Raw genomic sequence first — 144,179 nt, 5'->3', positions numbered from 1 at the left:
TCTGGTTTACATACCTCAGCCTCTTGTGAATTAGAGCGAGTAACCAATTCTTCTGGCCATGCTAAATCTAGGACAGTGTTAAGAACCTATATCACATTGGTAAGTATCAGGGCTGGAACCAGGACCATTGTTTTTCAAACTTAGGCTGATCCTGCACCAGCGGTTCCTAATTTTTTTTTAATTCAAGGACCCCTTTGAAAATCTGATGAAAACCAGAAGTGCACATATGCATAGACATCAAAAAAAAAAAAAAGACTATCATTTCAAGAGATTCATAGAGCTTGAAGCTTATCCATGGACTTTAACTTAAGAACTTTCCATCCTCAAAAGACTTGCAGTCTGACTTAGTAAAAGATAATCACAAAAATATTCATAGAGTAACTACAGAATGCTGTATTTCTCTCTCTCTCTCTCTCTCTCTCACACACACACACACACACACACACGAATGCACACACACGCACATGCACACACACACAGAGAAATCCACTCTAAGGAGGAAACTGGAGGTCCCCTTTGTTTAAATTAGCATAGTGATGGTTTTGTGTGTGTGCACATTTGGAGATAGATTTAATTGCTCTGCCCAATAAGGGAAAGAGGAGATACCTGGAAGGAAGAATCTTGAGGTTATTGGCCTCTGTGAAGAAAGAACAGAAAAACAGAATCCCAGTAGCATGGGGGCAGAAAGAAAGGTCTGGAGCAGAGCCAGGTCCTTGGCAGCATGAGCTAAGTTAGGGTGAGGCAACAGACAATTTCACAACTTAGTGCTTTAGGTGTCTTAACACAATGAAGGGTTTTTTTCCCACAAATCACCCCATGGGTCTGAGCAGCTATCCAGGTCAATTGCCTTTTTAAGTGGATACTCAGCAAACCAGTCCACTTCCGTCTTTTGTCTCTACCCTCAAAACCTAAGGCTTTCTCATGATTGCTGTAGCTGGGGAAGAGAGAGAACAGACGGTCTCATATCTGCAATAAGCACATTTCACTTCTATCACAGCCTCTTGACTGAAACTAGTCACATGCTCCCACCCAATGCAAGGGCGCTGGGAAGTAAGGATTTCCAGATGTCCAGAATGAGAGGAAAACCTGATATTAGTGAGTTCCAGAAATGTCTATTACAAGACGTGTCTAATAGAGGAGTCGTAATTTGTTTGTTGGGGGTGTCCGTTAAATTTCTCACTTGTCTCCCCTATGAAATCCTTAATAAAATACTCTTCTCATTCTTTACAGGGACTCAAAGAGGTGCTGAGCTCTGCATATCCGTAGGGCACAAACTAGGTACAGAAAGCCCCACTCTGTAGCTACAGTTAGAGTATTGATGATAGAGTGCTATGAGACAGGCAGCTTCCCATGGTGGAAAAGAACTGCCTGGCTTCGGATCCAGGCTACATTGTACAGTTCTAAGAAAGTTAAGTGATGTGCCTGTCTGTAAAATGAGTAAGCTGGATTTGATAACTCTAGTGTTAAATTGTACAGTGCTGGCAATAGATGCAAAAGCAATTAAAGAAGAGAGAAATCAATTTAAGGATAAAATTATTTTGGGCAGGTAACCTCATTTTTTAGCCCATTTGACCAATCTATTACTGCCTCTGATGATCACTTCTATTAATGAGATTTTATTAGGTAAGATATATCAAAAAAAACTAATTTTGCCATTCTGTAAATTTTAGCACTCAGCATAAAAAATACTCTTGAGTCAAATCAAATGGGATAAGATATTGACTTTAAGGTACATTTTATTTTCCAAAAAGTATACTAACATGGGTAAAACTTGCCAAAATATATTTCTCTCAACATTTGGTGAATGTATTTAGGATAATTGCATGTGTTAAGGTGGTCATACATCAAGGTTTGCCTGGGACAGTCACAACAAAATTATGAATTTCATTCTCAAATGTGTCTGAGTTTGAACAGTAAGTTATATGTCACCCAATGTATATGCCATATGATTTTTCAGCAACTGATTTTTGTGTACACTCAGAACCAGAGCCCTTATTTGCTGCTGTTATAATCAGACCTCAAATTAACCTAAATCAAATACTGGGGAACACTTAGAATTCATGTAAAATATTAATTTATCTTTTATCTCTATATTATGCACTTCAAGCAGAAGGTTTTCCATGTTCACATCACAAACTAAAGCAATCAAAATGAATGATTGTTTTCTCCTGGATCATTTACAAGAGGAAATCCTCCACTTGGGGTGAACAATCATTTCCGATTTCTCCAGGGTAAGCAGAAGCCAGTAATAACAAGCATTGTCCTGTCCCATTTCAACATTAGTCTTAACAAAATACCTGATACAGAGAGCACTGAGAATCACAAACAAAGTCTATAGATTTTTTGGTCTTCTGCAATAGAGGAGCTCATACTATCCCTGAGAATAACTCTTTCCTAACTCAAAATGAAAAACAACAACAACAAAAAGTTACACTATCCTCTCTAAGCCAAATATAGATCTCCCAATGACCTTCCTATAATTGCTCTAAAAAAGAGTAATTTTAAGTTTGTTTTAGAAAAGTAATCACCTCCTTTTTTGGTTTAAAAATTCAATACATTTTTGATACTTCTTTAATGTTCACTATTTTTTCCCCATGGTGTGCATTACCTTATATTCCTCTCATTCCCTATGTTCCTTAAGGATCAACAATTAAGTGAAGTAAGACCACCAAATGTTAGTAATAGCAACTCAAAGCTGAAGCCAAACTGGTGTTGCCAACAGTACAATTTGCATCACTTCTGTATTTTGCTCGCCTAAATCTCATAGATTCTGTGAAGGATTCTAAGATATAGACATCTGTTAGATCTCCCCCCCAGATTCCTGGTTGCTCTATTTCATAGGTACATAGGCTCCTTATGTTAGCATGAGCCTAATATAATGGTCAGGAAAGGTAGTAATGTTTTAATTATACACTTAAATCAATAAAAATCTGGGGTGGCCACTTAGTAAATTTAGCCACTTAGTAAATTTAGCCACTTAGTAAATTTCACAATGTTTCAATAGCAAAATTGCCCTATTTGGTTTATTTTTTTTAATTTAATTTTATTTATTTTTCATACAGCAGGTTCTTATTAGTTATCCATTTTATACATATTAGTGTATATTTGTCAATCCCAATCTCCCAATTCATCTCATCCCCCCGGCCACTTTCCCCCCTTGGTGTCCATACGTTTGTTCTCTACATTTGTGTCTCTGTTTCTGCATTGCAAACCAGTTCATCTGTACCATTTTTCTAGATTCCACATATATACGTTAATATACGATATTTGTTTTCCTCCTTCTGACTTACTTCACTCTGTATGACAGTCTCTAGATCCATCCACGTCTCTACAAATGACCCAACTTCATTTCTTTTTATGGCTGAGTAATATTCTATTATATATATGTACCACATCTTCTTTATCCATTCATCTATCGATGCGCATTTAGGTTGTTTCCGTGACCTGGCTATTGTAAATAGTGCTGCAGTGAACATTGGAGTGCATGTGTCTTTTTGAATTATGGTTTTCTCTGGGTATATGCCCAGTAGTGGGATTGCTGGGTCATACGGTAGCTCTATTTTTAGTTTTTTAAGGAACCTCCATACTGTTCTCCATAGTGGCTATATCAATTTACACTCCCACCAACAGGGCAAGAGGGTTCCCTTTACTCCACACCCTCACCAGCATTTGTTGTTTGTAGATTTTCTGATGATGCCCATTCTAACAGGTGTGAGCTGATACCTCATTGTAGTTTTGATTTGCATTTCTCTAATAATCAGTGATGTTGAGCAGCTCTTCATGTGCCTCTTGGCCATCTGTATGTCTTCTTTGGAGAAATGTCTATTTAGGTCTTCTGTCCATTTTTGGATTGGGTTGTTTGTTTTTTTTTAATATTAAGCTGTATGAGCTGTTTATATATTTTGGAGATTAATCCTTTGTCCATTGATTGGTTTGCAAATATTTTCTCCCATTCTGAGGGTTGTCTGTTTGTCTTGTTTATAGTTTCCTGTGCTGTGCAAAAGCTTTTAACTTTCATTAGGTCCCATTTGTTTACTTTTGTTTTTATTACATTACTGTAGGAAGTGGGTCAAAAAAAATATTGCTGTGATTTTGTCAAAGAGTGCTCTTCCTATGTTTTCCTCTAAGAGTTTTATAGTGTCCGGTCTTACATTTAGGTCTCGAATCCATTTGGAGTTTATTTTTGTGTATGCTGTTAGAGAGTGTTCTAATTTCATTCTTTTACATGTAGCTGTCCAGTTTTTCCAGCACAACTTATTGAAGAGACTGTCTTTTCTCCGTTGCATATCCTTGCCTCCTTTGTCATAGATTAGTTGACCACAGGTGTATAGGTTTATCTCTGGGCTTTCTATCCTATTCCATTGATCTATATTTCTGTTTTTGTGCCAGTACCATATGTCTTGATTACTGTAGCTTTGTAGTATAGTCTGAAGTCAGGGAGTCTGATTCCTCCAGTTCTGCTTTTTTCCCTCAAGATTTCTTTGGCCATTTGGGGTCTTTTGTGTCTCCATACACATTTTTTTTTTTTTTTTTTTTTTTTTGCGGTATGCGGGCCACTCACTGTCGTGGCCTCTCCCGTTGCGGAGCACAGGTTCTGGACGCGCAGGCTCAGCGGCCATGGCTCACGGGCCCAGCCGCTCCGCGGCATGTGGGACCTTCCCGGATCGGGGCACAAACCCATGTCCCCTGCATCGGCAGGCGGACTCTCAACCACTGTGCCACCAGGGAAGCCCTCCATACACATTTTAAGATATTTTGTTCTAGTTCTGTAAAAAATGCCATTGGTAATTTGATAGGGATTGCATTGAATCTGTAGATTGCTTTGGGTAGTATAGTCATTTTCACAATGTTGATTCTTCCAATCCAAGAACATGGTATATCTCTCCAGTTGTTTGTGTCATCTTTGATTTCTTTCATCAGTGTCTTATAGTTTTGTGCATACAAGTCTTTTACCTCCTTAGGGAGATTTATTCCTGCGTTTTTAATTCTTTTTGTTGCAATGGTGCATGGGATTGTTTCCTTAATTTCTCTTTCTGATCTTTCATTGTTAATGTTTCGGAATGCAAGAGATTTCTGTGCATTAATGTTGTATCCTGCAACTTTACCAAATTCATTGATTAGCTCTAGTAGTTTTCTGGTGACATCTTTAGGATTCTCTATGTATAGTATCATGTCATCTGCAAACAGTGACAGTTATACTTTTTCTTTTCCAATTTGTATTCCTTTTAATTATTTTTCTTCTCTGATTGCAGTGGCTAGGACTTCCAAAACTATCTTGATAATAGTGGCAAAAATGGACATCCTTGTCTTGTTCCTAATCTTAGAGGAAATGCTTTCAGTTTTACACCATTGAGATGGATGTTTACTGTGGGTTTGTTGTATATGCTCTTTATTATGTCAACGTAGGTACCCCCTACGCCTACTTTCTGTAGAGTTTTTATCATAAATTGGTGATGAATTTTGTCAAAAGCTTTTTCTGCATCTCTTGAGATGACCATATGGTTTTTATTCTTCAATTTGTTAATATGGTGTATCACATTGACTTATTTGCATATACTGAAGAATCCTTGCATCCCTCGGATAAATCCCACTTGATCATGGTGCATGATCCTTTTAATGAGCTGCTGGATTCTGTTTCCTAGTATTTTTTGAGGATTTTTGCATGTATATTCATCAGTGATATTGGTCTGTAATTTTCTTTTTTTGTAGTATCTTTATTTTTTTTAATTAATTAATTTATTTTTGGCTGCATTTGGTGTTCGTTGCTGTGCACATGCTTTCTCTAGTTGTGGCAGGCAGGGGCTACACTTCATTGCAGTGCGCGGGCTTCTCATTGCGGTGGCTTCTTCTGTTGCAGAGCACAGACTCTAGGCATGCGGGCTTCAGTAGTTGTGGCACATGGCTCAGTAGTTGTGGCTCACGGGCTTAGTTGCTCCGTGGCATGTGGGATCTTCCCGGACCAGGGCTCGAACCTGTGTGCCCTGCATTGGCAGGCGGATTCTTAACCACTGCACCACCAGGGAAGCCCTTTTTGTAGTATCTTTGTCTGATTTTGGTATCAGGGTGATGGTGGCCTCATAGAATCAGTTTGGGAGTGTTCCTTCCTCTGCAAATTTTTGGAAGGCTTTGATAAGGATGGGTGTTAGCTCTTCTGTAAATGTTTGATAGGACTCACCTGTGAAGCCATCTGGTCCTGGGCTTTTGTTTGTTGGAAGATTTTTAATCACAGTTTCAATTTCATTACTTGTGATTGGTTTGTTCATATTTTCTATTTCTTCCTGATTCAGTCTTGGAAGGTTATACCTTTCTAAGAATTTGTCCATTTCTTCCAGGTTGTCCATTTTATTGGCATAGAGTTGCTTGTAGTAGTCTCTTAGGATGTTTTGTATTTCTGCAGTGTCCATTGTAACTTCTCCTTTTTCATTTCTAATTTTATTGATTTGAGTCCTCTCCCTCTTTTTCTTGATGAGTCTGGCTAATGGTTTATCAAATGTGTTTATCTTCTCAAAGAACCAGCTTTTTGTTTTATTGATCTTTGCTATCGTTTTCTTTGTTTCTATTTCATTTATTTCTGCTCTGATCTTTATGATTTCTTTCCTTCTGATAACTTTGGGTTTTGTTTGTTCTTCTTTCTCTAGGTCCTTTAGGTGTAAGGTTAGATTATTTATTTGAGATTTTTCTTGTTTCTTTAGGTAGGCTTGTATAGCTATAAACTTCCCTTTTAGAACCGCTTTTGCTGCATCCCATAGGTTTTGGGTTGTCGTGTTTTCATTGTCATTTGTCTCTAGGTATTTTTTGATTTCCTCTTTGATTTCTTCAGTGATCTCTTGGTTATTTAGTAATGTAGTGTTTAGCCTTCATGTGTCTGTGTTTTTTATGCTTTTTCCCCTGCAGTTCATTTCTAATCTCATAGCGTTGTGGTCAGAAAAGATGCTTGGTATGATTTCAATTTTCTTAAATTTACTGAGGCTTGACTTGTGACCCAAGATGTGATCTATCCTGGAGAATGTTCCATGTGCACTTGAGAAGAAAGTGTAATCTGCTGTTCTGGAATGGAATGTGCCATAAATGTCAATTAAATCTACCTGATCTGTTGTGTCATTTAAAGCTTCTGTTTCCTTATTAACTTTCTGTCTGGATGATATGTCCATTGGTGTAAGTGAGGTGTTAAAGTCCCCCACTATTATTGTGTTACTGTCAATTTCTTCTTTTATAGCTGTTAGTATTTGCCTTATGTATTGTTGTGCTCCTATGTTGGGTGCATATATATTTATAATTGTTATATCTTCTTCTGGGATTGAGCCCTTGATTGTTATGTAGTGTTCTTCCTTGTCTCTTCTAACATTCTTTATTTTAAAATCTATTTTATTTGAAATGAGTATTGCTACTTCAGCTTTCTTTTGATTTCCATTTGCATGGAATATCTTTTTCCATCCCCTCACTTTCAGTCTGTATGTGTCCCTAGGTCTGAAGTGTGTCTCTTGTAGACAGCATATATATGGGTCTTGTTTTTGTGTCCATTCAGCAAGACTGTGCCTTTTGGTTGCAGCATTTAATCCATTCACATTTAAGGTAATTATCAATATGTATGTTCCTATTACCATTATCTTAATTATTTTGGATTTGTTTATGTAGGTCATTTTCTTCTCTTGCATTTCCCACTTAGAGAAGTTCCTTTAGCATTTGCTGTGGAACTGATTTGGTGCGGCTGAATTCTCTTAGCTTTTGCTTATCTGTAAAGCTTTTGATTTCTCCATCAGATTTGAGTGAGATCCTTGCCAGGTAGAGTAATCTTGGTTGTAGTTTAATCCCGTCCATCACTTTAAATATATTGTGCCACTCCCATCTAACTTGTAGAGTTCCTGCTGAGAAATCAGATGTTAACTGTATGGGAGTTCCCTTGTATGTTATTTGTTGTTTTTCCCTTGTTACTTTTATTTTTTAACATCTTTATTGGAGTATAATTGCTTTATAATGGTGTGTTAGTTTCTGCTTTATAAGAAAGTGAATCAGTTATACATACACATATGTCCCCATATCTCTTCCCTCTTGCATCTCCCTCCCTCCCACCCTCCCTACCCCACCCCTCTAGGTGGTCACAAAGCAGCGAGCTGATCTCCATGTGCTATGCAGCTGCTTCCCACTAGCTATCTATTTTACGTTTGGTACTGTATATATGTCCATGCCACTCTCTCACTTTGTCACAGCTTACCCTTCCCTCTCCCCGTATCCTCAAGTCCATTCTCTAGTAGGTCTGCATCTTTATTCCCATCATGCCCCTAGGTTTTTCCTGACCTTTTTTTTTTTTTTTAGATTCCATATATATGTGTTAGCATATGGTATTTGTTTATCTCTTTCTGACTTACTTCACTCTGTATGACAGTCTCAAGGTCCATCCACCTCACTACAGATAACTCAGATTCGTTCCATTTTATGGCTGAGTAATATTCCATTGTATATATGTGCCACATGTTCTTCATCCATTCATCTGTTGATGGACACGAAGGTTGCTTCCATGTCCTGGCTATTGTAAATAGAGCTGCAATGAACATTTTGTACATGACTCTTTTTGAATTATGGTTTTCTCAGGGTATATGCCCAGTAGTGGGATTGTTGGGTCATATGGTAGTACTATTTTTACTTTTTAATGAACCTCCATACTGTTCTCCATAGTAGCTGTATCAATTTACATTCCCACCAACAGTGCAGGAGGGTTGCATTGTCTCCACACCCTTTCCAGCATTTATTTTTTGTAGATTTTTTTGATGATGGCCATTCTGACTGGTGTGAGATGATATCTCATTGTAGTTTTGATTTGCATTTCTCTAATGATTAATGATGTTGAGCATTCTTTCATGTGTTTGTTGGCAATCTGTATATCTTCTTTGCAGAGATGTCTATTTAGGTCTTCTGTCCATGCTTTGGATTGGGTTGTTTGTTTCTTAGATATTGAGCTGCATGGGTTGCTTGTATGTTTTGGAGATTAATCCTTTGTCAGTTGCTTCATTTGCAAATATTTTCTCCCATTCTGAGGGTTGTCTTTTCATCTTGTTTATGGTTTCCTTTGCTGTGCAAAAGATTTTAAATTTCATTAGGTCCCATTTGTCTATTTTTGTTTTTATTTTCATTTCTGTAGTAGGTGGGTCAAAAAGGATCTTGCTGTGATTTATGTCATAGAGTGTTCTGCCTATGTTTTCCTCTAACAGTTTGATGGTGTCTGGCTTTACATTTAGGTCTTTAATCCATTTTGAGTATATTTTTTGTGTATGGTGTTAGGGATGTTCTAATTTCATTCTTTTACATGTAGCTGTCCAGTTTCCCCAGCACCACTTATTGAAGAGGCTGTCTTTTCTCCACTGTATAATCTTGCCTCCTTTATCAAAGATAAGGTGACCATATGTGCATGGCTTTATCTCTGGGCTTTCTATCCTGTTCCATTGATCTATATTTCTGTTTTTGTGCCAGTACCATACTGTCTTGATTACTATAGCTTTGTAGTATAGTCTGAAGTCAGGGAGCCTGATTCCTCCAGCTCCGTTTTTCGTTCTCAAGGTTGCTTTGGCTGTTCGGGGTCTTTTGTGTTTCCATACAAATTGTGAAATTTTTTGTTCTAGTTCTGTGAAAAATGCCATTGGTAGTTTGATTAAGATTGCCTTGAATATGTAGATTGCTTTGGGTAGTAGAGTCATTTTCACAATGTTGATTCTTCCAATCCAAGAACATGGTGTATCTCTCCATCTGTTTGTATCATCTTTAATTTCTTTCATCAGTGTCTTATAATTTTCTGCATACAGGTCTTTTGTCTCCTTAGGTAGGTTTATTCCTAGATTTTTTGTTGCACTGGTAAATGGGAGTGTTTTCTTAATTTCACTTTCAGATTTTTCATCATTAGTGTATAGGAATACAAGAGGTTTCTGTGCATTAATTTTGTAACCTGCTACTTTACCAAATTCATTGATTAGCTCTAGTAGTTATCTGGTAGCATCTTTAGGATTCTGTATGTATAGTATCATGTCATCTGCAAACAGTGACAGCATTACTTCTTCTTTTCCAATTTGGATTCCTTTTATTTCTTTTTCTTCTCTGATTGCTGTGGCTAAAGCTTCCTAAACTATGTTGAATAATAGTGGTGAAAGTGGGAAACCTTGTCTTGTTCCTCATCATAGTGGAAATGGTTTCAGTTTTTCACCACTGAGGATGATGTTGGCTGTGGGTTTGTCATATATGGCCTTTATTATGTTGAGGAAAGTTCCCTCTATGCCTACGTTTTGGAGAGTTTTTTTCATAAATGGGTATTGAATTTTGTTGAAAGCTTTCTCTGCATCTATTGAGATGATCATATGGTTTTTCTCCTTCAATTTGTTAATATGGTGAATCAGGTTGATTGATTTGCGTATATTGAAGAATCCTTGCATTCCTGGGATAAACTCCACTTGATCATATTATGTGATCCTTTTAATGTGCTGTTGGATTCTGTTTGCTGGTATTTTGTTGAGGATTTTTGCATCTATGTTCATCAGTGATATTGGCCTGTAGTTTTCTTTCTTTGTGACATCTTTGTCTGGTTTTGGTATCAGAGTGATGGTTGCCTCAAAGAATGAGATTGGGAGTGTTCCTCCCTCTGCTATATTTTGGAAGAGTTTGAGAAGGATAGGTGTTAGCTCTTCTCTAAATGTTTGATAGAATTCGCCTGTGAAGCAGTTTGGTCCTGGGCTTTTGTTTGTTGGAAGATTTTTAATCACCGTTTCAATTTCAGTGCTTGTGATTGGTCTGTTTATATTTTCTATTTCTTCCTGGTTCAGTCGGAAGCTTGTGCATTTCTAAGAATTTGTCCATTTCTTCCAGATTGTCCATTTTATTGGCATATAGTTGCTTGTAGTAGTCTCTCATGATCCTTTGTATTTCTGCAGTGTCAGTTGTTTCTTCTTTTTCATTTCTAATTCTATTGATTTGTCTTCTCCCTTTTTTTCTTAATAAGTCTGGTTAGTGGTTTATCAATTTTGTTTATCTTCTCAAAGAACCAGCTTTTAGTTTTATTGATTTTTGCTGTTGTTTCCTTCATTTCTTTTTCATTTATTTCTGATCTGATCTGTATGATTTCTTTCCTTCTGTTAATTCTGTGGTTTTTTTGTTCTTCTTTCTCTGATTGCTTTAGGTGTAAGTTTAGGTTGTTTATTTGAGATGTTTCTTGTTCCTTAAGGTAGGATTGTTTTGCTGTAAGCTTCCCTCATGGAACTGCTTTTGCTGCATCCCATAGGTTTTGGGTCATTGTGTTTCATTGTCATTTGTTTCTAGGTATTTTTTGATTTCCTCTTTGATTTCTTCAGTGATCTCTTGGTAATTAAGTAGTGTGTTGGTTAGCTTCCATGTGTTTGTATTTGTTACAGATTTTTTCCTGTAATTGATATCTAGTCTCATAGCGTTTTGGTCAGAAAGGTTACTTGATACGATTTCAGTTTTCTTAAATTTACCAAGGCTTGATTTGTGACCCAAGATATGATCTATCCTGGAGAATGTTCCATGGGCACTTGAGAAGGATGTGTATTCTGTTGTTTTTGGATGGAATGTCCTATAAATATCAATTAAGTCCATCTTGTTTAATGTATCATTTAAAGCATTTGTTTCCTTATTTATTTTCATTTTGGATGATCTGTCCATTGGTGAAAGTGGGGTGTTAAAGTCCCCTACTATGATTGTGTTATTGTCGATTTCTCATTTTATGGCTGTTAATATTTGCCTTATGTATTGAGGTGCTTCTGTGTTGGGTGCATCAATATTTACAATTGTTATATATTCTTCTTGGATAGATCCCTTGATCATTATGTAGTGTCTTTCTTTGTCTCTTGTAATAGTCTTTGTCTTAAAGTCTATTTTGTCTGATATGAGAATTGGTACTCCAGCTTTCTTTTGATTTCCATTTGCATGGAATATCTTTTTCCATCCTCTCACTTTCAGTCTGTATGTGTCCCTAGGTCTGAAGTGGGTCTCTTGTACACAGCATATATACAAGTCTTATTTTTGTATCCATTCAGCCAGTTTATGTGTTTTGGTTGGAGCATTTAATCCATTTACATTTAAGGTAATTATCAATATGTATGTTCCTATTACCATTTTCTTAATTGTTTTGCGTTTATTATTGTAGGTATTTTCCTTTTCTTGTGTTTCCTGCCTAGAGAACTTCCTTTAGCATTTGTTGTAAAGCTGGTTTTGTGGTACTGAATTCTCTTAGCTTTTGCTTGCCTGTAAAGTTCTAATTTCTCCATCAAATATGAATGAGGTCCTTGCTGGGTAGAGTAATCTTGGTGTAGGTTTTTCTCCTTCATCACTTTAAATATGTCCTGCCACTCCCTTCTGGCTTGCAGAGTTTCTGCTGAAAGATCAGCTGTTAACCTTTTGGGGATTCCCTTAGGTGTTATGTGTTGTTTTTCCCTTGCTGCTTTTATTATTTGTTCTTGTATTTAATTTTTGATAGTTTGATTAATATGTGTCTTGGCATGTTTCTCCTTGGATTTATCCTGTATGGGACTCTCTGTGCTTCCTGTACTTGATTAACTACTTCCTTTCCCATATTAGGGAAGTTTTCAACTATAATCTCTTCAAATATTTTATCAGTTCCTTTCTTTTTCTCTTCTTCTTCTGGGACCCGTATAATTCGAATGTTGGTGCATTTAATGTTGTCCCAGAGGTCTCTGAGACTGTCCTCAATTCTTTTAGTTCTTTTTCCTTTATTCTGCTCTGCAGTAGTTATTTCCACTATTTTATCTTCCAGGTCACTTATCCGTTCTTCTGCCTCAGTTATTCTGCTATTGATCCCTTCTAGAGTATTTTTAATTTCATTTATTGTGTGGTTCATCACTGTTTGTTTGCTCTTTAGTTCTTCTAGGTCCTTGTTAAACGTTTCTTGTATTTTCTCCATTCTATTTCCAAGATTTTGGATCATCTTTACTATCATTCTGAATTCTTTTTCAGGTAGACTGCCTATTTCCTCTTCATTTGTTAGGTCTGGTGGGTTTTTACCTTGCCCCTTCATCTCCTGTGTGTTTTTCTGTCTTCTCATTTTGCTTACCTTACTGTGTTTATGATCTCCTTTTCATATGCTGTAGGTTCGTAGTTCCCGTTCTTTTTGGTATCTGTCCCCAGTGGCTAAGGCTGGTTCAGTGGGTTGTTTAGGCTTCATGGTGGAGGGGACTAGTGCCTGTGTTCTGGTGGATGAGGCTGGATCTTGTCTTTCTGGTGGACAGGTCCACGGCTTGTGGTGTGTTTTGGGGTGTCTGTGACCTTCTTATGATTTTAGGCAACCTCTCTGCTAATGGGTGGGGTTTTGTTCCTGTTTTGCTAGTTGTTTGGTATGGGGTGTGCAGCACTGTAGCTTGCTTGTCCTTGTGTGGAGCTGGGTCTTGGCTTTGAGAAGGAGATCTCTGGGAGTCTTTTGCCGTTTGATATTACATGGAGCTGGGAGGTCTCTTGTGGACCAATGTCCTGAACTTGGCTCTCCCACCTCAGAGGCACAGCCCTGATGCCTGGCTGGAGTACCAAGAGCCTGTCCTCCACACGGCTCAGAATAAAAGGGAGAAAAAAAGAAAGAAGAAGGTAAAATAAAATAAAATAAAAAATAATTATTAAAAAAATTAAGTAATAAAAAAAGAAAGAAAGAAAGAGCAAGCGAATCAAAAAACAAATCCACCATTGATAACAAGTGCTAAAAAGTATCCAAAAAAAAAAAACAAACCAAAAAAAAGAGAGACAGAACTATAGGACAAATGGTAAAAGCAAAGCTATACAGACAAAATCACACACAGAAGCATATACATACACACTCACAAAAAGAGAAAAAGGGAAAAAAATATATATCTTTGCTCCCAAAGTCCACCTACTCAATTTGGGATGATTCGTTTTCTATTCAGGTATTCCACAGATGCAGGTACATCAAGTTGATTGTGGAGATTTAATCTGCTGCTCCTGCTGCTGCTGGGAGAGATTTCCCTTTCTCTTCTTTGTTCGCACAGCTCCTGGGGTTTAGCTTTGGATTGGACCCGCCTCTGTGTGTGGGTCTCCTGAGGGTGCTCAGACAGGACAGAGTTAAAATGGCAGGTGATTCAGGGGCTCTGACTCACTCAGGCAAGGGGGAGGGAGGGGTACGAATGCGGGGCAAGCCTGCAGGGGCAGAGGCTGGTGTGACATTGCACCAGCCTGAGGCACGCTGTGTGTTCTCCCAGGGAAGTTGTCCCTGGATCATGGGACCCTGGCAGTGGTGGGCTGCACAGGCTCCCGGGAGGGGAAGTGTGGATAGTGACCTGTATTGCACACAGTCTTCTTGGTGGTGGCAGCAGCAGCCTTAGCATCTCATGCCCGTCTCTGGGGTCTGCGCTGATATCCACGGCTCGTGCCCGTCTCTGGAGCTCCTTTCAGCAGTGTTCTTAATCCCCTCTCCTCACGTACCAGGAAACAAAGAGGCAAGAAAAAGTCTCTTGTCTCTTCGGCAGCTCCAGACTTTCCCTGGACTCCCTCCCGGCTAGCCGTGGAGCACTAACCCCTTCAGGCTGTGTTTACGCCGCCAACCCCAGTCCTCTCCCTGCGCTCCGACCGAAGCCGGAGCCTCAGCTCCCAGCCCCTGCCCGCCCCGGCGGGTGAGCAGACAAGCCTCTCGGGCTGGTGAGTGCTGGTCAGCACCGATCCTCTGTGCGGAAATCTCTCCGCTTTGCCCTCGGCACCCCTGTGGCTGCGCTCTCCTCCGCGGCACTGAAGCTTACCCCCTCCGCCACCCACAGCCTCCGCCCACGAAGGGGCTTCTAGTGTGTGGAAACCTTTCCTCCTTCACAGCTCCCTCCCACTGGTGCAGGTCCCGTCCCAATTCTTTTGCCTCTGTTTATTCTTTTTTCTTTTGCCCTACCCAGGTACATGAGGAGTTTCTTGCCTTTTGGGAGGTCTGAGGTCTTCTGCCAGCGTTCAGTAGATGTTCTGTACGAGTTGTTCCACGTGTAGGTGTATTTCTGATGTATTTGTGGGGAGGAAGGTGATCTCTGCATCTTACTCTTCTGCCATCTTGAAGCTCCTCCTCCCTGTTACTTTTAATAAATTTTCTTTGTCTTTTTTTTTGTCATTTTGAATACTGTGTGTCTCAGTGTGTTTTTCCTAGGGTTTATCCTGTATGGGACTCTCTGTGCTTCCTGGACTTGGGTGGCTATTTCCTTTCCCATGTTAGGGAAGTTTTCAACTATAATCTCTTCAGATATTTCCTCAGGTCCTTTCTCTCTCTCTTCTCCTTCTGGGACCCCTATAATACGAATGTTGGTGCATTTAATGTTGTCCCAGAAGTCTCTTAGGCTGTCTTCATTTCTTTTCATTCGTTTTTCCTAAATCTGTTCTGCAGCAGTGATTTCCACCATTCTGTCTTCCAGATCACTTATCCATTCTTTTGCCTCAGTTATTCTGCTATTGATTCCTTCTAGTGTATTTTTCATTTCAGTTATTGTATTGTTCATCTCTGTTTGTTTTTTCTTTAATTATTCCAGGTGTTTGTTCTTTAATTTTTCTAGGTTTTTGTTAAACATTTCTTTCATCTTCTTGATCTTTGCCTCCATTCTTTTTCCAAAGTCCTGGATCATCTTCACTACCTTTATTCTGATATCCTTCTCTGGAAGGTTGCCTTTCTCCACCTAATTTAGTTGTTTTTCTGGGATTTTATCTTGTTCCTTCATCTAGTACATAGTCCTCTGCCTTTTCATCTTGTCTGTCTTTCTGTGAATGTGGTTTTTGTTCCACAGACTGCAGGATTGTAGTTCTTCTTGCTTCTGCTGTCTGCTCTCTGGTGGATGAGTCTATTTAAGAGGCTTGCGCAAGCCTCCTGATGTGAGGAACTGGTGGTGGGTAGATCTGGGTGTTACTGTGCTGGGCAGAGCTCAGTAAAACTTTAATCTGCTTGTCTGCTGATGGGTGGGTCTGCTGGGTTCCCTTCCTGTTTGTTGTTTGGCCTGAAGCAACCCAGCACTGGAGCCTACAGGCCCTTTGGTTGGGTTAATGGCAGACTCTGGGAGGGCTCACACCAAGGAGTACTTCCCAGAACTTCTGCTGCTGGTGTCCTTGTCCTCACGGTGAGCCACAGCCACCCCCTGCCTCTGCAGGAGACCCTCCAACACTACAGGTAGGTAGGTCTGGTTAAGTCCCCTGTGGCGTCACTGCTCCTTTCCCCTGGGTCCCGATGCGCACACTACTTTGTGTGTGCCCTCCAAGAGTGGAGTCTCTGTCCCCCCAGTCCTGTTGAAGTTCTACAGTCAAATCTCACTAGGCTTGAAAGTCTGATTCTCTGGGAATTCCTCCTCCCGTTGCTGGACCCCCAGGTTGGGAAGCCTGATGTGGGGCTCAGAACCTTCACTCCAGTGGGTAGATTTTTGTGGAATAATTGTTCTCCAGTTTGTGAGTCACCCACCCAGCAGTTATGGGATTTGATTTTATTATGATTGCGCCCCTCCTACCGTCTCATTGTGGCTTCTCCTTTGTCTTTGGATGGGGGGTATCTTTTTTGGTGAGTTCCAGTGTCTTCCTCTTGGTGATTGTTCAGCAGTTAGTTGTGATTCCGGTGCTCTCTCCTGAGGGAGTGAGCGCATGTCCTTCTACTCCGCCATCTTGAACCAATCTTATTTGGTTTAATATCACACATTGCTGACCATTTTCTGTACAATATGGAAAATCTTCATTTTTAGACCCTTAATTTAGAGTTTGATATGCTTCTGTTAATACTGAGCTTGAACCACATATATTGTGAAGGGTTCTAAGCTAATTGTCACTGAATGCAGGAAAAGTTACAGTGATTCCAGGAGGGCAGTTTTTCATGGGCATGAAAGGACTTGGGCTCCCTCCTTCACTGCTTCTCAAAGCAATAGATACAAAAAGTAGAAGGAAGCCTGAGATATTTGTAATTAATTGAGCAGTTGGTGGTAGGTATGTTATCTTAAGCAAATTCCAGACAACACATTATTTTATCTGTAAGTATTTCAGTCTGTATCTCTAAAACCAGTAAGGATTCTTTTAATCCTAACCACAATCTCATAATTATACCTTAAAATTGACAATAATTTGTTTATCAATATTCCCAATTGACTCACTAAAATTTTTAGTTTAATTTTTTGAAATCCAAATAAGAATCATACAGGGCAATTAGTTAATGTCTTATAAATTAAATCTCTTTTACTCTCTATCTCTCTTTCTCTCTCTCCTTGCAAATAATTTGTTGATAAAAAGCGAGTTATCCACATTCTGTGGAGCATCCTACACTCCAAATTTTGTTAATTGCATCCTATGGTGTCATTTAACATCCTCATCAACTCTTAATCTTTAACATTCATCACTCTTTGGTTAAAACTAGGAAAAATTTATACAGAAAAGGTGGCTAACTGCTTGCTTTGTCCTTTTATTTATCTACTTATGATCATGCTTTAGGAAGTGGGAATTGATTCCAAAATTCCTTATTCTCAGTTCAAGTTTCTTCCCAATACACATGCAGGCATCCATTAACTTCTACTTATTTTCTTATTCATTGTTTGGATTTCATACATAGAGTGACTCTGGAAAGTATCTTGAAGAATACAGTTTAATGGAGAGGATAGAACTGTAGGCTGAGCATCATAAAACAGGTCCTCATACTGGGACGTAATGAGTTAAGAGTGAAAAAATCTCAATGACCATGTCAATGATTTTTCATCATCTTACAATAAAGTGCTGAGGCTACACCCAGTAGCAGTTTGAATAACATGCCTGAAAAGAGTGTGTTGCTCACAGTAATATTAGCTGTTTAATTTCGTGCACTTTTCCCCCAGACATTATTTCATAAAATATGAACTCCTCAATTAATGAGTTTGTATTTTGTTCTAACAATTTCTTTCTAAAATATGGCTGTAGAAAAATAGAGCTAAGTCTCTCAGGTTCCAGTACTTGGACATATCATGGTTTATATGTGAAAATCTCTGATTAAAATCTATAAATTCTAATAGATGTTGATTTAAAAACATTTTATTTATGTCCTAGTTGCACAAGTGGGAATAGGCAATACTTGTCTTTGCTGTTAACTTCTTGCTTTTTCCCTTGGTTTGTTTGCTTGTTTGTTTTCAATTTTGGCAGCATGTCAACCCTTCAGAAGTTTGAAAAAGGGCTTGGAATTTTTACAGTTGATATTATATGTGGATAACCACAGTGTTACTAGAACTTTAAAAATATATTTTGGAAAGCCCGCACTTGTCTTTAGCTATGTTAATCAATGAAACAGAACTGACATCATACTAGTCCTTTTCTGTTGCTGTTTCCTTGAAGAAATTACTGGATTATGTGCCAAATGACCTGAGTTCTGGCCCTGATATTTACTAACTCTGGGAACATGAGAAGGTCACTTTTACTCATGATACCATTGGGAGTCAGTTCTCCTGAGTTTCTGCATTTCTTCTGAGTGCCTTGGAAAGATGATCTTTCCAAGGATGTTTGTGTAGTGAATAGCCTTGGAAGTCAGAAGGAGAATCTCCCCCCAAAGCAGAGGACAAGTTTATTTATTCTCCAGCATAATAAAGGTAATGTTTTCTTCTGGGCAAAATTTGGGCAGGTTGCTCTGCAACCCATTATAAAATAGTAGGGTTCCCTAAGCTCAGGGTTCCTCAGCTGTGACACAACTCATTGCCCCCATGTGCATAGCGCATGCCCCTCCTTGGCTGTGAAGGCTTGGTCTGATATATCTCAGTATTGTCTAGAGTAGCTGCATGATGTAAACTTGAAGCTCATGCTTCTTGCTGTGTTGTGAGTGATGAATTGTTCTCTTTCTGACCCAGGAGTCTTATGACTTCTGTCAGTTTCCATAATACAGTAGCAGGTTAACTTGCTAGCTTCCAAGCAGAGTAAAAGCTTCACAGTTCTTAACAGACCACATAATTTGCTTAGTTTTAGAATTAAGGGATTGGTCTATAAATTGGTTTAAATTTATTTTTTAGTTCTTATTCAATACAGAAAAGAAAGAGTCTTGTTTCATGTCCTCAAGGACTTAAAATCTTCCTGAGGCTGAAATGTGTAAAGAAGTGTTGCAGGCACTGTACCTTCAGCCCAGGTGGTCATGTCTATAACCCGTTTGGAGAGCCGAGTTGGTTGGAAGGTGAGAGGAAAGAGCAACTTCCTGAGGGCATGTGTTTATCTTATTGTCTGGCAGAAAGGAAGAGAATGGAGATTGTTATCTGCCATGACTAGGAAGTCTAGAAAAGAAAGACAGCCCCCCCAGGGAATGGAATCTGATCTCAGAGATGAGAGGGACTACAGGAATTATTTTCATGAAAAACCATTGAGATACAGGAACACAAGCAGAGCCGTTCATGTCTCCAGAGACAAAGCATAAAACAGGATGGGAGAGGTGCGAATCCTTCCCACTTCTGCACAGAACAGCCTTCTCAGCACCAGGAAGGCTCAGTCTGGTACATCACGGTATTGTCTAGAGTAGCTGCATCCGAGAAGCCACAGACACCATGGTGCTCAACAGGTAACCAACATCTGCAGTGGACACAGCAGTACCAGCGTCAGCCTGGAGGGAGACAGTGGATATCATTTGTAGAACCAGTTTCTAAGTACATGTGGAGCTACTCTGGGTATTACTAAAAATGTTTGACAGGTAATTCCCAGGGTACTGAGTTACTACTTGGGCAGGTTGGGACAAAACCTAATTCATTTTTACCCATTATCAGCCATTTGTACCCATGACTAGTGAGGCATGAGGAAACTAGGTTACACAGTAAATACAGTGGAACATGATGTGTTGTAACAAAGCTCAACATTATGGAAACACAGAACAGAAAATATTTGGGCTAGATCTTGAGGGATAAATAGGCTTTTGCTAAGTAAGCAATAAAGAGAATCCTTTATGGAGAAAACTATTGCAAAGGCATAAACACTGGATTACAGATTTCAAATTGAATTTTTAAATTTTGATTTGCAAGAACGAAATTATCAACATTTTCAAGATTGAATTATAAATACCCAACTAAGAACAAAGATAAAATGTTCAAAAGATACATTTTACATATACAAATCCAAATTTCTCACCTCAAAAATTATCTACAGTGGTAGTGCTCCATGCTTTGCAAACTCAATTTCTATTGATAAAATACTCTTCAATTACATTCTTGGGTAGTATCCTTCCCTATATGTATGTACACATTCATTCTGTGCCAGTTTGCCAATAAATATTGTCTTCAATCTTTTCCCCAAAATGCCATATATCACCTTAATATTTTATTTTTCAATTAGTGTTTAGCCAATTACTGATTTAAATAAATTGCAATATATGCAATAAATCTTTAAGGATATAATTTCTTACCCATAAGCTATTTACCTCTATTTTCAACTTCTAATCATCAACCAAGGCCAGTTAGGAGAGTTTGAAAGAATGAATATTTAAAGATCCTCATGTTTAGGCAGACGTTTGAAAACAATGGGAGAAATACCTCTACACAGTTTGTGCATTGTATTTGATAGGGAATGTGCTGTGGATGAATAATGCTTTGGCTGGTCTTTGTGGCTTGATGTCTTAAATTTTTTTGTCTCATAGTGATTAAAAAAATCAAAGTAAGATACAGCCTAGAGAAGTGAGGCATTACTAAGTTTGAAAAGTTCTAAAAGTTTTCTTATGATTTCCCATATATTCTTTGATCTTTTATTTGGGGGTTTGCAGCCTTATTTGTTTATAGGTGTCACAACATTATCTGGTAAGTAATATAATAAATTATATTATTACAAATAAATTTGATATATTAAATCACTCTGTTCAATTGAAAGGAAGAATTTTCTTTCCTAAAAAGTGATGTGACTTTAAACCTAGCTGATACAAAATATCCAGCAGCATAGAGGTTTGTCTTTTTATTTAGACTAGTTATCCATTATACCCAGTATTCCATTTCTCACATTGACATTTTAGTTGTTTTATAACAAACTACTTCATTGGTCTCCATGACCCATAATTCAAGGTAAGATATGTGTAGAATATATTAACAGTATCTCCCATTCCACATGTTCTTCTTACCATGTGGCTTTGACACTCCTCCCATTAATAGGTAAGGTCTATGTTTATTTATCTTGAATCTGGGCAAGCTTGTGAACACAGTGGAAGCAAGGCTATGTGCTTTCTGAGGCTAGATTTTTAAAAGGCCATACCGTTTTTACCTCTTTTTTGGGGGATGCTCACTCTTGGAATGTAATTACCGTACTATGAGGAAGCCCAAGCAGCCACATTGAGAGGTCCAGCTGAGGTTTCAGCTGACAGCTAGCATCCATACACCAATCATGTGGATAAATGAGCCTTCAGATGACTTTATTCTACCGCTCTCAAGTCATTTCCAGCCTTGGAGCCTTCCTAGCTAAGAATTCAGACATGAAACAAAAGTCATTCCAACTAAACTCTTTAAAAAAGTTCCTGATCCACAGAAATCATGAGCATAATAAAATTTTCATTTTATGCCACTAAATTTGAAATTGTTTATTATGCAGCCACAGTAACTAGAACAATATATTGTTCCTAAAATCCTAATTCCTTTAATAACTCATCTATATTATTGTGCATTAACACTTTTCCAGTGTTTGAATTTTTGGCTTGTATGACTTATACTAAAAGATATTTTCTTTAATTTGACCGAAATTCTTTTTCATGGCCATGGCCAAATTTTGCAATAATCCCAAGTAAGAATATTCAGAGCAGAGAGAACTGCAAGTACAAAACCCTGAAAGTGGGGCTTCCCTGGTGGTGCAGTGGTTAAGAATCCGCCTGCCAACGCAGGGGACACGGGTTCGAGCCCTGATCCGGGCAGATCCCACATGCCGCGGAGCAACTAAGCCCAGATGCCACAGCTACTGAGCCTGCGCTCTAGAGCCCGCGAGCCACAACTGCTGAAGCCCACGTGCCTAGAGCCCATGCTCCACAACAAGAGAAGCCACCGCAATGAGAAGCTTGCACACCACAACGAAGAGTATCCCCCGCTCTCCACAATCAGAGAAAAGCCCATGCGCAGAATCGAAAACCCAATGCAGCCAAAAACAATAAATAAATAAAATAAATTTATTTAAAAAAACAAAAACAAAAATACCCTGAAAGTTTGGAGAGTTTGAGGGACCGAAAACAGATATGGCTCGATGTAGGGAGAGAAGAAAAGAGTGGTAAAGTTGTGTCACAGACAACTCTTACCTTAGGAAGCAAGATGAGGAGTTTGCATTTTATTCTAAAAACTCTAGAAGGTTTTACACAGGATAGTCATGTGCTTTGATTCACATTTTGTAAGATCACTGAAGCACAGGGAATGATTTGTAGCCTTCAGAGGAAGCAGTGCTACAAATCAGGGAACTAAGGCAGGAGTGCAGACAAGAGACGAGGGGCCTGAGTAAGGGTAGTAGCAGCAAAGCTGGAGCAAAGGACATAAATTTGGGGTAGGTTTTGGAGAGAGAAATGACAAGAATATGACATTTCATGACTGGGTTTGAGACAAGGAAATGAATTAAGGATTACACCCAGTTATGTGGCTGGGATAACTGAATGGATTGGGAGGAAAGAAACAAAATTGGGGAAAACAAAATATCACAGAGGAAGAGGTTGGAGGTAGGTATAATCAAGAGCTAAATGTGAGATATTTTTGTCAGTTCTGCTTTTAAGTCCCAATGAAAACAACCAGGCAAACAGACATACATTATGATACAAGCAAGTATGCTGATCTGGTCAAAGTCCAGTCCATGCAAAAAGAAGAAAATATATTTTTTATCTAATAATCATTTTAGAACCAACTGCATTTTTCCAGATAGGCTATATTTCTTGTTCTCATTTCTCTCTCTAACATAGATAGGCTTGATGAGTAGACCAAATTTTAATTCAAAGTGGTTTTGTTCCAGTATTTTTATCTGTTTTATGCCTCAGTTTTCATCAACTGGACTTCCTTTCTCTACTACACAGTGATAGAATGAAGAATAAAATGTACATAATGCACAATATTCTTAGAAAAAACATAAATATGAATTTGTCGAGGCTGATTACCTATCCAAAGCCTTTGGCAGATTTGGAACACTCTTGAGAGGGAGTGTTTAAAGTTGCTAAGGTCAGAAACCCTGGCCAGGTAATAAAACTGTAAACAGCGAGGAGCTATTTTTCAATATCAGTGAATAGAATATGGGTAACTAACTCATAAGCAGGAGCCTCCCCTCTAAAGAATTTTATTCTTGGCATCCATTTGTTGGAAAAACTAGATACTTAGGGGTGTGTCCTTAAAGTACTAAAATCTTCCATTTGTGGAAAGTTTAGTAGTACTAGTTGCAAATAATTACCCTTAAGTGGAGGAAAAAAAATGTGTATATGTACTTCTTTGATGTTTAAAAAATAAGCAAAACGAAACCAACAAAAACTACTAATATTGGTGTGATCTGAGTGTTGCTTTCTCTTTCTACAAGCAATATTGCCACACTTTGTCTAAGAGGAAGATGTTTAAGGTTACTCTTTCCTTATATGGTTCAATGGTCATGTGAGAAAAAGAATTCAGTCTTCACAATAGATAAGGGAACACTGCCCCCAGATTTGTTGTTGCTGTTATATAGTGGATTAGAAGTCGTCAGGGTAGCTGCCTTCTGCATCCATACAAGTGGTTATAGTGTTGATTGCTTTTAAACAAACTACTTTAGTTGTTTTCATCTTCGACTCTATGTTGTGTGTGTTGTGTGTGTGTGTGTGCACAGGCATACGAAATTGATGTGTTTTTTAGACATCAAAGACAACATGACCACATAACTGTTGGGAAGTTAAAAGCGTTTTTCTCTAGCTCTGTCTCTCGTAGCACTTTGGGTTATGAGTTTCCACCACTAGACTATAAATTGTTGCAGGCAGAAACTGTATCTACCTTCGCATTTAGCTTAGGTTAGTACTTAACACATGCTAGGAAGTAAACATTTGTCAAATTGAATGTAATTGCTCTTCCAAGTACTGCCTCTCTGTTTTCTGTTCCTTCACACATCTTGCAGCAGCAGTCTTCTCTCATTCATTATTTAGTCATGTTTTTAGGCAACATCCTTCGCATTCTATTGAAGGTGTTTGCATCTAACAACAGTGAACAGTAATCATTTGTTTGCTTAATTCAATAGCTTCTTATCAGGCCTCATCCTGTTTGACCTCTTTGCAATATTTAGCGGAGTTATCCACACCTCATACTTGAAATTCTTTGGCTTTTGTCTGCCTCCTTCACCTTTTCCTCTTCCTATCTACAAAATCTCTCCCTCTTTGTGTTTACCATTATATTGGGTAGTTAGGAAGGTTTTGCCCTGAGACCTTTTCTCTTTACACTCTACCAGCTCTTTCTAGACATTTTCATCTACTTTTATGGCTTCAGCTCTCAAATCTATATTGATGATGTCTAAATCTATGTGCAATTCTCAACATTATTTTCTGAATATTCTTCTTTGCATATTGAACATCTGCATTCAGACATAGTATAATTTAACTTTGGCTTAAAACAACAACAACAACAGTAACAACAACAGAAATGGACTCTGGCTAGCTTAGTCAAAAACAAAGCAAGAAAGGGAGGCTTACTCGAGTGATTACTAGAGAACTCCAGGAGCCTAAGGGATGGAATGTATGGCTGCCACAGGAGGCCAAAGTCCTGAGAGAAAATCAGGAATGTTCTTTCTCCTTCTTTCCGCTGCACCTCTCTCTGAGTATCTCTTTATGCCTTCTCTCACACTGGCAACTAACTTGTATCTTTCAGCCCACATGTTGGAATGTGACAACTACTGGTCACCAAATTCATATATTCCCAGTTTCAGACATTCAGAGAGGGACCAATTTTGCTTTCTGTGTTTCAGATTAATAATTGGAGGCAAGGACTCTTAGTGGCCCATTCTAGAAAGATACTACCTCCCAACTGGTTCATTCTAGCCACAGGAAATGTCCCTTGTACAAATGATGGCTGCTTCAAACCCATGCGAAGGGAGGAGAGACACGTCTCAAGAACAGGAGATGAGTGAAGAGGTAAGATATGCTTGGCTAGAATAAACAACAGGTTTCCATTACAATGCCCCATAGGCACATTAAACTCTTGTGCCAAACTCATTATTATCTGCCAACCCGGCCTGACCTCCTGAAAGAGAGGTCTCCAGATCCCTTCAGTAAGGGATATAATCCTGCCCAGGTGTTCAAAGTGGAAATTGCTGGATTGTCTTTGACTCCATCCTCACTGCCTATATTCACACATTTTCTGGTCTGTCAGTTCTGACACTGAACTGTCTCACAGCCTCATATTTCCCAGCCCCACTACCGCTGTCCTCTCACGGCCTCTCATCTCCTGACTCTATCATCTCCTTCTCCAGTCTTTGTCTATACTAGGCTAGCAGGCTATGCCACATCACTTCTTTGTTTAAAAACCATCACAACCTGTAGCATAAAACACAAATGGGCCAGCTTTATGTCTAGCCCTCTTCATTCAGAGAATCCCACCACTATCCATAGATATCCTTTATTCGATCTCATAAACTATGCTATTTACTCAGTCCCCTGGACTTTTGTATATGTCAATTTCTAACCCTGAAATTGCCTTACCTTCTTGTTTATTTGGCAAAATCTTTCTCATCCTTCTGGATTTACCTCAAGACCCAATTCCAATATCCTCCTCTCTGAGAAGCCTGTCTTGACATTTCACATCACCAAGGAAGTAACCTTACCTACCTGAACTTCACTCAGTACAATATTTTTAGCATCTCTTAGTTTTTGTACAGTTTATTTGTTTTATGTATTAACATTTGGACAATTTAATGCATTTTATATTTTCCCCTCTCCTTTAGAACCTCACACAGTCTGGTGTGGGGAAAGAATACATGAATATTCATGAATAAAAATATCAATATTATCATTATCAAATGTGGATTTTAAATGGGCTTCTTCTTGGTATGTAAATTTTTAAATTGTGAGGAATCTGTTTCCAGTAGGATGTCTTATACAAAATTACTCAACTTAAAAATTGTTACTGAGTTCTACCTGTGTGATCTATGGCACTGCTGAAATAGCGCCACCACCAAGCAGTTTACTCTGTAGGGCTGAGAATGACACATAAACAAAATATTACAAGTCAGATTATAAATGCTAGAGGTACAAGAATATGCCTACAGGAAAAAAGAGAAAGGAAAGATTAATTTTGGTTGGAAACTAGCTTTACAAATGAAACCACATAAAGCAGAGGGGCACATAGTCTCAAACAGCACCCAAAATGGTCAACTAAATGAACACTGCTTTTTCTTTTTAATTCTGCATAAATATGGTACATAGCATACAAATTCTGTTTTCTAACTACTAAATTATTTTTGTTAATTTACAACAGCAGTCATGATTTATAATGCCTACAAAAACCAGCATAAAACAAACATTCTTAAACACACTTACACATACACAATTGCCAAAGGTGGTAATTTCATTGGCTGAGCTTTCTTTGAGTTAAAGGTGAAGATTAACATGTGTTAAAGTGAGGGTTTGCTAAGGCTTAACTATGGATGTTAGATTTCCTATATAAAGCAGTAAGTCAAATACTAAGCCAAGACAGAAGTGTTTGTTCTTCACTTAAACTTCCAACCCCAGGCATCATGTATTTAAGACCAAGCTTAAAGGCAAGCCTTTGGAGAATACAGCATAAGGTTGGCAAGCAAGTCATTCCCCATTAAGCAAACTAAGTCTTGAGAACAAAACTATAATAAATGGTCAGAGAATTTAAGAGAACAAAGCTCAGTGTGTGATGAAATCTTGTTTTTCTCATTTCGTTGCTTTCTTCCCGGTCCCTCTCATTAAGAATTGGCATTAAATGCTCTGTGGGATCAGATCAGAAGTGCACAGAGGATTTAGGCCTGCTGTAAGAGCACTTGCCTCCTTGGCATTGGTAGCAGCTGTCTGAATGAGTAGTCCCTGTGATTTTAGGAAAGATTAAAGAAAGTCTTCAACTGGTGACTTCAACTACTGAAGGCCTTAATGCACGTATCAATTCATGTAAGTAAACATTACTTCGGGGAACAGAGAGAACGACATCTTCACATTTATCCCACTAAAAGGCAGGTTAGTTGGCTAGACTTGGAAACTTTTGATTTTACTTTAAAAGAATAAAAAATACATCTTTTCAGACTGTCACAATTGGCTACCAAAATAAATAATTCCATTAGATTGATTTTTCCATCAAACATTTGATAAATGACACCTCAATTTCTTATTCACATTCCGCATTGTTGGGCTCTATTACTTTCATTTGTATTATTTTGAAAACGCATTTTTAGTTCATACATAATGAATGAGTGACTAATAATATACAGATATATTCCTAAGTGCTTTTATTCTTGATTATTCATGACATCTATTTCTTATTCATCTGGCAGGGTAAAGAGCTCTAGGGAACAAAATGACCTTGTCATCCATGACCAGTAAAAGATGGAAATGTACTTTATATGAGTAATCTCTCTATTGATCAGGATTCTACCAAGGATTATCTGAGATGAATGATTGCTATTTGGCCAGTACATACCAGTATGCCATAGTGGTCAGCATCGGTTTTGATTAGTCAGTGCCTTGCTGAGTAGCTCTAGATGGGTGTATACATATATGACAGTTATTTGTCTCACGTTATATTGTGCCTTTTCATTTTTTTAAGTAAACTCGTTTTCAAGGCTGACTGAAAGAACATTTGGAAGTAGTACTCATATTACTATGGGTGCTAATAGCTTTCGCTTTTGTGCCTGCTTCTCTACCCCTGCCCCCATGGCATCGCCCACCGTGTCATTCTGATATGTGCTGTTCCCCATCAATTCTCAGAAGCAGACTTCATATGCCATTTACTTTACTTAATCTGTTTAAAAACCTTAGTATATTTTGTCATATTTTGCATTTAAAAAAATTATGTATCTGCCACCTTCAGAGAAGATCCAAGTGCCAGGAAGCTGTAGGCAAGGTGGTGTGCTTGGTTAGTTATTCAATCCATGTATGTTGAGGTTCTACCCTGAGTCAGGAACAACTAGAAGTATGACAGCAGGTTGGAAGAAACAGGTTGGGGCCTATCGGCTGGGTTACGGTAGAATCTTGAGTTATTGAGTTAACTCTTTTACTCTAATAGGAGCTCTGATTGGCCTATTTTGGGAAACCAGGAAGTGTTGACTATAATGCTGCCACCATAATTTTCAAGTTTAAGACCTTTTTTTTTCCGTTCATCTTTATACCTCTTCACAGGATGGTTAAGTCTGACAGCAGCCTATGATGTCGTTTCTCAATGCAGTGCTTTATCTGATATTAACTCTTAAGTATATACCATTCTGCGATTCATTAATAAAAAGCACCCAGAATATGAATTTTCACAGTAAAATCATCAGTGTCATCTCTATTTAACAGATGAAGTCACTCACAACCCAAAGTCTTGATAACTTTACCAGGGTCTTACATCTATTAGCAGCAGATCTGACATTCTTATCCTAATTCTATCAGAGACTTGACTAGAATTAGTCAGAATTAATATTCAAGGATCATTTTTTGGTCTATTTATTCATATTAATTAAGCTATTATTAATTGATTGATTAAACTAATATTGATTAGTTTACCTTTTTATTGTTAACATAAATTTCATTAATTTGTATAAATTTATCCCATTCCTAGGATTGCATGGCCACCATGCTCTAATACTCAAAGGAATGATATTTACTCCCTATGTGTACTCCATGCTCATAATACTCCTTATCTAGATACAGGCAAATACGTGCAGTGCTATATGATGGGGCTCAGAGAAGACAAGATTGAATGGAAACTTGGTAAATACAAATTCTGTATCCATTTCCCAAAATATTGATCTTAATAATCTGTATTTTAAACAATAAGAAGCAAAGTGGCTGATGTCATACATTTAATTTTCCTCCAGAATTAGAATTTGAAAACTCGGAGGCTATTTCAGAATGAATGCTGGTTCCTGTTGCTTACCAGACTACTTGAATGTATTCTTTACACTACCTACTTTTGTTTTATTAATGACCTACTATCCTTTTGCCAGAAAACGTGATGCTTTTATTCTAAACGTGTTAGAATAACAAACAGAAGAGGAACTTGTTTCACAAACCATTTATCATTGCTCAAAACATTATAATTAACCATACTCCATTTGTTCTCATACATAAACATGATAAAAGGGACAGTTAATGACCCCTCAAAGGAACAAATAATTCAAAACTGTGCCTAATAATTTATTGGTATAAGTAGCTTAACTATAAAGGAAACGGCATCTAGTGCTTGCTCGAAAATATTTAGCCTCCGGATTATAGTGAAGGAGCACTAAAGGAAGCGGGGAACACGAGCAAATAATATTGTAGGATTCTGGGTTTTTTTTAATAGGCTTTATTTTTTAAAGCAGTTTTTAGGTTCAGAGCAAACTTGAGCAGAAGATACAGAGATTTCCCATGTACCCCCTGCCCCATACATGCATAGCCTTCCTCGTTATGAACATCTCCCACCAGAGTGGTACAATTTGTTACAATTAATGGACCTACATTGACATATCGTTATCACTCAAAGTTCATAGTTTACATTCGGGTTCACTCCTTGTGTTGTACGTTCTATGGGTTCAGACAAATGTATAATGACATGTATCTACCATTATAGTATCATACTGAGTATTTTCACTGCCCTAAAAACCTGTGCTCCATCTATCTATCCCTCCCCACCCCCTAACCCCTGGCAACCACCAGTCGTTTTATTGTCTCCATAGTTTTGCCTTTTCCAAAATGTTGTATAATTGGAATCACATAGTATGTACCTTTTCATATTGGCTTCTTTCACTTAATAATGTGCATTTAAGTTTACTTCATGTCTTTTCATGTCTTGATAGCACATCTCTGTTTAGCACTGAATGTACTCCATTGTCTGGATGCACCATGGGTTTGTTTATCCATTCACCTACTAAAGGACATCTTTGTTGCTTCCAAGAGGAATTACCAATAAAGCTGCTGTAAACATCCCTGTGCAGGTTTTTATGTAGACATAAGTTTTCAGCTCCTTTGGATAAATAGTAAGGTGCATGCGTGCTGGATAGGACTCTGTTTTTTAACCAACAGGATTTAGATGGCAGGTGGGAAAAAGACTCATAGTGGCCTCATTCTTCATTGTTTCTCTAAAATTTTTGGAAAAAAAGTGTTGTCTCTCAATTCCCAAGTCATCTGCCTGAAAGTCGTAAGTACTGTTTGTAGCTGAGCCTACCTGCCAGGGGTTTGCCGTCTGCCATTTTTCCATAGAGCCCTGCACATATCCCACAAGTCAGTGCTTCTGATACGGCGTTTCCTGACGACTGTACCTATTGAGGACTACATTCTGTGCTTCTTCCCTTTCCCATATCATCTATACATGTAACAATAAGACCAAATTGTGTGCTTTTATAATTACTAGAGGAGTAAACACAGTTCTTCTCCAACAAGATTATCACTATTTTCAGCCACTAAACGAATTATTTAATTTGCCTTTTAAAGATAGAACAACAAAATTGTTCTCTCACCAAAAATTAATTTCTATAACCTTTTAATTTATAATGAAATCAAACAATTAATAATCATTAATTAAATAATTTTAATTGATATAAATTATGAATTAAATAATTGATTAATTAAATAATTATTTGATTTATAATAATTAAAATAGTCAAATGTTTGCAAATATATAATTTGTGTATTTACAAAATGCAGCTTTTAGTATGAATGAGATTCTGCATATCTGATCAAATGATTAAGGGGAAATAAAACAAGAAGTTTTAAGAATCACTTCTCTAGGATATTAGAGATGATTATACTTATTTTTTTCCTTTTAATTATTTTTTCCTTTAATTAATGGTAATAAATTTCTATGGTAATCCATAGAATTCTACAGGTTGATGTGCTGAGTTATGCTCCTAATATATGTTAAAGATATACAGTTGTGAGACTTTGGTATTCATAGTGAATTCATGAAGATGGCCCAATAGAATTTCAGGCCAGAAAAACTTATCCCTTTATTAATTCATTAATCTATTATTTCAGTGTATTTTATTGTGTTAGGTACAGAGATTGTAAAGCCTTGCCCACATTAAGATATGTCTTAATGTTTGGACTCTTACCTGAACTATTGCAACAGACCCCTAACTGGACTCTTTGTTTCTACTCCTTCTCACTCTAACCTGTTTTTCACATTGAAGCCAAGCTGATTTTTCTAAAATCTGGTTCTTTTTTTTTTTTGTGGTACGCGGGCCTCTCACTGTTGTGGCCTCTCCCGTTGCAGAGCACAGGCTCCGGACGCGCAGGCTCAGCGGCTGTGGCTCATGGGCCCAGTCGCTCCGCAGCACGTGGGATCTTCCCGGACTGGGACACGAACCCGTATCCCCTGCATCGGCAGGCGGACTCTCAACCACTGCGCCACCGGCGAAGCCCTAAAATCTGGTTCTTATAATTCTACGCAAATCTTTAACCAGTAAATGGCAACCTGTTGAATTTAGGATACAGTGTAAAATCCTTAACCTGGCCTTCCAGGTTCCTTATGGTCTGACCCCTGCTTCCTCCAGCCTCACCACCACATGGTCTCCCTCTTTGCTCACTAGACCACAGTTTCTGGCTGTGGACGCTGGCTCTTTGGCTCTTGAGCCTTCGCTTTTGCCTGATATGCTCACCATCTCATTCTCAGCCTGGCCAAACCCTGCTCATCCTCAACTCTCTGCTGAAAGACACTTCATCAAAGCAACATTCCCTGAATTAGATCCTCCTCATAGACTCTTTCATCAGTCTTCATTTGTAATTGTTATATGTATCTCTACAGTGATTTAATAGAAGTCTCTCTCAAGAGACCATAACTCTATGAGTGCACAAATTGTGTCTACCATATCCCCAAAATGCCGACAGTATTTAGCAGAATTCCTGGCATATATAAAACATATACTCAGAAATTAATTATTAATGTTTAATCAAATGAGTGTGTGAATGCTCTAATGGTACCTAGATACATGCAAGCTTCTCCCTTAAACAAATTAAAATTAATTCCCCAATCTTTAATCTGCATGTCCAATTTCTAAATTGAGATGTGTGAAGATAACTAAAAGAGGGGACTTTGTAGAAAGACTGGCATAAAGATCTTACAGCTTAAAGTAGCGAAGGTGAGTAAAAGAGCAAAAGAGAAAAGAAATCAAAGAAATTATTAGAAAAATAAGTTAAAGGGAGGAAAAGTGGAGTACTAGTTTTAATTTAAGAGCCATGCTATAAATCTTTGCATTTGTGGTGGTATTTTTTAATATTCTGGATTTTTCTGGGAAGTAGACTCTCTTTCCTTCCAAAACATCACACAGGAAATGCCTTTTATTGTCTACTCCAGGGCTTCCAGGTCCAAGGGTTTGACTAGGCTCAGTAGTTAGATACCCAAATTCACCCGCTGGGTGTTGAGATCAGTATAGAATCAGACTCTCCTGCCCATGTGAATTCATTTATTACTTAATCCTTAATCCATTTTACTTCTTCATTAAAAGCAGAGTTTTCTTTCCTACAGAACTTTTGAGAATCAAGGCACTTTCTTCTCATGTTACATGTCATGGAAAGTTGCAATAAAAAGATTAAATTAAAAAAACAAATTGGGCTTCCCTGGTGGCGCAGTGGTTGGGAGTCCGCCTGCCGATGCAGGGGACGCGGGTTCGTGCCCCTGTCCGGGAGGATCCCGCGTGCCGTGGAGCGGCTGGGCCCGTGAGCCGTGGCCGCTGGGCCTGTGCGTACGGAGCCTGTGCTCTGCGGCGGGAGAGGCCGCAGCGGTGAGAGGCCCGCGTACAGCAAAAAAACAAACAAACAACAACAACAAAAAAAACAAATTATGTGGGTGTACTAAGTGTGATAGGTTTTCTAAGCCTGATCTGAATTGAAAGGACTCTAGCTTTGAAGTAAATACAAAAATATGAGTTCTAATTGTACAAGTTCAATTTTAACAGAAGACCAAAATCAGTTTGAATCATTATAGTTAAAATATGTAATTTTATTTTCCAGGTTAATGAATAAACACTATTTTGATATCTCATTTATAATTACCTTAAAATTCAGCTGGTTTTGGTAGTATGATGCCAAGTCAAAGTTAAAAACATATTTTTCTGAGTGATGCATTTAACGATTACCAAAAAGATATTTTAATAGGAACACAATTAACACCTCATAAAGAATTAATAAAAATGTGTCTATTCTGACATTATAATTCAGTAAGGTCATAATACTACTTTAAATTATTATTTAATTTAATTATTATTTAAATTACTTAATTATCTTTTTCCTTAAGGATCTATTTAAATGTGTATACTTTTCACTGCAGCAGTTGAAACCACATAATTCTTATTCCCAAAAATGTTATTTCACTACACAATAGAGGTGAAGGACCAAAAGGATTACCCCCAAAAAAGTAGATGAGTATTGTACAGCTTTTTTTTAAAGTAGATATACATCTAATAGGAAAGTGATAGGGAATGGTACGCAAGATGAAATATGAAGAAAAAGTAAAGTACTCTGAAATAACAATTAATGAGATTTATTATTTAACTCTGAAAGAATGTTGACTTTTTAATAGCAAAGAGGAATCTAGTAGAGAAAAATCCTGTTTTCTTCTTTTTTAAAAAATCTATTTAATTAAATTTATTTATTTTGGCTGTGACGGGTCTTTGTTTTGGCTCTCACTGAGGCATGTGGGATCTTTAGTTGTAGCATGCGAGCTTCTTAGTTGCAGCATGCATGCAGGATCTAGTTCCCTGACCAGGGATCAAACCTGGGCCCCCTGTATTGGGAGCACAGAGTCTTACCCACTGGACCACCAGGAAAGTCCCCTGTTTTCTTTTTAGCATTGGCTTTGACTGTGAAAACAGTCAGTCAATGCCTTTGATGTCTTCGGGAACCACTGTTCAAAACATTAAATTATCAAATATGTCATAAAATAAGAGACTTTTAGAGAAAAAACGTCTATCCGTCTACATTATACATATTCAATTTCAATTTGCATAGTGAAATACATTGAAATTTTACTCTCAGTGTGATGGTATTAGGAAGTGACCTTTTGGAAAGTAATTAGGTCATGAGGGTGGAACTTCCATGAATAGGATAGTATCCCATATGAATGGGACCTCAAAAAGCTCTTACTCTTTTTTCACCATGTGAGGATACAATGAGAAGTCAGCCCTCTGCAACTTTCTCTGAGAGCCCTCACCAGAAGCTGACCATGCTGGCACCCTGATCTCAGACTTCCAGCCCCCAGAACTTTAAGAAGTAAATTTTGTTGCTTAAAAGCCACCCAGTCTATGGTAGTTTGTTACGGTAGCCCAAATTGACTAAGACATCATTATATGTTATTTCCTTTTCATATAAAGAAAACCTATTGCTCTTGAAATCACCTATCTTACTAAATTCTCTTATTCTGTCTTATATTGTGTTGGCCAAAAAGTTTGTTTGGGTTTTTCCATAACATCTTATGGAAAAACCAGAACGAACTTTTTGGCTAACCCAGTAGTTTTCCAGGTATTTCTCTTAGAGGTTCTGGCTATGTAATCATACTTCCTGCAAATGATTTTAATTATATTTTCTCCTTTCCACTTTTTATACCACTCTTCTCTTTTCTAATTAAATTGAACATTCTACTAGGACAACATTAAATTTCTTGGTAATATTGATAAAAGTACCTCTAGTATTTTACAGTTAGGCATGATTCCATATTTTTTAAATTTCTTTTCTACTGAAAACTCTTTTTTTTTAAGTTTTATTTAAAATTTTTTTTTATTAGTCATCCATTTTATACACATCAGTGTATACATGTCAATCCCAATCTCCCAATTCATCACAACCACCCCCCCACCCCCCCGCAGTTTTCCCCCCTTGGTGTCCATACGTTTGTTCTCTACATCTGTGTCTCAACTTCTGATCTGCATACCGGTTCATCTGTACCATTTTCTAGGTTCCACATATATGTGTTAATATACAATATTTGTTTTTCTCCTTCTGACTTATTTCACTCTGCATGACAGTCTCTAGATCCATCCACGTCTTTACAAATGACTCCATTTCGTTCCTTTTTATGGCTGAGTAATATTCCACTGTATATATCTACCACATCTTCTTTATCCATTCGTCTGTCGATGGGCATTTAGGTAGCTTCCATGTCCTGGCTGTTGTAACTAGTGCTGCAATGAACATTGGGGTGCATGTGTCTTTTTGAATTGTGGTTTTCTCTGGGTATATGCCCAAAAGTGGGATTGCTGGGTCATATGGTAATTCTATTTTTAGTTCTTTAAGGAACCTCCATACTGTTCTCCATAGAGGCTATATCAATTTACACTCCCACCAACAGTGCAAGAGGGTTCCCTTTTCTCTACACCCTCACCAGCATTTGTTGTTTGTAGATTTTCTGATGATGCCCATTCTAACAGGTGTGAGCTGATACCTCATTGTAGTTTTGATTTGCATTTCTCTAATAATTAGTGATGTTGATCAACTTTTCATGTGCTTCTTGGCCATCTGTATGTCCTCTTTGGAGAAAGGTCTATTTAGGTCTTCTGCCCATTTTTGGATTGGGTTGTTTGTTTATTTAATATTGAGCTGCATGAGCTGTTTATATACTTTGGAGATTAATCCTTTCTCTGTTGATTCATTTGCAAATATTTTTTCACATTTTGACAGTTGTCTTTTCATGTTGTTTGTAGTTTCCTTTGCTTGGAAAACTTTTAAGTTTCATTAGGTCTCATTTGTTTATTTTTGTTATTATTTCCATTACTCTAGGAGGTGGATCAAAAAAGATCTTGCTGTGATTTATGTGAAACAGTGTTCTTCCTATGTTTTCCTCTAAGAGTTTTATGGTGTCTGGTCTAACATTTAGGTCTCTAATCCATTTTGAGTTTATTTTTGTGTATGGTGTTAGGGAGTGTTCTAATTTCATTCTTTTACAATGTAGCTGTCCAGTTTTCCCAGCACCACTTATTGAAGAGGCTGTCTTTTCTCCATTGTATATCTTTGCCTCCTTTGTCATAGATTAGTTGGCCATAGGTGCGTGGGTTTATCTCTGGGATTTCTCTCCTGTTCCATTGATCTGTATTTCCGTTTTTGTGCCAGTACCATATTGTCTTGATTACTGTAGCTTTGTAGTATAGTCTGACGTCAGGGCGCCTGATTCCTCCAGCTCTGTATTTTTCCCTCAAGACTGCTTTGGCTATTCAGGGTCTTTTGTGCCTCCATACAAATTTTAAGATTTTTTTGTTCTAGTTCTGTAAAAAATGCCATTGGTAATTTGATAGGGATTGCATTGAATCTGCAGGTTGCTTTGGGTAGTATAGTCATTTTCACAATATTGATTCTTCCAATCCGAGAACATGGTATATCTCTCCATCTGTTGGTATCATTAATTTCTTTCAACGGTGCCTTATAGTTTTCTGCATACAGGTCTTTTGTCTCCCTAGGTAGGTTTATTCCTAGGTATTTTATTCTTTTTGTTGCAGTGGTAAATGGGAGTGTTTCCTTAATTTCTCTTTCAGATTTTTCATCATTAGTGTATAGGAATGCAAGAGATTTCTGTGCATTAATTTTGTATCCTGCAACTTTACCAAATTCATTGATTAGCTCTCGTAGTTTTCTGGTGACATTTTTAGGATTCTCTATGTATAGTACCATGTCATCTGCAAACAGTAACAGTTTTACTTCTTCTTTTCCAATTTGTATTACTTTTATTTCTTTTTCTTCTGTGATTGCAATGGCTAGGACTTCCAAAACTATGTTGAATAATAGTGGCGAGAGTGGACATCCTTGTCTTGTTCCTGATCTTAGAAGAAATGCTTTCAGTTTTTCACCATTGAGAATGATGTTTGCTGAGGTTTGTTGTATATAGCCTTTATTATGTTGAGGTAGGCTCCCTCTAGGCCCCCTTTCTGGAGAGTTTTATCATAAATGAGTGCTGAATTTTGTCAAAGCTTTTTCTGCATCTATTGAGATGATCATATGGCTTTTATTCTTCAATTTATTAATATGGTGTATCACATTGATTGATTTGCATATATTGAGGAATCCTTGCATTCCTGGGATAAATCCCACTTGGTCATGGTGTATGATCCTTTTAATGAGCTGCTGGATTCTGTTTGCTAGTATTTTGCTGAGGATTTTTGCATCTATATTCATCAGTGATATTGGTCTGTAATTTTCTTTTTTTGTAGTATCTCTGTCTGATTTTGGTATCAGGGTGTTGGTGGCCTCCTAGAATGAGTTCAGGAGTGTTCCTTCCTCTGCAATTTTTTGGAAGAGTTTGAGAAGGATGGGTGTTAGCTCTTCTCTAAATGTTTGATAGAATTCACCTGTGAAGCCATCTGGTCCTGGACTTTTGTTTGTTGGAAAAATTTTAATCAAAGTTTCAATTTCATTACTTGTGATTGGTCTGTTCATATTTTCTATTTCTTTCTGGTTCAGTCTTGGAAGGTTTTACCTTTCTAAGAATTTGTCCATTTCTTCCAGGTTGTCCATTTTATTGGCATAGAGTTGCTTGTAGCAGTCTCTTAGGATGCTTTGTATTTCTGCCGTGTCTGTTGTAACTTCTCCTTTTTCATTTCTAATTTTATTGATTTGAGTCCTCTCCCTCTTTTTCTTGATGAGTCTGGCTAATGGTCTATCAATTTTGTTTATCTTCTCAAAGAACCAGCTTTTAGTTTTATTGATCTTTGTTATTGTTTTCTTTGATTCTATTTCATTTATTTCTGCTCTGATCTTTATGATTTCTTTCCTTCTGATAACTTTGGGTTTTGTTTGTTCTTCTTTTTCTAGTTCCCTTAGGTGTAACGTTAGATTGTTTATTTGAGATTTTTCTTATTTCTTGAGGTAGGCTTGTATAGCTATAAACTTCCTTCTTAGCACTGTTTTTGCTGCATCCCATAGGTTTTGAATGTCATGTTTTCATTGTCATTTGTCTCTAGGTGTTTTTTGATTTCTTCAGTGATCTCTTGGTTATTTAGTAATGTATTATTTAGCCTCCATGTGTTTGTATTTTTTATGTTTTTTTCCCTGTAATTAATTTCTAATCTCATAGCATTGTGGTCAGAAAAGATGCTTCATATGATTTCAATTTTTCTTAAATTTACTGAGGCTTAATTTGTGACCCAAGATGTGATCTTTCCTGGAGAATGTTCTGTGTGCACTTGAGAAGAAAGTGTAATCTGCTGTTTTTGGATGGAATGTCCTATAAATATCAATTAAATCTGTATGGTCTATTGTGTCGTTTAAAGCTTGTGTTTCCTTATTAATTTTCTGTCTGGATGATATGTCCATTGGTGTAAGTGAGGTGTGAAAGTCCCCAATTATTATTGTGTTACTGTCTAATTTCCTCTTTTATAGCTGTTAGCAGTTGCCCTATGTTTTGAGGTGCTCCTATGTTGGGTGCATATGTATTTATAATTGTTATATCTTCTTCTTGGATTGATCCCTCGATCATTATGTAGTGTCCTTCCTTGTCTCTTCTGACATTCTTTATTTTAAAGTCTATTTTATCTGATATGAGTATTGCTACTCCACCTTTCTTTTTATTTCTATTTTCATGGAATATCTTTTTCCATCCCCTCACTTTCAGTCTGTATGTGTCCCTAGGTCTGAAGTGAGTCTTTTGTAGACAGCATATATATGAGTCTTGTTTTTGTATCCATTCAGCAAGCCTGTGTCTTTTGGTTGGAGCATTTAATCCATTCACGTTTAAGGTAATTATCGATATGTATGTTCCTATTACCATTTTCTTAATTGTTTTGGGTTTGTTTTTGTAGGTTCTTTTCTTCTCTTGTGTTTCCCACTTAGAGAAGTTCCTTTAACATTTGTTGTAGAGCTGGTTCGGTGGTGCTGAATTCTCTTAGCTTTTGCTTATCTGTAAAGCTTTTGATTTCTCCATCGAATCTGAATGAGGTCCTTGCTGGATCTTCGTTGTAGGTTCTTCCCTTTCATCACTTTAAGCATATCATGGCACTCCCTTCTGGCTTGTAGAGTTTCTGCTGAGAAATCAGCTGTTAACCTTATTGGAGTTCCCTTGTATGTTATTTGTCATTTTTCCCTTGCTACTTTCAATAGTTTTTCTTTATCTTTAATTTTTGCCAATTTGATTACTATGTGTCTCGGCGTGTTTCTCCTTGGGCTTATCCTGTATAGGACTTGGTGCGCTTCCTGGACTTGGGTGGCTATTTTCTTTCCCGTGTTAGGGAAGTTTTCGACTATATAATCTCTTCAAATGTTTTCTTGGGTCCTTTCTCTCTCACTTCTCCTGGGACCCCTATAATGCAAATGTTTTTGCGTTTCATGTTGTCCCAGAGGTCTCTTAGACTGTCTTCTTTTCTTTTCATTCTTTTTTCTTTATTCTGTTCCACAGCAGTGAATTCCACCATTCTGTCTTCCAGGTCACTTATCTATTCTTCTGCCTCAGTTATTCTGCTATTGATTCCTTCTAGTGTAATTTTCATTTCAGTTATTGTATTTTTCATCTCTGTTTGTTTGTTCTTTAATTCTTCTAGATCTTTGTTAAACATTTCTTGCATCTTCTTGATCTTTGCCTCCATTCTTTTTCCGAGGTCCTGGATCATCTTCACTTTCATTATTCTGAATTCTTTTTCTGGAAGATTACCTATCTCCATTTCATTTAGTTGTTTTTCTGGGGTTTTATCTTGTTCCTTCATCTGGTACATAGCCCTCTGCCTTTTCATTTGTCTATCTTTCTGTGAGTGTCCATATTTCTTAAGGATACATTTTTGCTATGTTAAGAAAATACTCATTTGTGTTAATTAAAAGTTTGCACCAGAAAGAGAGTTGAATTCTATCAAATACCTTTTTAGTTGCAATCTTTGGTGGGAGATAATGAAGAAAATTAATCAATTTCCAAATATTAGCCATCCTTGCATTCTTGAGATCAAATACAATTGGCTGGATTAATTAACTCAATTAATATGCTGCTGCATTCTATCTGGGATTAATTTGTTTAATATTTCCATTACTATATGTAAGAAGAATTACTTTGAATTTTTTCAGTATCTAACAGAATATTAAAATTGAATATTAAATTGATATTTTTGACAGAATATTAAATTTGACATTTTTGACAAAGCAGCAAGATAAAATTTAATGTGCTAGACATTCCTCCATTCCAAAGTGGGTGTTATACCTCATGTAAGATTTACAATGAAAATATCCCTAAACTGGTAACACAACCCTTAAAGCCCTACATCTCCTTGAAGAATATAAATGGTTGAGAGTTGGTATTAGAGAGAAGGTTCTGTTAAAAGTAATTTCGAGAGCATCACCAACATGCCAGGTATCTCAGTCCCATAACAGGGAAGGTTTGGGCAGTGTCTGGTTCTTACTTCAGTGTGATGAAAAAAATTTTGAAGGGACTACTTAAAAAGCTTTATTTGTGTTGCCCCCAAATTTGTGACTTGTGCCTGAAAAAGCTCAAGTGATCTTTGAATGAAGGCTGGAACTGAGAAGATACTTCTTTCTCTCCAAAAGGGAGTCAGATTTGGGTTAATCATGGTGACCACATACGATTTCCAAGTAGAAATGTCATCCTGGGACAATTTTAAGTCTGATCTACCTCAGGAGCATTGCCTTTTAGGTGAGGTATATCATCTGGAAAAGTATGCAGGGTACCCATCCAGAAGAACATCCTCTATGAGTGGAGATAGATCTGACAAAGCAAAAACCCTGCCCATGTCACAGGAGTTTTAGAAAAAGGCACTCCACAGAGAATTCTTCAGAAAACCCACAAAAGTGCCAAGGAAGTGAAAAAAGCTGGCTTTAAATATCTGTAATGTCCAGAAATCATGAAGATATCTGAGATATGTAGAAAAAGTCAAATACAAGCTTCCTACTTGCCTTACCTCTTCTCTCACGCTTAATTCTTCTCACAATGCCACCCCCACAACTTTGATGGTGTTGGATTAAGAGATATTGAGTGGAACAAGAGGTTAATGAAAAAGAGAGAAAAGTAATTAAGCACCATATCTTCTCCTGCAAGTAGTCAGCCCAAAGAAAACTCCAGCTAGAAGGAAAAGAAAAAGACAATTTAAATCAACTTCAAAGATTTGATCATTACTCAAGACTGGATGTTTAAAAGGTTTGCAACTTAAAGGACTGATAAGAAAGCAATGGCACTTCATCCAGAAACAGAAATGACAATGCTCTCTAAACAGGTTTAAAAGAATGGTGAGAATTAAAAATACATTTGCTTTTTAAATTATATACTAAGATTTCTTCTTGTTCAGTGTACAGTTAGATATTATTTTTGTGAGATTTTTGTATACCTAAAATGCCAGCTTCAAAAAAGCATTTAGAAAATTTTCTTCTTTCTTAGAGCTTTAGAACAGTTTTGATAGACACCTCAACCAACTTTGTGCGAGGTCATAAGAAATGATTGGTTATTTAATTTTCTTCTCTCCTTAGAAACCAGTTTTAGTATAAATCACTTTTTAAGAAGGTCCAGCAACTTATGAGATCGATTTATCTTTTGGGGTCCTCAGTCTTCTTGACCTCTGTTGTAATACCTTGATTTTGCTAATACTCATTTTCCAAAGACCACCAGAAAAGCATGGTGGTCAAGAAAATTAAGTTCATTATACCATTTGTAGCAAGGGAGAACTTTACCTTGACAGAGTCTTAGAAGTGTCTGAGAGGGGAACATCAAGGGACGTATATGGTTTTAACGCCTGAGCAGGATCATTGTAATTTACATCTTTTTAAAAATTTTATTTATTTATTTATTATTTATTTTTGGCTACATTGGGTCTTTGTTGCTGCGCATGGGCTTTCTCTAGTTGTGGCGAGTGGGGGCTATTCTTCGTTGCAGTGAGTGGGCTTCTCATTGCGGTGGCTTCTGTTATTGCAGAGCACATGCTCTAGGCGTGCGAGCTTCAGTAGTTGTGGCACGCGGGCTCAGTAGTTGTGGCTTGCGGGCTCTAGAGCACAGGCTCAGTGGTTGTGGCGCATGGGCTTAGTTGCTCCGCAGCATGTGGGATCTTCCCAGACCAGGGCTCAAACCTGTGTCCCCTGCATTGGCAGGCAGATTTTTAACCTCTGCGCCACCAGGGAAGTTCCATGATTTACGTCTTAAAAGGTAAGAAAACAGCTATAGTCAGGCAAAGTTTATGATATAATGACCTTGGATTGGTGGGCACAGCAAAGTGAGGGTGAGATAAGATTTTTTAAGCATCTTGATGAGCAAGCTCTGAGTCTAATCAGTAAACTATTTTAGTTGTTTCACACTCTTATCTATCAAGAATAAGTTTTTCTTGAAGCAGTAGCTAAGTATTTTTTGCTTCTTCTTAGTATTCTTTTAATATGACTAGGCAAGTATGCTCAATCACAGAATTTTTTAAGTTGGGTCCAGAAAAATGTATTTAGTCCCAGTATTGTTTTACACAGAGAAAAGGACTTCTGTTGGTTCCAGCTCTCAAATCCAGTCCCATAGATTTAAGACATAGAAAGGCAAATCTCTTAAAGTTACAAGAAGGAGCTATGCACCATTAAAGATTATGCCTCATTGAAGGAACACACAGAAGGACACACAGAAGCATGGGATTTTTCTGATTGGCTGCAGGTTGACAAAATCTCAGGATTCCCGGGTTTCTTAAATGACTTTAGAAATAGTTTATCATGGCCAAAGAAAATACCCTCAGCCTAGGAAACATAACTTTTCCTTGCCTGAGAATTTATCCTTCTTACAAAAAGAGAATTTGATTGAGCTAGTTGCCTTCATTGCCTCCGTGAAGGGCATTTATTTTTATTTTATATTGGAGCATAGTTGATTAACAATGTTGTGTTAGTTTCAGGTGTACAGAAAAGTGATTCAGTTATACATATACATGTATCTATTCTTTTTCAAATTCTTTTCCCATTTAGGTTATTACAGAATATTGAGCAGAGTTCCCTGTGCTATACAATAGGTCTTTGTTGTTTATCTATTTTAAATACAGTAGTGTGTACATGTCAGTCCCAAACTCCCAATATATCCCTCCTCCCCACCTTCCCTCTTGGTAACAGTAAGTTCCTTCATTAAGTCTGTGAGTCTGTTTCTACTTTGCAAGTAAGTTCATTTGTATCATTTTTTTTTAGATTCCACATTTAAGCCATATCATATGATATTTGTCTTTCTCTGTCTGACTTAGTTCACTTAGTAGGATAATCTCCAGGTCCATCCATGTTGCTGCAAATGGCATTATCTCATTCTTTTTAATGGCTGAGTAATATTCCGTTGTATATATGTACCACATCTTCTTTATCCATTCCTCTCTTGATGTACATTTAGGTTTCTTCCATATCTTGGCTATTGTAAACAGAGCTGCAATGAACATTGGGGTACATGTATCCTTTCAAACCATGTTTTTCTCTGGATATATGCCCAGGAATGGGATTACTGGATCATATGGTAGCTCTATTTTTAGTTGTTAAGGAACCTCCATACTGTTCTCCATAGTGGCTGCACCAATTTATATTCCCACCAACAGTGCAGGAGGGTTCCCTTCTCTCCACAACCTCTCTAGCATTTATTGTTTGTAGATTTTTTGATGATGGCCATTCTGACTGGTGTGAGGGGATATCTCATTGTAGTTCTGATGTGCATTTCTCTAATAACTAATGATGTTGAGCATTTTTTCATGTGCTTCTTGGTCATCTGTGTGTCTTCTTTGGAGAAAAGCCTATTTAGGTCTTCTGCCCATTTTTTTGATTGGGTTGTGTTTTTTTTTTTATATTGAGCCACATGAGCTGTAGCTACATATGAAAAAAAATGAAATTAGAACATTCTTTAACACCATACACAAAAATAAACTCAAAATGGATTAAAGACCTAAATGTAAGACTGGATACTATAAAACTTAGTGAAAAACATAGGCAGAACACTCCTTGACATAAATTGCAGCAATACTTTTTTGAGCCGTCTCCCAGAGTAATGGAAATAAAAACAAAAATTAAAAAATGGGACTTCATTAAACTCAAAAACTTTTGCACAGCAAAGGAAACAATAGACAAAACAAAAAGACAACCCACAGAATGGGAGAAAATATTTGCAAATGATGTGACTGACAAGGGATTAGTCTCCAAAATTTACAAGCAGCCCGTGAAGCGCATTTATTTATTTATCAAGCTTTTCAGAAATAGTTATCCCCCTCTTATTCCTGCTAAGCCCACACATAAGCTTGAGAATAAAGTGATGAAAGCAAAAAAAAAAAAAAAAAAAAAGAGAGAGAAAAATAAAGTTTCTCAAAAGTGTAATGAAATCAGGTCATTAAATTATGATATCTAAATCACAATTCAGTGTTTCCTGAAGAAAAAACAAAAATCACAAACTTTTCATTGAGATAGAAGCAGAAAGCTACCACCACTGAGTCTATCATGTAAACTGTTACTTTTGATATTTTGGTCACACTATGTGTATGGTACATGCCTCCATTTCTGATCCAAGTAGTTGTGATCAGGGGAGCCATGTTCCTTTCACCTACAGAGTCAAAGCTGGAGCCATAACATCTAATAAAGAGTCAGTTGGGACCACATTCTACAGAAAGTTTCTGGGAAACTAAGAATTCAGGACCCAATCTGTTTAGTATATTAAGTTTTCAAAGGAATATATGCATTTATCCTGGATTGCAAAAACTGCCATTCTGGAAATTTGCCACTAGGTGTCCAGTAGGACATTGTCCACAGGTCTGAATGAAGAGAGACATAATTTATGTGAGACCCAGATGCTAAATTCTGCTCAAAACGCTGCAAATTACTAATACTGAATTACCCTACATTCATAAAAACATATTTAATTATTTATTTAAACAGCTTTAATCAACATGAATCTACTATTCATTGCAAATGTCATTTAAAGCAACTTAAAGGCATAATTTTAAGTGCAATTTAATATTTACCTCAAGTCATATTTATCTTAATCATCTCACCCTGAATCATAAGTCATATCACAAAGATGTACCTGATAATTTGTCCATTCATCCAGCACAGGGTTTCATACTAGTAGTAATGCTGACATTTTGGGCTGGATAATTGTATGTTGTAAGGGGCTGTCCTGTGCATTGTAGGATGTTTAGCAACCCAGTAGATATCAGTGGCAACTGACTCCCCACACACACACCAGTTGTGACAACCAAGCATTTCTCCAGAGACTGCCAGCTATACTGAGGAGGAAAGTGCAGGGGGAAGGAACCACTCCCAGTTGAGAACCACTAACGTAGCAGGATATTAAGGCTTCCCAGTTTGCATATCTTGCAGCAGTTGCTATCTCAATGCTAGGGAGCCCATCGATTATAAATGATTAGGTCTAAACTAACTGATCCTTAGTCTGCCTTTGCAACCTATTTCATACTCAAACACACATGGCAGGAAAGAAAAAATTAGGGCTTGAGATACCTCTATGAGCATCCTTGTATTTGTTCTCCTTAGAAGGTGTTATTTTCCTTCCAGAGGACTTAGCTCAATACTTTCTTCCTCCACTTTAGAATCAGTTATGGGTTCTACATTATAGTTTCATGTCAGTTTCCAATAGCAAGATCCTACTAACCAAGTCCAATCTGCATAAATGCTGTTTTCAGTGACGAATTTCATCAGTTTAATAAACCGTGTCTTACGCAAAACAAACCATTTTGAATACAATAAAAGCATTATTTTTGAATTGAAATTTATCTTTGTTTCGTGAGAGGCTGTTATAGGAAAATCATGACTGCTGTTCACTCTAGACTGAACCGTTGTTAGTCAGGAAGAGTCATGAATTTCCCATTTTTCATTCTCTGAGTGCTTCCCTCACTCCCATGGGGGTGATTTATGCAATGGCAGAGTGAGTCTGATTTTCCTCCTGCTTCACTTTCAAATTGCTGCATGAATAATATTATCAGATCTTGATTGGTGGTTCATGAAAACTGTACTTAGTTTCTTATTTCAGGAAAATCTTTCACTGAAATGTTTAGCTTTTTAAACAAATCTTTGCACGACTTCACATTTTCAGCTTGTTTAGTAGTACCTGTATACATTTGGAGAGAGAGGGGACTTGGAGAGAAAAGAGATAGGTAGCAACCAAATACATAGGCCTTCAATGGACTAGATGTCTCCCTGTCCACTATCAAAACTAAAGTCTATGGTGTAATTTCTTTGGATATATTTCACGTAAATAAGTGTAGAGCGACGGAAAGAAGAGTAACTGTGATAGACCGGCAAGAAACTTGGCTTCACCACCTTAAGACATTTAGTGTCCCCTTGTTTGCTCTATTCATAAGTAAAGGTAAATAAGTTTCATTAATCTATTCAATAAGAATTTATTAAATACCTAATATGTGCCAAACATTACATTTTGTGTTTAGAACACAAAGTAAATGTGAAATACTTCTAGGTTGCCTACATTAATATTAATATGTTAGTGTTCAAAAAGAACTCATTTGATAAGCAAAAATTATGCAAATAAAGCTTGGAACACAAAATATAAATCAAAATGAGAGTTTAGCAATTAATGATAATATTCTGTGAATATATATTGTACAGGATTATGCAAATTTATGTGCTCTATTTCTGTACATAAAACTTGCCAAAAGAACATAAAAGACAACCTGAATAAATGGTGAGAAATATCATGTCCTTCCATAGGAAGGCTTAATATTATATAACCCCACATCAATTTATACAGTTAAAGTAAATAAAACAAAAATTCCTAAGGAACAGAGAAGGGAGGTTTCTAATGCTTTGGTTATATTCAGTGCAATACTAATTCAAGCATACTTTAGAAATGTTTATTAAATCTAAAATGATCTAGGTCAATTATACTTTAAAAACAAACAAACTCAAAAAAAGAGATCAGATTTTTGTACCAGAGGTGAGGGGTGGGGGAGGGGGAATTGGATGAAGGCCATCAAAAGGTACAAATCTCCAGTTATAAGTAAATAAGTACTAGGAATGCAATGTATAACATGATAAATAATTTAATTAACACTGCTATTTGTTATATATGAAAGTTAAGAGAGTAAATCCTAAGAATTCTCATCACAAGGAAAAATTTTTTTCTTTCTTTAATTTTGAATCTATGAGATGATGAATGTTCACCAGACTTATTGTGGTAATCATTTCATGATGTACGTCAAATCATTATGCTGAACACCTTAAACTTATACAGTGCCGTGTGTCAATTACATCTCAATAAAACGGGAAGAAAAAGAAATCTAAAATGAGCATATCCTTGACATAGCATTTTTCACTTCTAGATATTTATCCTCCAGAAATAAGTACCAAAGTATGATAACATATATGCATAAGAATATTCACTTCTGCTTTGTTTTGATAGCTAAGAACTCAAATATCCATCAATGGGGAAAAAACTATAATAGACCCATTTAATGGAGTAGCATGAAAAATATCTATTAAAAATAATGAGATATAGCTAAATTTAGCATCATGAAAAAAGGTTCAAAATATATTGCTAAATGAAAAAAGTCCAATTTCAGAGCAGTATATATTGTATGACATTTTTCTATAAAAATAGGACAATAACAGTATTAGCAAATGTACTGAAAACAAGCTGAAGGACTATGTAGCCAGCAACTAAAGGGGTGAGATTATGGAGGACTTTTTTTGTTTTATTCATTTCCTTAATATTTGAATTTTAACTTTTTCTTGTATAATTAGAAAAAATTAAGACAGTATGAAAATATATATTAATAACATTTTCTTCACCAGGATTTGACGTTAGAAAAATTATGGATCAGTTTTGCTTATTCTGTTTTTATACCAGTTAGAACTTCTAAGCTAAGTAGCATTAACACTGCTAAACATTGCTATCCCAAGTCATTCCTTAAATAGTTTTTAATTAGTCTTTCCTTAGAGAAAACATGAGCTGCTACAGAGAGGATTTGTCTAAACAAAAATGGTTTAAGAACTAGCATCATAAGACTTACACTCACGAAGTATTTGACATCTTTCTCGGCAAATTTACCAGAAGTTTAACATTTTTCAGTTTTATTTTTTAATGACTGTACTTGTGTATAATTGCATTGTAAACAGCTCTGAGGAATTACTGAAAATTTTTTCTCAGCTTCTTCTGTTTTTTTTTTCCACGGATCTTGATCCCTTTGAATTAAATAGGTTGGAAAAAGAACCCATGAAACCCTAATCTAGTTGGGTAGTTGCTCTACCAATTACAGGATGAAAAATGTGAATTATAGTCACTTCACCTCGGAAAGTGCTAAAAAATAGAGAGCCCTATATATCAGCCAAAACGACTGGTTCAGAAATCTTTTAAAAATCTTTATACATCTTCAAAATGTCAGCCAAGGTGTATTTCCAGATAGAATATATGGTAACATCAACATTTCTTTAGGCTTTATTGCAAGTGCTTTGTTTATTTCATGTTTACACAGGGCACAGACTTCAGAAAACTTGTGGTTAAAGTTGGCTAAGACCAATAAGCTTTCATTACAGAAAGTTACATGTAAGATTTCCTTATGAATATAATAATCCTGGCGCACTGTACTCTAGTCTAACAATTTGCTGAGGGGAAAAAATGCATGAAATGCACTTTTTGGCAAAATAGAGTAAATCTGAATTATTCAGGGTAAATTGAACAAGCTCAGTAGTGCTTTGTGATGCTCTTTACAAGCTCATGACGTTATTGTCTTTAACACCATTAATGTTATCTTGCCATTCTGTAGCCAATTGGGTATTGAGAAACTTAAATGTTACAGAATAAATAATAGAATGTCATATAGACCATTAGTCATTGAAATGAAATATTTATACATTTGTATATATAAAGAACATCACCAATTTTACCTTCCTGGTGGTCCAGGTCCAAATCCAAATACATGTGCCAGTGTCATTATGTCTATTGCTAGATTTTTAAATAAAATAGAGGCAAAGTTGAATTTTAGTAAAATTCTACTTCTTGGCTAAAGCAACCATATTTAAATTCTTAAACACATTATTCTTAAGTATATCAGCCCATTCAATGGCCACTTCTCAGTTCATACATTCCTATGATAGCCTAAGTTTCCCAGTGGAACTTATTGGTAACATAAACTTAGTTTTACTAAGCCTGTTATTTGACGATAGAGACAGACTACAAGCCTGTACTTGGAATTTAAAAATGGTTTTTCAGAGTAGGTGTCATCTAGGCAAGAGAAGCATAAAAAGACATTCCATTAGAGGGTATATTATGTACAAAGATTTAGAACAAAGAGACAGAAGTTTAGAATTGACTGAACATAGAATTCTACATTTTTAATTGATTAATCTGTTATATTTCCATGGGGTAAAAATAAGATTATAAATTTATATTTTGTTCTTTATTTCCTAAAACCATAGGGCTTTAATATTAAATATTTTTTTCTTATAGGTTGAGCTATTATTACAACTGTTTTTTAGGAAAACAGAAGCAAAATAACATGTTGATTATTAGGTTCCTTCAGGGAAGAGCCAGGGAAGATAGTGATGACATTTAACCTGAACTCCATCCAGAGAATAGGTAGACATTAACAGTTGGAGATAGGGTATGTATTAGTTACCTAGGGCTGCTGTAACAAAATACCACAAATTGGGTCGTTTAAAACAACAATTTATTCTTTTAAATTTCTGTAGGCTAAAGGTACAAAATCAAGATGTCTACAGGGTTGGTTTCTTCTGAGACATGTGAGGGAGAATCTGTACCATGCCTCTCTCCTGGTTTCTGATGCCTTGTAGATACATCACCTCAATCCTCACATGGCATTCTCCCTGTGTGTTTGTATCTCCATTGAGCAGTCTTCTTATAACTAAGCACTGCAGTCATGTTGGATTAGTGGCCCACCCTACTCCAGTATGACCTCATCTTAATTAATTATAATCTGCATTGACTTTATTTCAAAATAAGGTCACATTCTAAGGTACTGGGGCTTACAACTTCAAAATATCTTTTTTGGGCAACACAATTAAACCCATAGCAGAGAAAGATTACTGTAGCTTGAGAGAGCTTATGAAAAATGGTACAGATGCTTAAAATTATTCAAGAAATTTCAGTAAAATGTTGTGATTGGAGCTTCAGGTGAGAGAGCAGAAGTGGAGAAGTTAAGCAAGGCATGAGTCAGACCATTAGAGTTTGGAATGCAACGGTGATGACCATGGGCTTGGTGTAACAGGGAGCCATCAAAATCCTGCTTGCAAAGAAGAATGTGTGGTCTCTGTTTACTTCTGCAAGATCAGGTATTGGGGATAGGGATCATAGAAAATTCAATTAATATTTCTTTTCATTTTTCAAGTTTCTTTAAAATCAAGGCCTTTCTATAATCCTCTTTATAACTTTTTAAAAGTTCTATATTTGCAATGATGTTAATGTTTAAATGTAAATTTCCCCCGAGTACTCCTGCTTTAGAATCCTAGATTTCTTTTTATAAAAGAATAATACAAAAGATCAGTGGTACTTCCATGTTTCTGTTTTTTAAACATGAAGTTCAGCAATGCAAAGAAAGAAAAATGATATGAAAATACTATACCTTTTTGATAAAACTTTCTGTATCTTTACTCAAATATCATTGAATACACAGAAAATCAATACACTGATTACTTAAAACCATAGTTACAACATGTAAACAAGTTTAAGCACAATGCAAATGCAGTGTATTATTAATAGTGTTATATTACTTTAAATGAATATTATAGCATTATATTCACCTTTAGAACTAGATGGGTGGGATGGTGGGATGGGGGGATGGGAGGGAGGTCCAAGAGGGAGGGGATATATGTATACATATAGGTGATTCACTTCGTTGTACAGCAGAAACTCACACTACATTGTAAAGCAATTATACTCCAATTAAAAACAAAAAGTCCTACAGCTGTTAAAAAAAAAAGTTTTTAAAATGTATCCTTTATAATCTTAGAGCAAAGGCCCTAAAAAAAAAAAAAACCTAAAGGACTTCCCTGGTGGTCCAGTGGTTGAGACTCTGCGCTTCCACTGCAAGGGGCACGGGTTCAATCCCTGGTTGGGGAGCTAAGATCCTGCGTGCTGTTTAGTGCAGCCGAAAAAAAACCCTAAGAAATATCCATAGAACATATTGTTGCTCCAAATTAATTTCAGTGGGTAGACATGTGGTGATTGATTCCAAGTGCCCCTTGAGTGTCCATGGAGTGACAGTTTGTGCTCACAACTTGCTGGAAACTGGTCTGTGAGTTAAAAGACAGGAAAACATGATCAAACTTGGCTTAATTGATATCTTGGAGAGGACCTGACTCTCCTGAGCTTTGATGTCTTTCCTCTCTTAGGCTCTCCTCAGTCAACTCAGTTGGAAACTGGAGTGTCTGATGTCTAGTCAGGGTCTGCTTTACAAGTACTAACAATGAAAGCAAAGAAATGGACTTGGTGTTCAAAGGGCTAATCCGCATGTGAGCTTGGCCTGTATAATAAGAAAGGAGCCATTTCCATATCATCACAGGACCAGGAACAGCCAGCCTTTGACAGGGCATCAAAAATGTGGGGTGTCTTGCTGGTACCCATTCTACCCTTGTCACAGACATTGAAGCCGGTGGGCTTGGATAAATATAAAACTGGGCCTCACGTTGTGCTCCTCCATTACACACATGTCAATATGTGGAGCTTTCCACCTAAGAGGAAACAGTGAAAAATGGAAATTCAACATATGGTCAATGAGGGCTGCAAAAGCCATGGAAAGAAACCATTGCTCTCCTGAAGGCTTTCAGTGGCACTCTTAGATAATTGCTTAATTGAAATTTTATTCCTTTCATTGAACCTCACAGCAGGAGTGAATCTACAATTATAAAGCAAGTTTTGATATTTCATTCCTGCCCTTTATAGCAATGTTGGTGAAGAATGAGCATTAATTAAGGAATAGCAACAAAACAAATTGCTCTGGAGGGGAAGAAAAGGAAGAGGTTTGAGAGTGTATGAACGTAATTAAAAGGGGGGGTGATCAGAAGCACAGAGAAGAATTTTCTTTTTCCATGGTATTGGTAACAGCAACATAGGGAAATGATTTTACTATAGAAGAGTTTGTCCTTTATGGGTAGATAAGAGGGGCGATAATTATAGTGAAAAATATATTTTTAAAATCAGTCATAGTGCAAATTTTTTTATTTACAGGCCAAGTGACTTGAATAATTCACTTTACCCCTAAGACCCTCAACTACCTATAAAACAGGAATAAAAATGGCAGATTGTTTACTTTATAGGATGGTTGTGAGAATACAGTGAGTTATTACATGGGAAAGCATGTTGTAAATTGTAAAGCTCCTGTACTCAGGAAATTGATTAATTAATTCAAAAAAGGAGTTAACTATTAATTTATTTCCTAATAATGTGAGGGAGGGAAGTAGGAGCTGGGAAGCAATCAATATACTCCTTACTAATACTTTAACAGAGTTTAACTTTACGAAACTGGTATGTAAAGGAAACTCTGTCTGCTACCAGTAATTAGCCACAGGAAAGAATTATAATGGAATTGAAACTTTAAGGTGTTCTGGAGCTTATTTACATATGTCCTTAATATGAATAACTGAAATAGGGTTGAGTTGGCAGTGTCTTATGCCAACTCTCTGGCTCTTAGACTATTGAGAACATAAATGTATTACTTTTATTTGTGAATAATCCTATGAGATGATAGCCTAGCTCTCATTAGTCTCTTGAATGTCCAAAGGCAATATCTGCAAGTATTGATAGTTCTGCAGATGAATGAAATTTAAGGTTTAAATAATTTTCCCAGTTCCATACAAAAAAGTATGCTTTTAGAGAATGGAGCAAAGTAACTGTGGCTTTAGATGAACAATAACAGATAGGGCCAGCTAGGAGAAAACAGATTCTCTCAACCAACCTGAGTCTCTTTATTTTTTTCTCACCATTATAAATATATCCATGGTTTGAAGACCATAAGAAGGAAATAATTATAAAATAATAAACAAAGACACTGGGCTAATTATAATTCCACTGACATATGATACTGAGTAATATTTTATTAAAATAACCATATTCACATGTTTCTATCCATGACAGAGCAAATTGGATCCTTATGTACTATCCATTCTCACCTTCTGCTTTAGGAACAAACAAACCAATGTTATTTGGAGCAGTGATATGCCTGATAAAAATGTATTATTTCCCAATGTTCCTTTTAGCTTCAGGTTTCATATGACTAAGCCCTGACCTATGAGTTATAAGTGGAAGTTTTGGAAAGAGAATCCTAGAAAGATTCCTTAAGGGTTAATAGTTCCCTTTTGCTTTTTTACCCTTCCCCTTTCTTGCTGTCTCGTAATGGATGTGAAGGCTGGTGCCCCAGCAGCTGTTCTGAGCAGTGTGTTGCTTTGAGGATGGAAGCTATTTACTATGTGATTGTAGAGAAAAAATATAGATGGAGAATGAACACAGTGATTCTGGAATCACCATATCAGCACTAGGTTATATTCTGTTTTGTTTTATTTTTTATGTTAGAGGGGAAAGTGTGATTTTTTTTCATCTTTTTAAACATTTTTTAATGCAGACAACCTAATCTTAACTGATATATAACAACTAGAATATAAGTTCCTTGAAAGCAGAGGTCTTTTCCATTTTGTTTAGAGCCTAAGACACAGGCAGACCCATAATAGAGGCTAAAAAATACTTGTTAAATCTGAACACCTAAATCTAACCCTTTTCTTTGTATATTGTTTAAATAACTCTCCTCTCTACCTCTTATTCTCTGTTCCAGTTTTCCTACATAATTTCCTGAATTATTTCCCCTTTTGTCCTTTTATTTACTCTTCCACCAGTCTTTGTTCCTAAAATTGACCACTGTAGTTATCTTCTCCCTTCTTATTTAGATAGTAGTTTGGCTTCTACATTGGCCAATGAGAAATGAGCAAAATATAAATCCAAAGCCCATGACAATTCTTCTTGGTTATTTTCTTTTAAATTTGGTTTAAATAGAGACCAGGAGGATGGGCCACTGTATAAATCTTTAAGAATGTTCCCATCTTTAAAAATTATAGTTCTATCTTCCCAGATGTAAAATAATTATTCCCTACATTCTTATAAATATTTTATAATGGAACCATGACCTGAAAACAAAGATTCAAGTTTCATAGTCACTGTGAATTAAATTTGAAAACATCAAAGTTTATATATTGAATGGGTCAGTGGAGGATATATTTGCAAGAGAGTCTGAATAGCTCATGGGAAAATGACAAATCAAGTTGGAGAGTTGGTCCCAAATATTAAAATTTCCAGTGAATCAAGCAACAAAGAGTCACCTCCTAATCTCCAAGTAAAATTATAAATGGGAAAAGAATTCATGCTAGAAAAGGGGAAATGAAATAAGTAATCTGAGCTGATTTTTAAAGAAACTTGGTCCTCTGTCATTCAAATTGCCCAGCCCTGTGCATTTATTTTTGCATTTTTAAAGAGTTCCTAGGACAAAGGATCATAGAATGAATTAAATTAGAGAAATACATCACTATAAGGATATAAGAAAATGAAAAAATGAGAGTTACTGAAAGTCTGAAAACTCAATGTCTGTTTTTTTCTTTACTCTGGCTACTTTTAAGATTTTCTCTTCTTTTATTTTTTTCATTGTTTTTAATACAGTGTGCATAGATGTGATATTTTTGATATTCATAATTTTAGGGAGCAGTAGTGCTTTGCAAAACTGTATCTTCATATCTTTCTTCAGCTTTAGAAAATGTTTCACCAGTTTCTATTCAACTATTGCTTCACTCCTGTTCTCCCTCTCCTCTTTTTCTCTTCTACAGATACATTACATCATTTCCAATATCCCTTAAGTCTGCTAATCTCTTTCTGTATTTTCCATCCTTCTTTTCTCCTTGTACTTTTTTTTTTTTTTTTTTTTGCGGTACGCGGGCCTCTCACTGTTGTGGCCTCTTCCGTTGCGGAGCACAGGCTCCGGACGTGCAGGCTCAGCGACCATGGCTCACGGGTGCAGCCGCTATGTGGCATGTGGGATCCTCCCGGACCAGGACACGAACCCATATCCCCTGCATCGGCAGGTGGACTCTCAACCACTGTGCCACCAGGGAAGCCCCTCTCCTTGTATTTTAGTCTGATTATTTTATACCTCTCTTTTCTTGTAACTAATCTGCTAGTAATTTAATCACTAAGTGCTGAATTTCAATTATTGTATCCTCCAGTTCTAGAACTTCAGTTATTTTATATATATTCCCATACTTTCTAAAGCTCTCCATCTTGCCATCTATTTTATTGAACATATTAATTACAGTTATTTTTAAGTCTATGTTTTGTTACTTTAATAACTAGATAATCTGTAGGTCTGTTTCTAGCACCTTTTCCTTCTGTTGTTTTTTGATCATTTGGTACTGTTCTCTTTTAGGCCTGTTTTTGTTGTTGTTGCTATTGTTGTTTTAATTGAATGCTGAGCATTTTATGACTGCCAAGGTAAGAAGCTCTGGATGACATTATCTTCCTCAAAGAAGATTTAATTATTCTAGCCAGTGGTTAGAGGAGGGGCAGGTTCTCTTGGTCTAATCAGGGATAGATACAGTCTGAGAATAGGTTTCAAACTTTGTGAGAGTTAAAATCTGTAGTGCAGCTACCATTGCAGCTCTTCCTCAGCAGACTCTAATTTCCAATTTGTGTTCCTCCAGGGTTGTGAGACTTCTAAAGTTTTCCTTAGCCTTTTTGCCTGCTTTCTTCCTAGTTTCTCAGTCTCTTACACTCTGGAAGTTTTATGTTGACAAATGCCTCAAGGACAAGAATGTTGGCCTCACTTCTCTAAAAACCCATTTTCTCGAGATCTTGGTCCTTTGGGTCTGGCCTACCTTAGTAGTCATTACATTTTTATCTCCTCATCCCAAGAGCTTGGCAAAAATTTGGGGCAGACACTTTCTGCTTAAACTCTTGCCCCATGCTATGAAATGGCAAATAATATCAAATTCCTCAATAGAAAAAACAACTAAGCAAGTATAGCTTCTTTCAGTGTATTTCCCTTCTCTTTTGGATCTCTAGTCCTCACTGCCTTAATTGATCACTAATGCCTAAGTAAGCTAAAAAAAATTTAACTGAGTAGCTTTTAAATGGAGGATTTGTGTGATACAAGCTATTCCACCAGAGCTGGAAGATATTTGGAGCCAATTTTTTGACCTTTGGGTTTCCCTCTAGTCCTAACTTTTTGTTATGTGGATAATGTGCCAATTTGAAGTTTTTCTTAATATACTAAGTAAAGTTTTCTTCCCTAAAATTTTAAAAGTTCTGGAAAATTTATATAGAAAAGTGTGACTTACTTGTTTCGTCTCTAATCAAAAAATGAAGAAGAAGCTGAGGAGGAGGACATGAATTTATCCCTGTGGGATAACTTGCTTTTATCATTTATGTGCCCAGGGAGGCGTATATAAGAGAATTCATTAAATTTGAGCATTTTTGTTTTGTTTTCCTTAAATAGAAATCCCAAAGGAATTAAATTATATTTTGGCTAGCTTCTTACATTTATTTGCCAATGGACAAGTCCAAATATGAAGGAATTTGCTTTTTATTTGGACTGATATAATTAGCCTGCCTACAAATAGATTATTTATACAGGCATACCTCAGAGATATTGCGGGTTCAGTTCCAGACCACCACAATAAAGCAAATATCACAATATGGTGAGTCACACAAATTTTTGCTTTCCCAGTGCATATAAAAGTTATGTGTACACTATACTGTATTCTATTAAGTGTGCAATCGCATTATGTCTAAGAAAACAATGTATGTACCTTAATTAAAAAATACTTTATTGTTAAAAAATGCTAACCATCATCTGAGCCCTCAACAAGTCATAACAGTTTTGCTGGTGGAGGGTCTTGCCTTGATGTTAGTGGCTGCTAAATGATCAGGGTGGTGGTTGCTGAAGGTTGGGACGACTGTGGCAATTTCTTAAAATAAGACCACAATGATGTTCGCCACATTGATTGGCTCTTCCTTTCATGAAAGATTTCTCTGTAGCACGCAATGCTGTTTGAAAGCATTTTACCCACAGTAGAACTTCTTTCAAAATTGTAGTCAGTCCTCTTAAACCCTGCTGCTGCTTTATCAATTAAGTTTATGTAATATTCTAAATCATTTGTTGTCATTTCAACCATCTTCACAATGTCTTCATCAGGAATGGACTCCATCTCAAGAAATCACTTTCTTTGCTCATCCATAAGAAGCATCCTTATGCTCCTTATCCCTTAGAACTTGATTATGCAATTGGAGCAGTGCAGTCACATCTTCAGGCTCCACTTCTAATTCTAATTCTCTTGCTAGCTCCACCACATCTGCAGTTACTTCCTGCACTTAAGTCTTGAATCCCTCAAAGTCATTGATGTGGGTTGGAATCAACTTCTTCCAAACTCCTTTTAATGAACCTAACTCCAGTAATGACCTCTTCCCATGAATCACGAATGTTCTTCATGGCATCTAGAATGGTGAATCCTTTCCAGAAGGCTTTCAATTGACTTTACTCAGACCCGTCAGAGGAATCACTAATCTATGGCAGCTGTATATAGATAGCCTTACAAAATGTATTTCTTAAATAATAAAACCTGAAAGTTGAAATTACTACTTGATCTATGGGCTGCAGAATGGATGTTGTGTTAGCAGGCATGAAAGCATCATTAATCTCATTGTACATCTCCATCAGAGCTCTTGGGTAACCTGGTGCATTATCAATGAGCAGTAATAGTATGAAAGGAATCTTGTTTTCTGAGCAGTAGGTCTCAATAGTGGGCTTAAAATATTCAGTAAACCATGTCATAAACAGATGTGCTGTCAATCAGGCTTTGTTGTTTCGTTTCTAGAGTAGATTTAGCATAATTCTTAAGGGGCCTAGGATTTTCATAATGCTGAATGAGCAATGACTTCAACTTAAATTCACCAGCTGATTGGCCCCTAACAAGATAGTTGGCCTGTGCTTTGAAGGTTTGAAGCCAGGCATTGACTTCTCTTCTCTGACTAAGAAAGTCTTAGATGGCACCCTTTTCCAGTATAAGACTGTTTTCTCCACATTGATAATCTATTGTTTAGTGTAGCCACCCTCGTTATTTATCTTAGCTAGAGCTTCTGGATAATTTGCTGCAGCTTCTACATCAGGACCTGCTTCTTCCTCTTACACTTTTATGTGATGGAAATGGCTTATTCTCTTAAACTTCATGAACCAACCTCTGCTAGCTTCAAATTTTCCCCCTGCAGCTTCCTCACCTTTCTCAGAAATCACAGAATTGAAGAGAATTAGGGCCTTGCTCTGAATTAGGCTTTGGCTTAAGGGAATATCGTGGCTGGTTTGATCTTCTAACCAGACTACTAAAACTTTCTCCATATCAGCAGTAAGTCTGTTTTGCTTTCTTATCATTCATGTGTTCACTGGAATAGCACTTTTAATTCTCTTCAAGAACTTTTCCTTTGCATTCATAACATAGCTAACTGTCGGTGCAAGAGGCCTAGTTTTCAGCCTATCTCAGCTTTCAACATGCCTTCTTCGCTTAGCTTAATCATTTCTAGCTTTTGGTTTAAAGTGGGAGACATGCGACTCTTCTTTTCACTTAAGCACCTAGAGGCGATTTTAGGGTTATTAATTGCTTAATTTCAATATGGTTGTGTCTCAGAGAATAGGGAGGTCCAAGGAGGGGAGAGAGATGGGGGAAGCTGCCAGTTGGTGGAGCAGTCAGAACACACACATTTACCAATTAAGTTTGCGATCTTATATGGGCACAGTTCATCATGCCACCAAACAATTACAATAGCTGTATCAAAGATCCCTGATCGCAGATCACCATAACAAATATAGTAATAATGAAAAAGTTAGAAAGTACAGAATGTGACACAGAGACACAAAGTGAGCAAATGCTGTTGGAAAAATGGTGCTGACAGTCTTGCTCGAGGAAGGGTTGCCACATACCTTCAATTTGTAAAAACGGCAATATCTGTGAAGCACAATAAAGCAAAGCGTAATAAAATGAGGTATACATTTATCTGTATATTATAGCTAATGACTTGTCTTATAGAAGATAAATCCTTATTTTAGAAGGTCCAGAGTATTGAAGAGAAGACCCAAAGGAAGCAAAATTTCTTTCTGCTAACGTAGTGCATACAATACTAGGAAAATGGAGGGGAGGGGGGAGAATGCATATGCAAAAAGTGTAATCTCAAAACTGACATGTATTACAAAATGAATAATCATGAAACACACAATATAAGAAAAACCATTCAAAGACATAAGAGAACTATGGGTGAAGAATACAAAACAAGATAAATTATTTACTAGAATTTTAGGAGTAAAAGTTTTATTGATGTTTCTGCTTGATTTTAACTTAGATATGAGAATATAGCTTCATAATGTTTATGAAACTGGTGTATTTATTGCTTTAGTCCTATGCAACCCAACTGAAATGACATATCTGATATTTTGTGGCTTAATTGCAGAACATAATGCCCATTATAGTTGTTGCAGAAACCCTTTAATATTTTAGGTTGTGATGACAATACAAAGGTACTTATCTCAAAGTACTATATTTTGATATGCTTCTTGACTTTCCCCTCAATCATTTTAAATGGAGAGATATAGAAATGAAAGTTCTCTGTTCCTTGTTCTCATGTGATAACTGTTAAGGTGAGACTCAGAGTGTATTAGGAATATATGGTCTTAGTGACACATGAAGAAAGTAATGCCCATCTTCATGGAAGCAATCAAATTCTAATTAAACATGCTTTAATTAAACAATGTCATATATAGTAGTTTGAAATAAGGCATTATGTCTAGCCTTGCTATGTTCTTTTAACATTTAAAAAAAAATGTTGGAGGGATTATTGCTTTTAAGCTTCAGTAAATTCTAGAGGCTTATTGTTTCCTCATAATTCACCTGAGGATACCTGAGAGTTGACTTGTTCGTGGTCACCTACAAAGCCAGGAATGTGGCTCAATTTTTAATTTATAATCTACTGTCTTCTTTCTAAATTCTACAGAATTTATTAATTAGCAATAGAAAATAAAACAAAACAGATTTTATCTTTAATAGCCTACTAGTTTAGTCAAACTTGCTCTGAAATGGAAAGATTAATAACAATTATAAGATTTCATCTTTGCTCATCATCTCTTGATGAATTGTTAGTGTGATTTCTGATCAATAAGAATATTTGTCTTCTTTTTGCTCATATGGACTGTAAAGGAAAATAGTTATGCAGAGTGGGTGGTTACCTATTGTAATATCAGTATTTAATCTAACATAATAATGTTTATATATTCTCCAAAGATTCTCACAAGGATTATATACCTAGATGGATAAGAAGCTGATTGCTAAAAGAGAGAATTTGAGAAACTAAAAAACACAAAATGAAGACATATGACTGAGGCAGATGAGAAAAAAATACAGAGAATTTTCAATTTCATTTTCAACCAGTCAGAAAGGCTGTATAGAACAGGTTGCATTTCCTACAGAAGAAAAATAGGTATTTTGATTATCTGGCAAAGAGAAGGCATTTTAAAAGCAATTTTGATTCATTTGTAGACTTATAATAATTTTAGACTTTGTATTTTTCAATTTGCTGTTAAAATATAATTAGAAACAAATGTAAATTTTCTCCTCTGCTTTAAGAACCTGGACATTTAACATTTCACTTTAACAATACCTTTCTTACAGTGTCATTTCCTTTTGTAATCATTAGACATTTAAAAAAAATTTTTCCACTTTCACAGGAAAAAAATTAGAAACAGTATCATAATAACTGACAACTCAAAGGCAACAAAGGGGCCCCAAGTTGCAGATAGCTAAATAAACATAAAAGGAAAGTTACATACTGCTCCTAAGAAAAATTAAATTATAGCTGTAAAAATACAGACAGCTCAGTCTGTATTATCTTTTGTTGATCCAACAGCTTGTTGCTATGATAATACTGACGATTATAAATACAGTCCTTTCCCTTCTGCCAATGAAGCTATCATATCTTCCTATGAAAGTCACAAGTGAGAGGTGAATTGACATCCTGGGTAGGAAATTGAATAGAAGCAAGAAATCAAGTAGAAATTCAAATCTCTCCCCTGACTCTCACAGGAACATATGAAAGTGACTTCTATTATGGCAAGATTTTCTGAGAACATTAAATTAGAATTTTAAGGGCATGTTTATTTCAAATCAATACGACTCAAGAGATTGATGCCTTTTGAGAATAATGCATGGTGTCATTCTGAATAGGCAAGCCATACTTATGAAATGTCCTAAAGAACAAAGAATAGAACAGGGGGAAATATTAAATTTACTTTTATTATGAAATCTTCCCAGAATTTAACTTAATTTAAAATGAAAATAATTCCATCTTCGTTATTTTTTATAATCATTGCCGAATGTTTATTGAGTGCCTTCCAAGTATGGAACAGAGAATTAAGTGTTGCCAACCCAAAAAGATATGGTAGTCTCTACCTGCAGGGGCACACTATATGGTTGGAAAAGAGAAAGTTAAGTTTCAATCGACAGATGTTCCTATTACTTATATTACTCTCTTGCCCTCTTTGGAGCCATACAATCCTAACAATTCTTTGGGCTTTCATTTAATACAGATTGTTATTTCTTCTTCTTAGGACAAGGCAAGACAGTGAAAATTTTTTGGAAAATCTACCTCAAATCTCAGTGCATCAAACCCCTCAGTGTCCTCAGCAAAAACACCAGGTATCAGTAACTCGCTACTGAAATCAGAAATTAATGGTCAATATATTTTGGTTTAAGTTTGTGCTATAGTATTAGAAGTCTCCAATCTAGAGTCATTAGAGAAAATGAGAAAACACTTTAAATAAAACCTATTTTTTAAAAGTTATATCATTTGCAGAATATGAATCACACTGTGTAGTCACCTAGCAACTATTTACTTGATATGGAATTTTAACCTAAAATGGATATTTTTCCCATGACTAAATTCCATTTCAAGTCTATCATGTCTAATTAATTTCCACATGAGTACCCTGATAGAAACCATAATAAATTAAACTAGGACAGGCAGGAGGCAGGTCTGCTTATAGCACAAACTGCAGTGGGAACCATAGCACAAGATGCTGGGTCGTACTAGCTGACTCTGGACATGGTAAGGATATTATTTCATGGACCATGTTCAGAATGAGAAGAAAATCCATGGGAAATGTTACTGGATTAATGAGAGAAAAACTTGATGTGCCCATTGTCCTCTACTTCTCTGGGCTTCCCTGTGGCACAGCACTGTAATGGTCTATTTTCTACCCAACTAAAGTGTAGACTCTTCAAGTTAGTAGAGTCTATATCACTTTTCAAGAGGTAGGCAAAGTGCTTAGACCATAGTAGATCTCAAAAATGCTTAAATGGAAGAATGAGATGAGTATCTAAGGTGGTATGATAGCTATCAGAGACATAATGAGCAAATAGTAGATAATGTCATAGGATCTTGAGACCCATGATTTTAGACAGTCTGGCATAATTAAGGAACAAGAAGTGTAGAAGCTTGGTATTCATCTACAGCTGGCAAATTACTAACCATGATCTTCTAATTTGTTGAATAAGTATTTTATGAATGCTGAAAGAAAGAACAACTCTGAAGCAACCCTGACATTCATAATTTGGAGTTATGAAGTTTTGCTCCATCACAAATTATCTCATGTATTCTGAGTGAGCTGGTGAGTCACTTAGCTGGTGACAGAACCTAGCCTTGAACATCCCAGCTGATGGTTTGTCGTAGCTGTGAGCCCTGAGAGTTTGCCCCTCTCAGCCCTCAGGCTGTAATATTCTCTACGTCTCAAGATACAAAAAAGAGAGAAAACACCAGCTTAGCCAATCATTTACTATCTACCTCTCAGAGCAACTTTGATTTTTCTCTGTACATACTTACACAGCAACCCTCACAAAGGGATTTTCAGTGTGAAAATTGCAATGGGGGAAAACTTTTCATTGAAAGTTAAAAAGGTTGTGAGATGATAAGAGGAAACATTATGCTCTGGAAATGGCATTTAGATGAAAGCTAGGAGCCTGTGCGAACATTGTGGTATACATAAGTTTCAGGTTTCAAGACAATTTTGAGATTTATCTTTTTCATGAATTTCACAAGCTTAATGTTTATGAAAGAATAAAGGAAAGAACATTCGGGAAACAGAGGAGATGTATTTATTGAACACCCACATCAAAGGCTCCTATGAAGCACTTGTCTTGCAAAGGAAGTGGTAATTTAACAAAGTTCAGAAAAATCTGGCTCTTTTCCAAAAGTACAATAAACAAGAGATCTCTTTTAGTTTAGATAAAATCAGACAAAGAAAAGATAAACATTGAATAAACTGGCACCATGATTTCTAAATATAGAAAAGTAACAAAAGGTAGAAATTATAAGAGAAAGAAGACACAAATTCAGAGATAAAGCCAAAAGCAGTGAAAGTTTAAATAGGAAATAGAGTGTCATAATCATTAGAATTGTCCATTACACTTGTACAAATTATACCAGAAATTGTCATTGGATTTGAAGGCACATACAGATCCAATCAAGTAACATAATTATATGCATTTTCTTCAAAAATATGAATATTATACTTGTGCTGCTCATCAATAATACTTATAGGTCTCCTGTACACCTGTCAAATTGTCCTTGATTATTTAAACGTATAATGACAATTTTCCCAATAGGCAGAAAACTTCAAGAGGTAAAGACCATGCCTGACTTGTTCACTGTGCGTAATACACAGTGTGACACAGAGTAGACACTTAAAAAAATACCTTATTGAACTTATGATCTTGATTGGTTCTGTGAGGATTCAAGTATAAACAGCGCCATCTTGGACTATCATTAAACATTTTAAATCTGAAAAGTAAATGGAGTTCTGACTCCTAGGCCTACAAAATAGGTTTGCTTTGAGCTGAAGAGATCCAGGAAACAGAAAGGGAGAAATGGCATCTGGCAGGAGTGTTCTCACTGGGCTGCTCAGATGCTGGCTTGCTCTCTGCTCCTACCTGGGCATATTTAAATCCAAACCTAGCTAAAAAATTAAATTCAACTGCATGAATGACTTCTTATTCTTTCAATCTAGGGCATTTATCTTAGTGGTTCTCGAAGTGTGGTTGGTCACGCAACATCATCAGCATTACCTGTAAACTTGGTAGCGATGCATATTTTTCGGCCCCAGATCAGTCTACTCAGTCAGAAACTGAGGATGGGGCCCAGCAATCTGTGTTTAACAAGCTTCCAGGTGATTCTAAGTCAGGGTAAAGCTTTAGAAACCCCCAATACTAGGTGAAGTGAGGATTACTGTAAATATAGTCTTTTATGAATTATCATCCCACATCTTGTTAGGGACTCCACAATAAGCAGTGTTGTAACTCTGGCTATGGCAGCCCCTGCAGCATCTGGACTCCAAGACTTTCAAAGGCCATATGAGTAACAACTGCAATTGTGCTTCTTTGATTCTGGAAGAAGACAGATAATTTTAAAGTATTATGGATTGCATATACACTAGATCTAATAATCTATGCTATTTTCAAATACTTTTTAGAATAAAGGAAATATATTGGTAGTTATAGGACTTTACCAGTTCTACCTATAACTCCCTGTGAGACCTTTGTTCTCCAGGTTCCTCTTTTTTATAACAACACGTTGCACATTTTTAAAGCATGCAATTCGATTAGTTTTCACATATGTACACACCATGAACCACCACTACAATCAAGATAATGAATATATCAAAAACTCCCAAAGGGGCCTTGCAATCATTCCCATCCAGCTTTCCCTGTCCTTCTCCCATTTCCAGGCAACTGACATGTTTTCTGTCTTTCTCCCTCACATAGATATCAATTAAGGGAGAGCTGACATCCTAACAAAATCAAGGCTTCAAACCCAAGAGTATAGTTTATCTCCATTTACTTAGGCATTCTTTAATTTCTCTCAGCAATGCACAGGGAGCTATACTTAATATTTTGTAATAATCTATAAGGGAAAAGAATCTGAAAAGAATATATATATATGTGTGTGTGTATATATATATATATATATATATGTATATATATATATATGTAAAACTGAATCACTGTGCTGTACACCTGAAACAAACACATTGTAAATCAACTATACTTCAATAAAAATATATATTTATATTAAAATAAATAAAAGTGAGCACATACTTCTACTAAAAACAAAAAAAATTGCATTAGTTTTAGGTGTACAACATAATAATTTGATATCTATTGCAAAATGATTGCTACAATAAGTTTAATTAATATCTATTACTACACATAGTTACAAATTTTTTTCTAAAGAAAAGTATTCTTTTTTCAATTTTATTTTCTGAACAGTTGTTGCTATGGTAAAGAAATAAATGTTTGTATATTGGTCTCTTATTCTGCAACCTTGATAAACTCATTTAACGATTGTAGTACATTTTTGTATATTCTACCAGATAAGGATTGTTATATTCTCTTGAATTGATCCCTTTACTATTATGAAATGAACATTTTAATGCCTGGCAATAGTATTAGTCAGAACTCTACTTTGTCTGATACTCATATGGATAGTCTAGCATTCTCTAGTGTTAGCATTGAATCCTTTTCAGAGATTCCAGTTACCTTTTAGTAGACCCTCATAAATTGTCCCAAGGATCACTGACCCTTTGTAATTTATTATTATTACTATCTTTTCTCTTAGTGTGTCATTTTGGATAGTTTCTATTGCTATATCTTTTTAAGTTCTCAAATATTTCTTTTCACAATTTCTAATTTGCTTAATCTCATCCAGGGTATTTTTCATCTCATACATCAGAGTTTTTATATTTAGAAGTTGAAATTGGGAGGTTTTTATATATTCCATGTCTCTAGTTAACTTTTTGAACATATGTAATATAGTTATAATAACAGTATTAATGTCCTTGTTTGCTAATTTTAACTTCTATATCAGTTCTAAATCAGTTTCAATTTATTGCTTTTTCTCCTCAAGATTGCTCATGTTTCTTACCTCTTTGCAAGTCTATAATGCTTTTGTTTTTGTTTTTTCCAGTCATTGTGAATTTTACCCTATTGAGTTCTTGATAGTTTTGTTTTTATATAACTATTTGTGATCTTTGTTCCATGATGCAGTTAAGTTACTTGCAAATAGTTTGTTCCTTTCAGGTCTTGCTTTTATATTTGTTAAGCAGGATCAGAGCAGTGTTTAGTCAAGACCAAAGATTCCCAATATTCAGGCAAGTTTCTTTTGTGTACGCTACCCAACACCATTTGAATCATGAGGTTTTCCAGTTTGGCTGGTGGTAACAGGCATTACTCCCAGTCTTGTGTGAGTGCTAGGCACTGTTACTCCTAACACTACTATCACATGATTCTTTCCTCAACCCATTGTATAATCTCCTTGCATGCATGTGTTGGTCAGCATTCAGCTGCATACTCTAGAGGTATCTTTGCCAGATTTCTGGGGCTCTCTCTCTCTCTCTTTGCTGCTCTCTTCTTTCTGATACTCAGTACTGTAGACTCTAGCCACCTAAGTCTACCCACACTCACAGCGCCATCTCCTAACACAGAGAGTCTACTCAGCTCCTACTGGATCTTTCTCCCTTGGCTTGGAAAATTTGAAGGAAGTAGGTGGCAGCATTCACTGTGCTCACCTTTTTTGTTTCCTATTTCTCAGCTACCACTATCCTTCATTGTCTGATGTCTAGTGTCTTGAAAATTGTTGTTTTGTTTTAAATATACATTGAACTTTTTTGGAAATTGTTTCAGTTGGGAGGGTAAGTTCAGTCCCTATTACTCTACCTTAACTGAAAATGGAAATATCTCCTCCTATTTTAAGGTCACATTTGGAGTAAATGACCTTTAAAGATCAACCCAGCTGTAAAAATCAGCAATTCTTTCATAGGACAGAGTATCCACACCTGTGTCGGTTCACTAGACCCAGTTATGCGCTGCCCAGTAGGCTCCTCTGTCTCCTACACTCCAGACCTCAACTACTTGCCTTTGTTCTTGGCCTGAGCAGCCCTAGCTTTGACTCACACAGTTTCGGGGGATTATAAAGTCCAACTATGGCCATAATCACTACAGATCTAGAAGTCCCCAGCTGCTAAGTACAGACCGCTATCCCTAACCACTAGCCAGAGTGGAGCTGTGGAGGCTGTGACTTCTCCATCAGCTGTTGGAAGACCTGCATGGTACAACTCAGGAGTGTGGGGAATTCACGGCTCCTGGCGTGGACTTGACCAATGAGAGACAGTGGAACCATAAGACGAATTTCTCGCTTTTCTACCCCAACCATAGCTCCCAGATATAGTGATTTCATGAACCTTGTCCTGAGATACCCCATATGACTAAATAACTGGCTGCATTTTCTTGTGAAATCACAGGCAGCACTCCCCTTTCCTGCCTCATTTCCCTTTTTCCTTCACTCTCACTTTGTACATAGCCATCCCACCCCTGCCAAAGAGCATTAGTGTGTACATTTTGGTTCAGACTGTTTCCTAGGGGACTCGGTCTAAGAGAGTGGGGAAATAAAAGAATATAAGAAAACAAATCATTCCATTATGTAATATCTCCTTGTTCCATTTTTATACCAAAATTTAAAAATCTGCTCTGCATATTTTAAATGAAAAAATAAAATATTTTCATTTAATATGCAGAAAGTATAACCCAACTTTACAGAGCTGGGAGAAATATTATCAAGAACTATCAGTCTTGTTGAAGAAAAATAACAAAACATGACTCCTCAGTGCTAAACCAGCTGCCAACCAGCATAGGAGAGAATTCCATATGCAGGTGCAAATGTCACTGTGAAAGCTGGAATTTCAGGGCTCTTATCTGAAATATGATTTGGAAGGTTTGTGGGAGAATGATGATGTAAACAGTTGAAGCAATGTGTAGTTTGCCTGCTTTTGTAAATACCAGCATGACTTTAAATGGAAGAAGCTAAAAATGATCTTGCCTCAGTGCTCTGTCCTGTGTCACAGCTTTGTGGTTTGTTTAAACAGGTTTCTTCAGCACAGTAGAGTGATATTAAGCATGTAACACCTAACCCAAGTCACAGACTGTTTATTAGTAGGAAAAAAGGTCAGTTAAGTATGAATTAGAAAATGAGTAAATAAATTGTAACAGTTTATATAGACGCATATTCTAATAAGAAACCCATGATAATGTGAGATTTATTCATGAAATACTGGATTGGCACAGAGAGAGTCCAAACCAAACTATAATTTTTTAACCTTGATTTTATAAATTAATCTTGCTTATTCAGAGGAACCAGTAAAGTGAAATACTGGTAGCTGGAAGAAAGTTTTTCCCATTTTTAATACAATTTTTTTTGAAGAATCCTAAAACCTAGCATTATGGGTTGAATTGTGTTCCCCGACAAGATATGCTGAAATTCTACCCCACTACCTGTGCATGTGACCTTATTTGGAAATAGAGTCTTTGCAGATCTAATGAAGTTAAAATGACTTTATAATAGATTAGGGTGGGCCCTAATCCAGTGACTTATGTCCTTATAAGATGAGGGAAGTTTGGTTACTGTGTCCCTATATGATAAGGGAAATGTGGATGCTGGCACAAAGAGAGAACACCACATGTGGGATATAATAGAAGATTTTATTGTTTATAAACCCAGTGTATGGTGTTTATTTTAACAGACCAATAGATAAGAGCATTAAAATTATGTTATCATTTTTTCTGATTCCAACAATATGCTCTCATTATAGAAAAAAAATGGAAAATACCAAAAAGAATTTCTTAAATCAGGGTTTCCCAACCCCCACTGGGCCACGGCCCGTTAGGAACCGGGCCGCACAGCAGGAGGTAAGTGGCAGGTGAGCGAGCAAAGCTTCATCTGCCGCTCCCCATTGCTCGCATTACCTCCTGAGCCATCCCCACCCCACCCCCGCAGTCTGTAGAAAAATCATCTTCCACAAAACCCGCCCCTGGTGCCAAAAAGGTTGGGGACCGCTATCTTAAATCACTCATACTTCAAATACCCAGAGATAATTTATTAGAATTTGACATATATCTCTATAATATTTCTAAACAAATATTGTATATAGCCATTGAAATCTATTAATCATATATTTGGGATTATACCAAAGATACAGTTTTATGTGAATGCTACTTTTTAATTTAACTGTAATATAATGTTAAACCTGGTTTAATGTTTAATATGTCATTAAACCAGGGTATTGTGTACACAAGTATAGGCTGGGCACTGCACAGTTCTAAAAGGTATTCACTTAGACAATGACACACTTCCTGGAGTTGTGTAATATGACAGCCGTTATTAATCATTCTTAGAAAACATTTGAACAGGCCACACAATTGCTCATTCTTTATTAAATACTAGTCTACTGCTGGATGTTTAACTTGTTTCCATTCTTATTGTTATAAATAATGCTATATGAAATTATCTGTGCAAAAATATTTGTATTCATTGTTCATTAATTTAAGGAATATCCTTAAAAGTAGAATATATATAAGTCAAAGGATAGGCATATTTTAAAGATTCTCTACACATATTGAAATGTATGTCAAATGCTTTAGACTAATTTCTATGGACACCTTCCTTTCGCTTAACCCTGCATGTTCATCACAGTTCCCTTGGTTTCAAGTAAAAGAAATTTATTTCAATTAGAAGAAAAATTTGTATCTATATATGTGTGTGTGTGTTTGAAACATACAAGAAAATATCATAGAACCCAAGGTACTCAGGTCTCGTGAAAAAATGGAACCAGGAACTCAAAAGTCATTAGGAGGAGCTTCCCTGGTGGCGCAGTGGTTGAGAGTGCACCTGCCGATGCAGGGGACATGGGTTCGTGCCCCGGTGTGGGAAGATCCCACATGCCGCGGAGTGGCTGCGCCCGTGAGCCATGGCCGCTGAGCCTGCGCGTCCGGAGCCTGTGCTCCGCAACGGGAGAGGCCACAGCAGTGAGAGGCCCGCGTACCGGAAAAAAAAAAAAAAAGTCATTAGGAAATTAAGCAGTACTAAAAGCTCACCTGTCTCTGTATTTGCATATTATTCTCCACTCTTTTTTTTTTTTTTTTTTTTTCTGCGGTATGTGGGCCCCTCACTGCTGTGGCCTCTCCCGTTGCAGAGCACAGGCTCCGGACGCGCAGGCTCAGCGGCCATGGCTCACGGGCCTAGCCGCTCCGCGGCATGTGGGATCCTCCCACACCGGGGTACGAACCTGTGACCCCTGCATCGGCAAGCGCACTCTCAACCACTGCGCCACCAGGGAAGCCCTATTCCCCACTCTTTATCCCTTCCTCTTTTGGAATTTTCCACGTTCAAAAATATCCACATCACAACTCACTTTTTATCTCCACTCAATTGGTCAGTCCAAATCAAAGTATTATCTTTGATCTATGTTACATGTTCCTAGGAGGTAAACCTGACTGACTTTTCTTAGGCTAATTGTTTATTCTCATTCAGTTGATAACAATAAACATTGAAGAGCCATGTAGCACAAAGATGACTATGATAGCCCATCACAGGAAGGAATTTCTAAGAGAAAGGCAAACACTATGTTGTGGACAGACACTGTAAATATCTGGGACTCTTATTTCAACTACAGCTGTCCACTTGTTTATGTATTGACCTTACTTGTAATCTTTCAGAAAAAGAGAAAGAGTGGGAGAAAGGAAAGTGGGGGAGGGGAGAGAAGGAAAGGAAAGAGAGAATTCTGTGGCTAAAACTCATCTGAAATCACTTATGTAATCCACCTTCTTCTTTTTTTTTTTTTTTTATCCAAACGGGATCTTTTCCTTAAAATGTAAGTGGATCTAGAATATGGATGTATGGATATCACATTTGTTTCATTATAGGATGCCAACTCTCACAATTTCTCGAATTTCCACTGATCTTACCTTAAAGTCTTTCTATAGAGAGTTCCTTTGGGAAACATTTTTTTGGATACTTTTTCCTAAGACTAACACTCATTTATGGAATACCCAAGAATAATTCTGAAACTACCCAGGAGCCCTAAAGAGCAATATATTGTTGTGGCAGCTAATGTAGGAATTATTCTGCTTCTCACTGAACTATCATGGTCGCTTGTTTTAGTAACCTGATGGCCCTATCTTCTCTTTTCCTTTCTCCCTGAAGCAACAACCTTGTAACCAATTACCGTCAATCCCTTCTGTTGTCTTGCACATTTCACAGCACAGGCATTAAATAGCACTGGCTTATCTCCTCCATGTAGGACAGGGATGGGATTCATAGTCCCATGTTTGTTTTTCCCTCAGAAATCGGTGGAGTAACTGCTGGTTGCCTGGGTGAATGAAAGGAGAGGTAGAAAGACAGTGGGATTTTCCATTCTGTGCTGTATTTAGTATTCTCTTATAATATCTAAAATCAAATACAAAATTTCTTTGAATCCATCCTTCCCCAGGAGAAACATGTATTTTCCATTATCTTAATTTGACTATTTCATGTAAACTAATATTTGAGCTTATTACATTAAAGACTATCCATTGCTTGCAATCTCTGAGTTACTTAAGAAAGTATCTTCCATTAACTTGACAATAAAAAAACATTGTCAAATAAATTATTTCTCCCTAATCTGGGAGGCTAAATATTGTTTTACTTCCTCATTTTGGAATAGTTAATATGCTTAAAATAGGGAGAAAAGGCACTTAAAGCAACTTTAAATTGGCACCACAGTTTCATTTTTAAAAATAGAGGAAAAGATTTTGATTAGAACTTTATCTTAAAAAACGAAACCAAAATTGTAAAAATGTGATAAAATATAATCAAATATTTAGCTAAATTTAGTTTTTAATTGCAAACATGGTTCAATTCTTAGAGAAGACAAAGAACATTGTTTTCTCCTTGGTATCATTAACAGACAAATTTATACTATTGCTTGATACTGTATTCTGCACAAAACATTTTATTTTTTTGGTATAATAATAATGATTATTTTACAAATATGTATGTGCTTAATCGATTTTTTCAAAGATCTCTCTTAAGCCTTTGATTTTAAATCATTCTCTTTGAAACTCCTATCCTGTCCTCATCCCTGTTAACTTTTTCTTCTTCTCCCATTGTTAACTGCTCATTTGCCAGTGGCTTTAAATGAGATCTAAGTATTTCTCTAATAACCCTTTCATGGTTTCCATGGAATCCTGTACTTTTTGCAAAGCTTGAAGTTTCATTTAGCAGTAAATTTGCACTATATTGGCCTTGAAAACATCCAAGAATAGAAACAGGCCAAACCACAAAGCGAAGGGAAGTCGCAGGAGAGGGCTAAATAGATTCTACTATTAAAGCAAGATGGAGGTTAAAGGATGTTTGAGGGGAAACAATTTTCATGTCGTTTGTTCATTCATGAATTTTATGTTTTTTTGATTCTCTATGTAATCTTATAGTGCAAGCCCTTGGAAAACAAATACACAGATAAAAAGCTACCCTGTATATAAGAAAAATGAGGTACCATTCAATTCAATTGACCACCCAAATCCCTTAGAGAATTAAGAAAAAACAGCCAGCTCCACATTTCTTAGTTCAGCCTAACTTTACAGATCTTCATAGATTTGTGTAGATTATGCAGCCAAAAGCCCTATGAAATAATTTGTAAAATAATAGTCCAAGCAGTCGAATATATCTATATTGTACTCTGGGTAATATTTGGGCTGGTTCCAGGCAACGCTGTGATCTAAAAGAGGAAGATATTGGTGCTTACTGTCCTCCAGTTTCCATTAGGTAATTTTCTTAGGTGCTTCAGTGCTTGCTCTCTTTCTTTCCTATCCTGCTTTTCTGGTTATCAATGGTTGCATAACGAACCACACCACAAGTTAATGGCTTAAAACAATAATGTATTATTATCTCTCATGATTCTGTGGGTTTATTGGGTCGACTGGGTGGGTCTCACTTTGCAATCTTATATGTAGTTATGGACAGATGTCAGCTGGGCTGCAGTCATCTAACTCTGTACTAGCTGGACATCCAAAACGACTCATTCACACAGTTGGTAATTAATGGCTGTCAGATGGGAGCTCAGCTAGGACTGTTGAGCAGAGCACATACTCTTGCCCTCTCTGTGTTGCTTGGGCCTATAGCCATGCTTTCTTCTAGGAAACTGAAAAATAATGTAGGTTAACCTGTTAATAACTACTGAGTGTTGCCTAACATTGGCAAAATATTTGTCTTCCAATAGTCTTCTCATGGCAAATGATTTGACTCAAAATAACTTTATGAAGAGAGAAATTTGGGGAAGTTTCAAAATGTACCACAAATAGCAAATGGCTTCTTAAGGGCCATATAGTAAACTCAGTGATATACACATAGTAACTCATTTAATCTTCCAGCAATCCAATGAATTAGGTGTTATTTGTATAGCCATTTTACGGGTAAGGAAATTAATGCTTGGAGGCAGTAAGGGACTTGAAAAATGTTTCATGACTGTTAAGAATTTCTTGGATTTCTTCCCAGATGTGTATGGTATTCAGTAGTTGTTCTCAACCACAAAGAATATTGCCTCCCAGCCTTACAAAATCTGTCTCTATTCCCAAGAATGTAGAAACATTCTGAATTTCTTTTTCTTCTAGTGTTTCACAAGCCATTTAACTTTCATCATTTTATGAGATAATCAAATAAGATACCAAACATAATTGACCTTAACTTATCCTACCCCTCACCATAGACACAGTGGGATATATAACAGTGGGATGGAAAAAATAGTGAATATTTAACACACATATTCAACACACATATACATATGCACAAACACACCACACACACACACAAACACACACTTTTAAAGAAACAACCAGCAGAACCTTTAAATTTGGAGGCTGTCAAATTATCCTGCTTCAGTCAGAGCAGAAGTATCTCTCATTTATTTAAATTACCTAGCACGTTTTGGAACCAGGGCTCAAAATTAGCCTCAAGTTGAACTATAAAGTGGCTGCATTGACAATATTTCCTTATTAAGAAGTACAGGGGAAAAATAAAAGACATACAACAAAAGATTTCAAATATGTCCGGAATCTTTGTCTTAACTGACAGGAAATTCTCAGTTCTACTGATGTTGCATGTATTTATTATCATCTGGAAACATCTCCTGAGATTTACTCTCCTCTCATTTTCAGTCCGTATGTTTTAGGTGCAGCTGACCCACCCTTCCGTTCTAGGGGTGAAACATGACCTGGAACTTTCCAAAAGAATGTTTCCATGGCTCCAATAATCGATTCAGAGGTAAGCATGTGACAAAACCCCAACAATCAGAGTCCTCACAAAGATTTTTGCAAGAACTCTTAGGCTGAAAGCACTCCTTTGCTCTGCGGAAGCTAATTATGAGAAGGTATAAGCCAAGGCTTACCCTGGGCTATCACTAAGCCTTGGCAAATTGTCCTCATTAATTCCTCCCCTCCTTGCATGCATGCCCTTTACAATGTAACTTTGCTACCACTTCCATCAAGAGATAAAGTTTTTAAAAATTATGTAGAAAGAGTCTGCCTGTGAATAAATTCATTAAGAGTAAAGCAAAAAGAGATAAGGAGAAAGAGGGAGACAAAGAAAGTGAGAGAACTAACAACTTCATTTATGGTCCTGTATCTAGCCATGTATGAAGTACATCCCTGGATTTTATAGATTCATGAGAAGATAAAATCTATTTTCACTTAAACTGTTTGAAATGAGGTTTCTGTCATATGTGCCCCAATAGATCTTGGCTTACTCTCCAAATTATGTGTTCTTACCAACCTCAAGTTAAAATTGCATAATTAATTTAAGATGTAGAAATAATGAAACATTTGAGGTAAGCATCAAGCAGCAATTACTATCTATATATTCATTAACTATTAAATGTAATAGTTATATTTATATATAATACATGGGTAACATTAAAAAAATTGTATAGGTAAATATAAACATAGAGATACAATTCTCTATTACTTTTTCCTGATATTAGCAGATATATTAATATATTATTCATGGAAACATTTGAAATTTATTTTATATATATGTATGTATATATGTATGATTCTCTATTGCTTTTCCTGATATTAGCATATCTATTAATAAACTTTATAGCTAGTACCCTCAAATTCCAAACTCATATTATTTTTAGTTACTGTCCAACTGCTTGACCCATCCTGAACTATTGAAATACACCTAAATTATGGAAATTCATACTTTGCCTACTTCACATATATTCACTATAGCTTTTTACAGTCTTCTGATTCTTCAATGCCTTCATACATTTTTAGTCACTCAACGAATATTCACTGAGTATATTTTTTTCAATGTTTGCTGAGTATATGTCATATACCAGACACAATTCAAGGTACTAGAAACATCTTAATGAATAAGATATATAAAGTCCATTTTCACACACAGCTTAAGTTTTATTGAGGTTGAGAAACAATAAGCAAACAAATGATTAAATAATATAATTTATACATCTTGATAGATGTTAGGAAGGACAAGGGAATAAAGTGACAAAAAGAGAGGTGGCATTTTGGGTGGCCAAGGAAGACCTCTCTGAAGTGGTGACATTTTAGCAACATAGCCCTAAATGAATTATGAGAAGGAGCCAGCGATGAAAGTATCTGCTTAATAGTGTTTCCAGAAAAGGGAATAGCAAGTTGTCATTTAAATTAAAATAGAAAAAACATGTACATAGATAGATTCTGCCTATAGAAACACACAGATTTTTCCATCACTTTTATCTTTTCTAAAAGTATTATTTTTTAAACATATACAATATGGAGTATGATGTGATTAGATAGCACTCCAAAATATTACCACTAGGTTAAGGTTTAATAACATTATATAGGAAGTATCATGGCACTATGGAAATGAAAGATGTTTTAACGTGATTCCAAGCAAGAAGTAAGCCTTCCTATTTAAAGAATTTGCGTAAGTCCCCCCACCCTTCATGATCAATACAGAGGCTACATTCATCCAAAAGAATTCTGATACCTCAGGGGGAAATCAAAGGGATTGTAGGAAAAATTATGCAGATTAGAGTGACTTTCCTTTTCCCTTTCTTCCTTTCTGTCCCTAAACAATTCTGTAGAAAATCCATTAGGTAGTGCCAAGCAAGGTAAACATAGGGGCCATGGTGTCAGAGTCCGAGAATATTAAGGAGGGCATCCGTGAGGAGGGGAGATGGTGATTCAAGCCTGACTGAGGTGAGGAGGTGTATTAGTCTGCTCCGGCTGCTATAACAAAATACCCTAGACTGGGTAGCTTAAACAAAGACATTTATTGATCACAGTTCTCGAGGTTGAGAAGTCCAAGATCAAGGTGTCAGACCACTTGGTTCTTAGTGAATACACTCTTCCTGACTTGCAGATGGCCACCTTCTCACTGTGCCCTCAAATGTCAGAGAAAGAATGATCTCTCTCTCTCTTCTTTCTTTTCTTATAAAGTCACTAATCTGATCCTGAGGGCCCCACCTTCATGACCTCATCTAACCACAGTTACCTCCCAAAGGTCCCATCTCTAAATACCATCACACTGGGAGGTTAGAGCTTCAACATGTGAATTTAGAAGGGACACAATTTAGTTCATAGCAAGAGGATATCCACAAAGGGGTGAGCTTCAAGAGAGAGGGCAGCCCACCTTAGGATGACAAAGCCCCAAAAGAGTAAGCAGTGTTTCCTTACATGGGTGGGGGGCGAATGTCCCATTATGTGGTGTTAGCATCCAAGTAGAGTCAGGTGTGTGTTCCCATGGGAAGGGAGGACAACAGACTGCTGGTTGTCCAAGCTCAAGAAGGATGGGGAGGGTATGCCATTAGGAGACAGCCCTGACAGAGGGTCAGAAGCCAAACAGTTTGAGGAGAGCATCTGTCCAAGGATGGTGGTGGCCATCTGATAGGAGGTGTTGAAATCTGAATGGAGTGAGCAGAATATCTGCATGGGAAAAGGACCAGTGACAGTGATGACTTTGCACAGCATATTAGAGCCCAATGTGAGCGACAAGGGCATGCAGATTGGATATAGTAGCATGACACTTAGAAATTGGATACATAAGAATAATTGTTCAAATAAATATATTGAGGATAATGAGAGCCTAGTTTCTCAATGTCATACCAAAAAGTTACAAATAAGAAAAGGGAGAAAACTAGAATGAACTCTGTGGTGTTGCATTGTAAGTGGAGATATTGATGTGAACTATTAATATTCCAGATAGATAAACTATTTATGGATGTAAATGTAAATCAATATGTAAATATATATCCCTACCTATTATAACTATTTATATTTTTACGTACCCTGGATATATTCCCTACCTCCCTCCACTGAGAAGCTTGAAATCAGCAATCTCCAATAGTAATGAGCATACCTCTCACTCAGATTTTGGTTTCTAAATACCATTGTCCACTTAAGGGAGGCACAACTCTCTGGGCAAGTAATTCAATCTGTGATTGGGCAGAGAAATTAGAAGATGAGCCTGGGAAATTTTGTTGCATCAGAAAGAAGGAAATTCTCAGAAAATGGTGGAGAAATATCAAAAGTACAAAGATGGTACCTTCAAAGGGGAGCCAATAAGGAAATGTGGGACAATTTAACATTAAAATAAATATGAGAATATTGGACTGCAGCCTATTAAATAAAATAAGAATCTGTCAATCCATAGTGGTATGAATAAATGAATAAATTAAAATTTTGCTGGGAAGTGGAATCTTTACCTAGCCTCAAAATACCTCCCCCACAAAATACTTATTAATTATAAAGGGGAAAAAAATGTAACTTCATGGTAAGGAGCCTGGCAGATACCACCTAAATCAAGTGAGCAAAATTAACATTGCCAGTAATGGAACAAATCAAAACCATGTGTCACCTGATAGGATGAAAGGAGAAGAATGCAGGGTCACTTTTGTGATGTGCCTACCCAAGTTGCATAACCTTGATTTAATCATAAGGAAACATGACAAACCAAACTGAGGGACATTCTACCAAATAACAAGCCGATAATATTCAAAAATGTCATGGTTGTGAAAAATCAAGAAAAGACCAAAGAACTATTGCAGACTCAAGGAGTTTAAAGGATCTTGACAACTAAATGTCATGCATGATTCTGGACTGGATTATTTTCTTATAAAGACTATTGACAGAACTTGAATGGAATCTGAGGATTAGATAGTAGTAATGTATCACGTCAGTTTCCTGGATAGCTGTATTGTGGTTATGTAGGCGAATGTCTTTTTTCTATACTAACATGTTCAGGGGTGATGGGACATCATGCTGGTCTCTCAGTCTCAAATTGCTCAGGAAAATGTTATTTGGATTATTCCTGTGATTTTTATAAGTTTTAGATTGTTTAAAAATAAAAATATTTTTTAAAAAATCAAGTGACAACTGTAAAATCATTCAGCAACACCTAGTGATAACAAAATAAGAGTAAGAATTATAACTAGTCATTAGAGCTGGGCAGCATCAAGAAACGATCTCAGCACAAACCACAGATATAATACAAAGATCTTCAGGGATCCAAAGTAGAAAAGCCCACTCTGATAGGATCACCCTATTATCTATACTGGTTTAGGTTGTCCACAGCAGGCCCTTAATCCTCGGTGTGGAAGAATTGGAAATTAATATCAGATCCTACCATACAGATTTTGGACTTTATTATAAATTCTATGTTGTTCTCTCTAAAATATGTGATACAGTGATTCTAAACCACATTTTTGTCTTAAAATTCCTCAGTCCTCCATGAAACCACTCAGTATACATATTACATGGAAATATATATTTTAATATAAATTCCTGGACCAGAGGTTCATACATAAGCTCCAAAAGAGCAAAACTAGGAAAGTGGTTCCCCATAGAGAATCATTTCTTAACACATAATAGTACTAATTTTGCTATCTATGATATTATATTGAAAAATACTTGGCTGAACTGAATGTGCTATATATATTTACACAATAAAATTCCCAACTTAGGTCTACAAAACTTAATTATAAATGAAGATCTAATATAAACATTCTCTGGATTTTAGTGTAGGAGTAATGCTTCAATGTGTGCTTAAGGATAAAAGTAATTAATAATAAATCACTCTACCCTCAAGAGTTGTAAATCTGGTTGCACTTGAAAATCTCCATTCTTCTAAACTACATCCTAGTGTTTCTTTGGAAAGTGATGAAATTTACACAAAATCAGAGGATTAAGTCTCCTTGACTCAACTTTGCTCTCCTATAAAATGGGAACTATCAATTTTAGTTGGAGGACAGACTAATTGAGAGATTAATTCTTCTTTGTCTAGTCCTTTGTAGATTAAGCATTACCCAATACAAAATTATTAAGCTTTATTCATCACTCATAAAAGCCAAGCTTATCATAAATATAAACTCCTCATAATCAATCATTCATTTACAGGTAGAAACATATTAATTCTATATACAGAAATTGAAATAAAATGTAAGACCCCAATAACCCCCCCAGAAAATAGCAGCAGTTAGAATCAATGATTGTGACAAACATATATAGGGACAAACTACAGTCCCTAGCAAATTGTTTTATTTAGAAATACTATAAACATTGCAGAATGTACCAAAATCTATCAGATTTGTTGCATGCTCATTTTACAGTTATATAATATTGTGTTGCTTTTCTTAACTATTCCATAACTATAGATTAATGCTTAATCTGAACACAACTTCTTCAAGCTTCCAAAGCTTATATCAATTAATAGAATCTTCCTTTTATGTTAAATTTTTGCTTTAGCTTAATTTTTAAAATTTATTTGGAGACATTGGGGAAAATTATATCTATACGTACTGGAACTTCCAAAAATAATCTCTAAGTATTTCTCCTAGGTAGTATTTTTCTTGGTCTACCATGACAACAGATAAAATTGCACATTGAATCATGAACCATGGTGTGCTCTTGGACTAGTGCTAAACACATTTGTCAAAGAAGCAGGCCAACACTGTTTAAAGTAGCCATGTGATACCTCTTATTTTATTTTAGATGTTCAGAGGACTATGTAAACTAGATGACAATTTGTTTTATTTAAGACCAAACTGAATTCTTGGCTCCTTTCAGTGGAATTACATATGATATTTGAATATATCTACTGACTCACAAACCGGTCATACAAATGTTTATTGAATGTCTTTCATAATCTCAACTCACTGATAGATGTTGGACAGGAGAGAAGAGAATTTTAAGCACACCACCATGTTCCAAAAAGGATTCAAAATGCTTTACACAGATAAATAAAAAAGAAGCAAGTTAGGATCAAATAAAAAAGAAATATTAACAAGGATAGAAGCATAACATGTTATATAATCAAGTGTAAAAATGTAAACTTCCTCCCCAACTTCATCCCATGCACCCATTCTCTTATTTACTCACTCCAGTCACATCAGCCTCATATCAGACTTGTCAACTTACCAGCTCTTGGAACTTGCTCTTCCCTCTGCTATGTTCCTCACGCTTGGAATGCTGACCCTCTCAACTAGAGCAGTGCTCTACATTTATTCTATTTATTATCCTTCATTACTGTCTTCAACGCACTTATCACTTTGGGAAATTATTCTTTGTTTGATAGTTTGTGAGTTTACTGTCTGGTGAACCCATTAGAATGTTAGCTCCATAATGACAGGAACTCCCCTTTCTGTTACTGTATACTCAGCACGTAGCACAACATCTCGTACATCAGAGGTGCTTAATAAAGGTGCTTGATAATTCAGTATTTGTTGAATGAAGGCACTAAATGTAGAGCCTGTTATCACGTCATTCCCCTATTCAACAGCCCTAAATATAAACAGCAACAAGTCCAAATCTCTTTAAAATTGCCAACAATAATGCCTCCATAATATGGTTCCATTCCACCCTCTGTATTTACCTTTTGACCTTTCTTTGACATTTGTCATGTTTGATCAACACTACCTTTCCCCAGGAATTTCCCACACCCCCTGTGTTTTCCCACAACGGAACCTTAGCCCACATTGTTTCCTCTTTCCATCTCTACCCATTAATATCACATCCATTCTTCCAGGCAGGGTGACAATATGACTTTTGTGAGCCTAGGTCACTTTGTCTTCAGGGGTCCCTTCCTGTATAAAAATATTAAAAATTATTGTGTTGGTATAAAGACAAATATAATCCTGGTTCAGTTCATTGTTATATATCTTATTACTATTATATTCAATTTTTTCTAATTTTAAAGGAAATTAAAATTAAAGCATTTTATTTGTGGGCCCCTGACAGTATCATGGGTCCTAGGCACTATGCATTATTGTGCCCTTTAGGTTAGTTGACTTCTTCCAAGCACAATTTAAATGTCAGCTCATCCTGGAAATCTTCTCTGAGCACACCCACCAACATACACACACACACACACACACATGCACAATGTGCATTACTCTTTTCTCTCATCCACCTTCATGGTACTTTCTGTGGGTCCCATTAAACTTAGTAACAGACTAGAAGCAAAATTGTGACTAATTCATCTTTATGCGCCTCAGAGTTTCCAACAAAGTTTCTTAGAGCTTGACATCTTCTAAGCAACAATAAGTGTATTTTGATTTGATATTTAATTCATGAACTAAGAATGTGGATTCTAATAGTTAAGGAAGTTTCCAGTAAAGAAGCCAACTTTAGATGGCCCTAGACACACTGATGTGTCAGGTCCTAGGCCATAAACTATTAAATCTGTATGATAGAAAGATTCTATGGATCACGTGATAGAAAGATTCTGTGGATCACGTCTGCCAGAGTAGTAGGTGATGAATTTGGTTAGATAAATTGGGACCAGATAACAAAATACCTTGAATTTCACATAGAGAATTAGGGTCTTGATGCTGTAGGATATGGGGAGACCCTGCAGGTTCTTAATCAGGAAAGCAACATGATGACAATTGTATTTTTGCAAGATTTGTCTCTGAGTTGGGCATTAAAGGGATCAAAGCAGGGGAAGTCTGGAGGCAAAGAAACCAGAGAGATTATAGAAATGGGCCAGTATGGCTGGACTTTGTGCCTAGTTTTATTCTCGTTTTGCTTGGTTACTCTTGACTTTATTTCACAGTAAATACAGGTGGTTTCAGGGTATTCATTTTGTAAGCTACTTCTAAAGTTTTTTAAAAAATGATCCTAAATATGACTTGATGTATGTTTCATCAGAAACAAATATTTTTTCCTCACGTGAAGCAATAAAATTCTTTTAAATTTGCATTCTAATCAGTCAATAAACAAGCGATTTTTGAACAAACAATGTAGGTAACATTGGTTTAGGTTTAGGCCATAGCAGATTCAAATGGAAAAACATAATAAAAGTAACTATTTTCAATGAAAGAATTTTCAATTACCTTATTTTATCTAATTATATCAACAACCTATTGGTATTATATTAACCCCATTTTATAGAAAAGGAAACTGATAAGTTATAACACTAAGAAGGGAATCTGCACATCTGACTTAGAGCCCATCTGCCTTCCATCAATGTTCTCAAGGAAAGCAAAACCAGCTGAATTGTAAACAGGGAGACAAGAGCCGCTAGAGTAACCTATTACCAAAGAGAATGCAGGCATCTATCAGGAAAGCCTGGAAAAGTATAGTCCATCTTCAGAAAGAGGACATTAAGGAAAGAAATGAGTTTCATAGAGAGCATATATCTTCAAGTATATAAGATCAAGAAAAGACTTGATATGGTTAAAACAGAGATAGGGTGCAATTGTGTAAAGATATGATGCTCAGGTTTTCTTTCCTATCCACCTTGCATAGAAGAAACAGAAGGGCAAGATTTTAAATTTTGCTCTCAATAGTATCTATCAATATGTAATGACTACCCACACCGTAGGAAGTTCCCTATATAAATGGGGCCGGGGTGACTGGTCAAGACTACAGTATGTCAGGGTAGAAACAGGCCTTTGCCATATGCTATTGAATTTAATGCTCTCAAAAAATCATGAGGTAGTAATTGTTACTGTCTTAAAGTTGAACAGGCAGGAATCAAGTCCATACTACTAGTTCTCTGGATTGGAGAGCCAGTGCTCAAGCCCAAATTTGCCTAACTCTCTCCTACTATATTGTAAACGTCACTAAAATTAATGACCTGTAGGAAAGCCTTGATGCTGGAGTACAAATTCGTAATCGAATGTGTTCCAAATTATAGCTCACACTTCACCACAATGCAAAAGAGGTGAGTTCCTTACCAACTCTACTCACCGTTGCTCAGTTACAAAGAATTAAAGATATTTAGCATATATTAAAATAATTAAATAAACCCACCTTAATTCCATTCCTCTTTTTCTGTCCAAACCTTTTAAAGTATCTACTCTGCGCAAGGCTGTGTGCCTCATCCCCAGTTCTTTTCATAAACAAGTGGAAGTGAGATGTAAGAAATAAGTAAGAGATAAGAGAGTTTATTTTTCTCTGGTTTTCCTCAGCTTCTGATGAAATCCCATTTAAATATTTTGTGGCAAACTCATTCCTTTCCTAGCTTTCAGATGGTGAGCTTTTTAGTCATCATTTTAAAAGGCCAACACATTTGTTAACTGGAGCAGTTATAGAGAGGCCAAGAGCAATAACTCATCATTTTATTCTGAGGGAGTGAACCGATTTTATACCATCTTTGGATGCATTGTAAATCTCAGAAAGAATCAGAAGCTAGTCTGTGTTTAAATTAATTAAATTCATACTGAAGTCGCCACGATACCTTGAGCCATAAATTAAACTTATTTAAAATAATTCAGTAGAACGTTCCAAAAGTGGTTACAGAGCTAAACAAGAGACTGGGATCTTTTACTTTTAAAGGAAGTTATTTCTAATAGCATAAGCTAATAAAGGTCACCGTTTTTATTATTGGTATAGTGTACTTTAGAGCCCCAACAATGAAAGAACACTGCAGTAATCATCCTTACTAACAGCACATTGTAAACTTGATTCACCTTCAAAGTTTCTGTGAGAAGAACTAAATATGACATTTTCTCCTGAAATAATAAAATGTAGGGAAATAATATTTTTATATTAGAAAAAACTAGAATAATAACACACATTGATTTTAGGTGTTTTATGAAAGAACTGTCTCTTACAATTGGGATTGCATTATTCAAGTCTATTAGTAAAAATTTTCTTATTAGCTCTAACTTGGCTGTACAGGTATAGAAAACAATATGCATTCATGGACCACTTAGTAGGTACTCTACATACATTACCATATTTTCTTAATACAGACCCTGGGGGATAGATATTACTGTTAACCCCACTTGATAAAGAAACTGAGGTTCAGAGGGGTCATCATTTGCTCAAGGTCACTCAGCTTGCAAGCGGCCCAGCAGGCGTTTAAACCTCTTTAACTGCTTGGCAAAGTTACTGTGTTTCTATTTTTTTAATTAACTTCAGTGAAGTATAATTTACATATGATGAATGATATGCACGTTAAGTGTATAGTTCAATGAGTTTTGACAAGTAGATGCACCGTAACAAGAAAGATGTAGAACATTTTCACTATTCCCAAGAGTTCCATTTGGTGCCAACGTCCCACCCTTTTTAACCTCTCTGACAATCACTAATCTGCTCTCTATCTCTAGAAATATTTTTTCATTTTACTGCACATGTGTTCTGTTTAACAAGACAGTTTTACACACAATGCCAAATGTGCATTTCTTCATTATGGTAGTTTGAAATGATACAGTCCTTCTTTTAATATCTGTTAATATTGCCAAATATAAGTTTTAAACAGATGTATGGCAATTAATTAAGGCTTAATGGCAACAAGGAGGGGAAGCAAAGAGCCTATACATTTATTTTGTAAAATTGACTGAATGAAAAATTAATCCAAGAAATAGTAAATGAATTGAATATGGTCTTACGTTTACCAAAGTGGTGGTACCTGACTTCGAGGGGTGATCACTAGGTCCAGATAATCTGGACTTCAGAGTTGTGGGATCACCAGTCTTCTTTCTACCAGACATAGAACTTCCCATCTCCTTCCTTTCTATCAGCTTCTCTGCTGCCTTCCTCATGGGGTACATGAGACTCACCAGACACCCTTAATCGTGGGCCATGAATCACTTGTTCTGACCTGTGATCCAGGAAGCAAGTAAGATAACCAAGTTGCTACAAGGCTTGATAATCCAGGATGAGATAGTTTTAGTCTTTTATTATATGATTGGTGTGGTTTAATTGAAAGAAAGAAATAATAACATAAATGGATGAAGTACTTTGGTAAATAGAAAAATTACAACATTCAGATATTCAAAGCAAATGTAGTTTTATTTTCTATGATTGATCTGATTTTCCTTTGAGAGCCTCATCTCTTTGAGCAGTGAAAGGGAAAACCAAACACTCTTTAAAATTCCTGGACTATAATATTTCATCTCGTCTCTATCAAACTGTCTCTTCTGGTTGATTCTGTCTTTCTTGGGTAAGTCTTTTAGAAACCCTTTCTTTTTCCATGCATTTTGGAGACATTCTGTCTGGGTATAAATGAGCTTTCTTAGCTAGGTGGAGGTAGCAGAGAAGGAAGCCCAAAGCCACAATGTTTTCAGGAAAGTGTCTCTCCACAATAGATGTTCTTTTCTCTTCGGATCAGGTTTTGTCTCCTCTTTCCACAGTCTAATGGAGCACTTAGGTTTAGCTCTTACTTCCTCTTCTTTTCTGCATCACATCTTGCTTCTTCCCAGAGAACTTAGCCACAAAACAGAATCCATTGCACACTGGGGAAGTGGTGCTAAGATCTAATTAGACCACTGGCTCCAGATCCCTGTGGAAGCTATAGAATTTGGAAATTCTTTTTATATTGCAGCAATAGTAAAATTTTAAGGCTATTGTCTTGCTAACAACACAAAAATACACTGCAATTCAAAACTTAGTCCTGATGTCCTTCTCTCTCTCTCACCCTTTTATTGTTGTTTTATTCTCTGATGTAGCAATACTAATCTTCCTTGAGGCAGAGAGAAGCAATTTGGAGGCAATATGAAGGATTAGACCCAGGAACATTAAAAAGAAAAAATCATATTAATAGACATTTAAATTTATTACCATTATTATATTTATAAATGTCATGGGGAAAAAAAGAAAAAGAAGAGGAAAATATATCATTTCATAGTGTACCTTTCTTCAAGGTTGAAACTTCATAGCCAAGCATTCAGAATTTTCCATAAAATTATCCATTTTATAACACATGTTAAACACGTGCAAAAGACAACAGATTAATCATTGTTTCTCTAAACAACATCTACTTTTCTGTTTTCATATCTTTGCTCAAGCCATCTTCACTGCTCTTGATAAATATATCTGAAGCATTTTTCATTCATTTGGGTCCAACTCAAATCTCATCTCTGCCATGAAGTCAGGCAATATTGATAAATCTGTGTTATACTCCTGCATAATTCTATCATATATTATATCTCCATTATAACAGTTTCCCTTTTTCTGGTATGTATTAGAGATTCTTAATTGGCCTGTCTCCCACACTAAAGTGAGTGGCTGCAGGGCAGGAACTAAACAATTCACCCTGGTTTCACTTACAATACCAGCAAGGTGCCTTATACATTGTACATGATGTGTGGTATGCAGTCATCCATATCTGTGATGTTGGTTGAATGCAACTGGAGGGGGAAAATGTTTTCTAATTATTTATTTCTTATAAAATTCAAAAGAAGTATGTCTGTCCTTTTGGAACTAAAAAGAACTTAATATAGAAATTCTACCTATAGTCTGTATGACTCAGAGGCCTTCCAAAAAGACAGAGAATTTCTTATTAAAAAAAAAAATGTGTTCCTAGCAACTAACAGATTGAAAGACTATTTGGAAATTTTACTTTAAAATCTCTACAGTTTTGGAGGCAGGATCAAGATGATAGAGTAGGAAGACGCTGAGCCCACCACCCCACATGAACACATCAAAGCTACAACTACAGGGCTTCCCTGGTGGCGCAGTGGTTGAGAGTCCGCCTGCCATTGCAGGGGACACGGGTTCGTGCCCCGGTCCGGGAAGATCCCACATGCTGCGGAGCGGCTGGGCCCGTGAGCCATGGCCGCTGAGTCTGCGCGTCCGGAGCCTGTGCTCCACAACGGGAGAGGCCACAACGGTGAGAGGCCCGTGTACTGCAAAAAAACGCTACAACTACATATAGAGCAACTCTCACAAAGAATGATCTGAAGACTAGCAGCACAGCTCTTCTACAACCAAGGCTATAAAGAAAACCACATGGAGTCTGGTAGGAGGAGAGGGGAAGCAATCTAGTTGGGACCTGCACCCACAGTGGGTGACCCAAAGGAGGACGAGATCCTACAGACTCCAGGATCCTCCCTAGAAAGTGAGGGGTTTAAGCCACAGATTAGGCACTCCATCTCTGGTGTCTGATACCAGGAGACACACCCCCTTAGCTGGTTTGAAAACCAGCGGGGCTTTCCAGAGGGCTGTAGGAAACCAAGACTCTGCTCTGGAAGAGTGCACGCAGACTTGCTTACTCTCAGTCCCAGTGCAAACACAATAGATTGAAAACTGCCTGGTGCTCTGGCTGGCCTGACAGAACTTCCCCAGCAGCCCCCTCACCCCCCCACCCCCCTGCCAGAGCACACCAGGCTCCTGCTCCAGCTCCTCTTGCCCTAGTGCTGTTCCCTGCTAAGGCAGAAGCCACCATTGCCAGCACAAGTGTGTTCACTGGGGAAGGAGAAAAGCCTGTCCAACCCTGGCCCTGCCTCTAACCAAGGCAGACACTGCCATTGCTGTAGCACTCACACAGCAGAGAAGGAGCAGGACCAGCTCAGTAGTGCAGCTCTAAATCTTCTGGCCCCAACCTCTCCTCTAATTAAGGCACACACACTGGGGAAAAGTGGAACCACCTCAGAAGTGCAGCCCTAAACCTTCAGGTCTTAGCCACACCCCCAACCAAGGGAAGAGACTTTTATCACACCAGGGAGAAGCCCAACACCCTCAGGGCTTCTGCTCCAGGTCTGCAGGCTATGGCCCTTCCCCAGTAGGGTGGCAACCACCATTAAGCATAAGAGAAAACTCCAGCTGACACCTGGCTCTGTCTCTAACCCCTCCAACTTCAGCCCTACCTCTCACTAATGTGGTGGCTACCAGTGCACCCTGGGAGAAGTAGCCTCTGCTCACTTCAGATCCAGCTCTCCAACCAAAGCCACTGGGCATATGCAGACTGTATAGGGATGGTCCCACACAGGACATGCCCTCAAGATAGGTAACTGTTTCACCTAATTGTATAGACACAAATAGAGAAAGTTAAACAAAATGAGAACTCAGAGGAATATGTTTCAAAAAAAGAACAAGAAGGGCGCTTCCCTGGTGGCACAGTGGTTGAGAGTCTGCCTGCCAATGCAGGGGATACGGATTCATGCCCTGGTCCAGGAAGATCCTACATGCTGCGGAGTGGCTAGGCCCGTGAGCCATGGCCACTGAGCCTGCACGTCCGGAACCTGTGCTCCACAACGGGAGAGGCCACAACAGTGAGAGTTCTGCGTACCGCAAAAAAAAAAAGAACAAGATAAAACCTCAGAAAAAACCCTAATGAAACAGAGATAAACTATTTACCTGATAAAGAGTTCAAAGCAATAGTAATAAAAATGCTAAGTGAACTTAGGAAAAGAATAGATGAACACAGTGAGAAATTCAATGAAAACTAGAAAAAAAATTTTTTTAAATCAGAGCTAAAGAATACAATAACTGAAATTTTAAAATACCCTAGAAGGAATTAATAACAGATTAGGTGATACAGAAGAATACATAAGTGACCTGTAATATAGAATAGTGGAAATCACCATATCAGAACAGCAAAAGGGAAAAAAAAAATTAATGAGGATAGTTTAAAGGAACTCTGGTCCTCTGGGTCAACATCAAGCATAATAACATTTGCATTATAAGGTTCTAGAAAGAAAAGAGAGAGAGAAAAAGGTAGAAAATGTGTTTGATGAAATTATGGCTGAAAACTTCCCTAACCTGGAGAAGGAAACAGATATCCAGGTTTAGGAAGCACAGAGAGTCTCAAACAAGATGAACCCAAAGAGGCCCACACCAAGACATATTATAATTAAAATAGCAGAAGTTAAAGAAAAAGAGAGAATTTTAAAGGCAGCAAGGGAAAAACAAGTAGTCACACACAAGGGAACCACCATAAGGCTATCAGCTGATTTTTCAGCAGGAACTTTGCAGGCCAGAAGAGAGTGGCATGATACATTTAAAGTGCTGAAAGGGGAAAACCTATGAACTAGGATAATCTACCCATCAAGGTTATTATTCAGAAATGTAGGAGAGATAAAGAGTTCCCCAGACAACCAAAAACTAAAACAGTTCATCACCACTAAACCAACCCTACAAGAAACGTTAAAGGATCTTCGTTCAATTAAAAAAAAAAATAGTCTGTAACAAGAAATAAGAAAATACAGGTAGGAAAAAATCCCACTGTTAAAGGAAAATATATAGTAAAGGCAGTGGATCAACCACTTAAATAAGCTAGTACAAAGGATAAAGGACACAAACTGTAAAATCAACTATAATTACAACAGTTAAGGGGTAAATATAAAGATGTGAAATAGGACATCAAAAATACAAAATGTGGGGGGAGTAAAAAATGCAGATCTCTTAGAGTGTGTTTGAACTTAAATGACTGAGTTTAAAACAAGTAAATATAGTTAACAGCAACATATATGAACTCCATGGTAACTACAAATCAAAAACCTACAAAGATACACAAAAATAAGGGAGAAAGGAACACAAATATAACACTAAAGAAAATCATCAAACCACATGGGAAGAGACTAAAAGTAGAAGAAAATAACAGAGAAGACCCACAAAAACAACCATAAAACCAGTGACAAAACGGCAATAAACACATAACTATCAATAGTCACTTTAAACGTCAATGGACTAAATGCTGCGATCAAAAGATATATGGTGGCTGATTGGATACAAAAACAAGATCCATATATATGCTGCCTACAAGAGACTCACTTCAGAGCTAAAGATACACACAAACTGAAAGTGAGGAGATGAAAAAACATATCTTATGCAAATGAAAGTAAAAAGAAAACTGGTAGCAATACTCGTATCAGACAAAGTAGACTTTAAAACAAAGTCTATAACAAAAGATAAAGAAGGGCATTATATAATGATAAAGGGATCAATATAAGAAGAGGATATAACATTCATTAACATATATGCACCTATATAGAAGCACCTAAATATATAAAGCAAATATTAACAAACATAAAAGAAGAAATTGACTGTAATATAATAATAGTAGGGAACTTTAACATCCCATTTACATCAGTGGATAGATCATCCAATGAGGCAGAAAATCAATATGAAAACAGTGGCCTTAAATGAGATATCTAAATGAGATATACTAATATATCTATAGGACATTCCATTCAAAAACAGTAGAATACACATTCTTTTCCAGTGTCATGGAATGTCCTCCAGGATTCATCGCATGCTAGGCCACAATACAAGTCTCAATAAATATAAGAAGATTGCAATTATATCAAGCATATTTTCTCATCATAATGGTATGAAATTAGAAATCAATTATGGGAATAAAAATGGGAAAAAAAACCATATGGAGACTAAACAACATGCTACTAAAAAACCAATGGGGCAATGAATAAATCAAAGAGGAAAACAGAAAGTACCTTGAGACAAATGAAAATAAAAATGCAAATTTTCAAACTCTATGTGATACAGCAAAAGCATTTCTTAATGCTTTTGCAGGGAAATTTATAGTGATAAAGTCTACCTCAAGAAACAAAAGAAATATCAAATAAGTAACCTAACCTATCATCTAAAAGAATTAGAAAAAAAAGAACAAATGAAGCCCAAAGTCAGTAGAAGGAAGGAAATAGCAAAGATCAGAGCAGAAATGAGACCAAAAAATAAAAATAAAAAAGATCAATGAAACCAAGAGCTGGCTTTTTGAAAAGATAAACCAAATTGATAAACCTTTAGCCAAGCTCATTAAGAAAAGAAGAGAGAACTCAAATAAAATTAGCAATGAAAGAGGAAAAGCTACAGCCAATGTCAAAGAATCATAAATAATCATAAGAGAATACTACCAATAACAAACAAATAGAATTACCTAAAAATATGGACAAATTCCTAGAAACATACAATCTTCCAAGACTGATAAGGAAAAAGTAATCTGAACAGACTGATTACTAGTATTGAAAGTGAATCAGTAACCAAAATCTCCCAACAAACAAAAGTCCAGAACCAGATCACTTCACAGAGGAATTCTACCAAACATTTAAAGAAGAGTTAATATATCCTTGTCAAAATATTCCAAAAAACTGGAGAGGAGGGAATGCTCCCAAACTCATTCTATGAGGCCAACATTACCCTGATTCCAAAATCAGACAAAGACACTATTTTAAAAAAAGAAAGTTAAAAGCCAACATTCCTGATGAGCATAAATGCAAAAAATCCTCAACAAAATATTAGCAAACCAAATTCAACAATACATAAAAAGGATCATACAGCATGATCGAGTGGGATTTATTCCAGGGATGCAAGGATGATTCAATATCTACAAATCAATCAGTGTGATGCACTGCATTAAGAAAATGAAGGATAAAAATCACATGATCATCTCAGTAGATGCAGAAAAAAACGTTTAACAAAGTTCAACATCCGTTCGTGATAAAAACTCTCCACAAACTTTGTATAGAGGAAACATATTTTAACAAAAGAAAGACCACTTATGATAAAACCACAGTTAACATCATACTCAATAGTGAAAAGCTGAAAGCTTTACCTCTAAGATCAGGAATGAGACAAGGATGACCACTCTCACCACTTCTATTTAACATAGTATCAGAAGTCCTAGCCACATCAAACAGACAAAAAAAAGAAATAAAAGGCATCCAAATTGGAAGGAAAGGAGTAAAACCATCACTATTTGCAGATGACATGATACTATATATAGAAAACACTAAAGCTGCCACCAAAAGACTATTAAAACTAATAAATGAATTCAGTAAATTTGAAAGATACAAGATTAATATACAAAATCTATTGTTTCTCTATCCACTAATAATGAACTATCAGAAAGAGGAAGCAAGAAAACAATCTCATTTACAACCGCATCAGAGAATAAAATACCTAGAAATAAATTTAACCAAGAAAGTGAAAGACCTGTACTCTGAAAACTATAAGATATTGATGAATAAAATTGAAGATTATACAAAGAAATGGAAAGATATCCTGTGTTCATGGACTGAAGAATATTGTTAAAATGTCTATACTACCCAAAGCAATCTATAGATTTAATGTAATCCCTATCTAAATACCTATGACATTTTTCACAGAACTAGGACAAATAATGCTAAAATTTGTATTGAACCACACACAAAAAAGTGAAAGCAAAAAAGAACACAGCTTGAGGTATTACATTTCCTGATTTCAGATTATACAACAAAGATACAATAATCAAAACAGTATGATACTGGCACAAAAATAGACACAAAAATCAATGGAACAGAATAGACAGCCCAGATGAATTTGTGGTCAACTAATCTATGACAAAGGAGGCAAGAATATACAGTGGGGAAAGACAGTCTTTTCAATAAGTGGTGTTAGGAAAACTGGACAGCTACATGTAAAAGAATAAGATTACAAAATTTCATCACACCATAAACACAAATAAACTCAAAATGGATTAAAGACCTGAAACCATAAAACTCCTGGAAGAAAACACAGGCAGTATGCTCTTTGACATAGGTCTTTGCAATAACTTTTTGGATATATCTCCTCAGGCAAGGAAAACAAAAGCAAAAATAAACAAATGAGACCTAATCAAACTTAAAAGCATTTCACAGTGAAGGAAACCTAACCTACTGAATGAAAGAAGATATTTGCAAATGATATATCTGATAAGGGATTAATATTCAAAGTATGTAAAGAACTTATATACTTCAATATCAAAAAATAGATAAATAATCTGATTAAATAATGCTCAGAGGGCCTGAATAGATACTTTTCCACAGAAGGCATGCAGATTGCCAATAGGCACATGAAAAGATGCTCAACATCACTAATCATCAGGGAAATGCAAACCAAAACCACAATGAGATATCACCTCACACCTGTCAGAATGGTTATGATCAAAAAAAGAAGAAATAACAAGTGTTGGCAAGGATGTGGAGAAAGGGAACCCTGCTACACTGTGGGTAGGATTGTAATTTGGTGCAGCCACCATGGAAAAATTATGGCAGTTCCTCAAAAAATTAAAAATAGAGCTACCATATGATCCAGAAACTCTACTTCTGGGTATATATCTGAAGAAAACAAACAGTGGAATATTACTTAGCCAAAAAAAAAGAATGAAATTTTGCCATTTCCAACAACATGGATGGACCTGAAGGGTGTTATGCTAAGTGAAATAAGTCAGACAGGAAAGACCTACTATCAATATATGTTTTCACTTATATGTGGAATCTAAAAAAAATTTTTAATGAATATAACAAAATAGAAACAGAATATAGACAATCACAGATATAGAGAACAAACTAGTCATTACCAGAGGGAGGTGGTGTGGGCAAGATAGGGGAAAGAGACTAATATGTACAAACTACTAGGTATAAAATAAATAAGATACAAGGATGTTAACAGCCAATATTTATGCCTTAAAAAGTGCAACTTAAAATATATTGACATATTTAAAGTGTGAGAAGGCAAGAGAAGAAACTAGTTTTTACAAGAAGATAATTAGGAATAACTCAAATAGCCAAAAATTGTGTGATGAATTAGATAGAAAGTAATGGCAACAAATTTTGGTAGTTAGATGAAAGTAGAGAAAATATGCTGAACAGAGCACATCATCATCAAGAAATACACTGACATTAATAATAAGTTGGCATAGTGATAGCCAGCATGACTGAATGCACCCAACCTCCACAGATCTATAGATAAAACATACAGAAAGTAAAACATGGATTGTAAGAAATTCTGAAGAGGAACAAAAAATAGCTCTGAAGTCATAAAAGTGTTAAAAAGTAATCTCAAATAAATAGAAAAACACAATTTTGTTATAAAAGAAATGCTTTTTCAAGTTGTAATGCACATTTGCCGTATCACCCACGAACATTGTCATTACTTATTACACGATCTCTCCAAAGCAGCATATGGAAAACTGTTCAGCATCAGACCATTTAGCAAGAAATGCTCTCTCTGATAGCAGTGCCCAGGGACATGTTGCTGATGGATATAATCAATCACAAAGTCCTCTATTCCCAATGTCATGCTTCATCCAATCACTAAATATTATCTGTACTTTTCTTTATGTGCAAGAAAGACTTCATTCTAATTTCCATATTCTAGAAGACTGAGTCATAAAACCTGCTCTTAAGAGACCACAATCCACACTAGAAGAATATTCGTACTTCTACTCTAGGAGGAAAAGAAGTTAAGTGCCACCAGAATTTCTTTCAGGATTTCATAGAAGAGAGATTATTAAATATTCTAGCTCAGTGCCTTGTATACTATCAATGTTTGTCAAATGGATAAATAAATGAATGAATTATAAATCCAAGAATGTACCTGAGTTTCATGTAAATGTATTTGAGATTTTTTAGCCTATATTATGTCTAGAGCACAAGATTTTTTTTTTTTAATTGGCGTATAGTTGTTTTACATTGTTGTATTAGTTTCTGTTGTACAGCGAAGTGGAGTTCCCTGTGCCATACAGCAGGTTCTCATTCATTATCTATTTCATACATATTAGTGTATATATGTTAGTCCCAATCTCTCAGTTCATCCCACCTCCCCTTCCCCCCTTGGTGTCCATACGTTTGTTCTCTACATCTGTGTCTCTATTTCTGCCTTGCGAACTGGTTCATCTGTACCATTTTTCTAGATTCCACAAATATGCGTTAATATACGGTATTTGTTTTTCTCTTTCTGACTTCATTCTGTATGACAGTTTCTAGGTACATCCACATGTCTACAAATGACCCAATTTCGTTCCTTTCTATGGCTGAGTAATATTCCATTGTGTATATGTACCACATCTTCTTTATCCATTCATCTGTCGGTGGGCATTTAGATTGCTTCCATGACCTGACTATTGTAAACAGTAAAGCACAAGATTTAGCGTTAGCTCTACATTATGTACATATATGTGCATAAAAATGATGTCATGCAAACTTTTAAGAGTAACACTGCTTTTATGATGCTTGGGCTAATTACTAAATGTAAGCATCACATGTGTGATTTCATGCACTTTGATCACATGTTATCTTAGTTTTAATTACTTAAGACTTTAAACGTCATAATTTTCCCTTTTTTTTTCTTCAAAGATTCTCCTATCTCCTGGTTGTCCTCCCACCCTCTGGCCTCATGTTCTTCGTCTCTTTTGTGGCCTTCCCTTCTTCCATCTATGCCTTTTATTTTGTTCTTGCCAGGGTTCTGTCTTTGGGTTTTTACTCTCTTCATTGTACATTTTGCTCTAAGTGAAACATCCAACCCCATGGGTTCAGTGACCCGTCCTTATACCATTTCTACATCTAGTTTCCCAGGTTAGGCATATTTCCTAAGCTGAAATCCATGCATCCAATTCTATACTGGAAGCTACACCTGGATGACATGACACACAGGCACCTCACATAGACTAGTTCAATATCACTTCTCTGATTTTTCTACCTCATGCTTACTTCCTCACCATCACATCAGGATCCATTCTACACACCACTGAGAGACTGATCTTTGGAAAGCTAGTCTGATTTTGTTACTTCCCAATTGAAAATAACTTAAAAAATAACGAGTATGTTACATGTTGGCATTTATGATCTGGGTCCTGACCTTTCTGCCCTCATCTTTGATAATACTTCTTATTCTCTATAAACCAACCATTAGTGAATTTTAAGGTTTCTAGAATGCCTTCTTTGGGTTCATGCCATTACAAATGTTTCTTTCTCTTCCCTTTCTCTCTTCATCTGATTAATACCTACTCATACATTAAGTATTTCTCCTAGGATATCTTCTTCAGAAAGTCTTCCTTAACTATTGCAATCTTCTATATATGGCACCAGATTTAGTAGACAGATTGTAATCTTTGTTGTTGGTATAAGTGTTCAATTTAAGGCTTTGAAGACCTTTTTGGCTATTGGGAAAATTGAATGAAAAGATAATATGGATTAAAATGTTCATAGCTATATATGTTAGTGGTTAAGAGCTACTGATCTAAAGACAGGAGTTTTAATCCTGTCAATTACCAGTTTGGTGACCTTAAGCAAGGATTTTTTTTTCTTTTTAACCTCTCAGTTTTCTGTTCTCTGAAGTGAATATAATTAACTGCTTCACTGGGGTTTTATCATATTAAATGAGATATTAAATGTAAAGCACATTACATCACATGGAAGTAGAAAATTATCCTAGAAAAGCCCTTCAAATCATCTAGTAAGTCCATTATATATATCATTTTTAATATTTTTAAAAGGTATAGTCTGAAAAAAGATATAGTCTGTAGTCATTTATGAATAAAATGATATGGTATCTGTGATTTGCCTCAAAATAATCCAGTGAAGAGAAAAATCAGAGGTGTGATAAAGTAGATGAAATACGGTTATTTATGAGTTGCTAACGACTGAAGTTTGGTGATGGGTACCTGGAGCGTTCTTAACACAATAATGTCTATACAAGTATGATATTTTCCAGAATAAAGTTCTGTTTAAAAAGTATACTATTACTTGTAATACATATATACTTTATATTTCAGTGCCTAAGTATGCACAATTTCTTTTATCAAGATCAATTGAAATGTTGGCTTGCATGTAGGAATCCCACTGCATGAAAAGTATATATCTTTGACTGGAATCATTCTTTGTAAAATGAGAAGCTCACACTCTGAAAGGTGTGAGGGAGCTGAAATGATTAAGGGAGCAAGAGATTCAGGACTCCAATCTCATGTTTACTTCAAGGACATATGCCATTATTTTCTCTGGCTGGCAGATGTACCCAGAGTATTTAAATTACTTCTATGTCTTTTTTTCAACGAGCATAAACATTTGAATTCATGTAATATAAATGCATGTATGATATGACATCAGAGTATACGGTTATAGATAGCAGAATTGCATTTTTTCCATATTGGATTTGCAACTGCTCTAAATTTTATACATGTGGTCCCTTATAAAATTAATGTAGAATTCATGTCAATTTTATAATCATTAAAGGGTAATTTTTCCATTTATAGTAAATACCTATGCAGCACTACATAAAGGAAGAAGATTTTTGGGACTTCTTTGGCATTCCAGTGGTTAGGACTCCACGCTTCCACTGCGGGGGGCATGGATTTGATCCCTGGTCAGGGAACTAAGATCCCGCATGCCACACAGTGTAGCCAAAAACAGAAAAAAAAAAAAAAAAAAAGGGAAGAAGAAGATTTTAATTGTGTATCAGGAGTATGTAGTTTTAAGCTTGGTTTCAAGTTTTCCTACCTGCCTGGCCATAAGCATATCACTTAAACCCTGAGCCTCAGTTTCTTGATCTGTCAAGTGGATGTCCTAATGTCTCATTTTCAGTGTTGCTTTCAGGAGTAAACAAAAGAGAGTGAGCTCTCCAATAACTGGTGCTGGGAAAACTGGACAGCTACACGTAAAAGAATGAAATTAGAACATTTTCTCACATGATATACAAAAATAAATGCAAAATAGATTAAAGACCTAAATGTAAGGCCAGAAACCATAAAAATTCTAGGAGAAAACTTAGGTGGTACACTCTTTGACATAGGTCTTAGCAATATCTTTTTGCATATGTCTCCTCAAGCAAGGGAAACAAAAGCAAAAAATAAACAAATGGGAACTAATTAAACTCAAACCGCTTTTGCACTTCAAGGAAACCATCAACAAAATAAAAAGACAACCTACTGAATGAGAGAAATATTTGCAAATTATGTGTCTGATAAGTGGTTAATATCCAAAATATATAAAGAGCTCATACAACTCAATATCAAAAACAAAACTCCATTAAAAAATGGGCAGAGGATCTGAATAGACATTTTTCTAGAGAAGACATACAGATGGCCAACAGCCACATGAAAAGATGCTTGACATCAGTAATCATCAGGAAATGCAAATCAAAATCACAGTGAGATACCACTTCATATCTCTCAGAATGGCTATAGTCAAAAAGACAGGAAATAACAAGTGTTGGCAAGGATGTGGAGAAAGAGAACTCTACTACACTGATGGTGGGAATGTAAATTGGTGCAGCTATCTTGAAAAACAGTACAGAGGTTCCTCAAATGAATGAATATAATAAAACAGAAACAAACTCACTAATACAGAGAACAAAGTGGGGAGAGGGGCAAAATAGAGGAAGAGGATTAAGAGGTACAAACTACTAGGTATAAAATAAATAAGATACAAGAATAGATTGTACAGCACAGGGAATATAGCCAATATTTTCTAATAACTTTAAATGAAGTATAATCATTAAAAATATCAAATCACTATCACCTGAAACTAATATAACATTGTAAGTCCCCTATACTTCAATTAAAAAAAAATAGAAAGAGGATGAGAAGAATTAATGTTTTGTGTACCTATCACATGCTGGGCACTGTGCTAAATTCTTTAACATAAGAAAAGATTCCTTCAGCAGTATATTATTTTCCTTTTTTTAACTTAAGAAAATTGGAGTTCAAGGAGAGTAAACAATGAGATAATCTAGGTCAAAATACTGCTTTGGAATTAATGGATTTTAATATTCATATCTAAAGAATGTGATGACAGTTCTTTCATCTGATTTAAACCCACAAAATATTCTTTTGATGGTTTTTGTTTCTTGCAGGTTCTTTTCTTTCTGTGGTTTTTAATATTACATTGTGACAAATCTGTGAACTGACCATATTAAACTCTCAGAGGACAGTTTAAATACAGATTTTACAGTTAAATATAGTAAAAATTTATTTGAAAATTTGAGTTAATTGTGAGAATTAATTCACATGGCCTACATGTTATTTGTAAAATAAATGAATGAATAAATGCATGAGTAAATATACCTATGAAGAGTCTGTAACGCTTCTGAGTCTTGAGTATATACACCTTTATTATTAAGAATTTTATACACATTTTACTTTTCAGAGTCAAAGTTATTTTTAAAGAAAAATTTATGTTCCGTGTAGCCTGCCTTTGTGAAATTTAGGAGGTCTTCGTGCTTGGGAATTTTAGTTAAAATAGGACATAAAGTTTTTTGAGTATTGAAGTGCCTATTGGAATGTGACAATTCCCATTTAATATCTGTATTTATTTACACTTGATGCCTCAATTTACATACATAGTGGTGTTCTTTGGGAGTTCTGTAGCTTTTGGCTTTAAGAATTGGTGACTATTTTTGCAAACGGAAGTCATATTCTGGATGCCAAAATAACTGAATTTACTGCCCAGGACTTCTGGAAATTGTTAAAATACTTTAAGGATGCTTTTCATTGTGTTTATGAAACCATGAATATTAAAATGGTAAAAATAAAATCTCACATAATTTAAAATTTTCAAAAAGTTTTCCTGCTTTGGTTTGCTCAGTCCTGGATCTTAGAAGCATTTTAGAACTTACACATATACACCACAATAAAGAGTAGAATTTAGCTTGAATAGAGCTTATGTTAACATTAAATCCCTAGATCATTTCTGACCTCAGGTATCTTCTTCTCCTGACTCTCTATATGGATTCATCAGCATTCAGATTCCTGCTACTTGTTATCAACCATTTCTCACTACTATGTCCTGTTTAACTACTAACCTTCTCTATGCCCCTTGACTCAAGTATTGAAGCAAATCATTCTTTCTCATCAAGCAAAATATCTTAAAATGCTAGATTTTGCTAACAATCTAGGGAAAATACACTTAAAATTGAATATCAGACCTCACGCCTCCTAAATTTTCTCGATCTTTAATCTTTTTTTTTAACCCTTAATCTTGATTTGGAATTTTAAAAATATCACAATGCTGAGTGCATCATTTCTCTTTCCCCAGCAGCAGAGGAAAGAAGATTTGTGAAATGACAGCTGTAATTTCTTTGACTTCCTTAGAAGAAAGCTTCAATTTAATTTAAAGGTACAATATAAATAATATTACCAGTGATCAATGAGTTATTTATCTGTAATTTATATGTCTCTGAAGCTTCCCATGTCCTGAGGAGACTCTTTAGGGTTGCACTATTACTCACCTAAAGACAAATGTAATTATTTTTTCTTCTTCCTTTTCTTCCTCTGCCTCATTTTCTTCTTCTCTTCTTTCTTTTTAAAGCAACTTAATCCTAAAGCTATTAGATATAGCTGATAAGTGTCTTCACAGGTGCCATGGGTGGGGATGAGGAGTGCCCCAAAAAGGAGTGTTCTGGTTTGGGGTACCTAAGCCCAAGCAGGGTAAGGAGGGCACCTTTCCCTGAGAAGAGCCAAGCATAAGGTATCATAACTCAAGAAAGTAAAACAGTGTTCCACATAGGAGACAGTCTTGCATGAAAGGTCTAACAAGGTGAGGAGGGTATTTGTACAGAAGAAAAGAAGGCAGTGGTGCTGGAAGATTGATGATATAAAGGGAGATTGATCAACTAATTAATATATTTAAGATAATAGGAGTCAGCTTCCTCATTGTCACAGAAGGCAGTTTAAATACAGACAGGGAAAAAGTAGAATTAACCTGGTATGGGAATTAGTGATATCAATATGAAATAATGGTTTTCAATATGTAAAGAAAGATAAGAATAAATATAGATATAAACGTGTGTATCACGTATATAGGTATTTTAAGCACGTGTATATATGTGTGTAAATACATATACACACATATATACTCTAGTTCTGTCCACTGAGAGGTCTGGGAGTAGTGACATACTAATAGTCATGAGCACACCTCACATGCAGATCTAAATACCATTCTCCTCTAACAGGAAATAGGGCTTGTTGGAGAAAGGACTAATTTTTGGTCTGAGCCAGGGCAATAAAAGATATATGTAGACTGTCCTTTTGGTCCAGAAAGTAAGGAAGTGCTCAAAGAATAATGAAGATATGTCAAAAGAGCACAATAGGAACCTTGAAGGGTATTTATTGACCAAACTAAGGAAAAGTTGTGCTTTTGGCCAGTGAAACAAATAAAGAGTCCAGAAATACATACACATGGTGGATTGTTTTTAGACAATGACACAAGATAATTCAGTGTGGAAAGTATAACCTTCTCAATCAAGATGCCAGAACAATTTTATATATGCAAAAAAGAAAAAGAAAAAAAGAACCTCAACCCTTACTTCACACACTGTATTAAAAAGAAAATAATGCAAATGTACATAGACTTAAATGTAGGAGCAAAACCTATCAAACTTCTAGAAGAAAATATAAGATAAACTGTCAGTGAACTTCAGTTTAGTGAAGATTTTTAAAAATACAAAGCAAAACACAGTAATCATTTAAAATTTTTGAAAAAGTTGGACTTCATAAAAAATTTTCTTCAATGTTTTGAATAGAACTTTTATCTAGAATATATAAAGCACTCCTACAACAACATAATAATAAGACAACCCAAATGGGAAAAAATTGTGGACAGACATTTCACCAATGAAGATATATGGATGGTGAATGAAAACCATAAATAAAAACTACTACAAGATAACACTACACACTCAATAGAATAGCTAAAATTTTTAATTTTAAATACTGACCATACTCAAGTATCAGTGAGTTTCAGAAGCAACCAGAACTTTTATACACTTCTGGTAGAAACTCAAATTGGTACAGTTACTTTGGAAATGAGTTTGGTATATTTTTTAAAGTTAATGGGATCCAGCCATCTCACTCCTAGGTATTTACTCCCCCAAAATAAAAGCATATATCCATCCAAAGACCTGAATACAGATTTTCACAGCAGCTTTATTGGTAATTGCCTAAAACTGGGAACAACTCAAGTATCCATCAGCAGGTGAATGGATAGACAAATTGGGTATAGCCATATAATGGAGCACTGTTCAATAATAAAAAGTAACGAATTAACAAAATATCTGCTTAATTTCTTCTACTTGTACCATTCCTTCAAATAATTTGGTACTCCCTGCTAATAAAGTAATGGATTACTGATATATGCAACAAAATGGATAAATCTCAAAATTATTATGGTGAGTGAAAGAAGCCAGGCAAAGAAAGAATACATAATTTCATTCATACAAAATCCTAGTAAATACTAACTAATATCAAAGGATGCAATGAGAACACAATATTATTTCAGTGATGTTCCTACCAAAAATGCATAATCAGATCCAATCATGGGAAACTATCAGACAAACCCAAATAGAGAGGTATTCTATTTTTTAAAAATCCTATAGTCTTCAAAAGTGCATTGAAAGACAAAGAGAGACCAAGGAACTATTTGAAAGACACTGAACTGGGTATATTTTCTATAAAGGCATTATTGAGACAATTTGGAAATTTGAATGGGTGTGAGGATTAGATTAGACTCAAGAATCTTAGGGTGTGTTAGAACTATTAGAACAATTGACAATACTTGAATGGAATCTGATTAGATGTAATAATATGTCAAAAAATAGTTCCTGGTTTTAATCTTGTAGTTATGTTGAAAAATGTCCTGGTTTATAGGAAATGCTAAAGTATTAGGGGTGATGGGGCCATCAGGTTGGCCACTTACTTTCAAATGCTTCAGGAAAAATGAAATTGTTCTTTGTGCCATACTTGCTGTTTTCTATACATTTCAACAGATGGATAGATAGATATAGATATACAACAATTGTTTGTTATTTCTATACATTCTGTTCACTTTGATCCTATACAGCAATTCAAAGAGTCCTTTCATATAATTTTCAGATTCTTCTGGTAGAAATTCTCAGATTTCTACCATACTGCTCCTACTTGCTTCTCTCCAAGACTATATCTAGGTGTGTAAAAGGAGAAAGACTTAGGTAGTGTAACCACCAAATTAAAGTGTGCCCAGACAACAGACATCCTGAGTCATCCTGAGAAAACAAGGGAGGATGGTCAATTTAGGTTTGTGATGTTGGAGAGTTATATCATTTCAGGCCTGTGTCCATCTTTTGTTCTCAAAGTCAGTGGCACTCTTCTGCAGCTTGCAGTTGTGCTGGCAGTAGCAACTGGGCAACCCATAATCGGCTCTCTCTGAATCATTTCAGGGCCTCATGTTCTCTCCTCTATTTGGATCGTGCCCTACTTTGGCTTTCACAGGCATTACAGAGACTCCTGAGATCCGCCTGGCTATGACTCCCATTTGGACCAGTATCATGAGGTTCCTCCTAAAATGACTCAGCCCTGACAAGCTCCCCAGACAATTTCTAACCCCTAGGGGTTCTGCCCATAACACAAGAGAACATGGAGTGGTTCAGAAAGCTAAATATTGGGTCCTTCTCTGCTTTCTTCTTCTCACAAAATCTCTGGACTTTCGTTACATCAGTGAAGATGTAGTCTCTTTCTTTTGGACATCAGCCTCTCGGCTAAACTTTAATAACACACATGGGTATTTTCTCGGTGTTAAGGGAGAAGATCTACGATTTGATTATTGCACATGGTCTTTAATGTTGTTATATATGAACTAAAGGAATTTGGAAATTACTTCCTCTCGAAAAACCTCCCTTTTGTGATGTTTCAAAATCCTATTTTAAATGCGAGATGTTGAATATTAACCCTTGCTTTTTCACTGCAATCTTTCTGTAACAATCCTAATATGACTCTTCTCTTAAGCTGGTCTGAGAAAAGCACATTTCAGAAAGAAAAAAGAAAAAAAACACAATAATGTTTTTTCTTTCTTTTTTTAAATTAATTTTTATTGGAGTGTATTTGCTTTACAATGTTGTGTTAGTTTCTGCTGTACAGCAAAGTGAATCAGCTCTATGTATACATATATCTGCCCTTTTTTGGATTTCCTTCCCATTTAGGTAGAAAACACAATAATATTTTTTCTAGTGTTTCTTTCATGATACATTTAAGTTACGTAACGTGTCTTGTGCCACGTAACTACTGGAAGTCCAGTAACCTCTTTTAACTTTCCAAGGATCCCAGGGATGTGTGAGGGATGGACATGCACTGTTGAGATTCATCTCATGTCTCTGAATAAACATTTCTGTTACTGATTCAATTATCAACCTTCCTTACCATCTTGTCTTCTAAATATTGTACTTTCTCTTCACTCCACCGCAAGCATTGGTCCTGACCATTCTCTTTCATTATGCAAAACATCTCATATGATTGTTGTGTGTAATAGATGCTTTCTGTACCTATCTGTAGTTCCATAGTTGCTCTCCTTCTAGCTTTCCAACACTTGTTTGGGAAACCCTTAGCCCTTCTAGCCCTTTTCCCACTGTATCCAAGAATTCAAAATCTTTGGGATTCTCGTTACTTTGTTATTCAAAGAAACTCCTCCCTCTTTTTGCATCAAAAATTTCCCAGTCAAAATGGATAACTAATAAGAACCTGCTATATAAAAAAATAAATAAAATTAAATTAAAAAAAATTTCTCAATCAAACAGGCTCTCAAGACTTCCCTTACGTAACAACATGTCTTATTAAGATCTCCGCTCCTCCCACCACCAAATGTACAAATTTCTCCCTAGAGGAACTCTACCATCCTCCTCCAGCAGAGGTCTACAACCAGGTAGCCCAAGACTTTAATCTGGCCAAGAGACAAATTTTATTCATCTGCAGAATTTGTGTCTTCGTTTTACTTCTATACCTGTTTCACCATTGAATTTTGGAAGCAGAAAATTTACTTTATAGTTTGATAGGTCCAGAGATGGAAAGAGGTTTTGCTCCATGATGGATCATACACAGAGTCACATTCATATATGATTTAGATGATGATATCTGGGATTTGAGGGCTCATGAGATTTAGATGAGATTTTAGCCTTGAGCTGATGCTAATAGGCTGAGAACTTGGGGGATGCTGGGATGGGGTAAATATGTCCACGTGGGATGAATGTGAGCCTTTGGGGCCAGAGGGCGGACTGTGGTAGTCTGAAAAATGACCCTCCCCACCTCAAAAAAAAAAAGATATTTACATAAAGTCCCTGGAAACTACGAATGTTACTGTATTTGAAAAATGAGCCTTGTCAGATGTGATTAAATTAAGGATCTTGAAATGAGGAGATAATCCTGAATTATCTTGGTGGGCCCTAAATCCAGTGACAAGTTTCCTTTTCAGGGAAAGTCAGAGAGATATTTGAGACAGACAGAAGAGGAGAAGATACCAACACAGAGTAGAGAATGCAATGTAAAGACAGATTCAGAGATGGAGTGATATGGCCACAGCCCAGGAATGCCGGGATAGCTAATAGAAGCTGGAAGAGAAAAGAGACAAGTTGTCCCTTTAAGCTCCCAGAGAAAGTATAGCCCTAGACATTTCAGACTTCCAGACTCCAGAACTGTGAGAGGATACAAAAAAAAAAAGCAAATCCTTATTATTCCAGTTGTAAGAACATCTCTGGAGAAAGACTTTGAATTAATAGGAGAATTGTTATATGGTGTTTTAGACTATCTTACCATGCTACATGAAAATATTTCTACAAAAAGAAAAAAGCCATTTTTATCATAACATGGTGAAATATAATAAAAGTAGAGTTTATTATTGGAAATGGCTCTATTATTGACCAAACTAATTCTCTAAAATTTGAGCAGTCTACTTTTTTCCTTTCATTCAGTTTATTCTATAATAGCTTTAGGAGAGGTTGTTTTGACCAAAAAGATATCAGATATAGCTAAAATTAATAATTTAAAATCTTTGGCAGTATACGTGATTAAGAGCACTTCTTTTTTTTCTTTTTTAGTTAGTAGCATCTGGTTTTAAATCCTGAGTGAATACTTACTAGCTGTGTGACCTCAGACAAATTGCCTAATCACTGTAAGTCTGTATAAAATATTTAATAAGAAGACAACGAAGAAAATTTGAGGCTATTGCTAGACTTCTTTGATGTATAAAAGTGAGTAGTAGAGGGAGAACCAGTCACCTGTAACCAATATCTTCCAAGGACTACCCAGAAGACATGTATAATATCACTCTAAGATGTAGTTTATTGTAGGACCAGTGATTGGGCTTGCTTCATGAAGGCTCTAAGGTACAATTTAATAGAGTTTCACAAGTCTGTTTTCTTGGGTAATTTCCACATTCTCTTGGGTTATTTTCACATTTCTCAGAAAACTCAGCTATAAATAAAATTGAGGGAGTTTCTTGACAAAACAGAAGAAAATCAAGGTCTAGACAACTAGCTTTTAAAGAAACCCTAGGCTAAGAAATTATGCCAATAGTTAAGAATGGTGCCACTTGAAACCAAAAAATTGAGACTAAACTTGAAATTTCCAGAAGATTTCCCAAGGAACAAAAAGTTAAGGAAAGGCCAGGGAACTTTTGTTATGACTATAGGAAAAGATAGAATGCAGAATCCTGGATGTAAGACATGAGAGAAGAAACAATGTTTACTCCACACAGCAGGCAATTAGAGCCATCAATGGACCATCGTGGATGACAGAATACACTGAAGGAAGAAGAGGACAGAAATGAATGCTTATTTAATGTCTAGTGTGGGCCTCAAAACTTCGCATTTAAGATTTAGAGAAGCACTTTTATTTAATCCTCACAATTACTTCTTTAAATAACTAATATTATCTGTGAAGTCATGCTAATCTATCTCACTTCCAAATCCATGATCTTTCTAGACAATTTAAAAGGAGAGTGGGTATCATATGGTCCCTAGACATGAACTGTGAACTACACCCAGAAGGTTAGGAACAAACTCCTGAAGAATTTGCAGAAGAGCATCAGGATGAGAAAGGTCTTCTAACACTATGGCTACCAGCTCTGGTCATTTCAATTATTTGAAAGCAAGGAAGGAAATATCGATTGCTTTAACCCCTCTAAATGTATCTTCATGATTAGGATAAAACTTCATAGTATTCCACAAAACAAAGAAAATAATAATGTCTTACCAGATGACCAAGTCAATTTCATATTCCAGAAACAGCATGAGAGAGGTCCTGCTAAGTGACCATGTTAGAATCCTGGTTCTCAAGAAAGGTGAAGTGCTGAAAACTTTGAAGCCAGAGGTAATTTCAGAGGAAATAATGATTGTGACAATATGCTCCACTTCAGTTTGGTTTGGTTAGGTTTTGAAGTGAAATTACTGCAGCAAAGAATCTGGTGTAAACCACAAAAGAAACCTTAATTTTTAAATTTAGGTGGACTGTTTGTGTAATACAGATATGCATCTTGGTTTTTGGCTTGGTTTGTTTTGCTTCTGCTTTTTAGTCAAAGGTGTACCACTGACATTTACAAATAATAGGTCTTTGGGATATGTTTGATTGTTTGGAAATTTAAAAGTGACTGTGTATTTGGGGGTTTTGTTATCGCTGGTTTTCTGGTTTTTGTTTGTTTTTTGCTATTTTTCATCACTGATAAATGCATACAGAAAAATGAGTGACATCAAGGTCTAAACATCCTTTGGTAAAATTTCTTCAACTGTGTCCAATAACAATATATCATTTATCTCACCAAGCACAATGGAGCAAAGGGAAGTGGTTTCTTTTCAGACATTTTGTCTGCGAAATTTCTCTGGTGGGTTTTCTTTGTATTTTAATCTGGCAATAAATTTCCTGATGACATAAACTTTATCATCTTATTTCACTTTGTAGAGGTCCGGGCCAGCCTCATATTCATATGTTAATTGAATTTAGAAAAAAAGGTGATTATTTGGATTTCTATTAACAAAAAAAAAAAAAAAAGAAACAGTTTTTATAGGTTAAACTATATAAAATTACTGATATTAAATTGTTTTTCGCTTCTAAATTGCAATTTTTCATATGCTTCGATCTAATGTATTCCTAGTACTTTTACTGGGAATAAGTGATTCCCTTACTAATATCTCTATATAGCTCAGTAGGATTCTGGAATATATTCTTGATTATAAGAGAGATAAAATACAATTATGGTCTGAGAGACTATCATCTAAATTTTTAGAAGTGGTAGTATTTGTAAAGCATAGCATTCTATTAACATTCTATTAACCACATACTTTATTAATTTTTGTTTGTTTCTTCAACAAGTACTTTTGAACATGTACTATAATATGGTGGTTTTAACATATAGGTGTCAAAATTCATGGATTTCAATCCTGGTAGTCCCCATATTTTAGTGTGTAACACTCTCCATATTCATGTATATCTTCAAGTCAAATGTTTCTTTTCTATAAATGGGGACAAGAATGGGGACAACATCTGGCTCACAGAATTGTATGAATTAAGTGAAATAATAACTGTGCTTCACAGTACCTGGCTCATAGTAACCACTCAGTACAAGGGAGAAAAATAGGTAATCCTGTTGTCATGGAGCTTACAATCTAGTAAGGGATACAGACATAAATTATCACAACTGTCATAAGTTTTATAAAGGAGAAGTACATAGTCCTACACAGGTGTGAGTAAGAGTACTCTGTGGCAATCAGGGAAAGCTTTCTTTGGAAAATGAGAATTGAGCTGAGATCTGAAGGATAAACACTAATAAATCAGGTGAAATTTTGATGGAAAGCATTCCAGGCAGAGGAGAATCCATGCCCTATATTTTGCAAGAGTATGACATTTTTGGGGAACTGAATAAGGCCAGCAAGGCTAAGGTGTCAAACTTCTGCCGGTGAGGCAGAAGTGGGAGCCCAGTCTCATGGGGTCTGTTAAGCCATGTAAATTCCTTTAAATAGAGGAGTGAAGTCATTGCCCAACTTTGCTGCTTAATAGAAACCTTATTCTTTTTTAAATATCTGGTGTGACTTACTTCTTTTGTAGTATTTATAAAAAATAATTTGATGTGCCTTGGCTTCCTGCAATCATTACAATTATTTTTAAATGACATTCATGTGGACAGATTTTTTTTTTGGTCCATTTTTCTGTATTTTAAATACAGATATAGTTTCCAAAATTCCCTAAAATGTGAGGTTTGAGGGCACAGTCCTCCGGGCTATCAAGTTTTCCCAAGACTTCTGACACCAAGTACAAGTTGGGTGGGGGAGGGGGGAGTCCCAAAACCACCCTCAGTTTTCATAATTCACTAGAAGGACTCACAGGACTCACTGAGAGCTATTGTACATGTGTACATGAGAGCCATGGTTTATTATAGGGAAAGGATAATGAAAATCAGCCAAGGATGAGATGCATAGGGCAGAGGCTGGGAAAGTTCTACAGTGAAGCATCTGCTGTCCTCAAGATGCATTACTCTCCCCACAACGGTGTATGACATTACACACTGAGTACTGCCAACCTGGGAAACTCATCCGAGCTTTCATGTCCAGAGTTTTTATTGGGGCTTCATTACATGGACATAATTGATTGATAGCCCATGTGGTTGTACTCAGTCTCTAGCCCCCTACTTCTTAGAGGTCAGGCTGAAACCATGAAGCCCGGGAGGCCCACCATAAGTCACCTCATTAGCATAAAGTATCAGATGTGGTCCAGGAGGCCCACCATGAATAACAAAGACACGTTTATCACTCAAGAAATTCAGAGAGTTTAGAAGTGACCTCCCAGTTGCTATGGACAAAGACCACATCTTTCGTTTGGCCACAGGTCAAATGATTTACTACAAAGGCTACCCTCTGGCTTTTGGACAAGTCTCTCTTACAGCAAAACAATCATATTTGTCTGGGCATCTACTTTTAGTATAGCTTTTATATGATAGACACAGCAACAGTATCATTGTGAATTTTGGAAGAGCCACTGTGGGGTAGAGATACGTTTTACAAAGCCTACTAATCTGTCCCATAAAGTTATTACAACATTTTCACATTCTTGTTTCTTGATTTACCATTATTTCTAGCTTAGGATAAACTTGTGCAGGTATTCAGCATGGAAATTAGTTGATGATTGACTAAATCCAGTTCTTCTTCCTCAGGTCAATTATTTTCCATCAGTATTACATCTTAAGGAGGCTTTAACTAGTTTTCCCAATTTGACCACCAATATCAGCATTATAACCTCACCAATAGGGTCTGTGTTATACCGTTATCACAGTATGGCAGTAGATGAGACTTTAAAAATAAGATCAAAAGATACAGGCACATTACTAGAGTCCCAGTAGGTCATCAACAATTAGTCCAGTCCGCCGTCATATTGTAGAACCAAAATGTCTCCTAGAGTGATGCCACTCAGGTTTGCAGTTTTCCCTACAACCATGTCAGTTTGCAAAAGCAGAAGCGATCTTCACCCTTTCAAGCATCTGGTAAAATTGAGTTAAGAGACAATATCATCTCTTCTTCTGAGTCTTCCTCAAAGTAGTAATGTAATATTTGATTTCCCTCATTACATAACCCATTTATTCATTCCCTTACCTTCAGCTACTATTCCTGCCCTATAGCCCTATTAACTGTTTAGCTTTACCCAAGCTTTCCACCTTTGGAAAAGATGTGATGTTTGGCCACTGAGCAGGTCCAGATTGCTTCCCCCTCAGTCCACTCCCATTACACTGGGAAGAATTATATAGTGCATAACTAGTAGGCTATCTCAAGCACTAGGCAACTAATTTTACATTTTCCACCAACCCCAATTATGCCAGATTAGGTAAAGGCACAATACAACCCATCAGCCCCTTGGGAATCCTGATATAAAGGTTTAAAGACACAGCTACAGTTTTTTGTTTAGGGATCATGCCTGCTTCTGGCACCAACAGTTGCAAGCCTGGTCCTTGGACCACTGCATTAAGTAAGAAAAAAAAAAGGTTGAGGTGATATGAGAAAAAAAGAAAATAATATAGTCATACCACCGTCCTCCCTCTGTGGGAAAAAATTGTATAGTCCTACCAGAATACTCCCCTGTTTCCTTCTCCCCAGATTACCCAGAAAAGTGAAGGAATCTATCTAGTCATCACCCTCCCTTGGACCCCTCATGTTGAATGTGAGAACACACACATGAAGGTGTATAAACCAACCCTTCTTGCTTCTATCTCCCCCATTTATTTTTATTTTTTTTTTTTTGCGGTACGCGGGCCTCTCACTGCCATGGCCTCTCCCGTTGCGGAGCACAGGCTCCGGACGCGCAGGCTCAGCGGCCATGGCTCACGGGCCCAGCTGCTCCGCGGCATGTGGGATCCTCCCGGACCGGGGCACGAACCCGCATCCCCTGCATCGGCAGGCGGACTCCCAACCACTGCGCCACCGGGGAAGCCCTATCTCCCCCATTTTAAACAACAAATGTACTAATTGTCCATTCTAATTCTCTATCAAACCATTCCTCTGAGGACAATACCTCCCTGCCCGTTGTTGGGCATATGAGCTATAAAGTACTTTCCTTGGTCTGATGGAATGTGACTTGGTAGTCCAAACTAGTGTTTCTCAAAAGCACCTCAGTTTCCATAATTTCCTAGAAGGACTCATAGAACTCTCTGAGAGCCATTATAATCACAGTTATGATTTATTACAGAAAAATGACACGTTAAAATCAGCCAAAAGAAGAGACAGCAAAGTCTGGGAGGGATCCAAACACAAGATTTCTATTGTCCTCAGGACACATTACCCTCCTAGCATCCATGTGTGACAGTATGTGTGGAGTATTGGCAACCCAGGGAGCTCATCTGAGCTTCAGTGTCAAGACTTTTCACCAGAGTTTTATTACTTGGGCATGACTGATTGATTGATGGCCCCTGCGGTGCTCTCAGCCTCTTGCCCCTACTCTCCAGAACTCAGGCTGATAACACATGGTCCAAGAGGCCCACCATGGGTCATCTTATTAGCATAAACTCTCAGGCATGATCAGAGGGACCCACCATGAGCCATTTCTCTAGTATAGCTGGAAGATGTGGTTCACAAGACCTGCCACGAACAACAAAGACACTCCTATCACTGGGGATATTCCTTAGAGTTTAGACATTACCTTCCTGGAGCCAGGGACAAGGCTAGACCCCTCTTTTGTCAAGGTCAAATTCTTTGCTACAAAATATATCATTTAAAAATAAATAATGCATAGAATTTCCCTTTGGAAGTTGTACTTTTATGAAATTTGTTCTTTTTCTTAGCTCTCTAGGGAACATCAGTGCAGTTTCCAAGTGGGTGTGGGACATGCTGCTAGCTGACCATGAGATATACCTTCTACCGTTCATCCTTACTAACAGATTAGGAAATGGGGAAAATAAAATAGAAAACAAAGGGATCAGCAAAGTTAAAATGAATTACCATTTCTTTGAAAACATGGTGGCGAGGTTGATGAAGAAGGAGGAGAGGAAGACGGAGGGGGTAGTGAGGAGATAGAGATAGGGGTGCTTAAAGAATTAACATTAGAAATATAAGGGAGACAGGACAGATGCAAATTGTTAAACAGCTAATATAAGGATATTATGAACAACTTTATGCCAATAAATTTGAATACATACATAAGATGGTCAAATCCCTAGAAAACAAATCAAAAAGAAAAACACCATAGTTCCATAACCATTAAAGTGTTTGAATTGTGAGTGAAAAAATCTTCCCACAAACCAAAACCAAAAGTAAAACAGAGTTAGGTATGGCTTTTCCTAAAGTCCTACCAAACACTCAAAAAACAAACAAACAAACACACACACACTTCAATCTTCCATACACTATTCCAAAGTATATAGAACAAGAGGAAAGATTTCACCAAAGCCAGCCCAGATTCAAACCCAGGGGAATTAGACTCCACCTCTTGTGAAGGAATAGCAAAGAATTTGCAGCTCATCTTTAATCTACCGCAAAGTGGTTTTCTAAAATACTGTAATAAGGAGGAGAGTGTCACTGGATCTCTTCATTTCTTTCTAAGAAAACAGCAAAGTAGAAGTAAGCTTACACAGAGTAGTAGTGATATAAACTAAACTTGTAGTAAAATTTATTTTATTTGCAGTGATTTAAAATGAAGTATTCAAACAAATGAAATTGCTAATACTACTGTATAGATCATGGAGAGTAAGGGGCAAACTGCATGTGTATTACAGGGAATTAGCTCTTTCATATTGTATGTCTTAACTTGTCCTGGCATAAATTCTTTTTTTTTTTTTTTTTTTCCTTTTGGCCATGCCATGTGGCTTGTGGGATTTTAGCTCCCTGTCCGCAGTGAGAGTGCAGAGTCCTAATCACTGGACCACCAGGGAATTCCCTAAATTGATTCTTTCTGTGCTTTGCAATCTTTGCCTTTCTACATTTGGGGGATGTAGCAAATTCTTTCTACAAAAAAATGAATGTGTTTCCACTTAAGTGTACTTTTTATTTGTGTCTTTAATACATTTACACATATTTTTATCATCTCTTATAGACATTGTCTTGCGCACAGTAGGCATCCAGTATTGAAATTCTTGAAAAAAAAGATGAGCATAAAAAGCTGTGAGAGACAATAATCTGCTTTGTAACTTATAGGAAGGAATTATGTCAAACAATTATAACGAAAATGAGCAAGAACAATACCTGCGCTTACCTAAAACCTTATGAAGGCTACTTACCAGTTTCCCTTGCTACTTCTACAGCACTTGATCTCTAGAAAATTATTTCACTGCAACTACCTATTATGTTTCATCTGCTATATTTTAATCAAAGTTTAAAAAGATTACAAGACCATTTTGCCTTAAATTCTGCTTTTAGTTCTATGGTGTGCATATGATTTTTGTTACTTCTTATACGTAGGAACCAGGAGGGTCAAAACTATGTTAATGGCAGAAGTCTAGTATAATATTTTTGTCAATAACTCTGTCAAAGTCTTTTATATATGAGCTTGATGAATTGTTCCTTGTTTTTAAAATTTTATTTTAAGAAATGTTGGGAGGGGACTTCCCTGGTGGAGCAGTGGTTAAGAATCCGCCTGCCGATGCAGGGGACACGGGTTTGAGCCCTGGTCCAGGAAGATCCCACATGCCGTGGAGCCACTAAGCCCGTGCCCCATAACTACTGAGCCTGTGCTCTAGAGCCCGCGTGCCACAACTCCTGAAACCCGTGCACCTAGAGCCCGTGCTCTGCAACAAGAGAAGCCACTGCAATGAGACGCTCACTCGCCGCAACTAGAGAAAGCCCGTGCTCAGCAACGAAGACCCAATGCAGCCAAAAATAAATTAATTAATTTTTTCAAAAAAAAAAATTGGGGGAAGGGGTTGGATTTAAGTATACAAATAACGCATTCTTATATATTGGCAGCTATCTAAAATTTTATGGTACTTTCCTGCCTTCCTACAATCTTTCATTCACCCATTCAAGAAATTTTAATTGGGCGTCCCTGGTGGCGCAGTTGTTGAGAGTCCGCCTGCCAATATAGGGGACACGGGTTTGTGCCCCGGTCCAGGAAGATCGATCCCACATGCCGCGGAGCAGCTGGGCCTGTGAACCATGGCCGCTGAGCCTGCATGTCCGGAGCCTGTGCTCCGCAACGGGAGAGGCCACAACGGTGAGAGGCCCGTGTACCGCAAAAAAATAAAAGTAAAAAATAAATAAATAAATAAAAATGTAAAAAAAAAAGAAATTTTAATTGAACTCTGATGATGTTCCTAACACTATGATAGGTATTGAAGGTCAAACTGTGACTAGAAAACATTGCCAGATAAAAGGCAGGATTCCCAGTTAAACTTGAATGTTCGTTAAACAACATACTTATACTAAAAATTATTGTTTATGTGAAATTCAAACATAACTCGGTGTCCTGTAATCTTTTTAAATTTTATTTATTTATGCATGCATGTTATATATGACAGCCCTAGTAAAAATAAAGACTGTTCTTGATCTGTTATAACTTAAAGTCCATTGGGCAAGGCAGATACTAATCAAATAATCTTGCAGGTAAACGAAAATTATAACTGAGATAAGTGTTCCCAAGGATAGGTATAGAGTTATAGAAGGAGAAAATAATTGAGTGAGAAACAAGGTCAGGAAGGGGACACCAGGGAAGACATCACCGTGCCAGAGACAATGGACCAGAGGCCCTATGGGGAAGGAAACAGAGATGCTCTAACACTGCTACTTTACATGAAAATTTTATTTTAAAGAGGGGTGTGTCTAACTTCTATGGTACAACAGTAGAAAACCTGACTGCACACTCTGATGCAGAAACAAAGCCTTGTTTTTTAGGGGTGACCCAGTGTCTTTCCTATCTGGCATCTGACTGATAACAAAGCCAGAGACTACAAGTTTTAGCCCTGTGTGGAAAGGTGGTACAGGAGAGTTCAATTTCGATATTCAACTCCTGAAACTATGGGCATTTTCTTGGATCAGAGAAGACAAGTTGCTTGTCCCATCAGGCCTCTGGCTCTTGCTCCTGCCAGAAGTGAGCAAGAAACATGCCTGGTTGTAAGTAGGAGGGGAGACTGTTCAGCACAGGCTGGTGGGAAAGACAAATCTGTGATGCACTCACATGGGAGCTGCCAGACAGGAGCGTTGCAAGTGAGCACACCCAGCAGTGCCTCTGGCAGGATTTAGGCTCTCAGACTTTCCCAGCAGCCCAGCATGAGATTCCTCCCCACTTTCCAAGTTTCTCTTTGCATGCAGTATAAAAAAAATGGTCTTGTGTAATTTGTATTAATTATTCAGCTTTTGAATATGATCATTGTTCATCATGATCGTAATAACGAGAACAATCCTGCCTCGGATTTATATATTTATTTCCAAATGTTCAAGTTCCCTTAATTATATTATTTATCTTTATGATGTCTGCTAAATCACTGGTCCCCAACCTTTTTGGCACCAGGGACCGGTTTCGTGAAAGACCATTTTTCCACGGACCGGGCGGGGTGTGGAGGGGGTTCAGGTGGTAATGTGAGCGATGGGGTCCATGGCTCAGGGGGTAATGCGAGCGCTGGGGAGCAGCAGAAGAAGCTTTGTGCTCACTTGCCCGCAGTTCACCTCCTGCTGGTGTGGCCCGGGTCCTAACAGGCCGTGGACCGGGGGTTGGGGACCCCTGTGCTAAATAAAAGGAGTGACTGTTATTACATCAATTTTTAGGGATGGGGGAACCTGAGTGTAGTCTCTCTAGGTGAGTTGCCCAAGTTCTTTTTCTGACACAATCCACAGCAGCCTCCACTGTTGACATCTTCTTCTCACTTTGTCTGGAGCTGTATCAAGCTAGTTAGAAGGGCAAAGCACAAATCAATTGACTGAAAAATAATTATCTTGAAAAAAATTAGTAAATATAATGTTAAATCACAAAGTACTTAGTTGATTTGTTAAAACTTCTCAAAAATAAACTGACATATATAACAATGTCAAAAATGCCACCTGTTAAATTATAAAATGATTTGCTTCCATGATTTTATTATCATGGCAAACAGCATTGTTAGTGATTGCAACATTTTAAATCCCCAAAGTAGCAAATGCTCTAAATTTCTCTAATAAATTAGTATATTAGAAAGCTGTAAATGTGGGAATATTTAAGCTTTTTCTCTAAAATTATGAAGTATTTTTGAATTATAATAGAATAATGTATCCCTTTATAAAAACCAGGGCTTTTGGGGAGAAATTGAAGAAATCTGTTTTTTTAATATCTCAACCTCTTTGTATAACACTTGTTTTCTGAATAACAATATTTTTCATAATTAGTCTATATCTTAGTGTACATATGACTCTAAATGGGTATAAATATCAAATGTATAAACGATCTATGGGCTTTGTAGTTATATAATGCTTTTTTTTTTTCATGCAAAGACTTTATTTTCCTAGGAAGGTTTTAGAAACCAGAATAGATGTGTTTTTTTTTAAAGAGCCAGTTTTTGTTTACTCAACTTTATAAAAACTAGAGAATTCCCTGCATAAAGCTAGAAACTCTACTATTGAAATCCTGCCTTTTTGTGTTGGTTTCTGTCTTCTTTCTGTGAAAAGTGGACAGGTAGATTTCAAAAAAGAATGATTATTTCCAGATCAAACCTCAAAAATGATTTTATTTTATTTTTTTATTTTTATTATTTGATAGGCAAAGAGTGAGTTTATTAGCATAGGATGCTTGTGAGAGCTACAAGCGGACAGGCAAGGGAGCACAGCCCCGAGAACAAAGAGGGCTACATTTTTATAATCAAAGAAAAAGTGGGGAGGGAAGAAGACCACCTTCTTCCTCATTTTTGTGTAGACACCAAGGCTTACATCATTAGTTCCTCCTTTGACCCTGTATGGTCTAATAGAGATGGTCATGATGCTATTTAAATATGTATATTAGCAGAAGGGTGGTGACATATACTAATACATGGTAATTCATCTCAGGTTTTAGTATAATGTCCCCTTTCACCTATTTCTTTCCCTTTTCACCTATATTTCTGTCTTGCAGAAATGCTACTCTTCAAGGACTATTTATTAACTCCCTGACTTCATGTAACAAGATTCAGACTGCATATCTATTGTGTTTTTTGTTTTTTGTTTTTTTTAACATTTTTATTGGAGTATAATTGCTTTACAATGGTGTGTTAGTCTCTGCTTTATAACAAAGTGAATCAGTTATACATATACATATGTTCCCATATCTCTTCCCTCTTGCGTCTCCCTCCCTCCCACCCTCCCTATCCCACCCCTCTAGGTGGTCACAAAGCACCGAGCTGATCTCCCTGTGCTATGTGGCTGCTTCCCACTAGCTATCTATTTTACATTTGGTAGTGTATATATGTCCATGCCTCTCTCTTGCTTTGTCACAGCTCACCCTTCCCCCTCCCCATATCCTCAAGTCCATTCTCTAGTAGGTCTGTGTCTTTATCCCTGTCTTGCCCCTAGGTTCTTCATGACCCTTTTTTTTTTTCTTAGATTCCATATATATGTGTTAGCATATGGTATTTGTTTTTCTCTTTCTGACTTATGTCACTCTGTATGACAGACTCTAGGTCCATCCACTTCACGACAAATAACTCAATTTCGTTTCTTTGAGTAATATTCCATTGTATATATGTGCCATATCTTCTTTATCCATTCATCTGTTGATGGACACTTAGGTTGCTTCCATGTCCTGGCTATTGTAAATGGTGCTGCTATGAACAATAGGGTGCATGTGTCTTTTTGAATTATGGTTTTCTCAGGGTATATGCCCAGTAGTGGGGTTGCTGTGTCGTATGGTAGTTCTATTTGTAGCTTGTTTTTGTTTTTTTTGCGGTACGCGGGCCTCTCACTGCTGCGGCCTTTCCTGTTGCAGAGCACAGGCTCCGGACGTGCAGGCTCAGCGGCCATGGCTCACAGGCCCATCCACTCCAACGGCATGTGGGATCTTCCCGGACCAGGGCATGAACCCGCGTCCCCTGCATCGGCAGGCGGACTCTCAACCACTGCGCCACCAGGGAAGCCCTATTTGTAGTTTTTTAAGGAACCTCCATACTGTTCTCCATAGTGGCTGTATCAATTTACATTCTCACCAACTGTGCAAGAGTGTTCCCTTTTCTCCACATGCTCTCCAGCATTTATTGTTTCTAGATTTTTTGATGATGGCCATTCTGATCGGTGTGAGATGATATCTCATTGTAGTTTTGATTTGCATTTCTCTAATGATTAATGATGTTGAGCATTCTTTCATGCGTTTGTTGGCAATCTGTATATCTTCTTTGGGGAAATGTCTATTTAGGTCTTCTGCCCATTTTTGGAATGGGCTGTTTGTTTTTTTTGTTATTGAGCTGCATGAGCTGCTTGTAAATTTTGGAGATTAATCCTTTGTCAGTTGCTTCATTTGCAAATATTTTCTCCCATTCTGAGGGCTGTCTTCTCGTCTTGTTTATGGTTTCCTTTGCTGTGCAAAAGCTTTTAAGTTTCATTAGGTCCTATTTGTTTATTTTTGTTTTTATTTCCATTTCTCTTGGACGTGGGTCAAAAAGGATCTTGCTGTGATTTATGTCATAGAGTGTTCTGCCTATGTTTTCCTCTAAGAGTTTGATAGTGTCTGGCCTTACATTTAGGTCTTTAATCCATTTTGAGTTTATTTTTGTGTATGATGTTAGGGAGTGTTCTAATTTCATTCTTTTACATGTAGCTGTCCAGTTTTCCCAGCACCACTTATTGAAGAGGCTGTCTTTTCTCCACTGTATATTCTTGCCTCCTTTATCAAAGATAAGGTGACCATATGTGCGTGGGTTTATCTCTGGGCTTTCTATCCTGTTCCATTGATCTATATTTCTGTTTTTGTGCCAGTACCATACTGTCTTGATTATTGTGTTTTAACAATCAGGGTTTGTGGCTTGAGTGTGCCTGGTGCTTAGAGGCACCTGGTCTTTCATCAAGGTAGTGTAGATTGTTGCTAGGTTACTAGATTCTTTTCTTGAGTGGTCAGTAGTTTACAACAGTCTCCCCAAACTCCCTTAAAATTCCCTTTCTGTCTTTAATCCCCTAGTGGGATTTCTAAACCAACTAATTATCCTACTCTATCCCTATCAGAATGATCTTTTTAAAAACACAATCTAATCGCATTCTCCCTGCTTAAAGCCCTCCAATGGATTTGCATTGCTCTTAAGATAAAGACGAAAATCTTTATGTAATGATTTGCCCTGAGGCTTACCTCTATTTGTGTACATCAAAAACAAACAAACAAACAAACAAAACTTCACCTCCAGCAGCCTTGAAGAATAATATAGATGTTTATATTGTCTTGGCCTGCTGGTGAATTCTAACTACAAACTGAAGTCTCTAAAGCTTCACCTCCAGCAGCCTTGAAGAATAATATAGATGTTTATATTGTCTTGGCCTGCTGGTGAATTCTAACTACAAACTGAAGTCTCTAAAGTGAGTCCCACCCAAACAATTCTACTTCTACCACCCGGTAGATTAGCAGTTTCTCAGTCTTGAATGCACATTAACATAGCCTGGTATACCTTTTATTTTTATTTTTGGCTGCGTTGGGTCTTCGTTGCTGCTCGCGGGCTTTCTCTAGTTGCGGCGAACAGGGCTATTCTTTGTTGCAGTGCGCCGGCTTCTCATTGCGGTGGCTTCTCTTGTTGCGGAGCACGGGCTCTAGGTGCATGGCACCTCTTCATGGTAGTCGTGGCACGCGTGCTCAGTAGTTGTGGCTCACAGGCTCTAGAGTGCAGGCTCAGTAGCTGTGGCGCACGGGCTTCGCTGCTCCGAGGCATGTGGGATCTTCCTAGACCAGGGCTCAAACCCGTGTCCCCTGCATTGGCAGGTGAATTCTTTTTTTTTTTTAACATCTTTATTAGAGCATAACTGCTTTACAGTATTGTGTTAGTTTCTGCTGTATAACAAAGCAAAAATGATTTTATACTTTTTTCAAATTATGTATGTTCTTTGACATGGCCTTGGATACTGTAGAGCAGAAGAGACTCCAGATTCTCCTTGGTCCGTCTCTCTGCAGTCAAAGTAACCCCACTTTTATCTGTATTGGGGAAGGTTTCAAATAAAAAGTGTTCCCGGAAAAGCAGTGACATTAGGAATTGCAGAGCAGAAGTACATCTCCTAGATGTACCAGACCAGCTGTATGGCTTTTTGATCTGCATGTGAGATATGCCCACCAGGTTTTGAAATTAGTTACCTGAACTTTGAGGATTATTTTATAGTGAACTACATGTGACTGATGACAATGTGGTGTATTTCAGCTGGATTAGGATTTTTAAAAGGAAGGAAGGAAGGAGGGAAGGAGGGAGGGAGGAAATTTATAACTACTTCACACCAGCTGGCAGACTGTACAGAATTCCCTTCTTAGTAGCACTATGTGGAAGATGAAGGGCACCCCAGCCCAAATTTAGTGCCAAGTTCTGGGGTGCCAGAAACTCTATTTCCAGTGAATCCTTATCACAATCCTATGACATTGGTATATTAGTTCTACCTTACCGATGACAAGTCTAAAACTCAGAGAGAAACTGAAAGAAAGGGATCTTGCAGCTAAGCCAAAACAAAGGCTTTATAATGCTTTCCTATTGCCCACACAAGTCCATCAGACAGATTGCAGACTGAGAAACGTTGAGGGGGGCGGGGAGTGGTATTTAGTTGAGAAGAACAGCGAAAAGTCTTTGGAAGCAAAAGTTGACCTAATGGCAGTCTTCTGGGTTGAGGTACATGGAATGGATACTTAGTTGAATGGTGGTGGCTAAGGAAAAGTGCCCAAAGCAGAAGATTTTAAAGGAATTTGAGAATTGCCATACTCTTCTCCTTTTACCCAATTCAACCCTATCTCAGTCCCCACCCACCAAATGTAGGAGTGAAAAACAATTGTTCGTCAGTGCCGAAGCCAAAATCGACCTACTTCGCAATTTCATGTAAAGCTGGCACCGTAGTGCTCTTGAACTCTGGTTTATCTGGACCGCACCAGCACTGGATTTCCAAACCCTGCCTAATTTCATTACTTTCATATGCTTTCATTTCCCAAATTTCTAAGGACTCAAAAACGTCCTTTTGTGATTTGTCCTGTTGCTATTTGGTTCTTGAGTATTTTCTCAGTCTTAGCAAAGTTAAATTTTTATTATGCTCCTTTTTGCATTGCAAGAAGGAAAGATCACCTAAATGGTATTTTAGTGCAGACTCACTGTTGACTCTTTATAATAATTACATTCTCAGCAATCAGCAGTAGTGTCACATTTCAAAAGCCTTGGAATTATTTTGCTTGTTATGATTCAGATTCATTTTTTTTGGAATCTTATCTAAAATTAAACCACTTCCATGATAGTATGGTCTTAGAATCTGTCATAATTAACACTGCCTTCTTTCTTTATATCGTTTAAACTTACTACAAAGAACTAACAAAGAAAGTGACTAGATTCTGAATAATTAATTCCTTATAAGATGTCATCATCTGGGAAGAAAAATAATTTAGACATTCTTACTAGTCCTTAAGATGTTATTTCTAAATGGAAGTACTGGAGTAATAATGCTTACCAAACTCCAATTTTGTTTTACCTGAAGAAAGTAATTTGATCTTTTAATTTTTTAATCATCCATGACAGGTGTCTCAGGTTTTCTTCCTAAAGGCTGTCATTATAGCACTTACATTCCGAGAATATTTTAATCAAGTTAGGAACCAATAGAATGTAAAGGGAAAAAACTGGCTTTTAACAGAGCGTCACCTGACAGTCAATAAAGATGTTTTGAAACATTAATTCCTACAATGGAACAGAACCCAATGCAGCACTATGGATTGCTATCTGGAATAATTCTTTCCACCAGACCTGCAGGTCACCAAGAGTAGAGATCTGTCTCACACCCAAACCTCTTTTCGGCTAGCTTAGTTTTTTATCTCCTTTTACCAATGCCAACAGATTTTGTAGGAATTTGTTGTGTATCACACTTCATCTCATAAGCAAAGTGTTGTAGCTTTGGATAAACAGCAAAGAGACTATAAGAACATATGAAATAGCTTCTATCAAGAAATATGCTTTGTAATTATGAATCGTTTTGATATATTGTATGCTATAAACATCTGAACACATTCTAAGGTTGTAAGATACGAATTTCTTGTCAGGTATATGATGCTACCATACACCCTATAACAATAATCCTGTAAATGTTAATATTTTACTCTATTGCATTGACAGTTTTATCAAGGGTATGTTTTCTGTCTGAGAACAAACCAAATTAACAAATAAATACTTTCATTTCACATAAAATCATAATGTTAAAGTGAATCAATCATACAAAGATATTATTTATAAAATTTCTGATTTGTTCAGATGAATGGATCCCAAATAATAAGACTTGTCATGAAAATAATTAATATTAATAAATTAATATTCTGAGGCCCAAAGAGAATTGACTCAGATGTTTAAAAAAATTAAAATAAAACAATGCTCTGTGTTACATTTCTGTATCTGTTGGGTTTAGTTTTTGCCACAAGTATCTATCAGAGGCAACTCTTTATCTTCTTAGTTTAGTGATTTGGAGTAGGAAGGAAGTGAAAGAAGTGGGAGATGAGAAGAACACTGGTAAGAAATTTTGAAATCTAATAGATAGAAACCTAATAGTTTTTGAAAATCATGCCCAAAACCAAAATGTTTTCATTGTGAAAGAAAGAAACAACTTTAGTCAAGCTTTGTATAGTATTCAAAATATTTCCATGATGCAGTTTGTTTCATGGCATTGTTTTTTTAGTTACTTTTTCTTTTTTTAGTTAATTTTTGAACCTAGGATTATATGTTGAATCTCAACAATGGTAAACCATGTGATTTGGAGAGCCATGTCAAGAGCCATCTGGTTCAGCTAATTTCTAAGATGTTTGCCTCTTTGCTAATAGACTTCCAGACACTGAAGTTTAACCTAATTCCAATTATGCAAATAGAAATCATTCTTTGCCTAAGAATTACATCTTGATGTCATGTCATACCAGAGGTAAACATACAAGCTACAAATTGTCAAAGAGATTGGAAACCTTTAGCTAAAAATAACCATTATACATTCCAAGGTAGAAAGATAAGCTTGGATATTGAAATATTCAATAGTGGGGGAACATCAAAAACACCCCAAACAGCCCCTAAAACAGACCATTATTTCCAGTTTCTCAATTTCCCTGTCATTGCTGTCAATATTCCACCAGTTAGCCAGGATCACAAAATGAAGGGTTAATTCCATCCTTTGCTCGGCCTCCTAAACAAGCAGGCACCTTTCTTTTTCAGCTGTTTCCAAACTAACCTAATCTTTATCACTTCTTTCTAAGGGTATTTGAATAGGTTAATTGTGTTCCCTGTATACATTCCTTTTCGCCAAGGCAAAAATGTTGCTTGCTGATGCTACATTGATATTTCTAAAAGATAGATAGATAGATAGATAGGTGATAGTGATGGGGTTCAGGCAGAAGGCCCCAAGATGTGCCACTCTTGGCATGTGGATTATTTTGAGCTGAAAACAATCAAGGCCCAAAAGACTCAAAAAGAACCTTTGAACTTCCTCCTTACTGCCTAAAAGAATTTAAGATAGGAGGCCTGCCCCAGGAAGGAGCTATCACCTTAGATAACTAAGTATGAATTAGGTGTGGTAGACAGGGAGGAGCCTAGCAAGGCCCATCTGATCAAAGTCCTCTCTCTGTCCCACTGTCTTTGAATGGCCCAGCAAACATTTATTTACCAAACATTAACTCTTTTTATCTTCCTGTGAATTACCTTTCTTCCCTTTGAAGTCTCAGAACCCTATCTCCTTCTCCTTGGTACAGAATAACATATATACCTCACTTTGCCTTGCTGTCTTTGGAATTCATACTGATGTGGATTCCAAGTGCACATGCAATAAATTTGATTTTCTCCCGTTAACCTGCCTTATGTCATTTAATTGCTAGCCAAAAAAAACCAAGAAGGAGAAGAGGGAAAATTTCCCTTTCCCCATAGCTGATTAGAGAGAGAGAGATGATAGATAGATAGATAGATAGATAGATAGATAGACAGACAGACATGGAGATAGACATTTGTATTTTGCACCCAAATGTAAAATGTATTTTTACTGTGGATCATAAATGTTTTTTAAAATTTACCAAAATCATATTTCTACTCATTCAAATGTAGAGTTAATCATTTATTCAACATGTTAAGTACACTGATAATATATAAAACAATAATAAAATGATCTTTATCTTAGAGGACTTAGCATTCTCTTAAGAGAAATTGATATGTATAAAAACAATTTTAGTATGACATACATACATTCTGGAATGTGGAATACAGATAATTCTCTGGGAACATAGAGGAGGAAGTAATAGCAGTTCCTTAAGACTCTCTTGTTGACTCACATTCTTCATTCTTCTAGTGAGAAATCAGCATGCTAAGGTTTAATTAAAATATTTTTAAGATGCTAGTTCCATGCTCGTTTTCTTCTCTTCTTTTAGTGGCATATGGTTATTGGCAAATAATGGAGCTATAATATAAAATTCTATGTGGTGAGGTTGTAAAAATAATAAATTCTTTCAACAAGCTTGAGCTATTTTCAAATGGTATTTAGCCTCATACTTCAGAAAAACTTTATCTTTTTAGAGGAAGAAATTGCTGGAAAAAAATTTACCGACATAAATTCTCCTTTATATGAAATGAGAAAACTTGGTCACAGTAATCTTTTCTCATATTAATATTAAAATAATATGCAAATGTACTGCAGCATAATATAAAATTTTAACAGTATTGTAAACAAAAATATATTAAATATTTTTTAAAAGGACAAGGAACTAATATTTATTAAGCACTTAATGTATACTAAATACCAACATTATACTTTAAATTTTTTAAATGTTATTATAATAAGAACACACCATGAGATCTAACCTTTTAAATTTTGAGACAATTTTTAAGCTGGACGTACTGTTCTTTTTTATTTTTTTAACATCTTTATTGGGGTATAATTGTTTTATAATGGTGTGTTAGTTTCTGCTGTATAGCAAAGTGAATTGGCTATACATAAACATATATCCCCATATCTCCTCCCTCTTGCATCTCCCTCCCACCCTCCCTATCCCACTCCTCTAGGTGGACACAAAGCACTGAGCTGATCTCCCTGTGCTATGTGGCTGCTTCCCACTAGATATCTATTTTACATTTGGTAGTGTATATACGTCCATGCCACTCTCTCACTTCGTCCCAGCTTACCCTTTCCCCCTCCCCGTGCCCTCAAGTCCATTCTCAACATCTCCGTCTTTATTCCCATCTTGCCCCTAAGTTCTTCAGAACCATTTTTTTTTTTTTAGATTCCATATATATATGTGTTAGCATACGGTATTTGTTTTTCTCTTTCTGACTTACTTCACTCTGTATGACAGACTCTAGGTCCATCCACCTCACTACAAATAACTCAATTTTGTTTCTTTTTATGCCTGAGTAATATTCCATTGTATGTATGTGCCACATATTCTTTATCCGTTCATCTGTCAATGGACACTTAGGTTGCGTCCATGTCCTGGCTATTGTAAATAGAGCTGCAATGAACATTTTGGTACATGACTCTTTTTGAATTATGGTTTTCTCAGGGTATATGCCCAGTAGTGGGATTGCTGGGTCATACGGTAATTCTATTTTTAGTTTTTTAAGTAACCTCCGTACTGTTCTCCATAGTGGCTGTATCAATTTACATTCCCACCAACAGTGCAAGAGGGTTCCCTTTTCTCCACACCCTCTCCAGCATTTATTGTTTGTAGATTTTTTGAGATGGCCATTCTGACCGGTGTGAGGTGATACCTCATTGTAGTTTTGATTTGCATTTCTCTAATGATTAGTGATGTTGAGCGTCCTTTCATGTTGGCAACCTGTATATCTTCTTTCGAGAAATGTCTATTTAGATCTTCTGCCCATTTTTGGATTGGGTTGTTTGTTTTTTTGGTATTGAGCTGTATGAGCTGCCTGTATATTTTGGAGATTAATCCTTTGTCAGTTGCTTAATTTGCAAATATTTTCTCCCATTCTGAGGGCTGTCTTCTTGTCTTGTTTATGGTTTCCTTTGCTGTGCAAAAGCTTTTAAGTTTCATTAGGTCCCATTTGTTTATTTTTGTTTTTATTTCCGTTTCTCTAGGAGATGGGTCGAGAAGGATCTTGCTGTGATTTATGTCATAGAGTGTTCTGCCTATGTTTTCCTCTAAGAGTTTGATAGTGTCTGGTCTTACATTTAGGTCTTTAATCCATTTTGAGTTTATTTTTGTGTATGGTGTTAGGGAGTGTTCTAATTTCATTCTTTTACATGTACCTGTCCTGTTTTCCCAGCACCACTTATTGAAGAAGCTGTCTTTTCTCCATTGTATATTCTTGCCTCCTTTATCAAAAATAAGGTGACCGTATGTGTGTGGGTTTATCTCTGGGCTTTCTGTCCTGTTCCGTTGAAATATTGATGCCTAAAACATATATCAATAAGTGAAAAGTATTTGGTAAATATAGCATATTTAAAATAATAGAGACTAGAACTAGGTTTTAATTTTTCTTTCCCCAAAATGCGATGTACTTTTGGTTGACTGGATCTACATTAAGTGCCAAATAGAGAAATATTTTTATAAGAGGATTTAAAAAACACTTGAGAGTCTCTCTGACATAGTAAAAATTAGAATTCCAGTCAGACTGAAAAAGAAAACAGCAGAGTGTCCTTCGTCAAGTGTAACCAAAACATGCTACCAATCTTTAAATAGAGTGGTAAACCTTTCTTGAAACCTCATTAAACGTATCCTGAATGAGTGACGTATCTGTTCCCTTGGATTCTTAGTACATGCTGTTTGAAGAAATAGTATTTATTCTTTCTCCATCTCTAATTAATTTCTGTCATTAGTCTTCTTTTGGAGTCCATTAGAAGTTTCTATGTGGTCTGGTTCCATGCATAATTTTAAAGTTAAGGAGCTTCTCTGGATAGTTAAATGTATATGCATGCTGTCCTTCCCTACACTATTGCATCAACTAGAACATGTTTGCTCTGCTGTGCTGCATGAAGCTTTTTGTGCAACCTATCCAATGGCTGAATCATGTTATAACGTCATGGGAAACTGTTTGCTTTATTTTGAGGAATCAAGGTCCAAAGTCCAATCCTCTGAAGTTTATGTCCGTATTAGGAGGCTAACTGAATGACCTAAAAAAAGGGATTTTGTATTTTATTTAACTTTCTGAAACAGCTTAAAATTTTATTACTTAAAATTTCAATACATTACATTTATAGTAATAACAAGTATAAACCATGGTAATAAAATCTCCAGGTCACTAGTTTTTCTAGTGAAACAGTCTAGGTTTTTTTGCTGAAAAGCCCTGGGTTTCTCATAATGAAGAGAGTGTGTTTGTGTGTGTGTGTGTGTGTGTGTGTTATAAATCTATGAGAATTTTTATATGGCCAACATAAACTGGTTTATATTTTGAAAATATCTATTTCCTTGAGAATTTTTCCCTTGAAGATTTATGTAGCATTTTAAAATATAATCAATTTGTCTTAATTCTTATATCTCCTTGGTATATGATATATGGTTTATTTATCCAGACCAAGAAATAATAGCTAACAACATGTATAACAATTTATACTTTCAAAGACATATCTCATACACTAATTACATATGATTCTCTTAATAATCATTTGAACTAAACATAGCGTAAAATATTTTTGTTGCCGATTTACAGATGAGAAAACTGAGGCCTAAATAGGTGAAGATATTTGCTTAAGAATGTCGACCTTAGAAACAAAACCGTTTTTTTACCAACAAAAATGGGTTTGTTTAGGAATAGCAGAGAATTGCGATTCATGACAAACAAGCTAAGACAAAAACCATAGGCAAGTCGAGGAAACAAAGAAGAGGAACATTATTTTATAAAGAAAAAGGAGGAAGTTGAGAGGAATTGTTTTGAACAAAATCCATCGGAGAAAAGTGAGAGTTCAGCATGATGGCAGTTTCTCATTGGCCGAGTTGCTGGGTAGTTGATTTCTCATAGGAGATGCACTGTACGTCTTTTCCTCTTGAGATGTAAAATTGATGATTCTTTTTTGGATCTGTAATTAACAATTCTTGCTATAATTGACTTCAAGTGGTACTACATGAGAGCTCCCCCTTCTGGCCTCCCACCTCCATTTTAGTGAGTTTCCTTTCTTTATTAATTTTCACAAGAACATGGTAGTAAGAGGTGGAGGTAGGGCATAAATCCATATTTTCTGACTCTAAATTCTGTGTTTTGCATATAACCTGAAGATAGAAAAAAAACCCCAAAACCCAGCTGTGTTAGTCAGGATTCTCCAGAGAAACAGAACCAGTAACAGATACATAGATATATATAAAAGAAGATGTATTATAAGAAAAGGTTCACGTGATTATAGAGGTTTAGAAATCCCATGATCTGCCATTTGTAAGCTGGAGAACCAGGAAAGCCAGTGACGATGTGATTCAGTTCTTTTCCAAAGGCCCGAGAATGGGAGGCTTATGGTACAAGACCTGGTTTGAGTCAGAAGGTCCAATAACCAGGAGCACCAATGTTTGAGGGCAGGAGAATGTGATTGTTTTCAGTTCAAAGAGAGAGAAAATTCACCCTTCCTTCTCTTTGTTCTATTCAGCCACTAAATGGATTGGAGGATGTCCACCCACATTGGGGAAGGCCATCATTTTTACTCGGTCTGTTGATTCAAATGCTTATCTCATCCTGAGACCGGTTCCTGTTCACCCAGGAAACCCTTAACCCAGTCAAGTTGACACGTAAAATTAACCATCACACCAGTATTCTTAGCATAGTCCATGATTGCTGACAGTATGCTGAGATTCATTTTTTGAAAGCTCCATAAAGCCCTATTTCTGCCCAGAGAGCTAAACCCTCCTTACCCCTCTATTTCTTCCCCACCCAGGCTGTCTGCCTTAGTGTTCCTCTGTCCTGAGTCCTATTTTAGTAGAATTTGAGAATGCACAGCAGTGGAAAAATCCTGTGAAACTCAGTGGTAAGTTAAAACCTAGGGAGGCTAATTTGGTCAGGGAATGACTTATCTAGAGTTTAAGGGCCCGCCATTGCTTGCACTGTGCCAGGTGCTTTCTATATTGTAATTCTCCTGTTACATATAACAATCTATGACTTGGCATTTGCAACCCCACTCTAGGATGAGCTGAGATATGGAAGAGTTAAATTCATTGTTGCCAAAATTCCCTTGATAGGCAGGTGGGAGTCTGGGATTCAATCCAACATCCATGTGGCCTGAAGTCTAGATCTTTCCATTATACCAGTCTCTAGGGATATGCTTGCAAAAGTGCTTTTTCTGAGATGCAAGTTTTCTGAAGAAAGCTGTTGAGTTGTTGTTAAGTTGTTGTTTAATGACCTTTGTTCAAAGACATAGGAACATCTGCTGTTTTTTAAACAAGGACTTTGCATCAGCTATTATTTTCACTTACCTAAATAGAAGACCTGACATATACAATGAGCCTAGAACTTCCTCACTCAGATCATAGGAAAGGATTTGCTCTGAGAAGCAATGCAAACTATCGTTATCAAACAGGACTGGATTGAAACCAAAAGCAATTTTTATGACAACTGTCAAAGAAAGTCAAGGTTAAGCTGCATTATATGATGTTGGTTTATAGATTAGCTATACTCCATAGGCAACATATTTAATTCATGACAGTGTTTGCAACCCAAGCAATAAGGAGAGAGCTTGCAAATCATGTACTGCTGGATAAGGGCAATGAGGGAAAAAAAAAAAAAAAAACAGAGTGAGAACTGCTTGTTAAAATTTTAAATAGGTATCCGTCTCTTGAAAGAAATTGTTCAGAATTTCACACATAGTCACCAAAATAATATAATTTCTAATGCTCACACTAACAGTTCATAATTCATCTTTTTTAAAAATGCAAATTATCTCACCGATCTAGTAAAATTCTTTAACTCTGTATTTATTTGTTTGTAGTACATGATAACTCAGTCAGATATGTTGAATCTAAAACAATGCAGATATTTTAGAAATAGACTAATGTGAAGTCAGGGAGATGGACTGGTCTGTAACCAGTAGTGTTCACAAAATAAATCAATATCCCCAAATTGACAGAGAAACGTATCCAAGTAAATCTCATCTTAAATGTTCAATTTACAAGATAGACCAATTATGCTTTTTTTTCATTGTAGAAGGACCAATTGCAGTCCTTCTAATACAGCTAAAACAGATTTCAGTTTGTCAAGACAGCAGGAATATTTATAGGCAAGTTTTCTGGGTTATAGTGTTAAATTTGAAGAACATTTATATTTGACTATTAATTTCATTTTTCCAATTGCTTTAAAAGAATCCCCCTTAATCCCTCTCTCCCAAAATGTCATTCTCCTGCCTAAATTTCTAAGTAAATTTGAAAGATATTTCTATATATGCAGCATTAAATTATGTATTGATCAAACTTAAAGTATCAGAGAAAATGTTTTCTTCCACAGAGCAACTGGCTTAAAAAACAGGCTAGGTTGAGTACCAATCTTCAGAATGCTTGGAACTTGTATAGGACCCCTGAGGAATTTCCCTGGGTCAGACAGCTCCTCTTGTTTAGTTAATTCCCTGGGAATTATAAACCTTCTTTTTTCTGTAGTGGGAAATATTAGCCTTTAATGGGATGCTCTTAAGTCAGGTAATAAAACTATACTGACTCTTTGTGTTTTGTGATTAACCTTCATTTTTCAAGTGGCTAAAGGAATTGAATAAATCCTTGAGATAAAGTAGTTTACATCAAACCTCTTAATCTGCTGACAGATAGGAACTAAAAATAACTCTGGCATAAAATTCCTAGTGGAAAAGCCAAATAAAGAGGCATGTTCACCAACCACCTGAGAATCCCCCAAAAGGCAATACACCTCCCATAAAGGAACAACCCTAATGTTTAAAACTACTGGTGAAACAGAATTTTCCATAAACTAAGGAAAGAATACAAATATTTTAATGATAAAACTACCAAAACATGTTTTCCAGCTTCAGGTTTATATGTAAATGAAATATGATTGTAATGTTTTGGTGTAAAAAATCCTATAGTAAAAGATCATAAGAAATGTTTTATGTAGACAAAAAAAAATTATTTTTATATTTTGTTTAAAAAGTTATGGAGTTGACAACTTCAAAAATAATGTTGGGAAAATCAGTTAAATGTTTGTAAAAAATAAAGTTAGATTTCTCCCTCACACAATACATATAAAACAGTTCCAAGGAGATAAAAGAACTAAATGTTAAACCCACATAAGAACCACATATTAACAACCATAAAAGCAAAATGCACTGTAGTTATACACATCTATAACTTTGATTGGGGAAGATTTTTCTAAAACATAAATGCAAGCATTCATCATAAAAATATTCAGTATTTTCTGTAGAAAAGATTCCTTAAAGTTAAGAGAAATTATAAATTGGGCAACAATAAATAAAGGAAATATGAGGAAGGATTAACACTCAGAATATATAAAGAGCTCTTATAATCAATATGAAAGGGCAACCAAATAGAAAAATGAATGAAAGAACAAAAAATGCATATGGCAGATAAACATATGAAAAGATAGTTTACTTCCTTGATAATAAGGGAGATAAAAATAAAAAACTTATATCTTTTTCTGACCCATTAGATTAGCAAAATATTTATAAGATTTTTAATATCCAGCATTGGAGAGAAAATGGATACATAAACTGTTGGTGGGAGTATTGTGTGGTAATGCCTTTTTAGAAGGCCGTTTAGCTAGAACATTTCTTATTTTAAACATTAATATCAGTATAAATTCCAGTAGTTATGATTCTAGGAACCTATTCTAAAAATCTAGTTTCTCATTATGCATAAAAGTATATGTGTTAAGAACTCAAATATGATATTACCCCTAATAGGGAGCAAAATGTTGAGATAATTTAGATTCTGGGTTCTATAGTCAGACAGAACCCAAATCCACTTAGATGAGTAATGTTCAATAAATTCTAATTCCAAATAATTATAATTAAAATTTTTAAAAAACGAAACCTAAATGTTCATCAATAAGGGAGTGTCTTAAAGAAATAAGGTGATCCACATTATGAAATATTTTGCAGCCATTAAAGAAAAACATAAAGAAGATACATAACAACTAACAAGTAAAATTTTCTAAGAGCTATTGTGAAGTGAAAAAAATGAAGTTGCAGAAAACAGATGCATTTATTTTTGAATTATACATAAGTATGTATGTATACAAATGCGTTAAAGTTCTATGGGAATACAGAAGTGCATTATTTAAACATTTAATAATAAATATATATTAATGCATTATAAATAAAAAGGGAAATATATTTCGTGAAATTAGTCAAATTACCATCTTTCCTTGCAGATCTTTACAGTCTGTACACAACGCTTCAATTAAAATTTTTGAATTACAAAAATCAAACCATAACTTAAATCGCTAATTTACCAAAAAAAAGACACCAGTTTTACTATAAATACCCAAAGCTTTGACTTTGTTGGGAAAGATGCCACAGACCAATTTATAATAAGTACTTATGAACAAATTCATGATTCAAATTGGTTCTCTGTGAAGGGACAAATCTGCTTTCTGAAGAGTTTAACAAGTTATAAATGTTATATTAAAGTTATATTTAAGGAGAATTCCACTTACAGTATGACAGTGTGAGGAGCATTGCTGACCCCACCTCCAGGGAACCTGGTAAAAAAATATTTTTAAAGAAACAACCATTCAAAGTCTTTGGAAATGGCCTTAAAGGCATACAGCAAATGAAGAAACACTTATTCAAGAAAATCTACTAAAACTCACTAAGAACAGTGAGAATCTGTGGCATTTGAAACAAGATGGGTTTCCTCTCCCCTCCCCCAAGTCAGTGAAAGAGAGATGCACCTGAGAATACAGGGCTTCCTTCCCTCCCCAGCTTCCAGTTAGAAGTTTATCTTCCTAACAGGGGCAAGATGTCAGCATTTCACATCCTACCTCCACTTACCTGTTGCTGAGGCAATCTCTATCAAAACCCCAATGCCGGTTTTTTTGCAGAAATGGACAAATGCTAAAATTCACATGGAATTCCAAGGGAACCCTGAATAGTAATAACATATTTGAAAAATAACAAAGCTGAAGGACTTACACTTCCTGATTTCAAAATGTACTAAAAAGTTAAAGTAATCGAAACTTGTGGTTCTGGCATAAGAATAGACAAATAGACCAATAGAATAGAATTGAGAACATAAAAATAAACTCGCCTCTATGGTCAACTGATTTTTGACAAGGATGAGGAGACCGCTCAATGGGGAAAGAAAAGTCCTTGAACAAATTTTTCCAGAAAATGGTAAATCAACATGTAAAAGAATGAAACTGGACCCTTACCATGCACATATACAAAGATTTTTTAAAAAGAAAACAGAAATTGGACTTGATTAAAATTTAAACCTTTGGTTCATCAAAGGGCACTATCAAGAGAGTGAAAAGACAACCCATTCAACAAATGGTGCGGAAACAACTGGACAAACACATGCAAAATAATGAATCTAAACAAAGACCTTACACCCTTCACAAAACTTAACTCAAAATGGATCACAATCCTAAATGTAAAAAAATGCAAAACTATATAAAATTCCTAGACGATAACGTAGGAGAAAACCTAGATGACCTTTGTTATGGTAATGACTTTTAAAGTATGACACCAATGGTACAATCCATGAAAAAAATAATTGACAAGCCAAACTTCATTAAAATTAAAAACTTCTGCTCTTCAAAAGACAATGTCAAGAGAATAAGACAAGCCACACAGACTGGGAGAGAATATTTGCAAAAAATATACCTGATAAAGGACTGTTATCCAAAACATGCAAAACTCTTAAAACTCAACACTAATTAAATTCAGTAGTAAGAAAACAAACAACCCGATTTAAAAATGGACCTTAACTGTCCAAGGAAGAAATGCAGATAACATATAAGCATGTGAAAAGGTACTCCATATTATATGCCAACAGGGAAATGCAAATTAAAACAATGATGTATCATTACACATCTATTAGAATGGTCAAAATCCAGAACAGTGACTACAACAAATGCTGGCAAGAATGTAGAGCAATAAGAATTCTCATTCATTGCTAGTGGGATGCAAAATGTTACAGCCACTTTGGAAGACTGTTTGGTTGTCTCTTACAGAATTAAACATACTCTGACCAAATTATCCAGCACTGCACTCCTAGGTTTTATCCAAACAAGTTGAAAACTTCTGTCTGCACAGAACCTGCATACAGATGCTTATATTCATAATTGACAAAACTTGAAAGCAACCAAATGTCCTCCAGTAGGTGAATGTACAGATAAACTGTTCCATCCAGGCAGTGGAATATTATCCAGCACTGCAAATAAGTGAGCTATCAAGCCATGAAAAGACATGGAGGAAACTTGAATGCATATTACTAAGTGAAAGAAGTAAACCTGAAAAGGCTGTGTTCCAACCATGTGAACATTCTGGAAAAGGCAAAGCTATGGAAACAATAAATGGAAACAATAAAATGGAAACAATAAAAAGATCAGGGGGTGCCAGAAGTTATGGGGAGGGTGGGATGAATAGGTAGAGCGTTAGGATTTTTAGGACAGTGAAAATACTTTGTATGATACCATAATGATGGATACGTGTTGTTATAGATTTGTCCAAATCCACAGAATGTACAACAAGAAGAGTGAATTGCAGAATAAGTTATGATCTTTAGGTGATTATGATGTATTAATGTAGGTTCACCCATTGTCACTAATGTACCACTCTCATGAGGGACACTGATGATGAGGGAGGCTGCACATGTGTGGGGACAGGGAACACATGGAAAAATCTCTGTACCTTCCCCTCGATTTTGCTGTCAACCTAAAACTGCTCTAAAAAAAAGAAGGTCTAAATTAAAAAAAAAAAAAAGACAACCTACAGAATGGGAGAAAATATTTGTAAATCATACCTCTAATATGGGATTAATATCCAAAAGATGTGACAGCTGTGACAACTCAGTAACCCAAAACAAGTAAAAAGAGTTTGAGGGCTTGAATAAGATATTTTCCAAAAAGATATACAAACACACAAATGGTAAATAAGCACATGAAAAGATGCTCAATGTAATTAGTCTTGAGTAAAATGCAAGTCAAAACTACCATGAGATATATATCATACCCATTAGGATGTCTATTATTTTTTAAAAAACTAACAGCAAATAACAAGTGTTGGTGAGAATCTGGAGAAATTGGAACCATCATGCACTGCTGGTGGGAATACATAATAAATGGTGCAGCCATTGTGGAAAACAGTTTGGTTTCTCCTCAAAAAGTTAAACCTAGAAGTACCATGTGACCTAGTAATTATACTTCCAGGTATATATCCAAAAGAATTGAAAACTGGGGCTCAAACAAAGACTTGTTTGCCAATGTTCATAGCAATATTACTCACAGAAGCCAAAAGATGAAAACAACACAGTGCCCATGAACAGATGAATGGATAAACAAAATGTGGTATGTAGATACAATGGAATATGCTCAGCCATTAAGAGAAATTAAGCTCTGATACATGCGACAACCTTGGAAACATTTTGCTAAATAAAATAAGCCAGACACAAAAGGACAAATATTGCATTTTTATGACTCCATTTATATGAAATATCTTGAATAGGCAAATTTATAGAGACAGAAAGTGGATTCGAGCTTATCAGAGGTTGGGGGTAGGGCAGACTGGGGAATGAGGTATTTCTTAATAGGTACGATATTACTGTTTGCAGTGATGAAAAACTTTGGAAATTGAGTGGTGATGGTTGCGCAATATTGAGGATGTAATTCATGCCACTGACTTGTACACTTAAAAGTGACTAAAATGGAAAATTTTGTTATAGATATTTTAGCATAATAAAAATAGTTTAAAAAAATGAAAAACTGTACTATAGAAAACACTATTTAAAGAATGGAAAGACAACCCACAGGCTGGGAGAAATTATTTGTAAAACATATATCTGATAAATTATATATATCCAAAATACACAAGTAACATTTAAAACTCAACCAAAAGAAAACAAATAGCCCAATTTTAAAATAGACAAAAGATCTGAACAGACACTTCAACAAAGAAAATATGCACATGGAAAATAAGCAAGTGAAAAGATGATCAGCATTATTTATCACTAAGGAATTACAAATTAAAACAATAATGAAATATCACTATACACTTATTAAAATGGAGAAAATCCAAAACACTGACAACACGAAATGTTTGTGATGATGTGGAGCAACAGAAACTCTTATTCATTGCTGGTGGTAATGCAAAATGGTACAGCCACTTCAGATGATACTTTGACAGTTTCCTGCAAAGCTAAATATAGGCTTACCATAAGATTCACCAATTGCTCTCCTAGGTATTTCCTCAAATAAGTTGAAAACATACTCATAAAAACATACACACAAACATTTAGAAGGACTTTATTTATGATCATCAAAAGCGGAGCACAGGGCTTCCCTGGTGGTGCAGTGGTTGAGGGTCGGCCTGCCGATGCAGGGGACACGGGTTCGTGCCCCGGTCAGGGAGGGTCCCACATGCCGCGGAGTGGCTGGGCCCGTGAGCCGTGGCCGCTGAGCCTGCGAGTCCGGAGCCTGTGCTCCGCGGCGGGAGGGGCCACAGCAGTGAGAGGCCCGCGTACCGCAAAAAACAAAAAAACACAACTGAGCACAACCAAGATTTCCTTCAGTTGGTGACAGGATAAACTTGGCACATCATTAAAAGGAATATTATCCAGCTATGAAAAGAAATGAGCTAATAAGCCATGAAAAGACATGGAGGAAACTTAAATGCCTATTGCTAAGTGAAAGAAGCCAGCGTGACAAAGCTTCATATTGTATGCTTCCATAGGAATATGACATTTGGAAAATGCAAATCTGTAATGATGGTAAGCAGATCAGTATGTTGCCAGGAGTTCTGTGGGTGGCAGAGGAGAGCTGGTTGAATAGGCAAAACATAGGAATTTTCAGGACAGTGTAACTAATTTTGTACGATACAGCAGTGGTGAATACAAGATGTTCAGCATCTGTCAAAATCCACAGACTTTTATAGCACAAAGAATAAGTCTTAATGTATACCAATTTTAATAAATCATTTAGGAGTTTGGGGGAATCCCAGAAAGGAATGCAGAAACTGAGAAAAGAATTTAAATGTATTACAAATCCCAGTTGCGGGACATTCTGCAGAATGTCTGACCAATAATCTGCAAAACTGTCAAGGTCATCGAAAACAAGAGTCTGAGAGACTGTGAAAACCAAGAGAAGCCTAAGGAGACACGACCATTAAATGTGATGTGGTATCACTGATGAGATCCTAGAACAGGAAAAGGAAATTAGAACACAGTTAAGAAAGATAAAAGACAAACCAAGAACTGGGAGAAAATATGTGCAATACACATTTCTGATAAAGAACTTCTATCTAAAATAATACAAATAACTCTTAAAACTCAGCAACAACAAACAAGAACTAAATTTAAAAACTGGGCAGGGGTACATTAAAACTCTCTGTGCTATATTTGCAATAACTCTATAAATCTAAAACTGTTCTAAAATAAAAGTTTATTTTTAAAGAATTCTTAATAGTTTCATATCCACTTAAAAAACAATCCAAATATAAGGTTTCATTTCATGTTAGAATAAACAGGTTGGGACAAAGCAAGCAAGTTCATTTATGTTGCATTATTCCCAAAGAATGAATGATAGGCTCCTGCTTGTTTTATTTTTCCCTAAAGCCAAGGGATATGTGTGTGTTTGGGGGTGGGGAGAGGACAGTGGAGGAGATAACATATAACATTTTTTAAATTTTATTATGCTGTTTTTTCACTTTTTAAATTTCTAAAGCCAGAATGTATTCTACAATAAATGGGAAGATTTAATATGGTAGAGTTTTTGTTTAGTTTGCTTTGTTTTTCTTTCTGAAAAGCAGTTACTAAATCAGTTGTGTATCTTACAATCCATGCTATTTTATAATTGAAGAAAGATGGTATATGAACTCCATACAAGTGTAAAGAAAAATAATGTCCTTACTAAAAGAATCTTTTGGTTCCTGTTTCAGTTCATATGACAGGCTAGCTTTTCCCCGAGGAGGAAGTTTCATGTGTTTATTTTTATACTCACAATGGTACTTTGTGAGTGCACAGGTCAAGGTTTGCTGAACACAGTTTTCCACTTTACCTTTAAATACTGTTTTACCTGCATGTGCCCAAGGCCGCCTAACTGTCACTAGCCAAGTTAAGAAATACTTCAAGCTGGTGGTAGCTTATACTTTTTGGTTTCATATCAATTCCGTAGATAATTGAGTGTGATAGTTGGATAATATCAATACTGAAACCTGTCCCAAACCTCAGCAAAAGTGCAAAATAGTTGAAATTTGCATTATTTGCTAGGCACACTCTCTTATACATGAAGATAACCATCCATTCTCTCCTTAAAGCTGTCCATGTGACTCCTTGAAGTGGGTAGTCTTCTACTCCCCTCAGGGAAAGATTTTAATCTTCAAATTTCCTCTCTGAGTTCTCTCATCTGTAGTTATTCTTTTAGAGACTCTTCCATACCTTCAGAACTTACAGATATGATCGTTGACAATGTACTAATACTAATGTATTAATACAGGGGTCAGCAAATTACTGCTATGGGCCAAACCAGCTTGCTGCTTGTTTTTGTAAATAAAGTTTTATTGGAATGCACCCACACTCATTTGTTTAACATTGTCTATGGTTGCTTTTGCTCTGCAGTGGCAAGCAAAGGTGAGTATTTGCAACAGAGACCACACAGCCCAAAAAGTCTATCTGGCCTCTTACAGAAAAAGTTTCCTGACTCATGTTTTAATCTATCATTTGTGTTGGGATATAGGAAAAGGGCCTTGTAGAAACAACCCATTAAGCAAAAGTTGTGATAATAATGTTGAGATAGAGTTTATGAAATGGAGAATTCTGAAAGTAAAGTCAGCCAGTATTTCGACAAGATACCTTACCCATATCATGCTATACTTAGGACTGAGATTGAGAAATATTGGTCAGATTGCAGCAAGATTCGGTGAATTTCATAAATGTTATTTTCTAAATAGTTCATGTGAATCCAGATAATGATCATTTAGTGGTGTACTTTTTTTCTTTCACTTTTTTTTCATTTTTAATGACATTTATTTGTTTTCTTTCTAATTTTACAAAAAATGCATGTTCATTGCAGACAACTAGAAATACATAAAAGCATAAAGTAAAAATTAACAATCATCCATTATCCCCACCCACCAGAGATAACTGTCATTAGTGTTTTGATGAATTTCCTCCTAGTATTTACGTATTTTTTTAATTGACGTATAATTGACCATGATATATCTAGTTACCATCTGTCACCATACAAAAGTATTACAATATAACTGACTCTATCCCCCGTGCTGTACATTTCATCCCTGTGACTTCTTTATTTTGTAACTGGAAGTTTGTACCTCTTAATTTCCAGCACCTATTTCACTTATCCCCCCAATCCCCTTTCCTCTGGCAACTACCTATTTGTTCTTTGCATCTATGAGTCTGTCCTGTTTTGTTGTGTTTGTTAATTTGTTTTGTTTTTCAGATTCAACATATAAGTGAAATCATATGGTATTTGTTTTTCTCTGTCTGACTTATCTCACTTAGCATAATACCCCCTAGGTCCATCCATGTTGTCACAAATGGCAAGATTTCATTCTTTTTTATGGCTGAGTAGTATTCCATTGTATATATACCACATCTTCTTTATTCATTCATCTATTGACAGGCACTTAGCTGAATATAATATCCACATAGTGTGTTGTGCTGTGTTGTGCTGAATGTTGAACTTTCAGAGAAACTCACAAATTGGAGCATGTCTAAAGGAAACCATCCAGAATGGTGAAGAGCTTGAAACTGTCACAAAAATAAAAGCAATAAGAAAGGGACTATTTAATCAGGTGTCTTCAAATGTTTGTAGGGATGACCTAAAGTTTTATCCTTGCCTGTAGCACTGATCTTTGGCTCAAGATTAAATAAACAGGGAGACGCAAGAGGGAAGAGATATGGGAACATATGTGTAACTGATTCACTTTGTTATAAAGCAGAAACTAACACACCATTGTAAAGCAATTATACCCCAATAAAGATGTTAAAAAAAAAAGATTAAATAAACAAGCAAACACACAAACAAAGGAATAAAGAAACAAACAAACCATTATAGTTGACTCAAAAGAGAATTAGCTGAATTAGGTGTACATTCATTATCATCAGGATGATAAAAGCAAGACAATGAACAGTCATTCAAGGGTTGGAAGTTAAACTAAGTTTTTCCTAAGATCCCTTCCCTAGAAAATTCTAAGATTCATAATTATTTAGATTTCAGATGCTGTGTTGTTGATGTGGTTTAAAGAAAATGCCTCACTACAAGCATCTTTTCCATAACATTCCCAATTCCTTCATAATCTAGCTCCTACCCACATATCTACCTTTGTCTTCTAGTATACAAGACTTGCATCTCACAAAACTGGGGACACTTGATCATTTCTTACCTACAAAAATAACAATTTCATAGTGTTAAATCTAATAATATAAATTTTCTCCAAGCATGATATAAGTTTTCTCCAAGCATGCTTTAAATACTCTAGCATCTAGGCCTATATGGTTCCATTTCTTCAACATGAGGTAATTCTCCAAGACATTCTCTCTTCACTTCTGCTCATCTAAAGACTACCTTTCTTTTAAAGTTCTGTTTACTCATTCATCCATGGAGACTTCTTTAGTGTTTCCAACAATCTGATTGTATCTACTTCTGCACAGCTTTAGGATTTTTCACCCAAGACAAATGATAGTATTCTATTTGGTTATTTGCCTTTTCCTATAAAAGCCCTTGTTCTTATGAGTGTCATAACCCAGCTTACACCTTGCTACTGTGTGCCTTCCCACACATTAGGGGATCAACATATAGCTGCTGATGATAAAGCCAAAAAGTCCCAACCACAACGCCTCTGAATCGAACTGATTCTGAATGAAACAATATAATGAGATAATTCCTCACAGATTCTCTGACCCATGACTCACTATGAAATGTGATTATTATACAGTTCTCATACTTTGCAGTTACCAGAGACAAAACTGGGTATTTGTAGGTACATGCATATTAGGAAGGCTTTTGGCAGTGCTGTTACTGAGGTTGTTTGTGCAGAATTATGAATTAAGTAGTTCTGCCAAGGCAGATCTAATATTCTTTTCTGTGCAGTGAAGTAAATCTTCAGTTTCTACATTCACTTCCTTTTTCATCCCTTTCTCTCTCCGAAATTTGTTTTGCAAGAACACTTTAATGCATTTATCTTTTTCCCTCAGCTTGTGAAATTAGTCATCCCTGGGATGCATAATTGAGAGGTGTCCTATTACACCCATGGGATTACAGGCTTTATGAATCACTCTGACATGAGAAAAATGTTTGTATAAGGAACACTAGATTTATGTGAAAAGGGTACAAAGACTTTTTAATAACCCTGGCTCTCGGTTTGGACAGGTCTACAAGGGAGAATTTCTATACATGCAGCCTGCAAATTACATATCGCTGGCAACATTTAAATGTGAAAATACCCTCATGCAGGTAGGTGCTTTTTAACTGAGAATTTACAGTGCACATTTTCATTGGTTTCTCCCCCTCAGAAACATAAGACTTTAACACGTTGGAAGGGAATGTTTTTAAACCTCAGATCAGTGCATGGCAGACCTTTAAAACTGGAATTACAGTTTCCGCAAGCATAGGGACATACGTGGTGTAGAAAAGAAATAATTTTCTTTAAAGAAAAACTAGTAGGATGAGCTGCCCAAGAGTGAATACGCAATGCTCTGCTCATCTTTCAGAATGCCACAGCAACTTTCTAAAACTTGGATGGTTAGCTATATTCTACCTGAAATCAGGGGTTTCGTTTTATTAGCCAGAAGTTCTAGAGTTCTAAATTCCTTATGGTCAAGCCATTGCGTATGTGTGTATTTGTCTCCGTGTGTGGTGTTTATAATTTAATTTACATTCACTAAAATTAGTTTTAGTTTATTAAGAAAAAAATTTGAGAACACTGGTGGCTCCTTGTTAGTCAGGAACCACTGGAATTTCACTAAATGATTTTTAGTCTAGTGAGGTGCTTTCTTAAATGAAATGGCCAATACTGGTGACTTGGAGTTTTGGACCTAAGAAAAGTGTGGTTTGTGGTTAAAAACCCTAAGACTTCTAGTTCTCTAAAAGGTCCTCTTTGGTGCTCCTTTTCTCTCCATCTTGCTTTTGAAGTGTTCTAACATATTTACTTTTCAAAAACTGCTTTCATGAAAATATCTGAAGCTCTTTCACATAAATGGAAATGACTCATTGAATAAAATATCTGAGCTGCAATGGGGATTTGAATCCAATCAAATCCAACTCCTTTATAATTCTAGAGAAACAAGACATAGTCCAAAGAAGTTGTATGCAACCAAATTATTGAATATCTAGACTCATGAAAAGTATGTCATTCCTTCTCACCACCGCCCTTTTAACTCTGTTCTATCAAATACTTCTTCCCTGTTCTGGGATAGAACCTTAGGTTGAAAGTATCGCTTTTCCAGCTCCTATTAGATATTAATGAATAGTGTGAGTGAATAGTCTAATTTTTCAGCCATGAAAAAGCTTAATGTTTGTTTCTCACAGTTCTGGAGGCTGAGACGTCTAGGATCAGGGTGCCAGTCAATTTGGGTCCTGGATAGGGTACTCTTCCTGGCTTGCAGATCGGCACCTTCTTGTGTCTACACCTGGCAGAGAGAAAAAAAGAGAGAGACTGGTCTCTCTCTTCCTCTTCTTGTTAGATCCCCAATCCAAATGAATTAAACCCCACTCTTATGACCTCATTTAACCTTAATACCTCCTAAAAGCCCTGTCTTCAAATAAGCCCCATTGTCACTTTGGGGGTTACTGCTTCAACAGGTGAATTTGTGGGCACGGTGGGGATGGGAGGCATAATGCAGTTCATATCAATTCCAAAGCTTCACTCTTTTGTCTAATTCATAACTAAAGTTTTGGGAAGGGATCAGCTTTGCTCAGGTCTATTTGATTATTCTTCCTGGCTTTTGCATTCCTCTCCCATCACAAAGCTGTTCCTTTTATCTGGGGGAGGGGGTACAGATAGAAAAAAAAAAAAAGAAGGGGAAGTGGTATCATGTAGTTCTCTCTTAGCTGTCCATGCATGTGGGCAGATCTTCAAAAGTTAGTAATTTTTAGGGTGTATTTGAGGGTTCTTCAAAGACACCTGCCATTATCAAGAGATCCCGCTGCAGACTCCATGTGGCATGTCTTCTCTAGTTGACTGTGTATGACACCTTCCTCAGTCCCTGCTTCCAGATGTCCCATAGAGGCTCTCCCTGCTGTGTCCCTTGCCCCTCTAATGACCTTCTTATTCCCGCTACCTTTTCAGATAACTCAAATCCAACTTTCTCTGTGTGTCCTCAGAAATATCTACCTAGCTTGTGAGAAAGAAACAATAATCCTGTTCCAAGCACTTAAGAAACTCCAATTTATTTTATTATCACACAACTTCTTTGAATTATTTCCACAGAACCACAGAAAAATTAGTTACACAACAATGAACACTCAGTAAGTGGTAGAGGTGAGATTTGAACTAAAGCAGAAGCACTTCAGTCAGAACATACATGCTTAACCATCCTACCACGCTGAGGGAGCAACCAGGGGTGTTTCTTTCCCTCTAAGTCTGTCCTCACTCTGTCATCTGAGGCAGCTCTAGTCTCAGTTACCTTTCCAGGCATAAGTCAGAAAACCCAACCCAAGGAGCAGGTGCTAGGCTCTGCAAGGATTCCCTAGGAGCCTGCCTCACCAGATTTGTGTGAAAAGTACCACCTGCTCTCCCTTGTGAGGAAGAGGAGAAAACCAGGATCATAATATCTCTGAAGAAATTCTCCTTGATGAACTCTCATAGGGTCCACATAGTTTTGCTGGGCTAAAGATCAAGGAAGAAATTTGGGAACCCCTCATTTGTAAATCCTATTCAGATGGCCTAGAACCCCCCATTAGAACATCAGGGTCCTTGGTACCTGACACTTTCAGCTTTGAGGTCTCAGCTGAAACTGTCAAGAGAG

General features: G+C 36.4%; 1 long non-coding RNA gene across 1 annotated transcript; it reads left to right on the top strand.

Moving 5' to 3' along the window:
* The first annotated feature begins 61,145 nt into the window (after positions 1-61,145).
* Positions 61,146-143,935, top strand: LOC115802698 (uncharacterized). The gene is made up of 4 exons (XR_004023223.2): positions 61,146-61,645; positions 74,021-74,126; positions 99,823-99,900; positions 141,583-143,935. It is a non-coding gene; the product is annotated as an uncharacterized LOC115802698 (long non-coding RNA).
* The last annotated feature ends 244 nt before the right edge of the window (positions 143,936-144,179 follow it).

Source organism: Delphinapterus leucas, chromosome 4 (assembly GCF_059928025.1).
Source record: "Delphinapterus leucas isolate spDelLeu-1000000601 "Yukka" chromosome 4, BTC_Dleu_Yukka2, whole genome shotgun sequence".
NCBI lineage: Eukaryota > Metazoa > Chordata > Mammalia > Artiodactyla > Monodontidae > Delphinapterus > Delphinapterus leucas.
This window is presented reverse-complemented; position numbering and strand designations above follow the sequence as displayed.